This window comes from Miniopterus schreibersii (genome assembly GCF_964146895.1).
Source record: "Miniopterus schreibersii genome assembly, chromosome: 16".
NCBI lineage: Eukaryota > Metazoa > Chordata > Mammalia > Chiroptera > Miniopteridae > Miniopterus > Miniopterus schreibersii.
Window position 1 is genome coordinate 38,347,298 of NC_138116.1, and position 141,255 is coordinate 38,488,552.

Below are 141,255 nucleotides of genomic sequence, written 5' to 3' on the forward strand. Positions count from 1 at the left end.
TAGTAGTGACTGTCTGGCATGAGACACTCAGGCTCAGCTAGGCAGAAAACACTGTAATTTAAGATTGATCTGCCAGGGGTGCAGGTGAGCAAGTGCAGAGAAGCTCAAGCAGTAAGTCCCTTGGTGGGAAAGGAGAACAGAAGCCCAACTTGAAGACATTGAGATGGCCTCAAATTGCAGATGGGCACCAGAGAAGCTGACCTGATCCCAGGAAACTGCTGAGCTCATACTTGAGTGGACTAGCAGACAGGGTACCCCCAGGCTCAACAAAAGGTGATGGAAGTTGAGGCAGCCTCTGCAGCCCCTGTGCTTGGTGGGCCTGCGTTTGAACGGGAGGGCATCCCTCCATAAGTGGCCCCACACTGCCCTCTGCTGATAAACTCCATCAAATACACATTGGCTTGAAAGGATTCCTTCTGGAGCCTCTTTAATTTACAATTTAGCAGATGCCCTCGGCATTTGGGCTTTGGGACTAATTTTACTACCTACATGAACCCAATACTGCTGTGATGTGATTATAATAATCAGGAAAAGTAACTTTATGCGTCTGTCTGGTTCCACCACTATCCTGAGACAATTCAGTTAGCATTGAAGAACTACCATGAAGGGGGCAGGGACACTTCTATTTTAGGTTTTACAAATATATTTTAATAATGACTATCGATGACTTCTCTCTATATTTTAAATTTTAGACTAATTCTGGGTGTCTCACAGGATGAAGGGATATTACCCGTCGAGCATGTCCCGAAGAGGACAACCAGGAAACTGGCGGGGAACAAGAACTGGGCTTTCACCTGGAGGAACAAGGATTCATAGGACTGTGGTAGCTGTTTTATGACCACTGAAGAGCCAGGAGAGTAGGTTTATTCCGTGTGTGGCTCCAGTATGCAGCCCCAGGGCCGAGGGAGCCGAGTTCTCAAGGCAGATTTCAGGGGTAGGTCAGAGCTTTTGGCTAGCCAGGCAGCGGGGGCTATCTCACTAGTGAAAATGGTGGCCTGTGGAGGTGGGGCATCTTTGGAAGGGCTTAGATTGGAGGTCACCGGGAAGTTTATACAGGAGAATCACTTGTGGGTAGAAGACAGGTTCTAAAGCCAAGTCTCCTATGTCCATGTGCCCACTCCAGCTGTGATCCTGCCAGTGGGCAGCAGTACTGGCTCAAGCTTGTAGGTGGCAGGTGGCAGCCTTGCTGGGTAGGAGCCAAAACCTGTTTGGTGCCTCTGTTCCCATTCTTGGCTGGACATCTTTTCATCTGAGGGGTTTTACAAACTTCTGATTCCTGGCAGGTAGGAGTGGGGAGGGGGAAGGACTGTGTCACCAGAGATTCTGATTTAATTGGTCTTGGGTGAGGCCTGGGGCTTGGGATTGTCTAAGAGCCTCCAGGTGGTCTAAAGGGAGTGACTGTTTGATTCAGCGCCTTGACCCTGCCATTTCTGTTGGTTCAGTGGGCAGCTGTTTCACTTTCTTTCCTTTCACTGTACACTGTGGGGGGAGCCTGTGCCCAAGGCAAAACCAGGAACATCAAAGAGATGTCACCAGAAACTGTAAAGAACACTAGCTCTTAAAGGCCCGAAGGTAAAAAGATTCCTCCCAAAGCAGGAGGGAGAGAGGAGACAGGAGCCCAAGCAGTGCACCTGGGATTGATAGGCATTCCATCCCCCAAGGAAATGAATTCTGTCAAGCCAGGCAGAGGGCAAGGGATTATTCTAGAAGGCAGGGAGCAGAAGACCCGGCTCCTCCAATAGCAGGGGCTTCAGCTTGTGGCCAGCCAGTGGTGGTTCTGGGATTCATGAGTGTTTGGGGACCTGGGGGCGTGGGCTGGCTGAAATGGGTTCACAGGGAGGTTGAAGGGCCTCCTGAGGCAGAACTTATCCTGAGAGGAACTGGGCTCCTGCCAGTGACAGTAGACTGACCCCGCCACAGCCTCCGTCTCCAGCATGGTGGCTGCCCTTAGACCTGCCCCAGCCCAGCATCAGGATCTCACAGCAGAAGGAGCACCCCCTAATGGCAGAAACAGCCCTTTCCATTCCGCTTCAAGACACTGGGCAAGATCCACGCTGCCCTGGCCCAGGCAGGGACTGGGGTGAGGCAAGTGAGTGCAAAATTTAAGGGGACAAAACAACAACTTGGGAATTAATAATATTAATATTTCAATATAATATTTTTTCAATCAAAATTAATGCAAAAGAATCCACAGTGAACAAAATATCAACATTTTAAATAAGATGGAATGCCATTAGTGGTTTTTCTTTTGCTTTGGCTCCAGTATGGCACTGTCTGGACTTCTCTGCCGAAGTGAAGGCAAAAGGCAGAGGGGAAGGCTTCTGGCACTTTTCTCCCCAACCTCTCAGAGCCACTGTCAGCTTTGGTTCCTCCCCCCCCTCGTTACTTTAGCTCCTGGCTGAAGACTGTGCAGCTGGCAGAACAGGGTGCCACCTAGTGGGAGACTCTGGGCACCAAGGAGTGAATGGTGATGTCAGGCAGAGCGAAGATGGACAAAGATGCCGAGAGGCTGCCCAGGAGAGAGGAGTTATCAACACTAGGAGATACTCCTGGTGGCAGTTGAGGTGGGGCAGCTGGGGACTAGTGAATGTAGGGAAAGGGACTCTAACAGTTCCTGAGGGCTGGGTACCCCCAGCAACTCCTCCAGCAGCAGTCAGGGAGCCGCACCTCCCTCCAAGGCGTAGCCCACTTGTGTGTGTGTGTGTGTGTGTGTGTGTGTGTGTGTGTGTGTGGTGGGGGCGTGACTGCACCAGCCTCAATGATGTGGCTTGTTCTTGAAATGTTTAGAAGAGTCTGTGTCAAACAACTTAGTATTTAAATGATGATACTGACAGTTAAGTCATAGAATCTTGGATCCTCAGGGTGAGTCTGTGAGTGTCCAAGTAGATTAACAAGAAAAAAATCAGAGGTTTCACTCAGAGAATTTTTAAAAAGAAAAAACAAGGCTATTTGCACTAGAAAGATTCTGAGAAATTTTCCAAGGCCATGGTTCTCAAAGTGGGATCCCCTGGCCACCAGCAGCAGCAGCACTTGGGAGCTTCTTAGGAATGTGAATTCTTGGGTTTTATTCCAAACCTGAGAATCAGAAAGTGGGGGTTGGGACCCAGTGATATGAGTTTTAACAAACCTTCCCAAGGATTCTGGGGCACGTTAAAAACAAGAAGCCCGGTCTAGAGCCACACTTCTCAATCCCTATTGTGCCCACTAGTCCCCGGGGGTCCTGCTCGAATGCAGACTTTGATCCAGCGCCTGACAACCAGCAGGTGGGGAGGAACCAGAGAGTCAGGTGCGTTAGGGTTTCAACAAGTGCTGGTGGTCCTGGTGGAGGTGGCTGGCAGGGGAGCAGAGGACAGCCACGCTTGTGGGGTGTCAGTCCGAGGCGTGTGTGCTCATCTGAGAGGAGAGGGGTGTCTGGGCAGAGCAGCGATAGATCCGTAAGGTGTTTCAAACAGGAGAACTGAGGAAGACTAAGCTGTATCAACTAATTTGAATGGGTTTGGCTGTGACACTGGTTACCTTGACCCTACACGCTCTTCTGGCCAAATGGCTTGTGGACCATGTGGATCAGCACATCTTCATATCATCAGCCTGAAAATCCAAGAAGGGGGCTCCAGTGAAACCATGACAGGCAGAGAGGATACCTGCGAAAACTGCGTTTTCCTTTTGCCATAATGATTAACATTCAAACCATCATTTCATCTCAGGAGCTCAGGATGATTTAAAACATGGAACTGCTATAAATGTTTCCTTACAGAGATGGCTCAGGCCACACACGCACACACACACAGGCCGGCATTCATCTTCAACCCCATATTTCAGATAATAAAACCAAAGCAATAAGTTACCCAGAATTACAAGGCAGACAGAATTTAAAGGAAGAAGGAAGGTGGGCACCCAGGTCGAACGAGCATCACTCTATATGTGAGCACCCAGCACCCAGCCATAGGCAGCAGAAATGTCTCTGGGATCAATCAGGAATGTGAAGCCTGCCTTGTGGAGGGAGCTGTTTGGGGTTCAGAAGTTTGGGGGACCCTCACTGGTGAAAGGACAGATTCCAGGGTTGGGGGCAGCCTGGCTTGTACTGTCCCTGACCCCTCCCTAGGGGGGACACAGAAGAGAGGGGGAGAAACAGGTGGCGGGAGACACTGCTGTAAGGCTCCCTGTGGTTGCAGCAGGACTGCTGAGGCCACAGCTGAAGTGCTGGTCTTCCCAGAGGGAATCACCTTGTCCCAGGGAGCCTCACAAAAGGTGAGAACGAGCCCCGGGGGCACGCCCTTGGCCATGGAAGGCAACTGTGGCCACATCACATTTAATCAGTATGTGTTTGTTGATCACTGATCACACTACACGTAAGACCGTGTTATGGTCTGGATTGGCTGTGAGACTGAAAGCAAGTCACTTAAAACAGCAAAAACTCGTGACCTGTGTCCTTTTCATTCACTTTCCAGCAGGATCATCATGAGCGGAGGCCACGGCCTTTGCTGCCTCGTGGTGGTGATGGACTGATGGGGATACTGCATGTCAGAAGGGGGCTAAAACCGTCCGGCGGTGCAGGCGAGTTCCCACTGGCTGCCGTTGTCACTCCATTCCCAGCACAGCCAGGAGTGGTCGCTAAGCCGTGGGGTGGGCTTTGAGAAAGGGGCAGCTTCTCTTTGCCTCCCTGACTTACCTCTGCTCTGTGGGCTTCTCACGGGGCAGGATGTGAATTGTGAGTAGAACAGGCAGCCTGCCCTCTGTAACCCAGAGAGGGGCTCATGGCCCAAACCAGCGGCCTGAGTGGGGATGAGATCAGGCAAATGCCACAGTGGAAACAGGAAGAAATGTGCTGTTTCTGGCTGAGAACCATTATTTGAAAGGCTGGCTTTTGCCCCTCGGCATGATGCCAGGATGCCCGCATAGTGAGCACCCACATACTATGCCTTCTTTGTTAGGTCTCCACACCTGTTACCCACAGGACAGGGACCCCAGGCCCAAAATAGGAGCAGCTGCTTGGATGCTAATCTCCCCCAGACTGAGGATGAGCCCTATTTGGAAATGTCTGTCCCTCCAGCCACCCACCTGCCCTCCCCACTTTGAGCCTTGGGACCTCAAACCAGGCATGCTCGCTCCCTTTTTCCTGGTCTACCTTCTTGGGGACTTCTGCTTTGCCCACTCCCCATTCCAGGACACATAGTATGCGGTGTGTAAATGACAGATGTGCGAGTAAATGTGTAAAGAAACCAGACCTGGAGCTCCTGGCAGCAAAGCGTGAGGGAGGTGGTGGCATTGGTGCTGGGGCGCAGCTGACAGGCTCCTGCCTCCACAGGGCAGCACCTCGCCCCCAAGGGCCTCCTCTGATACCTGACGCTCTCCTGAGGCTTATCAGCCTGAGTGAATGGCCAACAGCTGTGCCCACACCCAGAAAGCCCAGAAAATCAAGCCCGTGATGGGGATTGCTTACAAATTTGTAAAGAACCGCTTCGGGGTTACTGTGGCCTCTTTATCACTGATATGCAGAGGCAGAGCCAGCATAGAGATAACTTGTTTCCTCCAGGGCCCCCAGGCTCCCCCATCACTTCACTTTTTCTACTAGAAATTCAGTTGGACACATGCATTAAGCACCTGCTGTGGACGGAGCACTGTGCTCATTGCTAAGGGAATTGATCTTCTTTGGGTCTCAGACTATAAAATCATGTCACCCTGTCCCTTTCCTCAGTTTCCCATTCACTCTGTGTTTTGTTTGGTTTTTCATCATTATTATTTGCGTACTTATATTTCCTTTCTGTCCTTGCGCTTCATGGTTCTGTCTCATTTATTTTTATGTTCCTGGTCACTGGGTTACCTTGTGCTGGTGACAGCAGTCCATTTTTTTGATCTAAGCTGCCCCTTCTCAGCGAGCTGGTGTCAGGGTCCTTGACAAAGGGGGGCTAAGGTGCCTATTATCTGCCCCCCTAAACCTCCTCAAGGCTCCTGAAGGAGGGACACATCTCATTTGGGAGAACATGGGGAAGGCCCCCCAATGCCCAGGCGCTGGGGCTGCTTGCTCACTGCTGTGGAAGGGCTGAAACATCTTAGCTAAAGCTAAAAATAACCAGCGCCGTCCTGGGCCCGGCTCCCGGGGCCTGCTGTCGGCCTGAGCGCCTCCGGAATGTCTCAGCACCGCCCGGGCAGCCGGCTCGCGGCTGGGCTCCAGCGACAGCCGCGGGACCTCTCGGCCAGCTGTCCTTAGCGGTGGGATTACTGGCAGGGTGGAAATAGGCCTCGGTGTTCTGGGCGGCTTCCTCGCCCCGCATTCTGAGGCACTTCGCTCTGTTAAGGCTCTCAGCTGTCACCGTGACCCAGGGGTGGAGAGAGGCAGGGCAGCCTCACCAGCTGGCGGTGCCTGCAACCCGCAAGCCCCTCATAAGGGCATGTCCCTCTTATAGAAGCCGTGTCCCTCACACGTCCATAAGAAGGGTCCACCTGCCAATCGTCAGTCAAGGCTTATTTGTTCCGCATAAAAAAGGAGCCTACCCCTGAGCTGGCCACTCTTTTATAGGCGACAGGTGCTTCGTTAATCCTGTGCTTGAGTGTGTGCTTCTTGTGTAATTAAAAAATCATAGAAAATAATGAAAAGCAGAAATCTACTGCTAAGAGATTTGAGGCACAGTACAGAACTCAGAGACCTGGGGATTTCTGGATAGTATAAGAATTACAGTGGGAAAAATAAAAATAACAATGAAGGAGAAGAGTGAGCCTATTTAAAAAACGAAAAAGTGTTGAAAATGGCCCTCTACTTGGGGATAGTGGGGCTCCACCCAAAGAAGTCGGCCATCCTATTCTTGGGCTCGTGTGCAAAACACCCAGCAGTGTGCAAAACACCCAGCAGCTGTCATGGAGGAGCTGAAGGTCCCCCGAGGTCCTGCTGCACAGCCAGATGGCCTGAGGGGACACTCTGAAGCCACCTGCCGAGTTGGTGGGCAAGGAAAGGGTACAGAGGAATTCTCCAGGGTAGGAAGCTAGCGAAAATAGTCAACAGTCAAAAGGGAAAGAAAAACACAGCCCGATTGTCACACACCTTTGCCCCTTGCTCCGCCTCCTGCAGGTGCTCCTCAGGTCTGTTTCGCAGCTGCTCAGGTGGGCAGCACTTCATAGTGTAAAGAGTTGTGGGACCTAGAGAGCCCCAGCTCTGCCATTTTGACCTTGAGCAAGTGACTCTATGCTTTGCTTTCTCCTTCAGCTGTAAGCAGGGGCAATAGGCCCGTGTTGTCATTGCTGAGTTGCTATACTGGGGACATGAGGCAGTGCCTGCTGAGAGCCCCTGGTCAGAGTTCAGTAAATCGTGGCTGAGATCATCCCCCTTCCGGCAAGGCTTCCCCCTGCCGCCTGGGTGGCCCAGCAGGCCCTTATTTGGAATCAGATTCTTGCTTTCATCTTTCTCTGCAATAACAGGGCTTATATTTTCCATAGTCACGGGCATCCTTTGTTTTATGGAATGAGTGAACACTGGCAACGGTGGTCATAATTCTAACTCTTAGAAAATGAATGTTCCCACTTACATCCTTCTCAAAATCAGAGCCTAATAGAGATGGACACGGATAGCTCCAGACTCAGCTCCTCACCTTCTCCCTTGTGTAAAATACCACGCTTTCCCTGTAAGTGGGCACGTCAGGCCTTACAGCCTCGGAGGTTCTCAAGTCTGTGGCCCAGTTTTGCATAAAATGCATCAGGGATCTTTTTTATCACTTCTCTGTGTCTGAAATTCTATAACACAAGTTCACTTCAAAGATGGCCCACCCTGCCCTAGCTGGTTTGGCTCAGTGGTTAGAGTGTGGGCTCTCGGATGGAAGGGTCCTGGCTTTAATTCCAGCCAAGGGCCTATACCTCGGTTGCAGACTCCACCCCCGGGGCTGGTGCAGGAGGCAACCAGTCAATGTCTCTCTCTCTCTCTTTCCCTTCTACTCATTCTGAAAATCAATGGAAAAAATATCCTTGGGTGAGAATTAAAAAAAAAAAAAAGGCCCACCCTTCCTTCCTCTTTTCTTTCTCTTTCTCACTTCCTTTCTTATCTGTATTTTATTTTAGTATGTATTTTTAAAAGGTAAGGACTGTTTTAGAAAACATTATCACAATATCACATTATATCTTGAAAATGAATGATAATCCCATATCATCATGAAATATTCAGTCAGTTTTCAAATTTCACCAGTCGGGGTGCGAGTGTGTGTGCGTGTGTGTGTCTTAACAAGCTCCATGCACTGCAATTGATGGAGAGGTCCGTTAAATCTATTTTCATGTATGATCTATAGTTCCTCCTATTTCATTTATATCTTTTCCTAGCAACTTAATTATTGAAAAAACTATATGGTTTCTTCAGCTGAGTTGCCCACATCCTAGAGTTTATTGGTTGGATCCTGGATCCCCTGCATTTCCTTTAAGATGATGGTCACATGTAGAGTCTTGGTCAGACCCAAGTCAGATTGTTGGGCAAGAATCCTCCCAAGCAGTGGCATGCACTCCTATCATGAGGTGTATAATTTCTGGTTGTTTATATTTTTGTGATAATTCATGTGGGATTTGTGATTCACATAGAAACGGCGATATTCTAGTTCTTTCATTCCTTCTTTACCAATTGGAATACCTCTGTAACAAGAAACTCCATTTGCTTTCTTTCTCATGCACTTACCACAGAAGGCAGTCCCAGGAAGTCCCGAGAGGCTCTGAGGACTACAGCCCATTGCACCAGCCTCAGTCCTGGCCCAGACTTGCTCTCATTGCTGTGATCCCCTCTCAGTGATAGCCGCCCAGAAGGACATGCCATGCTTTAGTCACAGTGTTGCCATGAAGTATTGAAAGCAAGTCAGAAAAATGTGGTCTTTGAGACATAATTATCTGAAATCACTGATAGGCCAAATCTGACATCCTCAGTGGCTTCCTTTCCATAAATGACAAATCCGGCATGTGCTAAACTCAGTGCTGAGTGCCGAAGAGAACTCCTCTGAGTCTTAGATTCTCATGGAGTCAAATTGGTCATCTCCTCATCTTCTAGAATCAGATAAAGAAGGGAACTTCACTACTATTTCCAGTAAGTTTAATTATGACAACAAACAGTCGATTCCAGGTTAGAATACTCTGTTTCAAGTAGCAGATCAGCAAGAGTTATTCTAACTTCCTGACATATTTTGTCTTCTAAGGAGAAGACAGGTTTACCCTGGGAAAGGAGTAAGATTTTCTGTTGTGTGGCTTTGAAATAGTGTAGATGGAGCCAAGGACTCAGTGGCAGATTATTCATTTATACCCTTCATCTGTGCATTTCTAAGAGTGAGCACAGTGCTTGCATGGAGCCCTCCCAACAGACACCGCGGAGGTTCCCTGATAGAATTGGGGGGTTAGTACCTCTTGCCTTATAACCCTGTCCAGCTTGCGTTTCCCTCATGCCATATTGAGAGATGACTCTTGACAAACTCCTCCCACTGCCAAAGCAGTGGTTGACCTAGGAGTATTTTTTCTTTCTGATCTAATCTCAAATTTAAACCAAGAGCAATCTCTCCCTGTGTCCACACACACATACCAGTTGAATTTATCAAGCCACCTGCTCACTGAGATTTTAACATTAGACATTAAAATCACCAAGCAATGAACCATTCCCCACAGGGGTAAGGGAATAATGAAACAGCCCCAAACTGAAAACAGAGCAAAGTTTATTGTGTGTGAAAAGTAGTCGTATGGAAATTAAGTAAAATAGCCAGGTACCAGGAAAATATACATTTTGCATATTTTCTGTCCTGTTCCAGAAGCTCGCTCACTCTGCACTCTCATGGACCACCATCTGCAAAGACAGTGGGCACTGTTAGCTATGCACGTGACAGAGACATTTCTCCCCGAACCCTCTCCTGGCAAGCATCGGGGAGTTGCTTGCTTGTATACTTCAGTAGGACATGGGGCATTTTGTGGACCTTGGGAGAATACATGATTACACGCATGGAGGGACTCACCCACCCACAGCAGGAGAAACTGGCTCGCAGGGAGAACTAGCCCCACCCACTGGGCTTCCTACCTACAGGCATCTACCTGGAAAGTGACCGAAGACAGTGCCTGCAGAGGGCACTTGACAGGTCTCGGTGGGAACCCTTCCTTCCTTCCCTTTCAGAATGGGGTTTAGGTCTCTCACTGTGACTTACAGACCTGGGTGCCAGCGGGGCTGTTCTCAGCTAAGCGACCTGAGGCAAACCCCTTCCCCGCCTGAGCCTAGGACCGACCAGCTCTAAAGTTGAGGGTTCTCTCAGGTTCCTTCCAGTTCAAACATTTCTACATCACAGCAGGTCCTTCCCAGGTCGCCCAGGGCCTGCAAGTCCAGCACGCAGCTGCCGCTCTCCGCCTGGTTCCAGCAGGAGCCACCTACCCTGCTGGAGGTGAAGTCTCGGGTCTTAGCACGAAGCTTATTGACTTGAGATTCTGCAATATCTGCACGTTCTTCAGCCTCCTCGAGCTCGTGCTGAGCTTTTCGGAATTTGGTGAGATGAGCGTTGGCTTGTTCATCCTAAAACCAAAGAGCCCGGGCAGGTGAGATCACGCAGCTCTCAGAGCTCCCGTGAGAGGAGACCGGGCTGCCGCTAGCAAACCGCGCGCGCGTCTGACTTACGGCCTCCTCGGCCTGCCTCTTGTAGGACTTGACTTTCACTTGAAGCTTGTCCACCAGGTCCTGCAGTCTCAGCACATTCTTCCTGTCCTCCTCACTCTAGAAATGGGAGCAGCGGAATGTAGGGCCGCATGGGCCCGGCCAGTTTTCTGGGGCTGCAAGTGTGTCCTCTCTGTTCCGAAGAGAGAACCCAAGGGTGTCGGCGCTGTGCAGAGAGAGCGCGCGTTTCCCTCCGCTTACCTGGTAGGTTAGCTCCTTGACCCGCCGCTCGTATTTCCTCAGGCCCTTGACGGACTCGGTGTTCTTCTTCTGCTCCCCCTCGAGCTCCAGCTCCAGCTCTCGGATCTGGGGACACGGTGGGAAGTTAGCCTGGGGCTGGAGCACCAGGGGGAGAGCGGGAGGCTCTGTTCACGCTGCAAGTACCCGCGTCTCCAGTTTCTGGATCTGCTTCTTCCCACCCTTCAGGGCCAGCTGCTCGGCCTCGTCCAGGCGGTGCTGCAGGTCCTTCACCGTCTGCTCCAGGTTCTTCTTCATCCGCTCCAGGTGGGCACTGGTGTCCTGCTCCTTCTTCAGCTCCTCAGCCATCATGGCCGCCTGGAGAGCAAATCATAGCCACTAAGACGCAGACGGTGACCAGGTGCCCTAGAGCCGTCAAAAGCTGCGGAGCAGAGGACCAGAGCCAAGCGCAAGGCAAGCACAGGAGGCAAGGTGAGTGAGCCCACCCTTCCGCAGGGACTGTGAAATGGGCTACCCCGGGCGTGTAAAAGAAGCCGAGGAAGGAAACTTTCAGGGACCAGAGGGAAACGGTTTCTCCCTTTTTCTTAAACTGGCCTCCTTGGAACTTCGCCTGCCAAGGAAATTCTTTCTTTCATTATTGCCATGATCACTGATATATTTTTTCAAAGGAACCTGAGACCTGGAGAAAGTTGATTTCATACCGAGCATCGCAGGTTTGGAGACAGTGAGATTAAGGGAAGGTCTCTAGAGAATCAGTGTGCGTGAGCCAGCAGGAGAGCAGAGTTGCAAGGCAATGGTCTCCGCAGGCAGCAGATGGCGCTGTGGAGCAGGGGCCTCGGGGAGAAGGTGTCTAAGACCCAGGAAGATTAGGTGCCCCTGGGAGCGAAGCCAGCTTCATGTGAGGTGAAATTTGGTGGGATACTGACATCTCATGGTCTCATTTTTATATTTGGAATAAGTCATATGTTGACGGAAAGAAGAGCATAGCCCCCCATGGGCATGAGAGACCATATAATCCTTTCCGGTCTTTTTTTCTATTGCTCCCCTATTTCTCATATCCACCTTTTATATGTGCGGCAGTGGACAGCTGAGTTCGCAGGAGGTGGGCAGTGGTTTCAGAGCAGAATGCACCCCATGTGTGCCCTGGAGGAGGCCCACCTGTCTAATGGGAACTCTCTCAGGGGCGGGAGAGGGCAGGGGGCTTTAATGAAACAGTCTGGGCAGCCACCCAGGAGCAGGAGGGGAGCCGTACGTCCGTGATGGCTTTCTTCGCTTTCTCTTCAGCATTCCTTGCGTCCCTGCTGGCGTCTTCGACCTCGCTCTGGAGCTGCATGAGGTCTGCCTCCAGCTTCTTCTTGGTGTGGATGAGGCTGGTGTTCTAGGGTGAGAGGAGCGGGGGTTACCCAGGAGGTGTGGGGTGGCCCCTCCCCCGCCGCCCCTGCCTGCCCTGCCCTCACCTGGGTGTGCAGCAGCTGCGCTCTCTCGTTGGAGTCCAGCAGCTCCTGTTCCGCCAGCTTCCGGGCTCGCTCGGTCTGCTCCAGAGAGCCCCGCAGCTCCTCCACCTCGGCCTGCAGCAGGACGGCTCTGCGCTCCACGAGCGCCAGCTGCTCCTTCAGGTCCTCCTGGCCCCGGAGAGCGTCATCCAGGTGCAGCTGGGTGTCCTGGCCAGAGGAAAAAGGAAGAGTCTGGGTGAAGCTCAGCATTAGGACCCCACGCCTAGCCGACCTCTCTGAGGGTTGGAGGCCAGGGGAGGTTTCCCGCCGGGAGCTCCTCACACCTTCAGCTGCCCCTGGACGCTCCTGAGGTGTTTGAGGGTCTCCGCAGCCTGGCGGTTGGCGTGGCTCAGCTGGATCTCAATCTCATTCAGGTCCCCCTCCATCTTCTTCCTGATCCTGATGGCTTCGTTCCTGCTGCGCACCTCGGCGTCCAGCGCGCTCTGCATCGTTTCCACCGTTCTCTGGGCGTTTCTCTTCAGCTGCTCAATCTCTTCATCTTTCTCAGCGATCTTTCTGTCGATTTCCGACTTCACTTGTGTCAATTCCAGCTGGATTCGGAGGATCTTGGCCTCTTCATGTTCAAGGGCAGCCTTTAAAGAACAACAAAAAAAAGACTAGTACCAGTGATGGTACCGAGCCTGCTGCACTGCCCTGCAGGGTGGTAGAGCTTCAGTGGAATATTCATAACTGACTCTACAATTCAAAACCCCTAATCTATCTTCAGTGCAGAAATAAAATGTTTCCTTGCTCTTTGTTTAGATTATAGTATCAAAAAATAATCACATTAAATGATCATATTTCTTAGGAGTGTAAAACACCTTGTGGATATTTTAAACTCATCTAAGATTTTGCAAAAATCTCATTTTTAGACCCATTTTAGTGTAATTATTTTTTCCAATAAATTTAAGACAACCTACAGTGTTATGTCATTCAACCTCACAGTTACTCTGTTTGACAGGGAAGGGGCAGGCTGGAGGGCTGTGGATTTTACAGAGGCAAACGTGAAGATGGGGACCAGCTAGCCTGCCAGGGTGGCACCCACCAGGGCCACATGGACTCCTGCGCTGCCTCCCTGGCCTCTGCTCACCTCTGCTTCCTCGAGAGCCAGCTGGATGTCAGCCTTTTCCAGCTCGATCTGCTTCCTTGATTTCTCCAGCTCATGGATGGTTTTGCCATTTTCAGCAATTTGTTCTGTGAGGTCTGCTATCTCCTCTGCAAAGAAGTAAGTTATGATGCATTTGAGCACCTCTGCATGGGTTTCCAGATAGGTAGCATCAACAAAGTCCTTTTAAACTAGTTTTGTACAATTCTAAGGACTCTGTTTCCTACAGGTAAGATAGTGTATAGAGAAAGTAACGTAACCCCTCAGATGAATGCTCTCCATGTGCACACTGATGCTCACGAGTGCAGGGATGTAAGCCTGAGCTCAGCACCTCTTCGCACCCCCTCTCCAGCACCCCTTCTCCAGCACACCCTCTCTAGCACACCTTCTCCAGCACCCTCCAGCACACCCTCTGACTGGCAACTGTGTGAAGGGGGTTTCAGGCAGTTTAAACTGCTTACGCTCCAAGTTCTTATTTTCTCGTTTCACAGTTTCAAGCTGATCTAAAGCTTCTTCGTAGGCGTTTTTCAGTTTGAAGAGTTCGGTGCTCAGGGAGCGTGATTCCTTCAGAGATGCCTCCAGCTCTGCCTGGCTCTCCTCACACTTCGTTTTCCATTCAGCCAGCACCTGGAACACCGCCGTAGAAGGTATCCCACTTACTAGCTCTTCTCCCCAAGCTTCTAACTACATATAACCGGTAAGGGAGACCCCCAGAGTTTGGGGCCACTGGGCAGTGTCCCCTGCCTGGCTCCTGTTCTTCACTAGTGGACTAACCAAGATTTTGTTCTGTACATTCACTGAAGGTCCATAGTTGATCAGCAACAATTGTCTCCAAGAAGCAAATGAATCCTTTGGGAAGCGATGAGCTGGGCATAATTGCCCTTTTCCTCATATGAAAATGGGCCTGTATTCTTAAATATTTCATTAAAACTCTGCTTTGAGTCAACCTATCTGCCATACCCAAGGAGGGCTTCTGGAAGCTTCTCAATGGACCCCAGTTATGTTCCTGCATGTCAGCCGCCTGGACAGACTGGCTGTGTGCGGGAAGGAAAGTGTTTGGGGCCAAATAACATTGTAGAAATGGGTTTGTCTCCACTGACAATATTTGAAAGGAACTCCCCCCTCCATCCCATTCCCATTTCATTTTACAGACGAGGAAACCACAGCTCAGTGAATCCCAGGACTTGCCCAAGCTCTCACTGCCAGTGTGGGGCAGGGCGGGGCAGGGGCAGGACTGGGACCCAGCCTCCTCTGCCTCTCCGCAGGCATTCTCTGCATCGCAGCGCTCAGCCAGCACGGAGCGGACCCCACACCTTGTCAAAGTTCCTCTGCTTCTTGTCCAAGGCCGCGGCCATGGAGTTGGCTCTGTCCACATCCACCATCAGGTCCTCAACCTCTCCTTGCAGCCTCTGCTTGGTCTTCTCCAAGGAAGCACATTTCGCGTTCACTGCCTCAACCTGTTCCTCGGACTCTTGAAGGCGCTGAGCAAGTTTTTTCCTTGAAGGATACGAAAGAGAAGCAGATGCTATTTAAGTTTCGATCCTCTGGAACATCACTGTTCATCATGTTGGAATCACCAACCTTGTGATCCAAACACCCATTTGCTTTCCTAAGCCCAGGAGAACCTCTTGGCCGCTAAAAATCAGTGATCCACAGCCTGCCTTGTCGCTATCCGGGATCAAAGGGGTTTGTCTGCCTTAAGGAAATGCGCTAAGGCCGGTCCCTCCCGTGGCCCAGCCTGCATTCGAAGACCCCAGATGGGGAAACAGCCAGTCACAAAAGAAGTTCATTCCCTGGTAGTTCAATCAGTGCCCTCTCTCATATGGTCATCTAAGGGTTCAAGTTCTTATAAGGTAAAGAGAGTTGCGCACTTGGCCTCCTCCAGCTCCTCCGTGCGCTGGATGGCGTCCGTCTCGTATTTGGTTCTCCACTGGGCAACCTCGCTGTTGGCCTTGGACAGCGCCCTCTGCAGCTCTGCCTTGGCTTCCTGCTCCTCCTCATACTGTTCCCGAAGCAGGTCACAGTCGTGGCGGGAGGACTGCAGGGCGTGGGCCAGGGCATTCTTGGCCTAAAGAAGTCAAGAAAGAGGACAGCCCCCGGGGGTTAATATTTTAATGCCATGTGCATGATACAATCCAAGTCTGTTCCTCCTGCCCTCACCTACTGAGTAAAGTTGCCCGGAGGTGCCTGAAAATTAGATCAAAGAAGCCTCGCGCATGACTACCTTGCTGTCTTCCTCCAGCTGCCTCTTGAGCTCCTCTGTTTGCTGGGTGAATGCCTGCCTGCTCCGAGAGAGCTGCGACACTATGCTTTCCCTTTCTTCCAGCTGGCGGCTCAGCTCACCTGTGAGCAGAAAGGAACGTTTCATTAATTCCCCCATTAACTCATTCACTTACCAAGCTCCTACTGTGTGTGAGGCACTGGGGAGAGAGTAAGTTACAAGGTGTGGCCCTTCCTTAGGGGCGAAAGGATGAGTCTGTGAGGAGGGGAGTGAAAGCACAACCCGACGAGTATTGTGGACGACAGAAGTGAGGAGAGACTTTTGTCCCTAAATCCCATGAGAACAACTAAATTTAGACAGGGCCAGGAACTCGTAAACACTCCCACCAGACCTTCCAGCGGCAGGTGTTTCCAGTTCTTTGTCGATTTGTCATTAAGGGAGTCAGTGCTTTCCCAAGGACTCGATATCTCTAACAATTTGAATGTGGACTCTTGGGTGAATATGCTAAGTTCAGGTTTACATGTGTACTTGGAGGTAAGAGAAGAAAGGAGGAGTGAGACACTTTAGAGCTATCACCCTGAGGTTATTTTGGAATGGCAACTAAACTACTTGTCACTGTTGTCTCGGTTGTGGCTGCAAGCGAAGAATTGACCCACCAGTGATGATGGGCTGCAGGACCAGTGGTGGGGGAAGCCACATTCTCTAGGTGAGAGCCCCAAATAATGGTCCTCGATATTGTTATTGCACACCAAGAGCCTATACAAATTGGCCATGTTCCTTTATTTATTTCTTGACTGCAGACAACCTGAAAACATGTGCAACAAGAAGTAGAAAGTCATGGGGCTTGGGTTCTAGTCCTAGTTCTGTCTTTTAGCCTCTTTCCATGCAAGGTTATATTCACTTTGAAAGAGTTTGAACCACGTGACATTTCAAGTCCCTTCCCTTTCTGGTCTACCTCTCTGTCTCTCTCTCTGTCTCTGTCTCTGTCTCTCTGTCTCTCTCTCTCTCTCTCTCTCTCGTTTTTCCTGAACTCACATTCAGTGTTCTCCTCCTTCAGGACACTGAATGGCTCTTCTTCTGGGTTATTCTAATCGTTTCTCTCCTGAAAAGGTGCTTTTGTAGAAATTCCCCCCCAAGCAAATTCTGCCCTTTTGTTTTGCCCTGTTGCCCCCGGTAGGACTCCACAAGGTGTTGCGCCCCCCCCCCCCAGCTCCCACCTCCCGTCACTCACCCGCCTCGGTCTGCAGACGAGACTTCTGTGTGGTCAGCTCACTCAGGCTCCTCTGAACCTCTTCGTTCTTGCCCCTGGCCTCGCTTAGCTGATCCTCCAGAGTTCGGCATATTTTTTCCAGATTTGCCTACAGGATTGAGAGAGAGGAGAAAAGTGAGTCAGCACTGAGATTTGAATGACCCAAGAGGTCCCGTTAGCACAAAGCATCAGGCCCCGTTCTGCCTGAGTACCTTGGATTTCGACACGCTCTCCACGCTGCTGGCCAGGTCGTCGATCTCCAGCTTCAGCTCGCTCTTCTCCTTCTCCAGCTTCTGCTTGACCCTCTGCAGGTTGTCTATCTGCTCCGCGAGCTCGGCCACACTGTCCCCGTGCTTCTTCCTCAGGGCGGCCGCCGTGGCTTCATGCTGCAGGGTGGCCTCCTCCAGGTCCCTGCGCAGCTTCAGGAACTCGGCCTCCCTCTTCTTGTTCAGCTCGATCTGGGTGGAGGTGACGCCTCCCGCCTCCTCCAGCCGCTCACTCAGCTCCTCCAATTCTCGGGCATAGTCGCTGCGCTGCTTCTCTGCCTTTGCTCGGGTCGCCCTCTCCGCCTCAATCTCCTCTTCCAGCTCCTCAGTGCGAGCCTGTGGAGCCAGTCAGCCCCAGAGTGACTCACTCTGAATGTCGAGAACAGGCCAGTTTCCACCAGTGTTAAGCAAACCAATTCTGGAACTTCTCCCAGGGAAATAGGAGTATTGCTAATTTCATTTAATACGACCTTTTCCTGCACCAACACGGTCATTACCCCGCAGTGATCAACTCAGGATGTGGTCCATTTGGTAAAATGTTTACTCAAAATACTTCAATTACGTATTTTATTTAAGATTATATGAAAAAATTATCCATACTGTTCTGTCAACAGGCAGACCCCTGCGGCTGCCCGCATGCTCAAAGCGGCCTAGAGCACAGAGCACCCAGCCTGCTGTGAGTGACCCACATGTAAAAAAAAAATCCAAACACCTCCTACCTGTAGCTCTTTGATTTTCTTCTGAAACTGAAGGCCCAGAGTCTGCTCGTCTTCCACTTTGCTCTGCAGCTGACTATATTCAAAATCCTTCCTGTGAAGGGAAGTGTAGACTATGTGAGGACAAATACTCTGGAACTGGCAACATCGAATCAGCCAGTAACTTGCAAAACTGAAACCAGTGGCTTGAGAGCCTACTTCTTAAGCCTTTCATCCAGCTGCTGCTTGTCGTTCTCCAGATCGATTATGGACTCATGGGCAAGCTTCAAGTCTCCCTCGAGCTTCCTTTTGTTCCTTTCCAGGTCTACACGGAGCTTCTTTTCTTGCTCTAGGGAGCTTTCCAGCTGCAAAGGGGATCATTTCCTCTTGAGAATAAATGCTTTGCCCCACAGGGTTCTTGGGGGCTCTTCCAACCCTGAAGCTCCAGGACTGCCAATTAGCAGTTTACTTACATCATCGACTTGCTGTTCCAGTTTGCTCTTGATTTTGCTCAAAGAATTGACTTTGTCTTCTTCTGCCTGCAGGTCATCCAGGGTCTGCTGGTGGGCCTCTTGGAGGGCCTTCTTCTCCTTGGTCAGCTTGGCGATGGTTTCATCCAACCCGGCGAGTTCCTCGGTAAGGTTTTTAACCTAAGGAGAAGCCACAAGCAAGTGTAAGCGGAGATCCAGTTTGGTTTGCAACGACTACATCAAACTGGGAAGACCCACGAAGAAAGCACCTTGTTCTCTGTGGCATGCTTTTCCTTCTCGACCTTGGCCAGTGTCAACTCGAGGTCGTCAATGTCTTTCTTGAGCTCTGAACATTCATCCTCCAGCTTCCTCTTCTTGGCCGTCAGCTCAGCATTGATCTCTTCTTCATCTTCAGCTCTCTCTGTCACCTCCTTGATTTTGGCCTCCAGCTGGAATTTGGCTTTGATCAGCTGGTCACACCTTTCCTCTGCATCCAACAAGTTTTCACTTTCCTTTAAAAAAAGAATCATGATTTTCTTCAGTGAGATAAGGTGTGTGATATTCCAGTATTTTGTTATATGTGAAGCTTTTTATGAAACATCTGAACTAAAAAGCAAAAATCCCACCAAAATTCTAATTTTCTTAAATAAATCTAGAAGGAAAGCGAAAACAAAAAGATTTCTAAACACATACAGCTTGTACTTGGAGCTGCAGGTCATTCTTCTCTTGTACTAGAGTCACCAACTTTTCCTCCAGTTCCTTTCTCTTTGCCTCTGACTTGGCAAGTTCATCCTTGGTTTTCTGGAACTCTTCCTTCATGGTGGCCATCTCCTTCTCGGTCTCTGCGCTCTTGAGGAGGGGCTTGATCTTGAAGAAGAGCTTCATCCAGGGCCAGTGCTTGACGTTCATGAAGGCGCGGATGTTGTACTGGATGCAGAAGATGGACTCCCTACAAACAAAATATCAGTTATTTCTCAGAGAGACCCCCCCCCACACTTCCTGAGAAGAGCTCATGTTTGAACAAAGAGCCCACTCCACCTTCTCTGCACCATCTTCTGGAATTCCACGCGCATGAGGAAGCCTCTGCACACAGCTTGCGTCCGAGTGATCAGTTTGGCCAGGCGGTCATCTCGCATTTCTTCCAGGGTTCCCAGCAAGCCAGCTTTGAAGAACACCTGAGAGGGAGAAGGAAGGGTGAGTCAGGGTTCTGCAGAAGTCTAAAGGGACTATAAAGGCCAGCAGCTATCAGAATTGATGCATTACCTTGGTGTGTCCAAATTTGTACTGAGTGTGGTCAATATCGATGGACGCCAGCAGCTTTTCACAAGCTTTCTTGCTGTCGATGAACTGTCCCTCAGGGATTGCACTGGCATTAAGCACTCGGTATCTGCCGTTGTAGACATGGAAACAATCAGAGACTATTAGCAAAATCATAAACCTTGGAGGCCATCCAGTTCAGCCTCCCTTCCTGTAGGCAAGAAAGCCAAGGCCCAGAGAGGCAAAGAAACTTGCCCACAATCACACTGCTAGACAATGGCCTAGAGTCTGGGCCTCCCGATTCCCAGTCCAGGAGGTTTTCTGCCCTGTGCATATCAGACAAGCTCCTGAGAAAAGATGGAGGAAAGAAGTATGTACACTGTGGCCAAGTAGTAGGTTATTTATTTCACATGGAAGTCCACAACTGTCCTGTTGAGATGGGTCTTTTCATCAGTATTTGTCTCCCCCAATTCCAGTGTTTGCACATGTTATCAAGAATCATATAGCCCTGCTGGTGTGGCTCAGTGGCTGAGTGTTGACCTATGAAACAGGAGATCACGGTTCCATTCCGGTCTGGGCACATGCCCAGGTTTCGGGCCCAATCCCCAGTAGGGGGCGTACAGGAGGCAGCCGATCAATGACTCTCATTGATGTTCTATCTCTCTCCCTCTCCCTTCCTCTCTCTGAAATCAATTTAAAAAACAACATATTTACAAAAAAAGAATCATGTAGACCTTTTAAGGACACACCTTTGTTTAAAATCCCCGTAGAGGATGCGGTTGGGGAAGCCCTTCCTGCAGATGCGGATGCCCTCCAGGACGCCGTTGCAGCGCAGCTGATGCAGGACGAGGCTGTGCTCCATGGCCCCTGAGAGCAGACGCCAGAAACATCAGTCCCCACAGAATTCCAAAAGAACCACTGCCATCTAGAGAGCCGGCAGGTGTCTCACCTGGGGTTTTGGTTTCGTTGGGAATTATACAGCGCACAAAGTGAGGGTGGGTAGTTCTTAAATTTGACATTAGCTTGTTCAGGTTTTCCTAAAAGAAAAAGGTTAAATTTGACAGCTCACCGTAGACTTTTACAAACACAGAGATGTATTGTAATGAAAAGCGGGGTATCTGTTTTAAACTTATAACGAATTCTAAAGAATAATGGAATTATTTAGCTCTTTCTTTAATAGCCCCCTGGCCAGAGGAGCGGGCAAAAACAGAACAAAACAAAACAAAAACAAAACAAACACCTTATATAATAGCCTTTTGTTTCACAGTGAGCCAAAGACTAAGGAAGAACGCTGTCTAAAATCAGCTCAAGAGAGGTATGCGGTCCGCTGGAAAGGCAAGTCAGAGCGTGTGCAGCGGACTCCCCTCCCAGGCCAGCCAAGCAGCGAGTCACAGGACCAAATGATCATTAAGCTCTGGCCCTCATTTAAAGTCTGTCAAGCCAGCACTTCACTAAGTGACAGTAGCCAGATTAAGACCACACTGCTATTCTTGAATAGGCCAGCTTAGAATCTCTACATCGCTCACTTTGCGATGACTTAAACCAGCCATGAGCAAATAAATGTGAATTTTTCTTACCCTGAAAAGGGCAGAGACAGTTTGGAAAGAAGAGCCCTTCTTCTTAGCAACTTTCTTCTTTCCACTGTCAACTGGAAGAGACAACATATGCACAAGCTTGTTAGCAGGCCCTGTGGACTCAATTGGAAGGAGGGGGCACCACTTCAGGGCACTCAGGGAGTCGGTTACCATCTGTGGTGGCAAAGGTGGCATAGAGGTGTGCCAGGAGCCTGTTTGAGGACTTCTGGTACAGCCCAACCACCGTCTCGTTCAGGGGGTCCTTGTTCTTCTCCAGCCAGCCACAGACGCTGTAGTCCACGGTGCCCGCGTAGTGCACCAGCGAGAAGTGGGCCTCGGCCTTGCCTTTGACAACCTTGGGCTTCTGGAAGTTGCTGGACTTGCCCAGGTGCTGGTCATGCAGCTTGTTCTTGAAGGAGGTGTCTGTGGCCTTGGGGAACATGCACTCCTCTTCCAGGATGGAGAAGATGCCCATGGGCTAGGTGAAGGCAAATGCACATGGGGTAAACCAGAGCTGCAGTGAGAACAGCAGGGTGTATGAGGAGAGGTCACTGAGTGATGGAACAGGATACCTTCTCAATGAGCTCGATGCAGGCAGCCAGGTCCATCCCGAAGTCAATGAACTCCCACTCGATGCCTTCCTTCTTGTACTCCTCCTGCTCCAGCACGAACATGTGGTGGTTGAAAAACTGTTGCAGTTTCTCATTGGTGAAGTTGATGCACAGCTGCTCCAGGCTGTTGTACTAACACAAAAGTACAATGTTCACGTGAAAAGTTAGACTTCTTTCTAAATCAAGACCCATCAACTTTCCTCCTCATTGCTCAGACAGGCCAGCTCACTTTTGCTTTCAGATACGGTCACGTACTCCAGGGCCTAGCTGAGATCTTATCTCCTCTTGGAGTCTTCTCTGCACTTCCAGCTGGAAGGTGTTCCTCCTTCCCCTGAGTTCCCGTGGTCTGGGCCTCTCCTGTGCAGCGACCCCAGGCTGCCTTACTTTGTAGCTACTCTTCGGTATGCCTTACATAGTTCTCACCTTCCTCTACAGACTGCATGCTCATCTTTTATTTACCTGCATGTCTTCTATCTGGCAGACATCAAATATACACTTTGATGAACTGCTTTATGCTTCTAACCCAGAACCAGTGGGAAATTTATGTAAAATATTGCATGATTGGCTTATTATCAAATCCTCTGTTACGCCTGCTCTCCCTAAGTCAGTAATTGCACTTGAGATATTTTTTTACTCATTGGACTATATCCTTTAAAATTGTACTTGACACAAGTATTCCCTGCCTCTCTCTTTTTTAAAAATATGTTTTTATTGATTTTAGAGAGAGAGGAAGGGAGCAGGAGAGAGAGAAACATAGATCAGCTGCCTCCTATATGCCCCCTACTGGCGATCGAGCCCACATCCCGGGAATCGAACCCACCTCTGGGTGCCCAGATGACGCCCAATCCACTGAGCCACACCGGCCAGGGCAAGTGCTCCCTTCTCTGAAAATAATACAAACCCTCCCCACATTCTTCTCTACCTGATCCACCCTCCATCTAGTTTCCCTACAAGATGTGATGTTATAACATGCAGGCACCTGGACATCTTCCCTACAGAATCATGAAAACCGATCGCCTCACAAAGCCACATAAAAGCACGAACACGAGCAGCACAAACCTCGAAGATCTCAAAGCCCGCGATGTCCAGGACCCCAATGAAGTGCTGCCTCGGCAGCTTCGTGTCCAGCTGCTGGTTGATGCGGGTGACCATCCACAGGAACAACTTTTCATAAACGGACTTGGAAAGGGCATTCACAGCATGGTGAACCTGGGGGGAGGCCGGCGATGAGTCTGCCGCCGGCCATGGTGCACCTGCGGCCCCGCCCCGCCCGGAGGGGCTGCCTACCTGATCCACAGTTTGACCTTTGGTCACGTACTCGTTCCCAACTTTCACTCTGGGAAAGCACAGCGCTTTCAGGAGGTCCGAGGAGTTCAGGCCCATCAGATAGGCTGTCTTGTCCGCCACTAGCAAGAGAAGAGAGACTGTTACAAAGGGAAACTCTGATGCTTGGCAAAGTAGCAGAATCACTTTGAAAACCATCCAGATGTTGCAGAGTGGGGCTAAGTTTGTCTCAGGGTGTTTTACTTTTCACACCTCTAAACTGCTCACATGCGGCCGATGGAAGCTGAGTCTCTCAGAGAACAGGGCAGACTGTGTGAAAAGGCAGGATGGGGTTCCAGAAAACCCCGGTCACCGCTCATCACAGCTGAAATGGGGCCATTCTGGCAATTCAGCAGACACGGGTGGTAACAGTGCCTACAGGCACCTGAGCCCTGAGAGGTTCGTTTGGCCACAGTCAAGCATCTGCCGACCTTGGTGCTTTTGTACCTTCGGTGCCGTCGGGCTCTGCCTGCTCCTCTCGCTGCTTCTGCTTGAACTTCATGTTCCCATAGTGCATCACGGCTCCTGTGAGCTTGTAGAGTCCAGACTTCTCTTCTGGAGTGAAGCCCAGGATGTCAATGGCACTCTGGCATGGAAAGAGCAGCATGTCAGCCGGCTGACCCCAGTGACAAGGACGAGCACCCCACACCTTTCTCTCTGCCTTACATCTGTGGCCAGCAGCTCCTCCGCATCATCAATACTGGCCACCAGGATTTCACCCTGGCTGATGAAGGGGTAGTCGTAAGGGTTGGTCGTAATAAGCAGCAGCTCTGAAATGAGTAGTTAGAGGAGGTCACACAGATGCAAAGAGAACATCTGCCCAGTAATTCTGAGCTCCTGTGTTCTGGTTTGAAACTTATTGCTGGAGCCCAAACTGAATATACAGCTCGAGATCTCTTTTTAAACAGCCTCACCGTACTCAGGCTGTGATTGGGTATAAAGTGTCCAGGGAAGATGGTGCAGCCGGTCATGCAGGGTAGAGCAAGAACCCCAGGGGAATGAAGTGTTTAAAGTCTCTTGCCTTGCATGCAAATGGTGCTTATTAAGTAGGTTCAGAAAAGTTAAAAGGGAAACTTGGTGGTGTGTGGGTGAGGTAGGAGCCCACATTGAGGGAAGCACAGGCTGAAAAGCTGCAGTCTTTTTCCAGCCTTGGGACCAGAAGGCTGAGCAAACACAGCCTGAGGGCACTGAAGACAGTATGCACAAGGCCCATTAGGTGCAGAACAAATGACTACACACAGGCTGGATTGTTCACGGATTTTGCGCTGGCCTCACAGCATTTGGTGAAAGGTTGGTTTCTGTGTCAGAACACAAGGGGGCGCTAAAGGACAATTAAATGCTTAGTTCAGAAGGTTTTTATAAACCAGCCCTGAGTTCAGTAGTGGTTTCATCTGGTTCTGTCCCATGGATTCGGGTTTTTTTTTTTTTCCAAATTGGCACATCGCTGTCAGGATCACTGCATCTCATTTTGAAAACAAACTTCGTTGCCTGTTGCATTCCCTGTGTATAGTGCAGCTCTACTTGGACCAGTGATTTCAGAGGCAAAAATGCCTAAAAGACTAACCCCCAGGGACTTGCTCACCTATGAGCTCTGGCTTCTTGTTTGAAAGAATCTGGTAGAAAATGTGGTAGCTTCTCTCAGCCTTCAGCTGGAAAGTCACTCTTGATTTTTCCAGCAGATCTGTGAACACAAACACAGGACTGTCTTCCAGGCTGCTCCCTACCACCCTGAGATGTCATCTGATCCTGATCATCTACTTACAGGTTTCGATATCTGCCGAGGCCAGCTTCCCAGTGGTACCGAAATGGATTCGGATGAACTTGCCCTGTGGGGGACAGGGAGACCAGCGTGTACCAGGGCCCCAGGTGTTCCCACCAGCCTCCTGGGCCAGGTGAGTAGGAGCTTTATTTCCCCATAGTTTGAAATTAAGTATGTGCTCCTCTTCCTCCCTCCTTCCCTTCCCAGATTGACGTGCCTTCCTTTCCCATCCCCTTTGTTCCGCACTGCCTCCAAACCGCCCCACCCCATGCAGTCAACAAAGTAAGGGACTGATTTTTTTTTTCTAGGTGCAAATGAAACCATATCACTTCCCTGCCTATAGAATCCTTCCGTAGCTTCCTGAGTGAAATCCAAACTCCTGGTGGTCTACAGATACCTATGTGACAGGTCTCTCTCTGCCTCTTCCCTCACCTCATGGGCCCTTGCCCACCTCTCTGCAGCCACTCAGACCCTCTTTACATCCCTTGACTAGACCAAGCCCTCCCCTACTTCAGAGACCGTGCACTTGCTTTGCCCTTTGTCCTGCATATCTTGGGGTTCACAGTCCCCCCCCAGAGGCCATCCCTGCCGACACTAAAGGAGACCCTGCCCCAGTTCCTCTATCACAGGCCCTGTTGGTTTACTGAACTTCATACAAATGTGTCATTAATGGAAATTGTCTTGTTGATTTGTTTCATCCTTTCGCTGTCTGTCCCCTCCGGATTGTAACCTCTGTGGGGACAGGGACCTTGCTTATCTCGTAGGCCACAGAGAAAATCCGAACGTAACTGAACTGAGACTCACAAAGCGAGAGGAGTTGTCATTCCTCACAGTCTTGGCATTCCCGAAAGCCTCCAGCAACGGGTTGGCACTGATGATTTGGTCTTCCAGAGTCCCCTAGTGCACGAAATCGGGGAAGGAAGAAGCCACGGAAGGGTAGCAAGCAAAGCTTCTGCTCTGCCACCCCTGCCTGTCCGTGCTGCCCGGCAGTCTAAGGCAAAGCCAGTCCCTCCCGCCCCGACTTCCCAGTCTGAGGATGAACCAAGTCAACAGCAAGTCTCACTCAGCACACCTTTGCCATTTTGTGATATTTAGCTTTAGTTCAGTGTCTTGACACAAGTCAACGGCACTCCACACACCTTTGCCACTTTGTGATATTTAGCTATAGTTGGGTGTCTTGACAAACTTCCTTTAATACTTCGGTTCCTTGCTTCTCCAGTCAGCTAGGTTGTCTGATCCACTGGAGACCATTGTAACATTTTTGTTTAGAAAGGTAACAACTATATGCTGCAGTTCTCTCTAGTGGGGAGGGGATATGAGATTCTGCCCTAAAAGAAGGAGCTCTCTGCCATGCTCCCCCGGCTGACCTTTCTCAGACCCTCATTTTCCAAAACCACGACAGGATCTGGTCCCATACGATCAGCCATGCCCTGGGTCATGTAAGATAACTGGCTGCCCCTCCAGATGGTAAGTCCTGGCCTGCTCTCCTTTCCTGGGAGGGGGGTGTTGCCTCCCTTTGCTCCCTCACTGAGAAGTTAAGACAAAGGGTAGAAGGAAGCACAGCCAGCCTTCATCTCCACACCTTCATTTTGGAGTCCTTCTTCTTGGCAAGGTCTCCAGTAGCTGCAATTGTTGCAAAGTACTGGATGACCCTCTTGGTGTTCACAGTCTTCCCGGCCCCGGATTCTCCGCTATTTGGAGTGATCAAAAGAGAGGGAGAGAAGGAGAAACAAGTTCTGTGAGTGCCAACAGTCTCTCCAAGATGTCACAGAGGCCTGGACATGCTCTAAGCCACATCAGACACATCTACCAAGCAAATAAAAGGGACCACACAGAGGCAGAGCCCGAGGAAGGCTCCCCAGCCGAGCTGACCCAGGGTGGGCAAGTCCAGTTCCCTGAGGCCTTCACATATCTCTCGCCCATCCCCAAGTCTGTCTTTCCACTCTAGACTTTGTTCTCCATACTTTCCAGTGGACAGATTAGAGCGAGCGCTGCCTTTGCACCGGGGACAAGGAGCCAGCTATGAAACCGCTCTACACCTTGCAGACTTACGTGATCAGAATGGACTGGTTTTCGCGATCTGCCAAATGCAAAAGTAAAAGAGTTGATGGCAACATAGAAGGTGCTTCCCCCTTTACCCCTGTTCTCAAGCAGTCGCAGTTCAGTGCTCAGCTCCTCTTCCCTCTCGTGGTTTGCTTAGTCCTAGGTGAGAGCCTGAGACTGAGACTCAGGGGTTAAGGCCCTGCTTAAAGCCAGCCAGTGGCTTGTCACCTGGGTCGGTGGCTTCTGATTGTATTAGGTTGAACCATATGAAATTGTCAGTACTGTTTTGGGCCCATAGAAACCTTAGTTTCATAGGGTTTAAACAATACTTGCATCGAATGCAAACTTCTCACCAGGGTGTGCAAGGGGCTGAGATCTGGCCTTTCTGCCTCTTTAAGCAACTTTACCCCCCTGTCCTTTGTATGGAGGTCACAGGCCGGACAGGGCAGCCCCAGGACCACATGGCGCTCCTTCTGAGCCCCGCCTGCGGCTGCCCTGGCACCCCAGGCTCCCTCCTGGAAACCTACCGGTCAGCATGAACTGATAGGCGTTGTCCGAGATGGAGAAGATGTGGGGCGGGGCCTCCTGGCGCTTTTTGCCCCGGTAGCCATCCACCACCTCGGGGTTGTACACCGGCAGCCACTTGTAGGGGTTGACGGTGACACAGAACAGGCCCGAGTAGGTCTGCGGGAGGGAGAGTAATACGTATGCGTGTGTATATATAAAACCTTTGCTTTTATTATTTTTCACTTTTTTTTTTTTTTTTACAATAAACAAGTAAAAGAAGATATATTTTCTCTTTATAGGTGAGGCAGGGGAGACTCAAGGAGGGGCGTCGCTGGACCTCCCCCAGCCGGTGGGTAACGGTGCCGAGGCCCGAGCCCGTTCTCCCCGCCGCCTGCGGCTCTCCCGCCCCGCGCCGCCCAGCCTGTCCCCTGGCCGCGCCTCTCTGCGGGTCCAGCCGCCTCGAACCCCGTCTCCTCCTTTCCGTAGAATCCCGCCCGGCCCCGCCGCCCCGGCCCCGCGCCGCCCAGCCTGTCCCCTGGCCGCGCCTCTCTGCGGGTCCGGCCGCCTCGAACCCCGTCTCCTCCTTTCCGTAGAATCCCGCCCGGCCCCGCCCGGCCCCGCCCCGCCCCGCCCGCCGCGCCGCACGGACGTAGATCATCCAGGAGGTGTAGCGGTCCTTGAGGTTGTAGAGCACGGCCGGCTCGTTCAGGTGCGTCAGCATGGCCATGTCCTCGATGCGGTCGAACTTGGGCGGGTTCATGGCGTACACGTCCTCGGGCCGGACCACCAGGGTCTGGAAGGGAGGTGGCCGCGCTTACCGAGCGTGCCGCGTGCGGCTTGCCCACGCGGACCCCCGTCCCTACTTCCTCAGCGGGACAGCTATTGCTGGAGGCCTTAGGGGGAGACCGAAGCTACCGGAGGAGCGCCTCCTAGACGGGGTCTGCCTCCTGCGGGGCTCCCGACTCCACACCTCGGGGTGCACAGCGCCCGTCGCCCCGACCCAGGGCAGGGGGGACGTTGACGGAAGCACCCGAGCGCTAACTGCTTCCGTCAGCCACGGTCAGGATCTCCCACCGGCTCCTGGGCCAGAATGTGCTCCGCTTTCTCCCGGGAAGCTGAGCAGGGACGCGGTGACGGGCGTGCAGCGCCAGAGCCGCGGGCAGGGGCGGGCGCGGGTGGGGGACCAGGCCGCCGCCCGTGGGGCCGGCCGAGGCTTACCCGGCCGTCCTCGGTCTCCACCGTGACCTTCCCGTCCTGCGCGCTCTTAATCTTCCCCTTGGCGTACTCCTCCTTCGCGTCCACCACGAAGCAGTAGGTTTTGGCATCAAAGGGCTGGTTCTGAGCCTCAATCCTCTCCTTTTCCGACTTCCGGAGGAAGGGGGCGGCCGTGCCGAACACTTCCATCTCCGTGTCGCTGCTCATGGTGCCAGCTGGAAGGCAACCCGTGAGCCCCGTCTCCGGGCGGGCTCCAGGCCTGCCCTGCATCTGCTCTGCCGCCCAGGAGCTCCACCCACAAGACTTAAGTGCGGGACAGTGAGGGCCCCTGTCACCCCATCTCCTCATTGCCCAGGCTCGGATTGCTGAAGGACCCAGAGGCCAGCGCAGCCCTCTAGAGACCTCGCTGTCTTTCAAATCCAGGTGTGGCCGGGGGAAGCTTTAAAAATAAACACCATGAAAAATAAGGGCCATTCTTCAAAGAGATTCTGCTCAATGGCAAATAGCTACGGCGTTTTGAACGTTTTGAGTCAAGGTGGCTACCTCCTCTCAGGAGGAAAGTGCCTGTGCCTCCTTCAGCTGCCCATCTGACCTCGGCACCCGCTGCGAATATGGCCTAAGCGCTGCCTCCTCTGCTCCTGCCCAGCCACCCCGTCCTGTCTGAGCTCTCAGACTCTGCACCCTTCAGGCCCTGGGGACTGGGAGGAACCCATGACCTCCGTCACCTGGAGATTCCCACCAGCCAAAGATGTGGCCAGAATTCTCACCTGAGAGTCTCACCCACAGGACAGCAGAGGCCACAGCAGCCGTGGAAATCAGACCTGCAATAAGAACCCGGGAGGAACCTGGGCACCTGGCGGCGTCTGGTCCAGCGTCGAGTCAGCTCTTGATAAATTAGCTAAGTAAGGATAAAGCACTAATAACTTTAAAAGAGCCTTGCCCCAGAGATGGGCTGGAGGAGCAGATGGGACGTGACCCACAGGAGAGTCATGAAGGTAGCAAAAGCCCCAGCTGCCCCCATCCTGGCTCCTACCAGCCCACTATGGAGCCTTCTCCAGTCTGCAATGCCTCCATTAGACTTGGGCAATAAAAACAGACTCTCTGTTTAAAAAGCTTGTGGGTCCAGGCCCTGGTCAGGGAGAAATCTCTAGGACTGACTAATGGACACCCAGGCAGTCCAATTGGTCTTGAGAAGACAGAACACACAACAGGCATACAGCCCAGATGGGGAAGGTGAGGGCACAGGAAAGCACCAAATCCCACTGTCCCCTGCACGACTCAGAGACAAAGGGAGACCGTGATCATGGAGGACAGGCCAAGGTCCGTGGAGAGTCCAGGGGACCCTGCCCATGACGGGGAGCTGGGAGGGGGAAAGAGGGTGGGCATTTGGGCCCGGGGAGATCTAGCTCCACATCCAACCATTTCTTAGCAGGGCCAGACAGGGCCCTGGCATAGGGCGCTCTGCCACACGGAGGCAAAGAGCCCTGCAGGAAGGGCTGTGACTTACCTTCGCCCAGAGAGCAGCTACAAAGGGGCTGCTGCTGGCTGGGCTTTTATAGGCCCCGCTAACCCCCATGGCTCATTCCTTCTCTATATTTGGAAAGAGAAGGCCCCACACCACAGGCTGGGAAGCCACTCCTGCCTCACGTTTTTTTGGTTGTTGTTGCCAGGGGAAAGGTATATATAGAAATGAGCAGGATCATAACCATTCCTCCAACTATAGAAAGTTGGGAGTTTGAGATGCCTTCCTCTGAACTCCGGGCTGGCACGTCTTCCCTCGATGTGATGAACCAGCCTGGCTGCGGAGGCCCTGCCCGACTCCACCCAGCAGGCAGCCACCAGCCTTCGGCATCAGTGTGAGCGCCTGCCTGGGGACAGCACAGTCGGGCTGCCTTAGAAACCTCATCACACAGGAAAATGAATGAAACTGAAAAAGTTCAAGTCCTCCTGGAGTTTGGAGTAAGACTTGTCTCAACACAGGCAGGGCTGTGTGATTATAAAACCTATGCCTGGAACAACAGCAACAATAATTCTTCCTCCCCCCCACCTCCTCCTTTCACTGTGTGCCTTTCTGTTTCATTAGTAGCTTTATTAACGTAACCCTTTCTCAAGCACCAGCAGGTCCAACAAGTAAGTTAATGAGAGGGAGCGACTCCGCCAGCCAGCGCTCGCAGCAACAGCTGCTGCAGGCCCTGTTAAGATACATTTCCAACCAGGAAAGACCAGCTGCTAGCCTAGGTGGGGAGTAGGGGGACAGTGGTGGCCTGCAGAGAAAGGGAGGGTGTGTGGGGGGCTAACAAATGCGATTGTTTCTAAATCAGACCGGACAAAATAAAGCAGCAGAGTAAGGGTATAGTCGAAGCTTTTGCCCATTCCCAGTCTACTTTTCGCTCGTTTTTCTCCCCCAGATTTTTGGAGTGGCTGTTGGGCAAGCTATGGTGGTTCATTCTAAACAGAACTGCGTGTCCACAGTTCCCACTTGAGAATGAAGACTGCCTCCTTCCACCCACACCAAGCCCAGGTGTGGAGGCTCCTCGAAGGGGTGTGGGTCCCATGCTGAGGGACATTAATTAAACACCCACCGTATGCCGGCCCCTATACAGAGCACTTTAAGAAGATACTAAAGAAAAGGCAGGCGCTTAATAGTTCTATTATAAATGAGGAGTCCATTGTTTGTAAGATTTAGGCAATTTCAGTTCAAAGCAATATTTATTTACTTTAGAGAGAGGAAGGGAGAGAGAGAAAAACATTGATGTGAGAAACATCTATCGGTTGCCCACCCCCCCATGTGCCCTGACAGGGACGGAACCTGAAAACTGGGTCTGTGCCCTGACCAGGAACCAAACCCCCAACTTCTGGTTTATGGGATGATGCTCTGACCAACTGAGCCACACGGGCCAGGTCTCAAAGCAACACTTGTTTTTTAATCCTTACTTGAGGATATTTTTCCATCGCTTTTCAGAGATAGAAGGGAGAGAGAGAGAACAATGTGAGAGAGACGCATCAATCGGCTGCCTCTCACACTCACCCTGACTGGGGTCAGGGATCAAGCCTGCAACTGAGGCACATGCCCTTGGCCAGAATCAAACCCAGGACCCTTCAGTACAAAGGCTGACACTCTAACCACTGAGCCAAACCATGTAGGGCAACATTTATTAAGTGCCTGTTCTAGAAAAATCAGGCAAAGTGATTGGCCACCAGGGGAGCAAGTCGGGAAGGCTGCTCCCCACTAATCTGCCCCCAGCCTGCTATGGGGCTGTTGTCAGTCTTTGTTCCATTGTCTGGCCATCTCCTTGGGAGACCTGGTCAGGAAAGCCAGAGGACAGGTAAATGTCACCTGTGGGAGCAGGTGTTAACAAGCCCCATGGAGCCCAGGAACAGGGAAAAGGGCCCTGGCCACATCTCAAGCGGCGAGGGATGCAGGGCAGACTGAGGGTGGGGTGAGTGCTTGCAGTGCCGTCTCAAACTCCAGGAGGGTTGTTGGAGGGATGCTGTGGGAGATGAAGCATGGGTCAGTTTGGATTTTTCCTTCTTAGTCACCAGCTTACCCACCTCTCCATGTAACCACGTCCATACCCACCTCCAGGAAACCGAAGGGACTTATTTCACATAGCATTGCTTTGAGCTCCTTGTGAAATTGCACCATGTCATGTTACGGAGCCCAAACAAGCTCTGAAATGTTGCTGGCCTTCCCTCCAGCCCCCCCCCCCCCCCCGTTTTTCTAGTTACACATCCTTTCTTTTCGCTGTCAAACTTCATTGTAGAACCATGGTGTTCAGCTGAAAGATTGCAGAGCTCATTTGCTGCACGGTCTCCTTCTGCATATGAGAAAGTGGAAGGCAGGAGGCTGCCCAAGGCCATAAAAGAGGATGGGGTTAGGGATGGAACTGAGCTCTCCAGGAAAACCCCGAAGACAGAAGTGACTACAACAGTCACTACATAGAAAACAGTTTAGCCTGGCCGGTGTGGCTCAGCAGTTGAGCATCGACCTAGGATCCAGGAGATCACAGTTCGATTCTCAGTCAGGGCACATGCCCGGGCTGTGGGCTCAGTTCCCAGTCGGGGGCGTGCAGGAGGCAGCCGATCAATGACTCTCTCATCATTGATGTTTCTCTCTCTCTCCCCCCTCTCCCTTCCTCTCTCTGAAATCAGTAAAGACATATTTAAGAAAAAAAAAATTTAAAAACTTATCAGGAATCAAAAAGTATGGTCATTGGGAAAGTATCTTTAGGAGAGGAGGGACTAATGTTGCAGGGGCCGCTGCAGGGGGTTGCAGCAGGAGTGAGGAGCCTCGGGGTCAGACAGGCTTGGGTGTGAGCTGTGTGACTGTGTATGTGCCCAACCTCTCTGAGCCTCTGTTTCTCATCTGTAAAATGGGGGTGATAACAGCTGCTTCCAGACCAGTTATATGCATTCACTAGGATATTAGATTTTCAGACACACTGTGCCTGCCGCTGTTTGTCATGTGGTAGATGTTTACACTTTCTATCTGAAGGTTCCCTGTACTACAGCACAGTCCAATTGGCTTTCACGACCCTGAGTAGATTATATTGAATATTTGTTTTGTTGAGAAGAGGGGAAAGCGACATATATAGTATATATATATAATTTTTTACAAAAAGATTCCATCCAAAGAGAGAGAAATATTGAAGAGAACCTCTTGTAGCTTCAAGATGCAACTTTCAGGGGCTAACTAGATCCTCCCTGGTGTGGACTTCCTCCTCAGAAATCTGGAAAATAACAGTCCCCAGTGGGATGGAGGAAATACAAATGTATTTAAAATATTCAAATTAACATACTCAAAGATATTTATGACAGAATATCACATTCATAAAAAAATAACCTGGTATATAAAGTGTGGTGCATACAAAGCGTGGTGCATACCTACAATGGTATATTATTCAATCACAAGAAGGAATGAAATTTTCATTTATGCTATTACATGGATTGACCCTGAAAACATTAAGCTGAGTGAAATTGCCAGACACAGGACAGATATTGTATGATTCCACCTCTATGAGGTACCTAGAATAGGCAAACTTATATAGAAAGTAGAATGGAGGTTACCAGGGGAGCTAGAGGGAGGGGAGAAGGGGAAGTTGTTTAATGGGTACAGAGTTTTTGTTGGGAATGATGAAAAATAATTGGGTATAGGTAGTGGTGATGATTAAACAAAATTGTGAAGGTACTTAATGCCACTAAACTGTGCACTTAAAACGGTTAAGATAGTCAATATTGGGTTATGTATATTTCACTACAGTAAAAAATGGCCCCAAACCAACCAGTTATAGGAAAAGGAGAGCAATCAGAGAAACAGAAAGTGTTCTTAGAAATTCAGAATATAGGGATTCCAAGACAGCATCAGATTGAGTGGAAGCTACACTGATACTCTCCCAGGACCAAACTGGAATTACAACTAGAATATTAAAAAACTATCCTGAATAATTAACTGAGGATGAGCTGGAGAGCACCCTCATAACGGAGGAAAAGTGACCACAAAGAGACTGGTAGGAAGTGCAGAGGCATGAGAGGGCTGGCTGGGCTCCCACAGGCAGCAGCTGAAGGTCCAGAGGGGTATCTCAGCTGTGGGGGGTTCCACTGAGAACTCTGGGGTCTAAACCTCAATCTGGGTTCCCCAGCTAGGAGCACCAGAACTGAGAAAGGTGCCCACATCACATCTGGCTGTGAAAAGCAGCGGAGTTTCTGTTTGCCAGGGAGAGATGGCTGTTAATGCAGGCACCCTCTTATAGGGCCAAGGCACAAAATTTTGTGTACAACCCACTCACCTTGGGCTCTGGCAGAGAGAGAGCATAGTAGACTAGAGCAGTGTGAAGAGAATCCAGAGTTGCAGGCTCTGGAGATAGAGCTCAGAGGGCAGCCATCTGGATTCCCGTGCTGAGTCATTTCCCCCATACTGCAGCAGACATCTTTCTCAGGCAGACATTTACCATCTAGGCAGCTTTTGCCTGCAAGGGAAGCAATTGCTCCACCAATTGGAAAACCTCTCACCCCACCCTGTGGAGATTATACCTTGTTATGGTCTACAGCCTGAGGCTCATTAAGACACTGAGAATAACAATCAGCCTGCAGGCAGAGGCGGACCCCTGGGTGCTTTGAATCTTTGCCTGTTCTACTTCTGGATGCTGGGTTTGGAAAAGCAGACGTTGGTGTGCATCCTGGTCCATTCCAAATGCACCCAGCTCCAGAAGAGGGAGCTACAGCTATGGATCACTGATAGCTCCAAACAGGATACCCAAGGCCAGTCACAAACAGCGTCTGAAATTGGCCTGCTCCAGAGACCCTTCAAAAAGACTGGGAGTCCTAGCAGATCTACCCCAATACACAGAAAGAAACCCAAACAGGTAGCCAAAATAACAAGCCCCAAATGAAACAACAAGAGCATTCCCCAGAAGAGATAAATGAAATAGAGATAAGCAATCTATCAGGTAGAGTTCAGAATACTGATTGTAAGGATGCTCAACAGCATGAAAAAGGATATGGAAACTATGAAAAATGACCAGTCAGAAATGAAGAATGACATAGCAGAAAGAAAGAATACGTTGGAAGGAATAAACAGCAGATTAGAGGAAGCTGAGGATCAGATCAGTGAATTAGAAGACTGGGCAGAAAAAATCAATCAGAGATCCAAAAAGAAAAAAACAATGAAAAAACAGGACAATTTAAGGGAACTGTGGGGCAATACGAAACCTAACAATATCCACATCGTGGGAATATTAGAAGGTGAATAAAGTAAGCAAGGGCCAGAAAACCTGTTTGAAGAAATAATAGCATAAAACTTCCCTAACCTGGTGAAGGAAAAAGTCACACAAATTCAGGAGGCACAGAGAGTCCCAAGCAAGAATAATCCAAAGAGGCCCACGCCCAGACACCTCATAATTAAAATGCCAAAAATTCAAGACAAAGAATCTTAAAGGCAGTAAGAGAAAAGCAATCTATTACCTACAAAGGAGCTCCCATAAGGCTGTCAGCTGACTTCTCATCAGAAACTTTATAGGCCAGAAGGGAATGGCATGAAGTATTTAAGGTAATGCAAAACAAGGATCTGAAACCAAGACTACTCTACCCAGCAAGGCTATCATTCAAAATAGATGGTGAAATAAAGAGCTTCCCAGACAAAAAAAGACTAAAGGAGTTTATCACCACCAAACCAGCATTGCAGGAAATGTAGGGACTGCTGTAATTAGAAGTAGAAATAGAAGCATTGAAAGAAATGTTAAAGGGACTGCTTAGTTAGAAGAAGAATGATTGGTGGGGCTCCCGTGTGAAGCCGTCCAGACCAGGGCTTTTGTTTGCTGGGAGTTTTTTGATTCCTGCTTCAATTTCATCCGTTATTAGTCTATTCTGGTTTTCTGATTCTTCCTGATTGTTTTACATGATCTCGCTCATATGTGGAATCTAATGAACAAAATAAACTGATGAACAAAATAGCTCCAGAGACATAGAAGCATGGAACAGACTGAGGGATCTGAGAGGGAAGGCGGGGGTGGGGGAGTGGGTGGGGAGAGATTAATCAGAGAACTTATATGCATATATGCATAACCCATGGGCACAGACAATAGTGTGGTGAAGGCCTAGGGTCGGGGTGGGGCAGATGCAGGATGGAGGGGTCCAATGGGGGGAAAAGGAGGACATCTGTAATACTTTCAAAAATAAACTTTAAAAAAGAAAAAACCATTCATATAAAATTTTATAGGAAAATATAATGAAGGTAAATCATCTCCCCACTTAGAGCTAACGACCACTACTATTATATGTTAATTTGAAATATTTTTATATGCCTGGTCCTATTTGCTTTTTCAAAATAAAAAGAGGAAACATTTACATATTTTGTTTCTTCCTTTCGTTTTCAATCCTCACCTGAGGACGCACTTAGAGAGGGAGGGAAACACGGGCCGCCTCCTGCTCATCGCTGTACTGTTTTGCTCTCCGATAAAGTCTTTGTTACCTTATTCTTTTTCTTTTGAGATGTTAGTATTTTTCTATTTTCAGACCTTCCATATGTCAAAGGTTTCAGTAATCTCTCGGACATAGTGCAGATGTTCTCTCATTTGTTGCTTATCTCACCTGAGCCTCAGCAATCCCGCTGGTGGGCAGAGCAGGGGATTATTTCCGCTTAAGGGAGTGGGAATGACGCGGGAGAGCCCGCCCATGGCCACGGGCTGCGGGCAGGCACCGGGTCCTGGCCGAGTGGGTGCACCCGCTGTCCCACTGCTCCAGCAGGGCCGATGCCCTCCTCTAGGGCTATGGGAGAAGGAACGTTTTCCTTGCACAAAATATCTTACATGTTTGGGCCTCAATTTCCTCTTCTGTTAAAAAAATGGGAGTTGAAGCAAATGACCTCACATTCTCTTCAGCTCTGCCGTCTTCTGGCTGATCTGTGGTACACGACAGATGCACTCGGGTGAACGGACTGTTTCTCCTTGGTGCATGTATGGGATGCGGGCAGCGGCTGGGTGAGCTTCATGCATGAAGTGCAGGGGAATGTCCACGAGGCGTGTCACAGAGCATTTCCGCCCTTGACTTCCCCAAGCCGGAACCAGGAGCTTGAGTCTGGCCATGTCTCTCCCCAGTCAAAAGCAAGCAAACACATCGGTGAACCCCAGCATCTGTGTCCTGGCTGCGAAGTACTCCAAGGTAGCTGCTGCCTCCTCCCACGATCCCCGCAGACACCATTAGTGGACAAAACACCCACCATCTGAGCCTGCTCACAGCTTCATAATCCTCCCGAGCACTGTTACAGGAAGGAACTACTATTTGATTAAAATTGACAGGGGGATAAACTATTTGTCTTCCTGATACTAGGATGTTTTTCCTGAGAATGACTCTTTATTATTATAAAATTAATGTATGTTCATTTAGAAAGGCTTAGAAAATAGATCCTTTTAAGAAAATAAAAAATCATCCATAAACATACAATTCTTATTAACACTTTGGTATGTACTTTTTGTTTACACAAAAAATGAGATCAAACTTTTGCAGCTTACTGGGTTAAAGTAGATATTGGATATATTTCCATATCATTAAACATTAATCAACTGCTCCAATTTAATGGTTCGATGGTTCCACTTATGGATGTACCCAGTTTCTTTCTCCTCTGTAGTTGGTGTGTTACAGGTCCCCGCAGCTGGGCATCTAGGTCGCTTTATCTGTTACCTACTATTACAAAGTGTTGCAATGAACAAATCTTCGTGCATACCCACAGTTCTCTCCGGGGATAAATGCAGAAACATGGAAGGGCGGGCTTGCTCTATATTGGCAAACTGCCATCCAGAAAGCCAGTCACACTTTATATTCTACCAGTTCTACGTGAGGGTCCATTTCTCCATACTCTCATCCTCAATAGGTAGCATTCTTTGTAGCATTTTGTCAACCTGAGACACAAAACCCCAATGTTTTAATTTCCATTGTTTGATTGCTAGTAATGGTTACCTTTGGGCAGAGGTATGGCTAAATATTTGACATTCTTTTTTGCTGGACTGTTTATGCCCTTTGACCAGCTTTTTCTTGGGTGTTCTTCTCTTTCCTTATGGAATTGTAAACGAACCTTATACATTAGTGAGAGTAACTCTGTTACAGGTTTTGATCCAGCCTAGCAATGACTTACGCTTTGCTTTGTCTTTAGTGTCACGTTTACAAAACTTTCTCAGCAACTGTATTTTAGTCTGCCTTTTTGGTTGACAAGAAACAGGCTCATTCAGAGCCTCCAGAGAAAGGAGGTGGGATAAAGGGCAGACACTGCAGGAACAGATGTAGATTAGATCTAACACTGGAGCTCCCAGGAACTCTAAAGCACTGGTCTGTCAGGAGCACACACAGCACTGGAGTGTGGGAGGAAAATACCAGCCCTTTTATTTATATGCATATGCATTTTTATAGGAAAGTGGAGCAAACATACATAGGAAATACAAAAGCATGTATGTTGCATGTATAGAATTAGACAAATACCCAAGTGTCCATCACCCACACTAATACACCACTTACTTGCTTTCTCAAACTTGCAAATTTCTGCTTTTTTCATGTGTTACCTCTGACAACCACTCGCCAAATATATTTGTGCAGTATACACGTACATAACGTATAAAGAAGTAAATGTACATATAGTGGAGAATGCATGTCAAATTTTTGATTTTGAAAATTAATTGTAATAAAGACGTTTGGAACTTCTCTCTTTTAGGGCCCCTGCTTGTCTCCGCCTGCCTGCTTCTTTCCTCCATTTGCCCTAACACTTAATACCCTGGAGAGATACCCACCCACCACTAAACAGCAATTCCTGTGGGTGGTGAGGAGTGGTGGCAAGAGGCTTGAGCTGGATCCATCATTCCTTTAATTTTTTTTTTAAAGGAATACATTTGTGAATTTCTGGTATGACAGAAGATTTTAAATGTTGAAGATTGAAAGAAAATGCATCCAAATATTGTTTCCTGTAGTGAAACAATGATTTTAAAATTTCTTCCTTTGAATTTTCTGTGTATTACAAATTTCCTCGACTGAGAATATAATTATGGAAGAACCAATAAATTTTAAAATACATTTCTAAAATCAATAGAAAATAATTATCTGCTAAATTCTAAGGGTGTTACAGGAACACATGGCTGAAGGGGTTATTAACTGCATTTCATTAATAACTAGGCATAACCACCCACACAAGTAGTAACTATGAGTAAAAAATATAAGCTGCGAGGATACAAATACTTGTGTGACTGCCTTTTAAAGGCAACTCACACACAGTTTAAATAGTGCTGTGTACAAAAGAAATTATTTGGGGGATTATGGGTGATTTGAAACATTTCTTTTAACCTTATATTTAAAACAATAAAAGACTTAAAAATACCTTATGCAGATGCGTTGAAAATTTCAAAGCACTTGACTGGGCTCCTATTAGCCTCCCAACTCACATGTGCCTTTTACTGGCATTCAGTGACTCTCAGCTCTTTGGCCTAAGACAGCTGGACACATTCAGTACTGCCGTGCCCACTGCAGACAGGATTCTTACAGTTTTCAAATAAACAGCATTTCTTGTTAATTCCACTGAAGAGTTCAGGGCAAGAAAACACTCTAACCTGCCCAGGTAAAGATCTTCAAGTGTTGAAAAGCAGCCTTGATTTCAATTTCCCGACTTACAATCGAAAGGATGCCCCCCAAGTACACAACACTTGTTTTAGAGTCATACAGTAACCATAAGCACTCCACAGCAGTGGGACAAGCAGGGACTTGACTAGAAATTGGGACCCAAAATCTAATGGAGGTTCAGAAGGGCACCACCTTCACCTCTAGGATGGCCTCCTCATGCACAGAGAGATCTGATGTCATCAGAGGCCCCTTTCCGTGTCTGACATCCTGATCCTAAGCCTTTAAACTTGACACTGGAATGAAGAGCATATAAAAGGTTTCTTCAAAAGCCGCTGTTCCCTTTCTGGATCATTACACAAGCGCTAACCTGCAACAGCTGAGAATGAAGACTATATTTTATCTAGAGCAAGCGCTGCAAAGTGATCCACACGAATGTTTGGTGGCTTAAAACAGACCGTCTTTTCAAGTGTCTGGCATTGTAGAGACTTAGCATCATCTTTGTTCCATGAAACCAGTCTTTTAGTAAGTTCCTCACCTTGACAAGGCTTCTGGGAAAGTCATGCCAACCTTTTAGCTGTGTATTAAGGAACCCACCCCAAGAAAGGATCGTACTGTTTAGTCTGCTAGGGCTGCTGTAACAAAGTACCACAGACCAGGGGGCTGCAACCAGACATTTATTTTCTTACTGTCTGGAGGCCAGAAGTCTGAGATCAAGGTGTCAGCATGGTTGGTTTCTCCTGGAGGCTTGTGTCTTCCCATGGTCCTGGGTATCCTAACCTCCTCCTCTTATGAGGACACCAGTCAGACTGGATTAGGACACATCCTAATGGCCTCATTTTAACGTAATCATCTCTTTAAAGATCCCATCTCCAAGTAGTTACATCCTGAGGTACTGGGTTAGGACTTCCACGTATGGATTTTGGGGGACACAATTCAGCCCATAACCACTATAGAGTTCATGATTTTTCTTTTTCACATATTTTGGCATGTCCTTATAATAGGCATAACTAGGTATTAAGAAGACATTTAAAACCCAAAAGACAGGCCTGTTTCCTATGCAAGTAAAACATACCTGCTATGGTAGGATCTACTGGAAAACTTTCAGAGAACTTTGTCCTAGGCAGCAGCTGCAGGTGGAAAAAGTGAGATTCAAGACAAAAGTCAAGACTCACTCTATCGTTCGACAATAATTTCCTGGCTGTGTGTACAACACTTTCATTGACACACCAAGTAATGGGTCAAGTCTTCACTCAGCCAGATCAAGACCTTGTTTCCTCACAGAATTTCCTCAAGGCAGGCCCCCAGTATCTGAGGCACTTTGGGCACCTGTTATGAACCCAGTCTCTGCATCCTGCCTGACTCGGTGAACCCCGGCCGGGGCCCGAGCGCCTGCACTACAGCAGCCACCTGTCGGCCCTCCAGTCTGTGGGCGGCAGCCCCGCGAGCCGTGTGCTGCCTCCTACGCACTCCCTCTTCGCCCACGAGAAAGGCCACACTTGTCCAAGCTGCGAAACTGAATACACATTTATTTCACAAAGAGCAATCAGTATAGGCAGAAAAGTGTCCGCATCACACTCATCATCAACAGCCTCCTTTCCATCTGGTACGTCACTGAAAATCCAGCACATCATTTGGCTAAAAATCACATACAAGATCCCTAAAGAAACAAATCTAATGGTTTTCCCCAAACAATCGATTCCCTCTTCATTAGTTAAATCAGCACCTGCTGAGAGGGGACTGCAATGCAAACCTGACAGTGATGTTCCTTAAAAGGAAGGCTCCACTTAAACTTTCAAGTATAAAGATCAGCTTCAAATGGCAGAAAGCTAATTTATCAGCCACCAAGAACTCGAAGGGGAAGCAACAGCACTGTGGAAACTGTATTCTTCTTGGAAATCCAGTCCCACAGCCTGTACAAGCAGGGGTCCCAGACACTGGAGGCAGTGACGCTGAGCAGAGGGCCCTGCTCACGGCAGGAACTCACTGACTGTGCCTCCCTCTCGGCTGTTCCTCCCGAGGCCACTCCCCTGGCTTCACATTAACTTGGTCCTCCAGGCTGGCGATGGCTAGTTGGGAGACTTGTGGTGGTAATTTTTACAGTTTCCATGTTGGCTGATCCCAAGGGTAACATGCCCTGTCCAAAATATAGATGTCTTCATGGTGCGAAGGCCACTCTGTGGGTTGCACACACACGTAAGTTGCCTTCTATGGAGACAAGGCCTCTTTCTGGCAGCACTGCTGTGGCTAGCTCTTTCTCCTGTGCTCCCTCATGTGTGCAGCGATTGAACCAGCTATCTCTGCATTCTTCTTGTTCTGGCCAAAATAATCTAGAAACTCACCATCTGGGCCAATCAAGTACATGATTATGGTATGGTCCACCTGCAGGGAAAGGGGGGGTGGGGATGACAAAACGGTTACTAAGGCAAGCTGCTTACTTTACTGAATGAATGCTGCAAGACAAGAGGACTTCACAGTGATGATTGAATAACCTTTGTGGCACCTCCTACTTATGGAATGGGCCTAAGCTTCCTGTAGTAACAAATTATCTAAAATCTTATAGAAATCTGCACTGGCCACTGCTTGAAACATCAGCTGGAATTTGGATTGCTTTTGGTTCAATCTTTAACATAGCCACACAACCTGAGAAAAGAATCCACTTCTAATCCACTGCTGTGGCCTTTGTGGAACAGCCAATACTTGTGGACAATGGTGCCTGCTGGGGAGGAGCTTACGTTTACCAGTAAAATATTCCATCTGACCCCTAAACGGGACTATAAAGACATATCACATGGCACTGAAAGTGTTGGGGAGAAATCATTTTCTTCAGTGAGTTCTTGGGCATATTCCTTTGTTTTTGGAAGAACTGGTGGTCTGTCGTGAATGACCACCTGAATTCTGCTTACCATGTTTTATGAGAAGGAAACACAAAACCAACTACTAAATATTTGATTTATAGAGTCTAACACAGTCTTTAGTCCTGATATTAGTGATTCAAATGGAAACATGAAAATAAGTGGTTTCTCCCCCGGAAATTTTTATACTACACTGAACCACCCTGTCCAAAGCAAAGTGCCAGGAAACTCCTGAGGAGCCATCAACGCTGCACCTCAAAGAAATCGCCTAAAATCCACTCTCTATTCTCCAGGCAAAGTTCTTAAAACATTCCTAGCTCTAACTTAAGTTTAGATTAGTCATCAGTCTTTTTAGTTATATGCTTCCACAAAGCCCAATTTTAAATGAGTGGAAGACTTGGAATTTAGAATCTCTGGAATTTACTGCAGGCTTGCCTGCTACTTGGCAAGATTAAGAGACGGGAATGTGACCACACATACCACACTGGAGACAACCCAAACATATCCGCACACACGTTATATGCCTGTGAGGTAATTATTTTTTATATACACACATTCATAAAGACACAGCAAATGGAAAGAGCCACTTGCCCACTTGCATATGGAAAGAATGTGCACCCCAGGAGTGCAAGCAGCTGGCGACTTCATGTCTGGAATCATTTACTGCAGGAGTAGGACAGGGGACCTGTGTTTCTCCTCACATTTGAAATACAGTGTATCTCCCAAAATGTATACACACGTTAACAGCAGATAGCTCAATTATGTTTTTCTTTTCAGATTTAACTCACTGGAATTAAATGTGTGTACATTTTTGGGGACACCCTATCAGAGTCAGGTCTCCAGTTTAAACCGTATCCTGTAGTTCACACGCCTCTGGCTCCCTATTTCTTTTCTCCCCTCTCCTTTAAAAACAGAATTTCAGTGTATTGAACTTATGAGTGTTAACGCAAATTGCTTTCTAATACATAATAAAAATGTTGTTCTGTCTATATATGTCAAACTTGTCAACTGTCAAGTCTCAATGTCCATGTGAGCATGGGCGGAGCAAATCGCCACCTGTTTTTGGTACAGAGTACTTTAAAGTTCTAGTACTTCCTAGGAGAGGAAAAAAGAAACCGAGCCACGGGCCGGGGCACAAGCTCTTTCATGTGTCATCTTAACCCAGAAGATAGGTATCAGACACCTCTACCAACAATAAAATAGGCTCGAGAGGATAAGTTATATAATTGGTAACCGCCAGACCTAAGCTTAGAACCTAGATCTGTCCAATTTCAAATTCGAAGTCCACAATCTTTCTATATCTCCACATTGCCACTATCTCTACTGGAGGACAACTCAGGTTTTCTAATGTGCATTTATATACACCTTTTAATTTTTATAAAGGTAATATATGCTTACAAAAGGGAACAAAAGAATATAAACGTATACAGTGAAAGTCCTCCTCCTCTTTCAGACCCCCGGAGCCCTCAGCTCTCCTCCTTAGAGGGAAAGCCTGCCCCGTTCCTCTGTACTCTCCTAGAGAAATTCTCGGCAGTTACTGGTGTGAGTTTTTATCCACTTATTATTATTATTTTTTAAATATATCTTTATTGATTTCAGAGAGAGGAAAGGAGAGGGAGAGAGACAGAAACATCAATGATGAGAGAGTCATTGACTGAGCCCGCAGCCCGGGCATGTGCCCTGACCGGGAATCGAACCCCGATCGCCTGGATCCTAGGTCGACGCTCAACCGCAGAGCCAGGCCCGGCCAGGCTATCCACTTATTTCATGTACTACCTATCACCTATTTCTTCTTACACAGAAGAAACAACATACTATACTTATTTTCTCACTTAATGATATATTGGACATTGTTCTATATCAGCACATACCTCATAACCTTTTAAAAAATGGTTGTTTGGTTTTCAGTCTTTTTATAAACAATGCTGCAGGTTATATCTGTAGGATAAATTCCAAAAAGTAGGACCTCTAACCTAAGAGGTCCCCTAGATACTGCCCTGGCCAATTTGGTCAGTGGTTAGAGCATCAGCCCGAGGACTGAAGGGTCCAGGGTTTGATTCTGGCCAAGGGCATGTACACCTTGGTTGCAGGCTCAATTCCAGGCCCTGATGGGGGCAATTGCAGGAGACACAACCAATCGGTGTGTCTCTCTCACATCGATGTTTCTCTCTCTCTCTCCCCCTTCCATTCTCTCTGAAAAGCAATGGAAAAATATCCTCACAAATATATGTGTGTGTATATATATATATATAAAAATGTTGATAGATACTGACAAACTGTTCCTATCTGTTAACTATGCATGAAAGAGCCTCATTCCTACAGTACATTCCCTCTTTTCCCAACTCGATTTGGACAGCATATTTCAAACTTTTGATCTTGGCTGATCTAACAAGTGAAAATGGATCACATTATACAATTCACATTTCTTTCATTATGAGTGAAACTGAAGATCTTTTTTCTTTGGTTTGAAAGTCATTTATATTCTTTGTCAAAAGTAGTTTCTAATTAACACAAAATAACGTAGCATTAGAATATATATGCATATATAATGTGCAATGTCCGGCACACCCAGTTTACATACACTATCAGTCTGAGGACTCCACTACATTCAAAAGCCAGAGGCTTACTTGTTGTTGGTGTTGTTTGAGATTAAGAAAACCTCATTCCATTACAGCTCAACCTTTAAGGTATTCCCTCACTCCTTAAATCTTAACAGCAGTTTCCCACACCATCTTGTGGATGAATATCTGTGACCTCACGGGACAGAAACCATACTAATGATACACCAAGAAGCTGGAGAGTGTCTCCCCCTATTGGCTGATTTGGCAAATGCAGAGTAATGAACTCCACATTGATTCTTATCAAATCTCAAATTCTTATGGCAGGAGACCAGTATTTCTCAAAATGGGGTCTAGGATGGTTTCTAGAGACTGTAAGAAGTCTCCATAAGGTTTAAATATTTGCATTTCAATTTTTTAGATTAAAAAATTAATATCCCTATTCTGGATTATGTACACAGTACAAATCTCAGTGCCCAAACTCAAAACCAGTTAATACAGCTCTCCTTTATAGAAAGAGCCATTAAGCTGGAAAAGTTGTTTTTCCACAGCTTCCTCTCTTGCCCCTTGCTCCCCTCTGCTCTTCTCTCACTCTTCTCATGCTGCTGGTGCAACAAGAGGAAACTACAGTAGGGTTTTTTCTTTCCTTAAACTTAGGGCTTAAAGAAAAATGCTAGCCTGGCCGGGCGTGGCTCAGTGGTTGAGCATCGACCTAGGATCCAGGCGATCGGGATTTGATTCCTGGTCAGGACACATGCCCGGGTTGTGGGCTAGGCAGCCGATCAATGACTCTCTCATCATTGATGTTTCTATCTCGCTCTCTCCCTCTCCTTTCCTCTCTCTGAAATCAATAAAGATATATTTAAAAAAAAGAAAAAGGCTAATTTTTGTTTTTCCCCTATGAATCCAAGTTTCCCTCAATCTAGGAGGCACCAGAACTAGAAAATAAGATTATGGTGTGGGCTTAAGGCAAAGGTACCAGAAGCCTAATTCAGGCCATAGGCTACAGGGGCACACAGTGTGCTTCAGGTTCAAAGATGATGGAGAAACTAGGCTATAAAGGGACAAAGCACCACAGTGAGATGTTCCCTCTGCATGTTGCTCTTGGCGTAGCTAACAGATCAATGATTTAGGGTCCTGGCCATCTTTTTCTATAAAACCAGCTTTGTTGGTAAAAAGCTCTTCTGATTAATCACTCTGTCCAACCAATGATACAGAAACCAGAGTATGACAACTGAAGAAAAATAGGAAATGCTATTAAAATACATTATCAACTCTTAATGTGATGGGAAAGAATGTCCTATTGAGAATAAAACTGAATGGGGCAGTGTGTGCCCTTTGTTGGTGCTTCACTGTGAAACCACTGATAAGAAAAAGAGCAATGGGACTTGGACATTAGCCTAGGGCCCCCGGGGCAGCGCTAATGAAAGTACAAGCTATAGAAGGACTTAATGAAATTTCTGTTCTTCATCACTAAAAAGCATGTATTAAACACCTAATTATGCAAAACATGTAGTTGATATGAAAATACACCTTAAAGAAAATCTACCTGTCTGCAGCTTTCATCTTTTCTCTTCTTTTCAAAATTCTTATTCATTCAACCCAAAAATGCAGTTCCTCGTGGCCTAACACTGCTTCTCAAAAAGAGCATATTTCTTTGACCTTTCATAGGGGACACAGAGAGAACCAATACAATGCCTGTAACAATTAAACTAAGCTTTGCTCCGAAATGACAGCTTCTCTTTATTTCCAATGTGGTCTACGAGGGTTACATTCCATTGATTCTAAGGCACCACTAATTTTATATTGCCCTATAATTTTGTGCCACTAGAAAAGAAAAATGGGCAATTAAATTATGGGAACAGTGAATATATATTAAACAAACACCCTTAAAAAATTGTACTTCTACTATACATTCAAATATCCTTAATTCCTAAGGAGTTTGCAATAATCTCAGGCTTGCTTTCCTCTCTGAAGCCAGTCACCACTTAAAGCTATCTGCACACCTGGGACCTGAGAGCAGGCCTGTGGGCTGAAGCCTGAGGGTTTACTTACTATGTAGTCTTCATCTTCGTCCTTGGGGCCAGGGCTGTAATACACTCGGTAAGCTCTGGCCACTTGATCGACCTCTTCTTTCGTGCCAGTCAAGCCAACCAGTTTGGGAGAAAATTCTAAATAAAAAATAAGAAAGAGTGAAAAATGAGAAGCACACAAGCCACCATCCCTACATCAAAAAGCAGCATTAGTTTTAAAGTAGCCCTACTGCTACTTTCTTCCTATGAGTTCCTAAACATTCCTGTTTCAAAAGAAAAAAATATCACATAGAACAAATAAAAATTCTCCTCTGTAATACCTGTATATAGTAAGTCACACTAGAATTACAATAGAAATCAGTAACAGAAGATATGTGGAAATTCCCAAAGTATGTGGAGATAAACACACCTCTAAGTAACACATGGGTCAAAGAAAAAATCTTAAGAGAAAGCAAAAATTATTTTGAAAAATGAAAATGGAAATACAACTTATCCAAATCTGTGGGATGAAGCAAAAACAGTGCTCAAGAGAGAAATTTCTAGCACTGAATGCATACATTAGAAAAGATCTAAAATCAGTTTCCACCTTAGGAAACTAGAAAAAAGAACAGAAAATTACATGCAAAGTAAGCAGGAAAAAAAAAATTAGAGTAGAAATCAATGGAATTGAAAATGGGATATTAATAGACAAGATCAATGAAACTCAAAGTTGGTTCTTTGTAATCTATCAGTCATATCCTTTCATTACTATCTAGTAAAGTGGGAATATTCTAATTATTTAAATCACACTTTTTATTAAGTTAGTGGTTTTTAAATACTTAGATGTGGTGCTGAGATATGCTGAAGTTTAAAGATATAATCATGAATTAATAAGCACTACAGTTTTTACTTGGGATATTTAGTTTGGTTACTATGTGATGAAAAATAATTGCTAATATAACACACATTTAAATTGGAGATTGTTCATCACCCAATGAGTTATTCCTGCTTCTTACTGCTTTAGAATATAACTATGCTATTGCCCAAATTTCTGACAAACCAGAAAACTATGGACATAAAATTCACTTTTACATACTGAATACTCTAAAGATGAAAACATAAACTTTGTAACCTTGGATTATGCAAAGATTTCTTACATACAAAACCAAAAGAATTACCTATACAAAAACAAACTTAAAAACTGGACTTTATCAAAATGGAAAACTGCTCTTCAAAAAACACGGCTGAAATGACAAGCCGTAGTCTGGGAGAAAATATCTGCCAATCATACACCTGATAAAAGACTTATATCAGGAATATAAATAAAAGTAAATAAATAAAAATAAAACAGCTCCATAATAATGGGCAAAAGATAAAAAGAGATACTTTTCACCCAAGACAGACAGACTGCAAACCACAGCATGAGAAGGTACTTAACATTAGGGAAGCACATGTTAAAACCACAATGAGGCACCTACCGCTAAATACCTACTGAAGCGGCTAAAGTTAGACTACTAACCACATCAAGTGTGGCAAGGATGTGGAGGAGCTGCAACTCTCACATACTGCAGTAGGAATGTAAAAATGTATAACCACTTTGGAAAAAAGTTTGTCAGTTTCTTAAAAAGTTAAACATAAACCTACCACATAATCTAGCCACTCTACTCCTAGACATCTACTCAAGAGAAATAACAGCACGTGTCCATACAAAGACTCGCACATGAATGCTCTCAGCAGCTATTTGTAACAGTCTAAAACCGGAAATAACTTCAGCATCCATCAACTGAATACTACTCGGCAATAAAAATGAACGAACTACTGATACATTCTACAACATGGATTTCTCAAAATATTATGCTGAAAGAAGCCATTCAAAAAAAGTGCATACTCTATAATTCTATTCACGTAAACTTCTAGAAAATTCAAACTAACTTATATTGACAAAAAGCAGATCAGTGGTGGCCTGAAGATGGGGGTGGGTGAAGTGGAAGGGCAGGAGGGAGGGATTAGCAGGGCACAAGGAAACTGCTGGGGGTGATGGGTATGTTCACTTTTTTTTATTGTGGTGGTAGTTTCCCAAGTGCATACATATGTCAAAAGGCAAAAACTGTACACTTTAAATATGTACACATTATGTCAATTATATCTCAATAAATTTGTTAAATAATAAAATATATAGCAGGTCCTTCACAAAACACATTTTTAAAATAACCTCAAAGCTTTAGAGGATATGTGCATTAGAATGTGTCATATAATAAACTTAAAACTATTCATTAGTCCTTCTGTCCAGTAGTTTAAATCAATTTCACCATAATTAAAATGTAAACCCCTGATTTTTAAGCACCCACATTCTGCACATTAGTATAAAAACAACAAAACCTGTCTGATCAGATTTTTATTTTCAACACATTTTTCAGTTGAAAAAACTTGAATCTAGAGAAATTAAGCAACTCACCCAAGTTCCTAAGACCCAAATATTCACCTTTAATTCTGCCCTGACAGTCTTTAAAAGTACCTTCTAGTAGGTTTTAACCTGCATGCTGAGATGTTTGAATTTAAATTCTTCCATTAATAATTACATGTTTTTGTTATAAAGAATGTTTTGGATTTATAAAACATGTGATGTGTTAAAAATGTGTTTACATATAATTCATTTTTACTCTCCCAATGTACATACTCCCAGAAGGTACAGACATTAATTTTACAAAGGAGAGAATGAGGTACACAGCTGGGATTAGAAATAATCTGTCCTTACTCTCAATTCCAGGCTCTAGTAACTTTGTTGATATATGAAGGCCAAGTTCAGTTCTTCCACTGTGACAAAATAAAAAGAGCCCTGACTCAGGAATTCAGAAACTGCTTATTTGCTTATTTACTAGCTACAGTCACAACTCTGAGCCTCATCACTTTATTTGCCTGTAAAACTGGAGATAAAATTAGTCCTCTCTATTTCACAAGGCATTATAGGGTTCAAATGGGTTAATCTTTCAAAAACTGTAGAGCTAAACAGATATAAAGTATTACTGAAACACACCTTTCACATAATTTGCGATGGCTTCTTTTGTGTCCCTCTCTGGGTCAATAGTGATGAAAAGTGGAGTTAAATCTGGCAGAGTTGGAATACTATCTGAAAAAAAGTTCTCATTAGTCAGTATTCACACTCTAAGGGAAAAAACAAAGAAAACCAGTGATTACAGTCAAATGTAGTAGGTACAGCAAGGGGTTAGGGAAACACAAAGGCACATCTAACACTGGTGTTACATGACGGGGAAGGGGTGGGATGGTGTTCAGGAGAAATAGATCCATATATTATCTGTGGTGGAATCAGATAAATAATCCAGGGGATACATGCTAAGGCCTGCATCACATCATATGGGTATCACGTCTCCTAATCCAGGATTGTAGGTTATTTTCTCCTACCATCCCCCAAGGGCAGGGTAAGCTATTCACAAGGACTGAATAGCCTGGACTAATTCATTTTAAGAAGGATGTACCCTGTCTTCTTAGTGGTGCTAATAATGCCCTGACTGCACATCAGAGACCATACAGCAGATTTCAGTCTAACCCAGGAAAAGGCAACAGCGGTGTCAATGATGGAAAGCCGCAATAAAGGGACACAAAGCAGAGTTAAGGGAGACCCAGATCACACTGACATTTTTAAGCAACCTAACATTTTTAGGCATCGTAACAAGCTTCTTTTGGTGGAGAATTTATAGGTCAGGGAATCAAAGCAACAAGCAAGCCTAATGCTGAGATTTTATGTTCTCACAAATCAAACAATTATGACCCTCCGCCTAACAGTAATGTAAGGCTGTGAAAAGTACAGTAACATTAAGGACATTAAGTAAACATAGTAAGAGATGGCTTTCTTACCTATTTCATCCACGACTTGGATCATTTTTTCTAGTTCTTCTGGACAAATATCAGGGCAATGAGTGAAACCAAAATAAATCAGTACCCACTGACCCAGGTAGTCCTTATCAGTTTTGGGCTCTCCAGTATGAGTTGTGAGGGAAAATGGTCCCCCAAGTAGAGGCTTTCCAATGCTTCGCTGCCGTTGTTTCTCCAACTCTTAAACAGACACAAATACATACATCAAAAAAAAAAAAAAAAAGTCAATCTAACCACAGGTACTCAAATGCCTGATAATATGATCCATACTATTCTAATAGCTGTGTGGGAGCAAAATGTAGAAGAAATAGTGTCAGTTTTTAAGAAGCTTAAAAAATCTTTTAAGGAAAATAAGCATAAAATAAAACAAAATCAAGTTAAGTACCATGTTATGTTGTAAAGATTATAAGAAAAGTGGTAAAAATATTTCTCCTGGAACAATTCAGTCCTAAGCCGACAGGTGCATCAGACGTGCAGAAGGTCTGAGCCCAAGCGGGAAAGGTCGGTGGCCTGGCACTGGGAGTCTGAGTCTGAGTGTGCCGAGGGCAGCTGTATGGAGAGAGGACAGCAGTGATGGGATCTTAGTTACTTACTGGGGGTTCATCAAATAAGTACACATATTAGAGATATGAGGGTTACAAACGGACAGAGAGTTAGAACAATGGAAAGAAAACTAGAATGAACCTTGCAGTGCTGGAAAGAAACTGGAGGTTCGGTGTGAATTTATGGTTTCAATATATATAGATATAAATATAGATGAAAATATACATACATATCTCTTTCCTAGCTCTGTCTGCTGAGAGGACCTGGTAGCAGACACACCCCAACAGCAATGAACTCATATTCTGACTTCTAAATATCCTCCCCCACAAAAAGGAAAAGGGCTTTTTAGAGAAATGGCCGATTATCAGGTCCTCAGTCAAGTAAAGACTGAAAAACTTAAAGATTGAAGGAGACTGAAGAAACAACAACTAGGTATGACGTGTGGTTCTAAACTTGACGACTTTTGCTATAAAGGGCATCAAGTTTCACAATTTGAATGAGGTCTGAACACTGAACTATAAAACATATCAGTGTCAATTTTCTGATTTTGACTGCTGTATTGTGATTATGTTGGAGAATGTCCTTTTTTGTAGAAATATACAATGAAGTATTTGGAGATGACGAGGCATCGTGTCAGCACGTACTCTCAAATGGTTTAGCAACACTTTTAATATTGTATCATAATACATTTTTAATAAAAAATGTTATTAAATGCAGGTGACAGTCCAAACTAAAGTCGAAAGAAGCTTGCATTTCCTAGAAGTGTCTCTACCGCCACTTTCCTAACTGTTTCGTTTTATTTCATTGTGAAACTAAAAGAATTTAACTGCTTATTAGAATATGAAAATTATAGCCCAGCCAGGCGTGGCTCAGCGGTTGAGCATCGGCCTAGGATCCAGGCGATCAGGGTTTGATTCCCGGTCAGGGCACATGCCCCGGTTGCAGGCTGCAGCAGATGAATGACTCTCTCATCATTGATGTTTCTATCTTTCTCTCTCCCTCTGCCTTCCTCTCTCTGAAATCAATAAAGATATATAAAAAAAAGAATATGAAAATTATATCTAATGACAAACTGTATCTAATGAAAAATACTGCTAGCTATACAAAAAAAATAGGTCTAAATATCAATATGAACCTTATATTGCCAAGGTTCTAAAGCCTATGAATTCTCACTCCCAGATTTAAACATCATCCTTTGTATAAGGGCATCAAAAGAGACACTAAAGTAATCAAAACAGATTTAGGTGATACTTTAAAAGATTTACTGAGAACTTCTAAAGCAAATCTTGAAAGTCCTAGAATATTCACTAAAAGATAAACTTCCTGTAAACAACTACTAAACACTTCGAGTGTATCTGCAAAGCAGTTTCTAGCATTCCTGCACCAGGCTCCCCCTCTCTCCACCCTCCACGGTCAGCCTCTGGCCTTCGCCCTCAGCTGACACTCAGCGGTCTGCAGTAAGGGTTGAACCTTCCTTTGGCCCTCTGAGCACCCTCAACTTCTCTCTGGCCTCACAGAACCTCCTCTAGTAAAATCCTTTACCTCTGTGTCTGTTTCCCTATCATAGGTATTTCAAAGGCTGGAATAGCACCTTAGTCATCTTTGACTTCATACTAACCACATTCAAATCTGTCCAAAATTAAATCATTTCATATTGTTGGACAGTGCTATCCTGGATTGGATCCTGGAACAGGTAAAAGGCAACAGAAAAACAAGTGAAATCCAAATAAAGTGTGTGGTTTAGTGAGTACTACTCTACCAATTCTAATTTCTTCCTTTTCATGGTTATATAACATGTTAACATTAGGGGAAGCTAGGTGAAAGTTATATGAGAAATCTATGCCATATTTATACCTCTTCTGTAAACCTAAAATTATTTCAAGATAAAAAGTCTAAAAACAACAAAAAGTTGCTAGTCTATAGCCAGGAAAGATTTTATTCAGAGATGATCAAATGATATCTACTTACTCTCTGCCTTTTCTTTCTTGAAGTACTTCATTCCAGCCAGTAAAGCTCCTCCAATAGCAAATGTGATGGCTAAAGACTTCCAGGAAACAGGCTACTGGGGCAGGTTTAAAAAATAAAAATACTAGTAAGATGCAGACATTTAATTATACTAAACATATTACAGTAGCTTTAAATATAAATACACAGAGACCTTGATACTGTTTAATGTGCATAATGTTCCATGTTATTTGGGATGAGAAAATACTGAAAATTTCTGCAGATGCAGTTGTACCTGAGCTTCTAACACAAAACAGTTACAAAGGCACGTTTCCAAGGGGAAGTTCACCAAGTCAATTTCTTTCCACTTGAAAAAAAACCTCAATGCTCAAGTACCAGGATTCTAAACTACGTGTGTCCCTGATCCCGACTGCCGACTGAAAAACCAGTTAATTGCCTTCTTGTTCTGATTCTGTTGATATAAATAAACCAAGTAAAATTTGGGATGTTAACCTAACTCTGGCCTCCAAAGTAACAAAGGCGAAGCAGAAGGGATCTGAGAGTGGGAGCTTCTTGCAAATCGCACGGTTACTTGCTTGTACTTTAAGTACAAGCAAAGGTGAGGAAGATGTCGGCTACCTAGGCCTAACTCATTAACCTTCCCCCAGCTCCAGAAACCACTTCCCTCACCTATCAACTAGAGGGTAGTGGCATTTGGGTTCTTTTTGGGTCAGAAAAACCTGGAAGAACCCCTCCCCCCGCGAAAGGGGCATATCCAGCACGCAAACACGATCCATATTTTGCTCAATTTCAACCGTATATACCAAACCTCCGAAGGGGGACCAAAGTGTCAGAAACTATAAAAATAATAACTCCTCAATAATGGTCAATTTCAGGTTGCGATCTCTAAGAAAACCTTAAATTTTGATCCAGGTGAGCCGGCTGAGTCGGGGACAGTTTCAGGACGGCCGGGTGACTTCTGAGGTCACGACCGGGTGGGATGGGTTGCCTGACAGCCGCGAAGGGGAAAGGAAGCGCTCCAGGGGGGCACTCACCCCGGGCTGCGAGGGGCGCGTGGGGTCTCGGCGGTCCTTCGGGTCCGGTCCCGACGCGCCCGGGGGTGGTGGCATCGCGGTGCTGAGAGGCCGGCATCCCAGGCAGCTGCCCGCGAGCCCCGAGGCCCGTCCCCCCTTCTCTCGCTGCGCGCAGAGCTGCCTCAGTAAGACCCTCCGGGTCCCCTCTGCCCGACCCCACACCCTGAAACCCCGAAACGAGAGAAACAAACGCGGACCACCCGGAAGCCGCATGATCCGGCCGGATCCCAGCAACAGCCCCGCCATGAACTTAAGACACCACGCCTCCTTGGCCCGCCCCTCGACTTCCGGCGCCATCTTCACTTCCTCCGGAAGTTGCAAAAGGCCGCTCTCTCCGCTGGGCTCGATGGTGACGGTGTCGCCTAGCGGCTGTCTGGCGACCCTTCGCTTCGGTCTGGCGCGCGGTAGGTGGCTGCTCGCTGTTGGAGGCGGGTCGGCGCGGGCTGGGCAGAGGTGGGCAGCGGGCCCGGGAGGAGGGGGCTGCCTAGGGCCCCGGCTTCGCGGCTGGGCCTAGGCCCGACGGCCCTGAGCGCCGGGAGCCCCTGGCTCCGCCGGGCACCGCTGGGCACCGCCAGCCTCGGAAAGAGGAAAACACGGTCCGCGGACGCGCCAGACCCGGCAGCCCCCGCCCCTCCACCCTGGGCGCCCGCCTCCTGCCCTAGGTGGGGGCCCGCCGATGGGACTGCGAGGCTGTCCACCCCTGTGCACCTCCGAGCCGACCCTTTGCACTTGAACTAATTTGACTTCTATTTTTTAATTGCTAATAAGGGTAATTGGAGTGGGTAGGGTAGCAAGGGCGAGTCAGACACGCTGCAGTGCCTGGCGCGCCCAGTTACTCCCCGGTGGGAATGTAACCTAATAGTAAGTGACTGCCCAGGACGAAGTCGTATGTGCTGCGTCATATCCCATCCTCAGCGTTCTCCTTGGGCCCCCGTTTTTTAACCTGCCCTCGCTGACTCCCCGGCCGCCTTCCGTCCCGTGGTTTGAAGTTTGTCGAGTTCCTCGTCTGGGATGCTTTGCGGGGGGAGGGCACAGCCCCATTAATGAGGCTAAGAGCAGACCGAAGTTTGTTCCTCATTCCTTCTGAAAGTTTAACTCGCATGCATTTCGTCTGCCTTTGTATGTCTCCGTCTCTGATCTTAACCCCTCCCCACTTCCGTGGTGGATTTGCAAACTACTGAAAAAGGAGAAAAATCGCGTTCTAATTCTATTCTCTAACTTGAGATCCCGCCGCTGCGTGGCTTGTTCCGGGTGGGCTCCCCCTGCGCGGCGGTGTTTGCCGCGTGAGCATTGCCTGGCCGGCTCCCCTGGAACCGTCAAGTTGGAGTCTAGCATCACCCGTGTTTTCTGAGTGCAAAGTTGAACTGGAATGTCTGCTCAAAGCAAATGTTTGCTCAGCACTTCAAATCGTTTTTAATTAAACTAAATTTTCTATCTTGGAGTTGCCTGTGGGTAGTGAGATATTTTTTTACCCGCGTATTTCAGCGTATTTGTTTGCCCAGGGAGAATTTTTTTCTCAGATCGTCAAAAAGCCACAAAAGCACCTTGTTTGTTCAAGCAGTGAGCATGGGAAATTATTGCTGGTCCTTTTCCATTGTAGGTTAATTGATCAGACGCATCATATAAACTAAAATTGAATTCAGAGGTGGTTTTAGCTGGTCTGTTAAATTTTGTTTACCAGGGTGACTTTTAATAGCTTTACCTTTATTTGTTTACCAGAGCATTTTTATACAATCTCTTCATATTAAGTTTACAATGTTAAGTAAAATACTAGCTTCTTAAACAGGTTCTGACTCAAAGTAGGTGTTCTGTAACTATGCATTGGATGAGTTGCTAGTAACACCTCTGAGCTTGATTTCACGGACCTATGAAACTTGAGTGTTAAAAGATATCTAAAATATTGTCTAGTGTAAACATATCACTTACTACTATCAAACCACCAAGATCCCCGAATGAGGTTTTTAATTTTCTTTCTATTTAGATACCTTTCTTGGAAGAGATAGGACACAGATAATATCATGTGACAAGGCTGATCAAATTTTGTGCTTGCTTTAGGCTGTTTTGACTAGGACAGGTAGGCCTAACTTTCAGAACACCTTCCTGCACTGGAACTCTTTTGCTTCATCTCCGGTGCAGACATCCGCGCCATGTGCTTAGCCACAAAAATGTCCTGCCTCGACTTTGCTGTTACTGCAGCATTTAGCACAGTTAAGTTTCAAGGCCACCTTCCCCCCTGCCTTCCTCTTTCCACAGCCACCTATCCCATGTACTCTGCATATAAAAACTATGCTTACCCCACACTTCTTACCATGCTTCCGGCTTAGGCTTTCAGCATGTCTCTACTGCAGTAGTTCCCCTTAAAGTCTCTCCTTACTAATTTCTGGGTTTGTCACCCCTCCCCTTTCTTTATCTTTGACAATAGTATAAAGGAAATACTCTTTTCAATGTAGGGCTGTCTTCACAAGTTCCTAGATGCTTAAGGAACTTCCGCCTTCTGCCAGTCCTAATTATTACAGAAGTTTTATTAGTATCATCTTAGAGCAAATTTTCAGCAATTAACCATCTCTAGGTATTTCTTCCTATTCTTAAAAATCATTGATGCCTAAGGCGATTTTCATAAAACACTGGCTACTTCTCCTGCACCGTGACTTGTAGGAATTTTTGGAGAAAAACTTGAAAAGTTTTCTACATTATTCCATTCTATAAAATGTTTCAGGTATTTTGAGGTTCACCAGGCAGACATCTTTTCAGAGATGTAATTAAAAAATAATATTCTTAACATATAGTGCTTTATGACTTACAAAGTAAATTACTGTGTATTGTAACTCAGTTGAATCTCACATCAACTGATGAGGATTATTTTGCTTTAGATAACAGCATATAGTGCAGGCAAAACTTTCAGAACAAAACTTGGTATTTCCCTTTCTTTCCAAAAGCAAATTATTTCCTTAGTTATTCTAAGTTGTTCTAATTCCTCCAGACTTTATTTTCTCTGAACTTTTGAATACTTTTTAAAAACTTTATATTGTAGTCATTTAAAAACACATAAAAGTAGAGAGAATAAACCTCATGTACCCAGTGCTAACTTCAACAATTACCATTCTCTGCTCACCCACTTTTTTTGTATTAGGTGAAGCAGGGGGGTATTTTGAAAAAGTTCCATGGCATTAGAATCTTACTAATTCTAAATTAATAAGAGGTGTCTTTGAGCTCTCTGTCCACTGGGACCAATATTTCTAAGATCCTGGCATCTCCCTGAGCCATAAAATAAAAGACTTGGAACTAGTCAGGAGAATCAGTTCCCTGTTCACTTGGTTTGTTTTTCCCTGCCTTACTCACTTGTGATCCTCACTAATTTTCCTTGAATGTGGCTGTGTCCTTCCCTCTTGCCTTGTCTCCTTCCCTAAAGAAATCACAATATGAATTTAAGTTTCTGGTTTTTTTAAAAATAATTTCTTTTTATAATAAAATTGCATGTTTCCTATTTAATTTTTTTTATTTTTTTATCCTCACCTGAAGATATATTTATTGATTTGCGAGGGAGAGGGAGAAACATCAATCGGCTGTTCCCTGTACGCTCCTTGACCGGGGATCTAACCCGAAACCTAGGTATGTGCCCAGATCGGGAACGGAACCTGGAACTTTTTGCTGCATAGGACGATGCTCCAACCAGCTGAGCCAGTCGGCCAGGGCCAAAATCTTAATTTTAAAAGCCATATATATTCAGCATTTTGGATCTCTTTTCTACTCCAGAACACATTGCTGCTTTGAAGTGTGTGGTCCTTGCTGGTACTTTCTGTGTTGCTTAACTTTCTTTAAAAAGTTGGCAAATATTAGTATATCCATGAATTTCCCTAACCTGAGCTGTGTTCCAGTGGAAAGTGTGTCTGATTGGAATCACACGGTAGAAAATTTAAAGCCAATTCAGTTAGTCTTTAAGCTCAAAGGAGATTGTATTGGCTGCTACAACTAAATGACCAAGATTAGTTCTCGCAGGGACAGGTGGATCCAGGTATTCAGCTAATGTTCCTAGGACTCTATTTCTTTTCATCAGTCAGATTTCTTCTCAGTTAATTTTCCCCCAGCAATTTCAGTCTTAATCAGTTTAGCAGAAGTATTTCTAATACTTTTGCTAGTAGTTCCAGCAAAAGTCCCAGGGCTGACCCTTGGGACTGACCAGAGGAAAATTGGGCTTTTATAGGCCACGCCTGGGTCACATGTCTGCACCTCAAACAGCATGAAGTGAGAGAGAGGAACTGGGTAGATACCTAGAGAGACACTGGGGTGCTGTTACCAGAACAGGGAATGGATGCTCTCTTCTTGAGAGAAGATCAAATTAATTGGGACTAAATGCTCTCTAGGAATTCCACAGTATGCATTATTACCTTAAAGCAGGGGGGGGAACCTTTTTTCTGCCAAGGGCCATTTGGATATAACATCATATGTGGGCCATACAAAATTATCAACTTAAAAATTAGCCTGCTGTATTTGGTCAAACATTTAATTAAGTCTCCCCTAATGTGGTGGCTGGAACTGCTTCTCTTTGGTGAGGCCTTGGCAGGGCCAGACCAAATGATCTTGCCCGCGGGCCGGACGTTCCCCACCCCTGCCTTAAAGGCTCTTAAGTTTCAAGTTAAAACTAAACAAGCTCATTTGACAGGGGATAAAAGTACTCCCAGAAACATTTTTCTCTTAAGCTTTGGTAATTAATATTACACTGATGTCCTTGCTGTATTACCTTCTGGTTTGATTCTCCTATTAATCTGTACTTGGAATCACAAATATTTGAAATCGAATGGAGATTTTTCAGCTACCGTAGGTGAGTTTTGTATTTATTGTAATTGTATGAGTTCTTTGCCTTCCAAGTCCGATTATGTCATCTATGCCACCCCTCGCACATACAGACTTACCTGGTGTCTAGTGGGGGTTTCAGGTGGGAACTGCAGGAAAAGTGAGCAAATGGAAAAACTCCCAAGCCCAGTATAAGAACACTAGGCCATGCTTTAGGATCTCTTTTTCTGGTGCTGTTTTAGGGATAATTATATCCAACCAGATAAAGGAAGAAAGGAAAGTAGCTGAAGCTCATAATTGGGTAGATCAAATAGAAAATATGTTTTAGGGTCATCAGCTGTAGAATGAAAAGAAGCCCCTAATTCTCAAATGAGTCAGATTGAAGTCTGGCCTTTACTGCCAGTTGTGGAGTTGTCACCACCTTTGATCGGAACACTGACAATCAGAATTTCACATACCAGTTTTGGTTGTAAGGAAGGGGAGTTAACAGTCAGCTTTTAAAAAGCTGGTTGAAATTAATATCCCAACTATTGAAGAACCAGGGCCCACTATTCTCAAAATGAAAATAGTCACATCAGTGTTATAGTTTTTGTGCCAGATTTTTTTTTTTTTTAAAATATCTTTATTGATTTCAGAGAGAGGAAGGGAGAGGGAGAGAGAGAGATAGAAACATCAATGATGAGAGAGTCATTGATCGGCTGCCTCCTGCACGCCCCCAACTGGGGATCGAGCCCACATGTGCCCTGCCGGGGAATCGAACCCTGATCGCCTGGATCCTAGGTCGATGCTCAGCCGCTGAGCCACGCCCGGCCAGGCTTTGCCAGATTTTTTTGTTTAAAATTATTCCTCTCATATCTTCACCCTGTTACTCCAGATATAAAATATGTGAAACTTATTTCTAGTGACGTGCCACCAACAAAAGACAAAAGATCCAGCCTGACACAAAATAACCCATAGCAGGAATCTAATGTGTAAAGAACAATGAATGAGTATAATGTATGACTTTTAAAAAAAACAAAAAAAATCTGAAATTTTGATAGAATTATTGCTGTTTGTGAAAGAAGGTGCCTCTGTGTATGTGTGTGTGTGTGTGAAAGCTAGCATATATTTCTTAAAAATTACAAATTATTCCCGATTCAAATTTGACTTTACTAGAATTAGCATGCCTATTCATTAATAGGATATTACTCTTGTAAATTACTCTTCTAAAGAATATAGGTTATTGTTATCTATTTTACAGATAAATTGAAGCATTTCAGGGACTTGGTAACTTGGACCTAAGACTCTAAAGCCCATGCACTTTCCTGTATACCAAGCTACTTAGTGGATTAACTGTAAAATTTAATATCCATTTTACCATTTAGAAAATGAAGATGTTTATAACTTACTTATCTTTTTTACTTTATTCAGAAACCTGCTCGGAGGTTATGGATGATAAGCCTAGTCCTGGAACTGTGAGTGAGGGCTCAGAACATCTCTTCTCCTTTGGAGTTATAGCAGATATTCAATATGCTAATTTAGAAGATGGCTATAATTACCAAGGAAACAGAAGAAGGTACTACAGACATAGTCTTCTTCACTTACGGGGTGCTATTGAACACTGGAATAAAGAAAGTCATCCACCCTGTTGTGTACTTCAGCTTGGAGATATCATCGATGGCTATAACGCGCAATATAAAGCATCTGAAAAGTCACTAGAACTTGTTATGAACGTGTTTCAAATGCTTAAAGTTCCAGTTCATCACACATGGGGAAATCATGAATTCTATAACTTCAGCAGGGACTATTTAACAAACTCTAAACTGAACACAAAGTTTCTAGAAGACCAGATTGAACAGCATCCCGAGACTGTGCCCACAGGGAGTTTTTATGCTTATCATTTTGTACCGTTCCCCAAATTCCGCTTCATTTTACTCGATTCTTATGACTTGAGTGTCTTGGGCGTGGATCAGACTTCTCCAAAATACCAGCAGTGTCTGAAGATGCTGAAGGAGCACAATCCAAATAGGGAATTGAATAGTCCTCAAGGTGAATTATTCCTTTGAGCTGAGAATCTAATACATTGTCTTTAAATTCTTCAGCTACCTTTTATTCAGCAGGAAGATGGATGATTAAGGTAAAAGTATATTGTCGCTGTTGTTCAGGGTCAGGATTTCTCACAAGCCTCGTGGCGCATGGAGTGGTTGCTGTTGGCTCAAGATTTATTTAACAGCTATCTGAATGCCTGTTGGACTGAGCACTTTTTCTGGAATATAACTATTTAGGACTGTAAGCACTACTGACAATATCACTTTTTTAATGAGTAGAGTGAAGAGAACAAGAAAAGTAGGTGGGCAGGATTGGTAGTAAATGAAATAGTAACAAGATTATTTCCACAATGACATATACTACCAAGAAAATAAAGTAGGACTAAGGGGGCTATTTTAGTTTAGGTAGTGATAGATAGCCTTTCCAAGGAGAAAACCATTTAAGCAGAAACCTAAATGACAGGAGGGAGTCGACCTTGGGAAGAGTATTTGTGACAGAGGGAAAAGCTAATGCAAAGGCACTGAGCACAATAAGACTTTGGCATTGAATGCAGGAAAGGGCCACTGTGCAGGATGATTTTGCAGGAGCTAAGTGGACACAGTTGAGTCTGTGATTTATTTTCAGTGTAGCAGGAAGCTAGTGAACTCAGCAGAAGAGTGTCAAGACTGAGAGCAAGGTAGTGTGATTTGTATATTCTAAATTCTTGTGGTTTCCTTTTTTAAGTCAACTGCTGCCAAATGTTTCTGAAGAAAAGTATAACCTTATCCATATTAGATAAGTTTGAATGCACTAATGAGAAGAAAATATTTGATGGATCTGACTTACAGAATTCATTTTAGGACTTCCTGAGCCTCAGTTTGTCCAGTTTAATGGAGGATTCAGCCAAGAACAACTGAATTGGTTGAATGAAGTCCTTACATTCGCTGACACAAACCAAGAAAAGGTGGTGATCGTGAGTAAGTATTTAAATGATTTGTTTATACTAGCATTTTAGAGAATAGGAAAAGTTATATTTTAAAGAATACTAGTAACATTTATATTGTGATATCCTCTTTCTATAAAATGAATGCTTAGTTTAAATTTTTTCATTGAATCTAAATATGAGATGAACATTTAAGGTTGAGTCAGGGAAGAATTGAATTATAAAATAAGAACATTTTGCCAAACACTAGAGCCTGTGCATTGACCTTTTAGATTTCATGGTAGAATTTCTCCATATGGGATCAATTTATGTAGTAATATTTAAGTGAAAAATTCATTCTGGGCCCCATACCAAATCTCAGCTGTAGTGGCCACGAAACAGAGGCTCCTGCTGCCTGGATGGGGGCAAAGCCGATATAACAGGGACAAGTGAGAGACACCTGGCAGTGAGCACGTACATGATGATTATTTTTATTTAGAATCATGTTTGACAGACATACTGCCATCAGAGACTATAGGAATCTGGGATGCTTATAGTGCACGCAGATGTGACTGTGTGCACGTGTGTATACACAACTGAATTTGGATTTGCACTGTGCCTCGTGTACTTGGTTTGGGGGCTGAGATTAGATCCCTTGTTTTGGGGATCTAATTGATGTGGCATATGGATGAGAACACTGGACTAAGGGTCACAAGGACAGGATGCCTTTCTGGCTCATATCTCTGAGCTCTGTGACTGGGCATATGTCCAACCTACAAACTGCAGTTTTCTCAATATTGGATCAAATGAAATTGCGAACGTGAAAACTCTTGGAAAATGATTGGCTGTTCAGAGAGTTAATGTAAAATTAAGTTTCTATCTACATATGTAGTTTTCACTTATCTTCCACTGACGTAGTAAAAACATGTAGATGGAGTTAGGAGTGTTTCTACTGACATCAGTATATGAAGTGTCATTCAAGGCTTGGAAACTGTAAGGGACCTTCAGGTTATTGGCATGATGTGACCCTATTTTGGCTTTGCAATGAGGGGCCTCAAAAACTGGGATATTTCTTGACTTGTCTCTGGTTTTTAGTGTTTCACTGCGAGGTTGTACTTGTTATTTTAGAGAATACTGGAGCTAAAAGGGACCTAGAGATCACATAGTAAAACCTTTTAATTTGAAAGATAAGGAAACTGAACCAAAAGAGATTCAACTACATAGCCAAAATCATAAAGCTACTTGCAGAACTGAGACGAGAGAGCCCATGTTTTGTATCCTAGCCCCTTTCCCATGCTATCCTGTATTCTCTTTATTTTTATGTCAGTGCACTTACCTACATTATCAGTGTCTTAAGTTTCTCCTGTTTTCCTGTATGCTTATAAACTAGATGAACAAACCTTTAACAACTCAGTGCCTCAGACAAAGTTTAAAATGACTATTGAAAATTTTCTGATTTTGCTTTTTCACTTTCCTTTTGGCTACTCAGATGTCATTTTGCCAAATTCTCAAGTTATGGCCATGAAGTTGGAAGGATAGGATTGCTGTTAGCTGAGATATGGAACACTGAAGCAGGAGGGGATTTTGGGTTGAGAGTTCAGGAGTTCAAGGTTGAAAATAATAACTTCAGATGCCTGTTACACATCAGCAGAGATGTTGAGTAAGCAGTTTGGACATAATGAATCTGAAATTCAGAGTAGAAGTTTAGGCTAGATGTATGAATGTAGAAGCTGAAAGAATACAGATGATATTTAAAACTATGTATATTACTAAGAGATCACCAAGTCTTTAGGTGTAGACAGAAGTGAATCCCAAGAACCAAGCATTCTTATTCTGATAAGATACTGGGGAAATGAGGAACCAGCAAAGGAGAGAGAATTAGTAGCTGAGAGAATTAGTACAGTGCTGGAAGCCAAGTGTTTCAAGAAGGGAGCAACTAATTGTGTCCAGTGCTACAGGGATTTATTTAATAGGTGAATCCAGTGTGGCATTTGGGTCTGGAAAGTCACATAGCCTCTTTGGACCCTTAGCCCTTGTTGCAGCTTGAAGAGGGCTGAGTGTGTGCGTGCAGGTGTGCACTATTAGCCCCCTTCTTTTTTTACTTATAGTACACACTAGTATTAAGCAGAATAAAAGTATTCAGAGTAAAAATAAACAGTAACAGAGAAAAGTGATTTCATGGGAAGAAACAAAGATCAGTGAGCTATTGTACCTGTACTCCAGAGTGAAAGGGTGGCCTGATACAGGATGTGGCCTCATGTATGTCTTGCGGCATCGAATTTGAAAATCTCCTGGCTCTACTTCCACAAATCTCCCGTGGGACCTAGTGTGACTATTCCCCACTGTCACCCCACCCTGTTTTCTCATCTGTAAAATGGCTGTGGCTATCTCGTTCTGGAGGGTCTAAAGGGGCATAAATCAGTCCTTTATAAAACACTGAGTATTTATAAAACTGACATGTAATTCAATGGTCCATCCCTAAACTCTTTTATCTAAGAGTGCCTGTGTGTGTGTGTGTGTGTGTGTGTGTGTGTGTAAAACACTCCTGTACTTAGGAAAGTCAGGGAGGCTGGACTCCAGCGCAGCGCTGGCCTGAGCAGGATGCCTCGGTCTCCCTTGATGTGTGTACATCCTGGGACTCACAAGGCTTCTCTCTCTACTGTGGCCCCTGCCCTTGTATGTGAACTGTCTCACCTTCCTTTACGCTCCAGAGACGTGGCTGTAAATGACCTGTTCTTCATGTGTGTGAAGCCTCACTGGTCTGAGTCCATAACAAGGGAACAATACACAGTTTTCCTGAGTACTAGTTTTTAGCCATTTATTTCGGTGAAAGTGGTATATCCTAATTGGCTCATAACTCTCTTCTCTTTAACAGGTCATCTTCCCATTTACCCAGAGGCCTCTGACACTGTATGCCTGGCCTGGAATTACCAAGATGCGCTCACGGTCATTTGGTCTCATACATGTGTGGTGTGTTTCTTCGCCGGTCACACTCATGATGGTGGCTACTCTGAGGATATTTTTGGTGTGCACCATGTCAACTTGGAAGGGGTTATTGAAACAGCTCCGGACAGCCAGGCTTTTGGCACAGTTTATGTCTATCCTGACAAAATGGTTTTGAAAGGGAGAGGCCGAGTTACAGACAGAATTATGAATTACAAAAGGAAAAACCTTTTCCATTTTTAGTCTGATTTATTTTGTCTTTATAGAACGAGGATGACTTAGCTTTATGCTTTTGCTCCCCTACCCCACCCCTAAATCCTCAGTCTCATTGTTTAGTATTCTGTTGGCATAACAATGTATTTATGGCTTCAGTGTGTGTTGGCTCATCAGACATTCTGAAGTGTCATTTCTGGGTCATATATCCAGTGCTGAAAATTGGAAAGAAAATGAATGAAAGTGGCATGAAAGAACCAGGGAGGAGATGAAGGGGGGAGGAGGGGTAGTCTTCAAAACAGACTTTATTTTAGCCTTACCTGAGACATAATTTTAACTTTTTACAAGGAGAATATGCTTATTTATTAGCTATGTACCTTAAAATTCATAATAAAAAAGTAAGCTCAGGTAAAGCTTTTCCTTTTAACCCTCCCATGCAAATGAGCTTTGGACATTTTTTTTTTTTCTCAGAATATCCATCATATTGTACTTTCATAGGCTTGTGTTCCTATTTTGTAGACCAAAACTATCATGTTACTTCCCAGGTAAATGAATGGTGCTCGCATTCACTAGGTGAATGTGTACCCTCCCGAGTGAGGCTATCAGAAGGGCCTTCAGAGAAGTTATGTGGTCCCTCGTGATTCCACCTAAGGCAAAACCAAGGGCCAGTGTAGCTGTGTGCCTGCTTACGGGGTCTTTTTGGGCCACCAGCTAGTGCTGTATGAGGATAGAGGCTAAATGAATTCACCTTTGACTCCTTTTGTAAATAAATGGGACATATTCAACTCAGTTGTCATATGTGCTAAGGCTTATTTGCAGAAACCTTTACTAGATGGCAAATGGGTACTGTAAGTGAAGAGAAAGTTTGACTCAGGGCTTAAAAACAGTAAGACATAAACCAATACTGGTCAACATGAGTGTGCCTGCTGAGTACCTAGGCATGGGGGTTACAGGTGTATTAGTTTTTTATGGCTACTGTGACAAATTACCACAAACTTGGTGGCTTAAATAACACATGTGTTCTCTTACAGTTCTGGAGTCAGAAGTCTGAAATTATTTTCACTGGGCTGAGATCGAGATGGTGTTAGGGCAATGCTCCATTTTGCTATATAAGGTAACATTCATAGTTCCTGGAGATTAGGGCCGGGACGTCTTTGAGGGCCATTATTCACCCTACCTCCGAGGTGACTGTAAGGTACTCCCTGCGCTCACCAACTTTTTGATGGTGAGACAGCTCCCTAAATATAAGGGTGTGAAGGAAGGACTGTGGGAATGTGGAGTAGGAATTTGCTTTTGTTTGAGGGGTTAGGGATGACTTCAAGAAGAAAGACACGGTTTAAATGGGTGCGGAAGTGCATGTCACATAGATGGAAGAGCATAAGCAGAGGCATTGAAGGATATGCTGAGTTTGGGAGATGCCAGTAGTGCCATGAGCAGTCACCAAAAGTTGCTGGGGTAGGGCAAGAAAGAAAGCAGGAAAAGGTTAGGCGAGGGCTATGTGGGAAGAGCCTTGAATGGCCAGCAGAGTTCGAGTTTAACTTGCCATGCAGTGTGAGGAGCCCTCAGACTCAGAGCTGGGCAATATATGATTAGGTTTGTGTTTGAGTCCAGGCAGTAGATAATGAGAGGCTGGTGTACAAGAGTGATAATGGGAAGAAAAAAGATTGGGGCGAGAAGACAGGTTTTGATAATAGAAAATTAAACTTACTAATAATACTTCAATTGAGAAGTAGAGCTTAAAAGTAATTTCAGTAATGTTCTTTTTTAAAGGCGGTACTCTACCAAAAGTTCCTTTTATATACTTATGGAGATTTAAAAGGAACTATATATTCACAGAATTCACAGTGTGTTATGGGAGATGCAGATATGATGAAAGTGTACTTGAACATTACTTCTTTTTTTCCAGTTGGAACGTTACTGTCTTTTAAGCACAGAATCAAACATGACATGGAGGATGGGTTGGTTCTATATAGAATTTGCAAATACGTCCATTTCTTAAGTTATCCTAAAAGGTATAAAAGCCATAAATATACAGAATAAATACACACTGGAATACTGAAACCCTTAAAATGAATTTCACTTTGCTTTAATAGCAACTAGCTTCCCCCTCTCCTTTTACCTTATCTAAATCTTGATCAAGAATTTCTGACTGTCCAGTGGCCATTGTGTAAAATAAAACACATGCATACCTCCTATAACAAACATTTACAGAAGACTTAATATTGTATTAAAGGATATAAAAATAGAGACAAACTACCAGGCTCATTTTCACTCTCCTGACATACAATTGGTGCTAATACTTTTTGAGTGAAATGTTTCCTAAGTCTCATGAACCAGTGTCTTGACTACGGAGTTTGATGCTAGCCTGTGTGAAAAGATTGCCATCCAGATGCTCCAAAACAGCACTGACCAACAGAAATATAACATGAGCCACATAAGTAATTTAAAATATTTTAGCAGTCACATTTAAAACAGTAAATAGAAACACATAAAATGAACTTTAATATATTTTATTTACCCCAATATATCTAAAATATTACAACATGTAATTGACATAAAAATTTTACATTTTTTATACATCTTTAAAATCTGGTATATATATTTTGTACTTAAATCCATCCATTTGGACACTGACTTCATTGGAAATACTTGATCTACACTTAGATATAAAATTTGCAGTTGAAGAAGTAGATTCACGTACCCAGGTTATTCCAAACACACTTAAAACTAGTGTCCCAAACATAAGTTTTCTAGTAGCTGAATTGATATGTTTTTAAATTAAAATGGAAAAAAAAAACCCACTTCCTCAGTCTAGACACATTTCAAGTGCTCAATGCAACACGTGGCTAGTGGCTATGGTGTTGGAGAGGATAGTTCTAAACTGGTCTCACTCCAGGGTTTTGACATTCTTTTTTTTTCAAATGTGTATAAATTTTGGTCTTCTTTTACATTTACAGTGTAATTAATGTTCCCTGTTTCCTTTTTGGTTCCAAATTCCTTTATTCTAACTATCCTTTCTTTCCAGACATGTTTGCTCATTTAGTTCATGGCACTGTACCAATTAAATGAAAGGAAATTAGAACATCTACTTCTATCAAATTAACCAAACCCTTCTTCCCTCTAATCATGTGTAGCCCTTTGTAAGCACTTTATATTTCCAGAGTGCTCTCATATAATCTAGTTTAATCCTCCCAACTGTGTAAGTAGATCTAGTGTTAATCCTGTTTTACAGATAAAGAAATATCCACCAGGAGGTTTTCTTTATTTGCCCAAGTCACATAGATAGTGAGGAAGCTAAGTTAGAATTCATATTTCTTAACCTTTTCTCAACTGCCTTTTCTACTATACTATGACACAATAGAATGTCAGACTCTGTCTCTTACTAGTTCCATCCAACCCTATCTTGTATTGTAGTCAGCCTTAACAAGTTCTTAGGATTAAAAAAATAAAATCTATGCTTATAAAAAATTGAGATTTCTCATTTTGAGAACAGGATTCTTCATTTAAATTACTGTCTTGCAGTGAGTTGGCCAGGAGGAACGCATCTCCTTGTTAATATATATGTACACCCATGCCATAAATGGGAAAAGAGCAATTATAGTGGCAATAGCCAACTGAATTCTTCCACCAACTGGATTCCTGTAAAGACACAAAAATTATTATAAGTAAAAATTCAATAAAAATTACAGATTGCTTTGGAAACAAGTATAAAGATAGAATTTGGTAAAATACATATTACTCTTTTGTATGATCCCTTTTTAACAACTGTATTTAAATACAGCCTATTGCTATTATTTATATATTCTTAATGCAAATCCTTATTGTTTGTATGTGCTGCAAATAGCTTTTCCCACTCAGTGATGTCTTTTGAGAACTGAAGTGATGACTAATTAAGCAGTGTTAAAATTGATCTTTTCATAATGATTTTTGTGTCCTGTTTAAGAAAACTTTCCATCCCCAAGGTCTTGAAAATATTATCTTCTCTAAAAGTTTTGTTGTTTTGCTTTCATATTAGATCTGTAATCCACCTGAAATTAATTTTTATGAAAGTTGTAAGGTAAGGGTGGTTCAGCTTTTTTCTGGTACAAATATTCAATTGCTCCAGCACTGTTTATTAAAAAGACTGCCTTTCTTTACTACCCTGCAGTGTCACTGTATCATAAGTCAAGGGTCTCTGTATGGATGGATCTGTTTCTAGATTCTGTTTTGTTTCATTAATTTATCCTTTTGCCAGTAATAAGTTTAGCCTATACTGCCATAGGATAATTATTTAGGTCTTCCTTATTTTGATATTTAGGTCTTTAATTTCTCCTATAATATTTTATAGTTTTGTGTATAGATATTTTGCATGTGTCTGCTAGATTTATTCCTAGGGAATTGATTTTTTATGTTATAAATGGTAACTTTTTGTTGTTATTTTGTTACTTGCTGATAAAAGTACATTTGTTTTTTAGTATATTGAGTTAGTATCCAGCAATCATGTTAAACTCGCTTATACAAATAACTTTTTAGATTCTTTTTGATTTTCTATATATATAATTATGTTACCCATGAAACATTGGAAATTTAATTTTTCCTTTTCAGTCTTTGGGCCTTCTATTTCTTTTTCTTTCCTTATTGTACTGGCTAGGACAATAGCTAGAACAATGTTGAGTGGAAGTTTCAATAGTGACTAACCTCATCTCATTCTTAATCTCAGAGGGAAAGTCTCACCGTGTATGCCTATTTTTTAAGAGCTTTTATCGTGAATGGATGTTGAATTTTATCAAATGCTCTTTTTGTGTAGATTGAGGAGATGGTTTGTTTTCTTCTTTTATTAATGTAGAAAGCATTGGTTGCTTTTTGAATATTAAAACTAGCTGTATTCCTAAAATAAACGCAGCTTGGTGATTGGGTTATATATTGCAGAATTTAATTTGCTAATGTTTTGTTTAACATTTTTCCATCTGTGGTCATAAGTGAGATTGCGATGTAATTGCCTTTTTTTGGTATTATTCTTATCGAGTTTTGGTATCAAGAATATTCTGCCCTAATAAAATGAATTGGAAAGTGTTTCTTCCTTTACTGTTGTCTGGAAGAGTTTGTTGAAATTTTACATTATTTCTTAAAGGTTAGGCAGAATTCTCTGTTATGCCATTTGGTCTAGATATTGTTTTTCTTTTAGGAAAAATTTAAATTATGGACTCAGTTTCTGTTAATAGTTATGGGACTGTTCTGAGTAGTTCTTGTGTCAGTTTTGATATATTGTATTTTTCAATGAATTTGTCCATTTTTGTCTACATTTTCAAATTTATTTTCCCTTTTTAGTCTTGCCAAGGCTAATCAATGTTGCAGATCATTTCGGAGAATGTATGTTTGACCTACTTAATCCTCTCTTTTTCACACTGACTTTTCGTTTTATTGGTTTCTGCTTTTGTTTATTTTCTTGTTTCTTTGGGTTAAACTGATATTCTTTTTCTAGCTTCTTGAATTGGGGAATTCCTAAGTTTTTGGAAGCTTAGCTTCACCCTTTTTTGTTTTTTAGATATATGTATTTAGGCAATAATTTTCTCTCTTAGTATGATTTTTAGCTGCATTCCACAAATTTTAATATTCTCCTTACTGTGTTCAAAATATTTTCGAAAATCCATATGATTTCTTTTACTCAAATATTATTTGGAAGTGTATTTCCTAATTTCCAAACATACAATGATTGTCTAATTATTATTTTTGTTAACTATTTCTAGATTAATTGCACTGTGGTCAAAGAACATTCTCTGACATTTGTTGGGTCTTATTTCATGGCCCAGCATACAGTTTTTTTTGGTAAATACTCAACATGTACTTGAAAAGAGTGTGAATTCTGCCTTTCTTGGTGCTAGTGTTCTGTATATGTCCATTAGGTCAAATTTCTATTGTGTAGCTCAAATCGTCTATTATTATTTTGATTTTTGTTGTTGTTTTCTTGTACTGTTAGTGGCCGAAAGAAGTCTCATAAAGCCTCCCAAGATGATTGTAGGTTTTTAACTTCTCTTTTTAGTTCTGTCAATTTTGGTTTTATCTATTTTGAGGCTATGTTATTAGTTATATACAAATTTAGAATTCTTATTATCTGATATAATGGTTTATTATACTTCCTGATTTAATGAATCTTTAGTCATTAAAAAGTGTCTTTCTATGACATCTTAAATCCACTTTTTAATAAGTGAGTGGTACTGAAATAACCAGATAGCCAAAAGGAAAAAAGATCATACTGAATCAATTCTTTGTACCATCACACTAGGATAAATTCTAAATAGATCAAATATTTAAATGTAAAAATGAAACCATACATGTATTAGAAGAAAACTTTCTTTACAACCTAAGAGGAAAGAGATTTCCAGTGACTCCAAATCCAGAAGCAATAAGGGAAAGGATTGATATTTGGTTACATTAAAAGCCAAACATTTTCATAGCAAAGTAAAAGGACAGTAAGAAACTGCAAAAAAAATTTTTTTCAGCTTATGTCACAAAGGGTTAATAGCTGTAGTATATAAAGAGCTTCTAAAAATAGAGAAGACTAACAACCTTAGAGAGAAGCAGGTTGAAACAGGGATAAAACAATATTTTATATTAAAAAAATGCAAATAGTTCTTAATCATGAAAATATGCTCACTTTTGCTCCTAGTAAGAAAAATGCAAATTAAAACTACCCATTTCTCAACTATCCGATTAGTAAAAATTCAGAATTTTGACAATATACTATACTATGCTGATATTATATTTAATAGCAAAATTAGATACAATCTAAACCCATGAGGACTAGCTATACTATGGACCTATCAGCAGAATGAGGAAAGTCTTTCTATATGACAGAATGACCTCTAGGGTGTAGTAACAGAAAAATCAGAGAAGACAGTTGTGTATAATATGCCTCCACTTATCGAGTAGGAATACAAATAAATGCACATAATTGCTCCATTAAGAAGTCATGGAAGGATAAATGATAAAATTGAAAAAAGTTTCACCTGTAGAAAAAGGGAGAGTATAGGTTTGGGGGAATCAAGAAGCTAAGAATACTTTGAATATACTTTGTCTTATAAATTTTATTTTGGGACCATGTAGATATTTTACATAATTATAAAACTATATATATATATATATATACACACACACATATATATATATTTAAATATATCTTTATGATTTTAGAGAGAGGAAGGGGGAGGGAGAGAAAGAGAAAGATCAATGATGAGAGAGTCATTAATCAGCTGCCTCCTGCACGCCCTTTACTGGGAATCGAACCCACAACCCGGGCATGTGCCCTGATCAATCGAACCGTGATCTCCTGGATCATAGGTCGATGCTCAACCGCTGAGCCACGCTGGCCAGGCAAAACAAAATATATTTTTTAATAAAGGTATCCCTAGAAATGAAAGTAAAATGAACTTAAACTGTATTCACTTGTTAGCATTAGCACACAGAGTCTCCCAAGTAATTTGAATATACATCCCTTAGAGGGCTATTCCTTAACAACAACAATAAAAACTCCAAAAAAATCTGTGTTCAGTAATCATTGTTGTTCTGAGGTTGTGTTTGTAGTGTGGGATAAGTCAAATGAATTATGTTGAGGATATTGAGACTAGATATTTTTTGACATGATTAAAAGGAAATACAGATGTAAGATTGCCGATAAGGTTAAATGAAAATCTGTGTTCTTGAATTGCTAGCATTAGTAGGAACTCATAAGATATTTTTAAGTACATATGTAAAATTGTCTTCATATGTGTAATGTATACATATTGCACATACATGTGAATTTCCTAGTTCTGTCCACTAAAAAGAACCAATGACCAGTCCAGTAGCAACGAGCACTACTCATGCCTGGATTGTGACCTCTAAATACCATTATCTGCCAAAAGTAACCGGGGGTTTTTGGGAAAATGGTTGATTCCAGCCTGGGGCATTAAATGTACAACATTTTCTTGGAACATTTTGTCATACCAGAGAGCAATAAAAGATTACTAAGGTTATGTCAAAAACTCGGGATCCAAACCTATTCATAAAAGTGCCACTGGTTGAAGATGAACAGTTGAAGCATCAATAAAGATGATAACTTAATGGACTGAAAAAAACATCAACTATGTTGTAACCCACAACTTTATAACGATACTACTAAAACAACAGTACTCATTTTTCCTTTTATGATCTGTATCTCAAAGAATTGATAAGTTGAAGTTTCTCTTTGTAGAAGTTTTCAGCTAATCAAGGAATGGTGTAGTTAGAATAGCACCATTTTGCAATGCAAATGAATTAATGGACTTAGGCAATGATCACAAAGACTATCAACATTACAAAGAAACAGCTAGGCATTATGTATATTATGATGGAAGTACATAATACTACCCAGGAAGTAGTTTTGCTTAGTAGTAACAGTAGAAATACCAGAATCTGTCCAGGCCTCTAGATCTAATCGCCAATTTATTGGAAATATAGAGCACAGAGGAGCAAACATTTCCAAGACAGCTGGGGAAATGTAAACACTGACTGGAAAACTCAATTCTGAAGAATTAGTCTTCTTTTTTGTGTGCGATGATGGTAGAGTGGGTTTTTTTTTTTGTTTTTTTTTTTAAGTGCTTATCTTTTAAGGATACATTTTGAAATATTTACAGATAAAACAATATGCCTAGGATTTATTTCAAAATAAGTGTGGAGAAAACAGTGATATAGATGAAACAAGATTGGACATACATTGATAATTGTTTAAGCTAGGTGATGGGTACAGCTGATGCATTATATTAGTCTCCCTGCTTTTGTATATGTGAATATTTTGAAATAAAAGTCACAGGAGAGTCCTTTTTCTCTGTAACGTTGGCTTTAAAGTCTACTTTTTAAAATGAACATTGCTATACTAGCTTTCATTTGGTTGGTGCTTGGATGGTGCATTTTTTCCATCTTTTGACTTTCAATCTTTCTGTATATTTAAGGGCTGTCTTTTGTAAGCAGTGTTTAGTGGGTTTTTAACCTTTTTATCCACTTTGAAAAATTTCAAGTCTTAATTGGAATATTTGGAACTTTTACATTTAATGTAATTTTTCATATACTTGGGTTTCTAAATATCGGCTTCCTGTCTTCCCATCTGTTCTTTCTTTTTCCCTTCTCTTTTCCTGCCTCTATACTCATTCTTTTCTTTTAGTGGTTACCCTAAGGATTAGCACATGAATCCCTGACTTATCAAAGTCTAATATAAATTGGTACTTCTTCCTAGACAGCGTAAGGACCTTCGAACACTATACCTTCATTTATCCCCTTCTAACTTACATGCTACGCTTTTTATATATTTTTTTCTTTATCTGTTTAAGCCCACAAAACATCATTATTGTTTTATAAAGTTAATGTTCATTTATATGTACTCACACTTTTAAAAAATGTTGCTCTTCATTCTTCCCTAAACCTCCAAGCTTCCTCCTGAGATCATTTTCCTTCTCCCTGAAGAGCATCCTTTACACTGCCAACTCCCTGTGATTACATGGCCACGTAGGAAACTGGTATTCATGAAAGCATTAATGATCATGAAACCCTGAATCAACTATTATTAGCTTTCCTTAGGGTAGGAAACTTTTCTTTCAAAAGGTTACAGTTTTTATTTGTGTTTCAGTATGCTCACTAACCTGCTTGGTCTGATCAACCCTGAGCACATCTGGTTTGAAAACTTACTTTGATGAACTGTGGCACAGAGTCATCCATGCTGCGATAATCATCAGACCAGACAGCTCCCTGTAAAATAGCATGCATTTCATATTTCTGAAGTGACTGCAAGTGAGATGCGTATCGTCCCATTATCTCCAGGACACTTGATTTCTGATTACTGAATGACTTCCCCCAAGATATACAGCATCTATACAATATTTTCAAGTCTGGCATGATTTGTACATTACTTTTCTCAGTTTAAATCCCTGTATAAAAATACCGTCTTGTGAAGCAGATAGGAACTCCATGACTGTTCACCAACTTAGAAGTGAACAAAAACCAATAAAAAGCACAGCTAAAGCACTTCATGTCACGGGAGAATACTACAACCAAGAAATCTTCAGCTTTGCCAGGTATGCTTTTTACACTGTATTTATAGTGTCCAGTGTTAGGCAGATTGAGCACAAGTCAATAATTGGAGCATATATTGTGGAGATTGCGTCACATCTTTGTGGAGAGAAATGATTTGTAGTGTGAACCAGACTAATTTTGGGGTGGGCATGTGCTAGAAATAAGTATTAAAAGCACTTAATGCCCAGCTGGTGTGGCTAAGTGGTTGACTGTCAACCCATGAACCAGGAGGTCACGGTTTGATTCCTGGTCAGGGCACATGCCAGGTTTTGGGCTTGATCCCCAGCATGGGGTGTGCAGGAGGCAGCAGATTGATGTGTCTCACCAATGTTTCTCTCCCTCTCCCTCTCTGAAATCAATTAAAAACATATATTGAAAAAGCACTTACCTTTTAGAAAATAATTATATTTGGTCATAGTACCACTGGAAGCCCCATTTTGAGTTCACCATACCTTGTAGGCTTCATGCAGGTGGAGGTGATTCAACCCATTTGGCTTACGTTCCCATTGAGGGGCCCAACCTGATCGAGCTTTCCAAAGATTAGGGCCTAATATAGCAGCGCCTCATCAGTGATGCTTAACTTACAGTGTAAGTCTCCCTATTGGCAGGTGTTAGCAACGGGATAAAAAAAAGAGGAATCCAACTATCAGGCTGGGAAGTCAAGGCTGGGAGGAAGCAAAGGGTGAGTTAATAATAAATGGCCCTGACAAAGGGAGACTGAGATATGCCAGGGCAAGGCTGAAGGAGGTAGACTTCTGAGGTGACTGACTGGTCACACTTGGAGATAAGACTTGGGCTTGAACCAGAACTGAGTCAGTGCTGATGGAGTTTTCACCTGATTAGACTGAACTGTGACTGTATAGTACCCTTGCTCATTATAAGGGGACCAAGTCCAACTGCCTGATGGTAATATAATGGGATATGCAATGGCTGCCAGGAGAAGTGATCATGGAGTGCGCTAGATGGTGCTGGGTTTGAGTGTGGTTCCATCATTTCTTTAGTTTTGCAACTTGTAGAGGAGATAATGCCTTCCCTGCACTTCATGGTGTGGTTGGAGATATTAAATCACTGCACAGAGTGTTGTAAAGGAACAGAAGATTTTTCAGTTCCTCCCGGCCCCTCCAGAGAGCAAAGTCAGTGCTCACCTGCCTTCTTCCTCGTGTAAGATGTTCCCTTGTGTGTGAGACAGCAGGTAGTACGCCAGGATGGCAGCCCACACCATGCAACAGAATGTGTGTACTGCAGACACACACCTCCAGATAAGGTTACCTGAAAGCACAGGTCACAGAATCACATTCCAGGGGAAAATGGTCTCTGTATTTGCTTTGCTGTAGTCTGCTTTCAGACAAACTTTCAGAATTGGCTGGGTTTTGTCTTGTTTTATTTTGAGGGAAATCACAGAAGTTAAAGCCATAATTATAAACTTAGTGGACATTTATTATTTTGGTTGTCCAGCATCTCCTTTCCCTTACTTTCTTTGGGAATTCACTTTTCCCACACTCCAGGAGGTGGGTCTAACCAAGATCTTCCCTTAGCGACAGCAGTTTAGCTCAGGATGAACAGATGACAAAGGGCCAATGACTCAATTCTTGAGACTCTTGTGGAGACATCAAAGAAGTGGATTCTATATTCTGTTGGACTTAGTGTGGTGAAGATGTGAACTTTGAGCTGCCAGGCTACCATGTGGAGCCCAAGACTAAAGTCAGTGCAATAGATGGTGGAACAGTACAGAGAAGTGTAAATTCTGAGCCCAGTGCCTGAAGCCAGCACACCGTTGCCTTGCCACTCAAGTATCCCAGTACATCTACTTTTTAGCTTAGAGCCCATGTGAGTTTAGTTTTTCCTTGCTTGCAATGAATGGGTCCCTAACTTACGCACTTTAAAGATGCAGACAGAGTTCTAGGGGCCTATACAAGGAGCCCATGTACCTAGGGAACAGGAGTTTTCCCCCCACCCAGGCAGGACTCAGTCTTTATTCTGAGGCCCTGAGAACTTTCAAGCCCTACTTGTAGAAGCTGTTTTAAAGAAAGTAAAGAGTAACTTGCAGGGTAATATTCTCCATTAATAAGAAAATGTTAGCAAGTAATGTAAAATGTATTTTTTTCTAAGGTGCTGTTTTATAGTATAAAACTGTCCAACTTAAGGTTTGTTGGGAGTTTTTAGGGCCATAAAAAGCAAAGCAGCTACATTTTGCCCATAACTGAGGTAGGTACCCTATGGGTAATACAAACCAGCTATGTTGAGTGAATTTTTTACATGTATACCCACCTAGGATAGATACATATGTAAGGAATCCGAGAAGTAGGTTACAAAATAAATATAGGATAAAGCCTGTGTTTTACAGCCATTCATTCACAAGCATTTTATTAAGTATCTCCATTCAGAATCCAAGGTTCATACCTGTGACAAGAGGATTGAGTCCAACAATCAAGGTCAGCACTGCAGGAATCACATACACAACCTGTTAGCAAAAGGAGAGGAAGTCATGTGGGTTAAGAATTATGTCCAACATAGATGTTCAGAAGTATTGAGGAAGTGAAGAAGATGTCAGTGGCCATTACATTCCATGATTTACCTTGGGTTTCAGTAACTGTTGAAGTGGTAACCTTTTTTTTTTTTTTTTTTTGTATTTAAAAAAAATATATGTCTTTATTGATTTCAGAGAGAGGAAGGGAGAGGGGAGAGAGAGAGAAACATCAGTGATGAGAGAGTCATTGATGAGCTGCCTCCTGCAGGCCCCCTACTGGGAATCAAGCCCACAACCAGGGCATGTGCCCTGACAGGGAATCAAACCAAGATCTCGGATCATAGGTCGATGCTCAACTGCTGAGCCACGCTGGCCAAGCTAACTGTTTTTATGGCACTTACCGCATCAGGTCATAATTTTATCTGCTTTCCTCCTAGACCGTAGGCTATTCCAGGAAAGGCTCATTCATCTAGCACTGAGCAGAGTTTGGGTCTCAAGACATTCTGACCTCCTAAATCTCTCCCAAGCAACATCCTGCCCAAATGGCCTTTCCCCGTTTGCATGAAAGAAAGTGATCTTTGAAAAGTAGGGCAGGAGTAGCCATAATCAGATGGCCCTGCTGTGTCTGGCACCGAGGACCATCCAGCCCACTATTCCATCTCTGCAAGTGAGCACAGCAAGTTTACTAACGATCAATCAGATGTGCCCAATAAGACCAGGCTCATCATCGTATGAAAACATGTCTGTCTTGACTCTGGAGAGAGAACATCTGGATTATACAGATTCTGTTTGCCTTTCCTACTTCATCCCTAATGATTACTGGTATGTCCTTGGCCATCTCTCACAGGTGGATAGACTTGCTACTGAGGGTTAGACCAGTACTTCCTGTGCTTTAATGTGCATATGAATTACCTGGAGATCTTATTAAATGCAGATATGATTCTAGAATTCTGGGGTAGGGCCCAAGATTCTGCTTTTCTAATAAGTTCCCAGGAGAGGCTGCTGCTGTTTTCCAAGAACCACACTTAGAGCAGTGGGGGGTTTAGTTTCCCCCTGTGAAAATCAACATGACTTAGCCACTGAGGAGAGGGAGAGTTTCACACACAGACCATACAATATTTAATTGTGCTTTACATAAGAAATGTTTGGCAGAGATTTTTAAAATGTGCGCTCAAGTATATGTGGTATCTGTGACTAATAGATTAAAGCAGGGGTGGGGAACCTTTTGTCTGCCAAGGGCCATTTGGATATAACATCATTACTGGGCCATACAAAATTATCAGCTTAAAAACTACCCTGCTATATTTGGTCAAACATTTAACTCACCCCTGATGTGATGGCTGGAGCTGCTTCTCTTTGGTGAGGACTTGGCAGGGCCAGACCAAATGATTTCTGACCTGATGGCCAGACGTTCCCCGCCCCTGGATTAAAGGGTCTAAAATCTTACTTCAGTATATTGTAAACATATGAACAGAACAAGCCGTAAAACTAAGTAACATCTTGAGAAGTGACAAAAGTTTTCAAAGTAGGGAGCCAAATATAGGAAGTGTTCTCAGTGGAAGATTAGAGGCAGCTAGAAGAGCTAAGAAGCCATTACAAGGGTCCATGTGGGAGGTAATGCAGAGCTAAGCTGGGAATGAGGGAGGACAGCTGGGTTTATTCATATTGTGCCATCTAAGCTTGAAGTGAAAGGTAAAGCGCACAAGTTCTGTACAGGTAAGTAATTAGACTACACTGGGGGTTTTGTTGTTTTGTTTTTTTTGAGGGGATGTCAGACAGTGGTAAGGAATAGAGAGATGTTCCGGATGACAGGTTTTGAACGACAGTGACTCAGAGAATGAATCTGCTGAGAATAGAAATTGGTGAGTCAGGAGTGGACTTTGGAGGGAAAGATGCTGGGTAGGCCCTTGGGTGTGTTTGAGGAGCCAGGGTGACATACAGGTGGGTGTATCTAGCAGTCTTTTGTAAATTCAACATTAAACTGTATAATGGAGGCTTGTCTGCAGGGAAATAATATTTGGAACTAAGGATACAAGCTAGAGTGCTGAGGAAGAGGCAATTTTATTTGGAGCAGAGAAGTAAATCTGGACAATGTGAAGTGTACTTCTGCACGAAAAACCTGACTAGAATTTTGCATTATAATTCCCAATGCTTTCACTTGATAATACGTTCATGGTTGACATTATCCCAAAACCTAAAATCATCGCATCGGTGATATTGTGAGGTCTTGTGTATCTGTGCTGAACGAAACTGGACAAAATCGGTATTTCAGAAAATGTGTGGAATGATTCCTTCTCCAAATGGTTTAATGGTTCAATGTATATTGCAGGTTTTATGGGCTTCAGTTACTTTCTATATTACAGATTTAGCAAAACCAAAAATCTTAAGCCTTAAGCCTTTTCTGGTCAGATGTTTGTTGGAATATCTGGGTAGAAACTCATGAAGAGTGGTTCAGTTGACCTTGAGGGTTCTACTCAGAGATGCCCTCAAAAACAGTATCCTCAGACCATTTTATTCAAAGGGAATACTGCTGAAAAACCCTGTGTCTCTGGAAAATTCTGAATTGTCACACACACTACCTTATTTCTCTGACCCATTTCCCCCTAATATTTTAGGGAAGAGAGCTTACAAGTGCTTTGATTTCTGAGTATTTAAGTACACAAACTGGAGGGGGTGGCAGCAATAGATACGACTGTGTGTGGCGCAGTTCCACAGTCATTCAGACGGAGGGCAGCAGCGCATACTCACCACCCAGAGTTCTGCGTCGGGATCGTTTACCTGGAAAGCCAGAATACCAGCCGTTAGCAGACACGCTGGCAGCACCCGCTCCCGTCCTGGGCCTGCCCTTTGAGTCCTCCCGATCACTTGCTACATGCCAGACGCTGCGGTAGCACCCGGCAGGCACGGAGGACACAAAACGGGAGTAAGACCCGGTCCAGCCGACCGCGCTGGGAGACGGCTCCCGGCCGCGCGGCAGGTGGGTGCCGTCCCGCCCCCACGGTCCTGTGAAGCAGCGCGGAGGAGCCGGGACCCGCGGGCCAGCGCTGGGGTGCTGTCCCGGCCCCGAGTCGCAAGGGGCCAGGAGAGCTGCGAGGAGGGGCGGGCGGCGGGCGTGGGGGCCTCGAGGAGCTCTGGAGGTGCGCTCCCAGGCCGAGGCGAGCTGCGGGCAGCCGCACCCGCGGGCAGCCCCTTAAGGAAGGCGCCGCCGGCTGGGACCCGCTGGGCCAGCCACTGACCTGGGGGCGGGGGGCCCGGGAAAAACACCTGCGTCTCGGGGGAGAAGGTGGGCTCCGGAAGCACGAGCCCCAACTCCTGCCCCCGCCCCTGCGACCCCGCCGGCTGGTGGGTCTGCACCGCAGGCGGGCCCGGGCCCGGAGCTCGGAGCCGGGTCCCGTGGGGCCCGCAGGCCCCGTCCCGCCCGCCGCCCGCCGCCGGGGCGCGCCGCTGACCTGCACCACGGCCGCCAGCGCGAAGAAGGCGGCCATCAGCGCATTGCAGCCCCGCCACAGGGCCCCCGCGCACCCGGCCGCGGGCGCCATGGCTGCGGAGGTGGGCGGGGCCGCGGCGCGTCCACCCGCCCCCCGCGGGACCGCCCCAGCCCGGCCTCCGGGTGCGCGCGGGGCGGGGCGCTGGTCGCGCCGTCGGGGCGCCGCGCTCGGCTGCGCCCGGTTCTCCCGTCGGCGGCCCGCGGGCGGTGGAGGGAGGTCGCCTCCGACCCAGGTCGGCCCGCCTGCAGCGCCCGCTGTCACTAGCGCTGCCTGTCTCCCAGTAACAGGGGAAGAAAAGGAGAGCGGGAGAGGCGTGGGCGCGCGAGTCCCGGGAGCGGGGTCTCTCCGAGCCCTGAGCACTGTGGAAGTTTCTTAGGGCGACGGCAGCTGTGTTAGCATCTCGCACAGTTCGCAGCTTTTCTGCCGCAGGCTCGTTCATCTTCACGGTTTTTATGATAAAAGGTATTTACATATTATACATATTTACAATTCTTTCCCACCACCAAAACCAACAACATTTTCCCGTGCGTCGCTCATGAATTTCTTATGAACTAAAGACACTGAAATAGTCGCTGTTCTCCGCTCGCTCGTTTTAGTCTTTCTCTGGTTTGCAATTTACCCTCTGATTAGCATCCCCCGGGGGCTCATTTACACATGCATAGGCCTCAGGATTTTTGCTGTTTTGGAGTCCCTGTCACTCCAAGTCGTGAGCACGTGCTCCTCTTCTCCTCGCCTTTTAATTAATCTCCTGACACTCTTAAGGAATTTTTTCTGTTTCATTCCTTTCAAGGAATGCTTATTTCAAGAACATCATGTGCTGCCGGTTCCCGGGTGAGGGGCAGGACCATGGAGGTGGACTTGCTGTGTGCTCTCCCGGCCGGGAGCTGGCACTCTGGCACCAGGCGGGCACATGTCTACACAGTGGCCACGCCACTGGGCATAAAGGCTGGGCAGAGGTTGGGCAGGCAGAGCAGGGGCTGCCACTGCTTGGAGTTGGCTAAAGCTCCTTACTGAGTTCCACCGCTAAGTCGGCCCGGGACTGCGGACAACTCGAGACTACCCTCACTGTCCTGTTCTTTATCTGAAAAAATAGGAGAGGGTAGAGTGTTATGGGCTGAATGTTGCCCCTCTGTCAATTCACACATTGAAGCCCTGACCCCCAGCACCTCAGAATGTAACTGTTTGGTGACAGGGTCTTAAAAGAGGTAATTAGGTTAAAATGAGGTACCTAGCATGGGCCCTAGTTCAACATGACTAGTGTCTTTATAAGAAAAGGAGATTTGGACACAAACATTTACACAGGACAGATCGTTTGAGGACTCGGCAAGAAGACATCCATCTGCAAGCCAGAGAGAGAGGCCTCAGAAGAAACTAACCCTGCTATCACCTTGATCTTGGACTTCCAGCCTCCAGGACTATCATCAGAAAAGAGATGTCTATTGTTTAAGCCCACCTCTCCCACCCCCCATTGTCTGTGGTTGTTTAGGATGGCAGCCGGAGCAAAATAATACAGGGAGTGATTATAATATCTGCTCTGTCAATCAGAGAGGTGTGAAAATGCTTTGCAAGTTATTGTGTGCCATACAACCGCTATGGAGTTTCATAATTTCACTGTTTGGGACCTTTGGGGTCACTGTGTGGACATTTGTTGTATTTGCCTATGCAGGGCTCATTCCCCTTCTTCTAAGGTATGCATCCCAATTACTGTGAGAGGGACCCCATATGCCACTGTCAGGGAGAGCCGACCATGCTCCCCCTTTTGCAGAAATAGGCAGGGGACCCTGGCCTGCCAGGGGCATAGCCCATCCTCCTCACCTGGTCTGGCATGGTATGTGATCCATATTGCCCAGATTCAATCTTAGGACCTGTGCTAGATTGAGGGTCGTCAGATAAAATACAGGACGCTTAGTTGGTTACATTTGAATTTCAGATCAATTAGGGATAATTTTTTAGTGTAAGTGTGTTCCACATAATTGCTAAATCTGGTAATCCTAGCTGGTCTATTAGAGAGAAGCTTGCTTTGTGCTGAGCGTAGTGTGTAAGAACTCATGGAGAGGAAGCAGAACTTGGAGATAAAGAAAGCTGATGACATCACTTGAGGCTCTGGATCCAGCCACGCCTGAAGCTGGGAACTTCCTCTCAACCCTTCAGTTTTGTGAGCCAACAAAGTCTCTTCTTTCTATATAAGCCTGTGTGAGTTGGGTATTTGTCTCTTGTGACACAGAATGATGACTTGTATAATCATGATTCGGTAGTTAAGCTGAGGCTTGAAATCCTCTACCCCTTCCCCTGCCCCTGCTGTATGTACAGATTTTGCAAAGATAGGGAAGAGAAGTCTTTGAAATGTAATGAGAAATAAGTTTAAGTGAGTCCAGTATCCCAGAGAGCTCTGCTTGAGGAGACGTTTCATTGTATCTTTTCACTGCAGTTGCACACTACTGTGGAGATGCTGGGGTTTGGAAGGGAGGAGGGGCCTGTCAACACTGCCTCCCCTCACAGAGAGGGTGGCACAAAGAGCCTTCATCCTGCTGCGTTACCCCCTGGCCACCAGGTTAGTGACAGCGTCATGAAAGCAATCAGAGCCACTGGTGCCAGGTGAGAGGGACTCACTTCGCCAGCATCCAACAGTGCCGGGCCGCATGTGGGCACCTGTCCTCCAGGAGCTGGGAAGTAGATGTGCTGGCTTGTTCTCTGAGTGGGATTGTCAGTCCGATGCTGGGAAATGGAGCAGAGACTGGCACGCTCGCCGAAAGGTCCAGGTGGCCTCCCAGGGCCAGCAGGCTGAGAGAGAACTTACAAGCGCATGAACATATCTAAAAGGAGAGCTTCAGCAGAGGGGGACCGCTGGGCTAGGAAGATCCAGACAGAGTCCCGTCTATCAGGAGGCAGGGCAGGCCCAGCCCATCCCGGCCCTGGCTGGCGAGGTGCAAGGCCATCCTCACGAGGCTCATGTGACTGAGCTCTGCAGCAGCCCCATCTCCCTCCCGCTGCCACCCTGAGCTCCAGCTCCAGAGACTGGCTGCACACCCAGCTTGCCTGCAGAGGGCAGAATGCGCCGACCTGCTGGCACTGACAGTGGTCAATGAGCAGATGTGTGTCTAAGAATACACCAGTAGAACTCTGTTCTTTTTTAAAGACTCATCTACCTTGTACCGCCCCATTACCCCTGTGTCTCCATATATGCCGGCCGTGGCCAGCTACTCGGGTGGGAAGGGTGGATTAAGTCTGAGGCAGGGTTATCATTGGTGAGTGGACCCTCTCCCTGTAGGGTGTCCCGAGTGTGGGTGTTGGCGATACCCAGTGGGTGACATGTTTGGGGCAGGGATGACAGGGAACAAGAATCCTGCCCTGTGCCAGATATTGTCCCATCCACTTTTCTCTGTCCACCAAAGTTGCCCCTTCTCTCCAGTCTTCTGATTCTGTGTCAGGGAAGCTTTGGGGGAAAGCGGGCTGGGAAGAGGAGAGCAGAGGGATTCTGCTCTGGGCTAGACGGGCTACTCCTGAGGTCTCTCAAATCAGATGTGCACCTCACCCCAGCAAGGACGGATTTGCTTCTGCAAAACCCTCTCATGTCCATGAAGGACTCAGGTTTCCACTGTTAGCAAAGCATAGATCATATTATAAAAGCCTTAAAGCTTATGCATTGATTGACAGCGAAAGCTACCTGGCTCGAATAATATTCCTCGATATCCTTGATGTCCCCTTACACCTCCAGGAGTAGAATGCGTGTGGCTCAGTGTGCCCTCTGCATAGATTTCTGTCCATCACCATGCTCCTCATCAGTGTGAAACACTCACTGAGCCATTTTTTTAAAAAATATGTCTTTATTGATTTCAGGGAGAGGAAGGGAGAGAAACATCAATGATGAGTCATTGATTAGCTGCCTCTGGTACACCCCCTTCTGGGGATGGAGCCCACAACCTGGGCATGTGCCCTGATCAGGAATCGACCTGCGATCTCCTGGATCCTAGGTAGATGCTCAACCACTGAGCCACACTGGCGGGCTCCCTGAACCATTTATTTCATCCATCCATTCACTCAATATTTACTCAGGCCTTATTACATGTCAGGCACTGTGTTGAGCACTGAGGACGTGACTGCTAGCAGAAGAGACACTTCCTTGTCTTGTGGAGCTTACAGACTAGACAGCAATCACACAAACAGGCAGGTGACCACAGCAGGGTACTGTGGTCTGTGCTGTGAAGGAAAGTGAGGAGCCTGTGGGAATGTGTGGAATGAGGGGAATTGGACCCCTTCCACGGGTTTTGAGAAACTTCCTGGAGAGGTGGCTTTCAGGTACGTCCCGAAAGACAGAGGGGTGAATGCGGGTGCACAACCCGTGGCCCAGGCCCAGGCTTGTGGCAGAGAAGGGAGCAGGGGAGAAGGCCCTGGGTCCCGACGCTCACCTGGGCCGGTGCGAGTGGAGGGAGACGAGACTGGAAAGGTGCAGGTGAAGATGTTTGGTTTTATCCCCAGGGTGACGAGGAGACTCCACGCTCTGCTCCCATTTTGCTGACCTCTTAGCTATTTTAAAGACCAGAAGAATTTCACACCTGTGCCCTTGACCTTTAGAGCCCGATTAGTTGAAGCTGTTTGGAGGTAGGAGAAGTTACGTGACTTTGAAGCCATTTTCTCTCCAGTCCTGATGCTGTGACCAGGCTGTTAGGATTGTCATTGTCCACGAGATGGCAGACTCCTGCTACCAATGGAGTCAGCACGGCTCAGCGGCTGCGGATGGAGGTGGGGAGGGAAACATGGGCTGGCCGGGCTCCTTCTGGAAGGCTGTGATGTAGATTCTCCGGGTGAGTCCAAAGTTGGTATTGACTGGTGCAAACAGAACTTTGTACCAGAAACATTTGTGTCCAAACGGGAGTTGCAGGGAAAGGGCTAAGCTTTGCTGCAGAGCTGGCGGAACTTCAGAGTGTTTGTCGTCCAAGATTACAGGAAGGTCAGACGTGCTCGAGAGGAGCAACCACATCTTTTCATATTGGAGCATTCCAAAAGTAAATGATGATGATGATGGCTGTCCCTTACCAGGTATTTACTGTGAGCCCAGCGCTGCCCTTTCATGTCCTTGCCACCTGGAAGCCGCACAAATCCTGCATTTCTAAATCTAACTCACACTCTTCCTCCTGTCCCACAAGACCTGCCCCCACCCTCACGTTCCCTCCCTCTGTGAATGGCACCATCATACTCAATTACTCCTGGATTAGTTCCCTAGGGCTGCCTTAGCAAATTATTACAAAACTGGACACCTAAAACAATAGAAATTTATTCTCTCACAGTTCTGGAGACCAGAAGTCCAAAATTCAAGGTGTCAGCAGGGACACACTTTGTGCTGGAGGCTCTGGGGAGATTACTTTCTTGCCTCTTCCAGCTTTTGGTGGCTTCTTGTGGCCACATCACTCCAGTCTCTGTCCCTTCACGTCGCCTTCTCTGTGTCTGTCTTCTACCTGCTGTCTCTTATAAGGAGGCTTGCAGTTGGATTTAGGGCCCATTCGACTAAGCCAGGGGGATCTCCTCTAGAGATCCTCAACTTAATTATATCTGCAAAGGTTTTCAGAGGTTAGGATGTGAACATACCTTCTTAGGGGCCACCATTCAACTCTGCACTCACCGAGGAAACCTAGAAGTTATCCTTGGCTCCACTTCCTCTTCTTCTGCTCAATGTCCTTTCATCTTCACTGCCAACACCTAGTCCAAGCCATTAGCATTTCTTTCCTAACCACCTAACTGGTTTCCCTGCATCTACCCTGTCGTGGTCTGAATTGTGCCCTCTGCCTTCCTCCAGTCCTGAAACTCTAACTCCCAAAGTGACCTCATTGGAGATAGGGCCTTTAAGGAGACAATTAAAAGTTAAATGAGGTCACGGGGGTGGGGCCCTAATGTGATAGGACTGTTCTTAAAAGTGGAAGGGATGCCAGAGATATCTCTCTCCACACATACTCAGTGGAAAGGCCTCATGAGGACACAACAAAAAATTGGCCAACTGCAAGTCAGGAAGAGAGATCTCAGCAGAAACCAATCCTGACAGCACCTGACAGCAGATTTTCCATCTCCAGAACTATGAGAAAATACAGTTTTGTTGTTTCGGCCTCTAGCCTGTGGTATTTTGTTATGGCAGCCCGAACAAACAATACACACACCGAACTTCTTTCCAACCCAGTGTCCACATTGCAGCCAGTGAGACACAAATCTCAAACCTCTGCTTAAAACCAACCCTCCTCCACTCCCTTCCTCATGTTGATCCAGGCACTGTTCTGAGCACCAGGTATATAACAGTGAACAGAAGAGACCCCCCCCCCCCCCCGACAGTCTCATGTGGAGCTTCCAGTCCAGCCCTCCCTGGCTGCCTAGGACTCTGAGGTTGAAGGCCTACTTTTGAACACAGTCTACAAAGCCCAGCCTGGTCAGCTTCCACTTAGTCCCTGCTCACCTTCCGTCCCCACCACTCCGCACACACAACACCTGCTCCCTTCAGTTACACAGACTTCCCCAGTTTTTCCAGCGTGCAGCGCTCCTGCCCTCCAGAGAGCCCTGAGCACTGGGGCTCCTTCTGCCTACTTAACTCTAGTTCATCTTTCCACACTCAGCCTCTTTAAACAACCCTGTTACATGCTCTTAGCAGCTGTTCACATCCCCCCTTGCAGCACTGATAACAATGGCAATTAAATAATTAATTGTGCAGTTAGTTGTTTGGTGTCCTTGTAGCCCACTAGCCTGAGAGCCCCATGAGGTCTGTGCCTGTTTCAGTTTCCTGTCGCTCTCCCAGCGCTTAGGGAGCACAGCAAGTGCTTGTTAACTCTTGTTACATTAATGAGCAAAGGCATGAACAGCTCTGGTCCTTATAGGCGACTCTCATCCTTTATATATTTAAATTCCCAGTTTTCAGGTATGAAACATAAGCGCAGTGTGCCTAGGTACTTGGTCCCAGGTCACCCACTCAGTAACAGCTGGAACTGAAATCGAAACCCAGAGCTTTCTGATTTCAAAGGCGAGGCTCCTGACAGCCGTGACTCAGATCCAGTTCGTGTTAGATGAGAGGGTTCTTATCAGAAAGGCAGAAGCATCTAACTATAAATTCATTAAACAGTGATTTTCTTTACAAAAATAATGATTGCAGTCAACAGGAGGGTGGATAAACAATCTGTGAGGTAGTCTTACAATGAAAAAGACCAGCAAAAAGGGGGAATGAACTGCCAGTAACATGCTGTTGCATCGGCGAATTGCAAAAACGTTGTGCTGAACCAAAGGAGCCAGACCCAGAGAGGTACATGCTGTAGGATTTTATTTATGTGAAATTCTAGAACAGGCAAGATCATCTACGATGAGAAACATCACATCAGCAGTGGCCTGGGGTTGGGGTGGGAACTGACTGGGAAGGGGCACCAGGAAACTTTCGGGGCTGATGACAATGGTCTTACTTCGATAGAAGTTTCAGTTACCCAGGTGTGTTTATATTTGTCTGAACTCAGCATGTGTAGGCATGAGATTTCTCTGTTTGCAAACTTTATCTCAAAAAAGAAACCCTTAAGCAAATATTGAACTCTGGTTAATGATACACACACCAAAGTGTTTAGAGGTAAAACGTGTTAACATCTGCATCTTACTGCAAAGTGTGTCAGAAATAAGAGTAAACGTTGACGGACAGAGGGATGAATCGATGGATAGACATGTGATAAAGCAAGTAGAACATATATTAAATGTAGATTCTAGGTGAGAGTATGCAGGTTTTCACTGCACAGTACTTTCAACTTTGCTCTGTTTGAAGATTTTCATAGTAAAATGTTGAAAACATAAAATATAAGCTGAAAAATGTATTTAAACATAGCTAATGTTTTCTGTCATCAAGGCTTATCTTTTGAATTTGAGCAAGCTGCTTTCTAGAAGGACTGCGCGTTGACACCACGCACTTGGTGGTGAATTCGAGCTGCCCCCCAGAGCCGCCGAGCCCGCGTGGCCAGGCCGAGGACCCTGATGGTGGAATGAATGGCTGCTACATCTGCACGCCAGTCCCATCCCCGCCACTCACTGGTTATGAGGCCTTGGGCATATCACAGAACCTCTCTTGGCCTCAGTTTTCTTATCTGTAAAATGGCGGCAGTGATCTCTAGCTGGATCCTGTAATCAGGATTTCCGACCTTATCCGGAACCGCCTTGTCATTTCAGGGCGGACCCTCCGTTTCCCCTCCTCATTTACCAGTGGCTCCTTACGTGGCTGGTCAGGTCTCCCTCCTTGAAATGCTTGCTTCCCTCAGCCATGGGACACCGGTCTCTCTTAGGTCCCTCCACCCACCCTGGAGGCCACTCTTCTCAGCCTGCTCCGCTGGATCCCCTCATCTTCCCTGTCACATGTTCAGCCAGCCCAGGGCTCTCCCCACACCCAGCCCCCAGGTGCGATCCATTGTAAGCGGTACAAAGCCAAATTCTCGACCCTTCCCCGCCGACTCCTTCATCCGTTTGTAAATGGCACCATCGGTTCTCCCAGGTCCTCAAGCCCAAATCCTTGGAATCATCCTGGACTTACTTCTCTCTCTTTTTAAAAAATATGTCTTTATTGATTTCAGAGAGAGGAAGAGAGAGGGAGAGAGAGATAGAAACACCAATGATGAGAGAGTCATTGAGCAGCTGCCTCCTAAATGCCCCCTGCTGGGGATGGAGCCCGAAACCTGGGCTTGTGCCCTGACGGGGAATCGAACTGCCATCTCCTGGATCCTAGGTCGATGCTCAACCGCTGAGCCACGCTGGTTGGGCTACTTTTCTCTTTTTACTTAATTCAGTAACACATCTTCTTGCTTCCTCTTTTGGAATAAATCTGCAATGAGACGCCTTCTCTGCGCCCTCATGGTTAGCACTAACCCCTCTCACGTGGGCTGTTGCATTCGCTGCCTCACTGGTATCTCAGCTTCCACTCTCGTCCTCCCAAATTCTGTTTACCTTACAGTAGCCGGGAATGTTCTTTATAAAAAAATAAAAGTCAAGACTCTCCGCATCTCAAAACTCTCCAATGGTACCAGAGTAAAGTCCCATGTCTGTGTCATTCCCACAGGGCCAGGACCTCTCTGATGGCATGTCCTACCTCTCCCCTTTGCTCATCCCACTTCCCAGCTGGTCCTCCAGCACACCCAGTGTGCTCTCACCTTTCCCGATGTGTTTCCTCTAGCTGTGCGGTTCCCTCCGTGTACAGCTTGATCTCTCGCTTCCTTTAGGCTCTCTCCAATTGCACCCCATCCTCAAGACGGCACTGCTCTCTGAAACGGAGCCCCTCCTCACTTTCTATCCCTTTATCCTGCTCCTGCTTTATTTTTCTTCTAAGCACTTCTCATTGCTTGATTTTGGGTATTTATCTGCTCGTTTGAAAATGATGTCTCTTAAAAAAAAAAAAAAATTATGTCTCTTCCCACATGAATGAGAGCCTCATGAGAACATAGACCTTATGTTTTACCCATCACCGTGTCCCCAGCACCGAAAACAGAGCTGGCACCCAGGAGCTGACATTAACAATTTGTAGGATGAAGGAACACCTAGCTCAGTGCTGGCCTAGAAAATGTGCCCACAGAGTGGTTTTCATTACCACACGATGGTCCTTTATGGAGGCAAAGGACAGAACTAGTGGGGGAGGATCCGATTCTGGGCCCAAAGTTGGGACCCCGGAGTGGAGAAACCCTTGATCCCTTGGGCAGTTCATCGTGGGCGTAAGTCAGAGGCTGCTTCGCTGGCCTGGAAGCTAGAGCTTGTCATGTGATCTGGACATCACTGCCCGCTCCCTGGTAAATCATTCAGGCCCCCTGCCTAAGCCCCTGCCCCACTTGGCTACTGATTCCAGGTTCCTGCGGGGGGGGGGGGGGAAGCATTTCTTTGAAACGATCCTAACTTGCAATGACCTAGTCATTGATCCTGGAGCACAGAGCTTTCTGGTGGCTGCAGGACGGAGCTATTACCACCATTTGAGCAGAGCTGGTTGAAAGACCCTTATCAGAAGTCTGCTGGGCGTGCTCTGAAATCAGTGCAGCTTGGATACTGGCCCTCTTATCTCTGCAGATAAACAGATACAGCGCGTGTACCACCAGCAGGAAGCGAGCCTTTGATCTCTGTGGGGGCACCTGCTTTATGGCTCCTTTAAAAATTGCGTTACACTCCAAGCGTGTTTTTAAGACATCATAGCCTATGGAAAGAAGGAGATTCATTTATCAGAAAAGAGATTTTAAGTTCTACAATCATACAACAAATATTGAGTCCTACTTGGTTGATAATATAGTAACTGATAAAGTCCAAACACCAAGACAAAGAGAAAAGATTGAGAAACACACGCACACAGAGGGGGGCAGGGAAAGGGTGGGGAGAAAAGAGAGAGGGAGAGATAAAGAGCCCTTCACTTAGGGGAAGAGCAATCCCCAGGGGCCAAGCTGATGGCTGACGTGGGCGTCACTGTTGCTTCTGCACCTGGTTGGTGAGCTGGGCGCTCCGGCAGAGCGAAACTTTCATTTTCCTTTCTTTGGCTCCCAGCTTGTCTGGGCGGAAGATAATTTGCCAGACAGACTTTGGCAGCAGCCGGGCCCAACTGCCAAGTAGTATCCTGGGATGGGCAGAGACAGTTTGGCCGCCTTGTGAGTTGCAGGTTGTTACCCTGAAATCTGAGAGGTGACGTGACGTGCCAGATTACAGAGTGAGCTGGGGACACTGTCCCCCTGGAAGCCTACAGTCCAGAAGCTCAGTTTCCCTCCCCTCCTCTCCACCCTCACCCACACGAACACTGGAGATTGTCAAACCTCACTCCCTGGCAGGGAGGAGGGGGGCGGTGATTCTCCAGGGATTACTATCAAGGGGCCAGTGGGTACAGAGGGGATCTCGTGACTGAGGTGGCCCAGCCACTGGGGGCCCCATCCTGTCTTCAATCAAGCAGATCCACTCAGTTTTTCTTTCTGTACTGTGGGTCTGCGTAATATAGTAACTAAAAAAGAGGTTTGAAATGACTGCGGACCTAGGGTACATCAGAAAGGTAGTCCATCTGAGACACTGAAAACATAGTACCAGGGAACACAGATTGTGGGACTGGACTACATTGGTTCAAATCCCAGCTATACCTCACACTATTTTTATTTCTACATCTGTGAAATGGCTCTGTGGAAACAGTAGTACCTGATAGTGTTGAGAGCACTAACTGCGAGGCTATGTAAAGCATTTAGGAAGGGCAGCTGTGCTCTTAACTCGACGGTGGGGACCCAGGTCAGGTTAAGCAGCTTGTACTCAAGTGAGGAGTCAACATTCCCTTTAATGACTAATTCTCTGAGCCCGAACACTTCTTTTTTTTTTTAAGTGACTAAACAGATTTATTTATTTTTTTAAATTGATTTTAGAGAGAGGGTAGAGATAGAGAGGGGAACATTGATGTGAGAGAGAAACAGCGATCGATTGCCTCTCGTTTGTGCCCCAGTTGGTGATTGAACCCATAGCCTGAGTCTGTGCCCTGACCGGGAATAGAACCGGCCACCTTTTGGTGTTCGGGGTGATGTTCCGACCAACTGAACCACACCAGGCAGGGCCCAAACGCTTCATCCTTTACTGTTGATGCTTGGTCAAATTAATAAAGACATTTGATTTAGCTAGCTCCTTTGGTCAAAAGAAAGACCAAGCATTCTGGATAGTTCAAAAAATAAATAAAATGGGATGAGGGGTGGGGTGGTTATTGTAAGAATGCCACGGGCAAAAAGACAGGACGAAATCCCAGAACCGGACGAGGGTGGGTTCCTGAGCCCAGGACCCACTGCGCTGTGATCCCAGAGTCTGAGGGTGAAACGGGGACCACACCTGCTTCGGGTCAGAAGCGGGAACCGGTGGGTGTCGCAATGAGGTCCATCGTTACTGCGGCTCGGCTCTCTCACCGCCCTTTCAGGTCAGGCCCCGCTGCCTCCCTCACCGTCACTCTGCCCGGCCCCGGGCCCCAGCCTCTCGGCACCTTTTCTGCCCTGCTCCCATAGCCAACAGCGTCATCATCCGGATCGGATTCTTGAAACAAAACATGTGATGGGTTGCGCTCCTCTTTCTGTACCAGGCATGCCTTAGGCAGCGTGCCAGCCTAGGACTGGCTGCTCGTGGGTGACCTGGCCACCTTGTCCAATCAACTCTGCCACAGCTGGGAAGCAGTGGGGAGGGGACAGGCCACCTGGAACCAAACCTGCAACCATGGAGCTACCCAGTCAGCAGGGCTGTGGTGGGGGGCACTTGTCCTTAGACAGGCCACCACGGCAGGGCAGGCCTGGAGAGGGACTGCCTAACGCAGAGTTGCCTTTACTATTCAGGATAACAAAGCGGGAAGCCTGTCGGGTTCCCTCTAGGACTGGGTCATCATTCCCATCTGAAGCTCTGGCGGCAGCGAAGGGCCTCCACTCACCTGTCACCCTCATCACTTCATTTTGTGTCAAGTGCCCGAGAGGAGATAAGTAGCCCTGAATGCGAGTTATGCAAACCCAGACCCCTCATGGCCTAGCGAGGCAGCGCTCTGACTCCTTTCCCGATACAGGCCACCAGTCTTCTGGGGGAAAATCTTGGAGGGAACAGATTTCCCAATTTTTTGCACCAGCTAAAATTTTCACTACTTACTGTTGGATGCCTCAGTGTGCATAGTATGGAGAAAGAGTGAAACAAATAAACAGGTTTATTTGACCCCAAAGTAAATAAAATTGCACAAACTAATTCCATATGTGACTAAGTCACCAAAAGTTGAGCTGATGGGCAAGCTTTCTGTAGCCATTTCCCGCGCTTCGTCTTGAAGGAGATGAAGTCAAAGTAGTGACGTGTGGGCAGGCGAAGGTCACCAGGGCCCCGCACCTCCTCGCAAGCACTCGGCCTCGCTCGGAGTGAGAACGGAGGCCACGGCAAAGGACTGCCACAGTCGGACTCCATTTGGAGACTCACTCAGGTTGCTGTGTTGACAATAGGCTGCTGGCCAGGGGTCAGGGCAAGGATGGACGCAGGGAAGCAGCTGAGAGGCGATCGCGGTACCCAGACAGGTTTGTTTTACGTCAGGTGTGCTGCCTCATCGTCTCTTGGACGTGAGCGCTAATTCATCTTCACCCTGGGCGAAAACAAACAGAACCCCCCATATTTCCCAAGCGTCCAGGTCAGGAGAGGTGGGGCCTCCCGCACTCATATCCTCACAGTTCGATTCACTGGTGTGAGGCCGGAACTCTCGGCCACCTGAGTTGAATCAGAAGCGGTGGAAGTGAGCAGGAAGGGGAGGAGAGCGGTGGAGTAGGAGGGCACCTACCTCCGCTGGTCTCCATACAGCAGCTGGAGTGACCCTGAAACTGAGAGTCAGATCACAACGTCCCTGCTAAGTGCTTTGTCTGCCCCACCCCCCGAGGCTTCTCATTGCTCTCAGAGTCAAGCCAGAGTCCTTAACTTCATTCACAAGTCACCACAGTTCTGGTGCACAGGGCCCAGGCACAGCATTCATGCATCTAAAAGTTCCCTTTTGGCTACTTGGGGCTCTTGGTGACCCAGTAGTGGTCAGAGTCCCGGGAAGAGGGAACCCTCCGCTCCCTGTCCCTAACTCTCTCACAGTGGTTGGCTGACCCTGGGGGGTGAGTGGGGGGAGGGGGGAGCACTGAGGCTAGTTGATGTTTTAGCATAATGCCCCAAACAATTCAACTACAGGATTTCAAAACTGAAAGCAACATGTTCTAGCCAACTCCCAATCCCCAGTTCATATTAGAAACCAAGGCCTGAGGAGAGGACATGCGTGCCTAGTGGCTCAGGGACTGGCTTCCTCTTGACATGAGTGCCTAGTGCTGTGCTACCATCTTCATGAAGCAGGGTAGGACCCTGCTGACCTCACAGACTCCACCTGCCCCAAGAGCCCCTTGCTGTGAGCGAGACCCTCAATGCTCTCCTCAATAGCTAATCCATCTGCCTGTGTGTCCATCATTCATTTCTGGTGGGTGCTTGTGTTTCCCTTTCCCATGCCTTTAACTCAGCCTCAATTTTCCTTGTTGGATTCATCTACTCTCTGTTCTCACCCATGGGGCTTAGGTGGACTTCCCCCCATCCCCAGCTCTAGCAGTTCCTTTGGCCCCAGGGGTGGGTGCGGAGAAAGGCTAAGGAGACAGCGATTCCCTCCTCTCCAAACCCTCGCCATGTGCTCTGGTTATTGGAAATGACTTGCTCTCTTCTCCTGGACCATGTGGTTTGGGGACAGGAGGTCTTGTCTACCCAGAAGTACTGGGCCACCACGAGAAGCCTAAGGATGACATATAAAACCACACAAGGCAGGAGAGAGGGACCGAGACGGAGGTTGATTAAGTCCCGGATGACTTGGTCTGTGTCACTGGATCAAGTCTCATTTGAAGTTAGAACTATTTCTGAACATCCAATGTTTTTTAGCCAGTATTTTCCTTTTTGGCTTTAGCCAGTTTTAACTGGGTGCTTAACTGGGTATTTTATTGGGTTACTTACCACCCAAAGAATCCTGACTGACATGACATCTCGCCAGCTAACATTTATGGAGTGACGGCCATGTGCCAGCTTCTCCCTGGTGGAGCCGGGTGCTGCTGAAGCTAGAATTCAGCGGCAAGGGCCGACGAATTCACAGGCAACGCCAATGAAGCATGGGTATGTTATTGTTAAAGACAGGGTGGGTGGTGTGACTGACCCCGTTTTTAAAAGCTGGTACTTACGGATCTTTATGTGTGCCCATGCACAGGAGAAAGTATGCTGGACAGGCATGGTCTCTGGGTGCCTGGCATACAGTCTGTTCCTTCTTTTACATTTTGCTTTATTTTTGCAATGAACCTTAATTACTCTAATAATCAAGAGGGGAAATGCTATTAAAATCAGAATGCTAAGCATAAGTGCTGGGAGAGGCCCCGGAAGCTGTGAGGAGCACTTAGCAGGGACCTGTGTAGGCAGCTTTGTAATTGTACAGGGAGCCTCAGGGAGGCTCAGTGAAGCTCTGTTGTGCGTGGAGATCTCCCTGCCTCTGCCTGGATGGGCACACCCTTTGCAAAGCTGTGAGTGTGAGCTGGTCAGGGAAGCCAGCCCCAGCCCCTTGCCCAGGCTGGGGGGGCATGGGTCCCTGGTCCTCAGGATGGGCCTTGCCCCCAGCTCACGCTTCTACCTTGCCAGGTGGAGAGCTGGTTACTGGAAACACAAGGCCCTTTCCTCTCAGGGCTCCAGAAGCTAAACATTAAGAAACCATTGCAAATACAGTAATTGCTCAGAATGAGCATTAATGTCCTATTAAAAAAGAGGCAGCTGCTGTGGCTGTAGTCTCTAATTCAGCAGAGCTTCCTGAGAACCATGTTAATGTGATTTGAGCTAATTTCCTCCATGCTGCCTGGGGCCCCGTCCAGAGCTGTCCTTACCTCCTGCCCTTCGGTCTCTGAAGAAGCACAAGAATCCTTCGCTCCTTTTCCCAACAGGGGTGTTCTGGAGGTCCAGGCGGCCAGCAGGCCTCGATCAATCAGCAGACTGCTGCTCACGTCTACTCTCGTGCTTGGCATTGAACTAGGTCCCAAGAGGTGGGGTTGGGGGAGGGGATGGGCCTTATTAAGTCTCATTAAGTGCCTTTGAGGCATTTGACATTTGCCTAAAAAGCCAGGACAATTGTGCTAAGAAATGAAAGAATTAAAGAAAAGTACACTGCCCAATGTACTCATTCGTTTGTGCATTCTGGGTGGTGGGGGATACACCGTGAGTAAGACGGCCTGGTCCCAGCTGCCACGGGGCTTATATTCTAATGAGGGAGACAGACCTTGAATCAGCAATTGCACAAGGATTTATTTAACTATAACAGTAATATGTGTGATGGATGAGTGCGGGTGCCGTGAGAGAATAAAGGGGAGTGGAGTGGGAACTGACCTAGCCTGGGGGTCCAGAAGAGCTGCCTGGGGAGGGGAGGTCTGAGGAATGCGCAGGAACCAACAAAGAGGAGGGAGAGGCTTGCGGGCAGAGCTGAATCCATGCTGCCTGAGAACCTCCGGAGGCTGGACATGGGGCAGTGGAGAGGTGGAGCCTACGAGGCAGACTGTCTCCTCGCCTGTAGCGGTGTGGTGTGGTGCCCGATTGCAGGACCGGGAGCTGAGTTCGAGTTCTGCCTCTATCTCCACAAGCTTTGTGTCCCCAGATGATCACTCACACCTGGAGAGCCCACTGTGCATCTGGGCCTCAGATCCTCAGCAGAAAACCCTGGAGATGGTTAAGGTCCTTTCCAGTGCTGAATCCTTGTGATCAAGTACATTCTAGGTTCTAGGCCCACAGGGGTGTGAGGGGCCAGCCAGGGTCGGCAGAGTTGGGAGGGTGAGAGGGAAGTGAGGCCAAGTCAGGCCACAGGGCTGAGGGTGTAAAGGGTGACCCACGTGTGGCCTGGAGTGAGTTCTGTTCCTTCCCGGCCTGCAGCTGCACCCTCACTCCTCCCAGCCCTGCCCTGCAATCGTCTTCTCTCATCCACCCTCATTGCCCCTGCAGTTCCCTGGGGTATCCGGATGCATCTGAACTCTAATCAGGGAGGCTGTTGTGATGATTGAAAGAACTACGAGTTATTAAGATCCTGGTGGTGGGATAATTTATAAATGAGCTTATTTGTGTTCCATCCTGTCCTCGTGCTGCTGGTGTCACAAGGAATGAGAGGAATTCTGTTTTCTGAGTAAGAGCTACTTTGCTTCAGGGGGGTTGCTACAGGTTTTGTGCTCCGAGGGAAAGAAGACATTTCCAGGCAGCTTGGAGGTGATCCTAGATTTGGTCTGATACTAGAGACTCTGAGACTCGTGGCGGGGAGGGTGAGGATGGCCATGGCCGGAAAGAGTGTTCGCTTCACCACGGAGTGTGGGAAAGGCGCAGAGGCTGTATTTCTTGGTGAGCGGGCGCCCCTCTGCCTGTCTTCCCTGTAGCCCCCAGATGGGGGAGATGCCTGTAGGCACCCGTGGAGCTTGGAGTGCTGCGGGCTCACCTCCATGGTGAGGCTCCACATCCTGGGGTCCACGTCTGAGCCAGCCTGGAGGGTCAGTGCTGGAGGCCAGGCAAGGGAGGACTGGGCTTGCCGGCGGGTGGTGTGTTAGATGGCGACCCTGGAGTCCTCGCCCCTGTTTCTCTAGCATCATGTAACCCTCTCCCCCCTGGATTCTGTATGAGGCCAGCTCAGCTTTTACATATGACGGAGCTGAACCCTTCTCACCCTGATGAACAGGAGTGCCGTCCCAGATTCTTGAATTTCTAAGCTTTCTAACAAATGCATGTCCCCCACTCTAGTGTGGTTCCTGGCACATAATAGGTGCTCACATCCACTAGGGTGATATATGTGTGTGTGTGTGTGTGTGTGTACAGAGAGATACAGGGATATGAAAAGATACAAAAGATACAGAGACAGATAATTTACAATTTATATGGCACTCTGACATTGGTTGCATTCATTCATTCATTCATTTATTTCAGATTGGCTAATTCTTTGTTGTGGGCACTGCTGTGCATCATAGGATGTTTAAGGAGCATCCCTGGCCTTCACTTGCTAGATGCCAGTCATGTCGATCAAAAATGTCCTGAATGAGGGTGGGGGCAAAATTATTCCCAGTTGAGAGCCACCGATTTCAGTGATTCTGAAAAAGGAGGGAACAGCGAAGCATTTCTCTGCTTCCCTCTGGGATTTCACACCACAGGCCGCCCTAAACCTCCCAGTTTCTCTGAGATTGTGGCCTCACCAGCACCACCTCCGCCACCATCTCTCCTCACTAGACAGGATGGTGTGCCACAGTTCTCTGTTCCCAGAGGGGAGGGACTGGCGGCTGTTGTTTCTTTCCAGGAGAAATGGGCATCTGCTTTACCCAATCCATAATTTGACCGGGCCCAGGAGAAAGCCCTCAGTATGCAGGTGATAGTCCAGGTGAGCCCAGTCTGGTCCATTACAAATCCCTGGAGCTGGGAGCAGGCACAGGCTTCTGACCCTGGCCAGGCAGGTCCCCCTTCCCCAGGATGCTGGGTGAGGTGGTTCCCTAGCAACAGCACAGCCTGTGGTGGCCCTGGGGAGCATGGGGTGCAGACAAAGAGCAGAGGAAACAAAGAGTCGTGCTGTGCTCGGGGTGGCATTGTGTAAGTGTTTGCTCTGGGAGCTCTGTGTGCCCTCCTCCTGGGGGACAGCAGACTGGCCTCTGCCACTGGGCCACTATTCAGAGCTCTGGGCTGCAAAGGCCGGAGAAAGGACCTGGGGGAGGAGATGTACTGGGTCTGCTCTCTCAGGAAGAGCTCCACGGAGGCTAAATTCACTTGCTCATTCATTCAGTAGATCTGTTTTGTGCCTCTACTATACGTTTATATCAAGCTGCTCATGTTCTATATCTCGGGAAGTATCTCGTTAGTATCATGTTGGCTGAGACATTGGTCTAATATGCTGCACAACAGTGTGGAGCTTAAATAACTGTTTTGTTTTGTTTTTAATCCTCACGTGAGGATATTTTTTCCACTGAATTTTTTTAGAGTGGAGGGAGGAGGGGGGAGAGAGAGAGAAACATCGATGTGAGAGACACACGTATTGGTTGTTTCCCACAAGGGTCCCAACCGGGTCCTGGGATTGACGTGTGAGCAACTGAGGTATGAGCCCTTGACCCAGGATCGAACCCGCAACCCTTTGGTGCACGGGCATGTGCTCTAACCACTGAGCCAAACCGGCCAGGGCTAAAATACAGTCTTGACCTCTCGGAGTTTTTCATTTGGTTGGGAAACTGTGTGTCCACAGGAAAGCTGAAGAACAGTGTGACTATCTCATAAAGTAGGAGCACAGAGGAGAAGCTGCCAGGCAGTCCGTGATGGGGGGCACCTTTCTCGTGTGCTCATGTGTGGGAGTCTCTTAGCACCTGTACAGCCCTGTGGGGACCTGTACTGCCCCATCCTACAGATAAGGAAAGGGAAGAAGGTGCCCAAGTACACGCCCACTGCTAAAGGCAAAGGGAGCTTTGACGAGTTGAGGGTTTCCTGCCACAGTTGTCACAATTGGCTGCCTCCAAATGCTTTTGGGCCCAGGCCTCTGAGTTGCTGGCCTCAGTAAGTCCTCCTGCCCCACCTCTCCAGGCAGTTTGCTCTCCTAAGTGCCGAATCTGTAGCAAAGACTTGGGATTTGTGCAACTGTTCAGGCCGTTCAACGTACTGTATCTCCCCAACACCCCCACTCCCAGAGCCACCTAAGGGACCTGTGTGGCTGAGGCTGGGTGGGGCTGGGTGAGGGTGCATGACTCACCCTGGACAAAGAGAATAAGCCAAGAGCCATCTCATTTGGGACCCTGACTGGTAACCTCCTTCCTGACTGTTCCAGGTAAAGGCACAAGTCCCTGGTCTGTGGCTGTTTGCAAAAGTTTGCGCTTTTCTCCTGAGGGTGGCCAGGAGGGGCCACCTTAGAGACGGCTGAGCTCAAAGGCACCCACCCCGCAGTTTCCTTCCACCAGGGAGCAAGGGGCACTTGCACTGTCTGCTCTTCTGGTGCAGCCGGCACGTCCTCCGCCCGGTTCCCGTGGCCCCCGCGTGGGGGAAGGTTGGTTGTTCGGACATTATTCCGGCGGGGGGGGGGGTTCTCGTGGAGCCCACGTTCCCCACCTGCCTGGCTGGGCAGCCATGGGCAACAGGGCTGGGCTGGGCACTGGCAGAGGTGTGAACAGCGGTGAGCCTTGTCTTTCTTAACCATCAAGCCAACGTGTTTCAATTAGATCACAAAGACAAAAATCTCCAGTTCATTCTTGAAATCCAGCAGGAAGTGTGCCAGGGAGGAAAGTTTTCCCAGGGACAGGATCCAGGCGAGAAGTATTTATGGTTTAAGTCACCAGCAGGGCAGATGGGGTGTGTGTGTGTGTGCGTGTGTGCGTGTGTGCATGTGTGTGTGTGCGTGTGTGTGCGTGTGTGGTCGGGGTGAGGGGTGTACAAGGAGCCCGTTATCTGCAGTCTCCTGCTAAGTTTCTTGCAGAGAAAAGACAGAAAAGAATTCTCACCTCCCAGGGTTATGTTTATTTGAAACTTGGAATAATTGTTTGTCTCAGTTGGCTGATCTTCCTCTAAAGGAGAAATGATAGGAATTAAAATAGGGAAAGGGTGGGAAGCAAGCCCACTGCAGGGAGTGGGGTGCTGGAGACATCATGGTTGCTGTCATAAATGGATGGCTGTCAGCTCTCCTCCGGCGGGACCCTGTGCAAAAGCCACACTCTGAGTCCCCTCCCACTTCTAGTCACTTCCATGCTCCCAGCAAAGGGCTGTCTCCTCCCTGAGGAGTCTGAGCCTCAGCTTTGCCATGCCCTTGCTCTGTGACCCTGGGTAACTTACCTAACCTCTCTGAACCTGTTTCATCATCCATAGAAGAGAGATGATAGTAAACCCTGCCTCTCAGGATTGCTGTGAGGGATGAGTAGGACTCCAAGATGCCTCTCTGCCCACTTCTTCCTCTCCCATCGGGGGCCCTGCTTCCCCCCCCCCCCCAACAGCCCCGTGAGACTGAAAGCACACTCGATGGCTCCTCTCCCTAACGCAGCCATGCCCTTCGGTTCCACCCAGGCCCGCCCTTGGCTGGCAGTGCTTTTTCTCTTTACAGTCCTGTCTCTCACACTGGAAGGCTGACACCTGTACAGCCCTGTCTGAGCACAGAGCCGGGCACATCAGCAGCTTCCTTAAATGCCGAGTGAGTCTGCTTTGCACTGTAAGGGCTTCCAACCACCCCTTACATGTCATTACTCGGGGCAGCATTTGTCACAGCAACACTGAAACAGCCTCACCAAAGGAGGGCATGTGCCCAGGTCCAGGCTCAGAGGGGCAAGGGCGCAGGGAGGGAGCGGGTGCTGAGCCCAGTTTCCTGCCGCCTGGGAGAGGACTCCGGAATGGCCATTCAGAGTCCAACCCTCTCCAAGCCCGCTGCTCACTCCCTGGTTGCATATAAGCCACCATCCTCTGGGTCCTTCCCCATCACCTCCCTGAAGGGCAGAAACATCGTTAAGCTCCCGCAGATGGACATTGGAGCTCTGCTGGCCCACCAGCCCCTGACACCTCGAGATCTAGGCCTCATTACAATGAGCTCTGTAACTTTACGATGTCTCTCAGTTTCTCTCAGCCTTGCTGTTCTCTATATAACAGGGTGGTAAGGAATTAAATGAAACAGTGGGTGTAAATCACCTCCCTTTACTGTCTTCCTACTTCCCTGTAGTCACCGCTCTAATTCAGGTGCTCTCCACTTTGGCTGTCACTTAGAATCACCTGAGCTGGACAGATCCAGTGCTGCTGTGTGGGTCTCCCCGACCCCCTTTTGATTGGGCAGGTCTGGAATAAGACCTGGGCATTGGTGCTTTTTCAAAGCTCCCCCAGCGATACTTGCATTGCCCCAGGGCTGAGAAGCACTGCAGGCTGCGGGGCCAGCAACACAGCAACACTGCCCTTCTGCCTGGCTGTGGCCACCTGTCCAGCTTCACCCCCAGTCCCAGTCCCCCACCTCTGAGAGGTGTGTTGACATCTTGTAATTTCCCCAAGGGTCTCTCTGCCTTTCCACCCTTCTCCCCACCCAGAACTCTCATGCCACCTCCTATTCCTCCTCCTAGGCAGAGCCCATCTCTTCCCAGGAGCTGCTCCTACTCTGACACCCTCCTTCATTTCCTCTTCTCCCATCTTGACGCACATCCTCGTGGGTCACAATGATCTGTCTCACTGCATTTGAGGCTCAGGGCCTGGGACATGTCTGCTTCTAGCTCTGCCCACCCTGCCCTCCCTCAGCTCCCTTTTCTTCAGCCTTTCCTCTTGACCTCTTCTCCCCGCGATTCCAAGTTTAGGACCACCTGCAAGGCCTGTGCACCAGAACCACCTGCAAGGCTTGTGCACCAGAACCACCTGCAGGGCCTGTGCATCAGAATCACCTGCAAGGCCTGTGCACCAGAACCACCTGCAAGGCCTGTGCATCAGAATCACCTGCAAGGCTTGTGCATCAGAATCACCTGCAAGGCCTGTGCATCAGAATCACCTGCAAGGCCTGTGCATCAGAACCACCTGCAAGGCCTGTGCATCAGAACCACCTGCAAGGCCTGTGCACCAGAACCACCTGCAGGGCCTGTGCATCAGAATCACCTGCAAGGCCTGTGCACCAGAACCACCTGCAGGGCCTGTGCATCAGAATCACTTGCAAGGCCTGTGCATCAGAATCACCTGCAAGGCCTGTGCATCAGAACCACCTGCAAGGCTTTTTAAAAAAGCCCAGCTTTATTTGAGGTATAATTGACATTTAAAAATTTCGTAGATTTCAAGTGTGCAACTGGATGACTTGATATATGCATATATTATGAATTACATATCCATCACCTGGCATAGTCACCATTTTCTTTTTTTCCCTTTTGTGGTGAGAACACCTAAGCTCTGCCTACCTTCTTAGCAAATTTCAAGTATACAACGCAGCGCTGTTAACTGTAGCTACATTATTGTACATTAGATCTCCAGCATTATAAGGGACTAATATCTAAATATATAAGGAACTCATATAGCTCAATAGCAAAACAAGAAACGACTTGCTTAAAAAATGGGCAAAGCACCTAAATAGGCATTTATTTAAGGAGAGATATAGGGGTAGAGGGGGGTCAATGGGGGAAAACGGGGGACATCTATAATACTTTCAACAATAAAAATAAATTTAAAAAAATTAAAAAGGAAGAGATACAAATGGCCAACAGGTACACGAAAAGGTGCTCAACTTCACTAACCACCAGGGAGATGCAAACCAAAACAACAAGGGGGTGTCACCCCATTCCTGTGACAGGGGCCACCATCAAAAAGAAAGGCAACGAGCTTGGTGAGGATGTGGAGAAATGGAAGGCTTGTTAAAACACCGACTGCTGGACCCCAACCCCAGGCTGATTCAGTAGGGGTGGGGTGGGGCTGAAATGTGGGAGTCTGACAGTTTACCCGATGGTGACGAGCATATTGGGAGGAGCACTGCTTTAGAGCAGGCTTCTCAGCCCGGGCCCTGCCGACATCTTGACTGGATAATCTTTGTTGTTGGGGTTGGGGTTGGGGTGGGGTTGTCTCTTGCAGTGTAGGATGTTTAGCAGCATCACTGGTCTCCTCCCACAGTGCAGTGAGACACTGTGACAACCAAAAATGTCTCCAGATATTGCCACATGTCCCCTAGGGGAGCACAGTCACTCTGGTTGAGAACCGCTGCTCTGGTGCAACCTGGTTGAGAGCATGTCCTGGGGGAAGAAGTTGGGTGAATTCTGTGGGGAGCTTGGCAGGTCCACTTTCCCTACTTTTGAGCCCACCACCTGTTTTTATAGATAAAAGCTAATTGGCCCTGGCCAGGTAGCTCTGTTGGTTAGAGCAGCATCCCCATACGCCAAGGGTGAAGGTTCAATCTCAAGGCAGGGCGCATACAAGAATCAACCAATGAGTGCATAAATAGGTGGAACAACAAATCGATATTTCTCTCTCTCTCTCTCAAATCAATTAAAAAATTTAAATAAAGGCTAATTGGCACACAGCCCCACCCATTCATTGACGTATTGAACATGCTGCTTTCTTGCCATGGTGGTGAAGCTGTGACAGTCTGTCTGGTTTTCAAAATCTGAAACATTTACTATCTGCTCCTTTACAGAAGACGCTTGCCCACCCCTATTCCAACCCTGAAGGTGGGTTGGGCTGTGCTGAGGTAGAAGGGCCCAGGCCTGTACCTTTCCCAAACAGCCAACATTAAAGAGAAAGCGGGGAGCGCAGAGGCTTCTGGCAAAGGCTGCCTGTGATGCGGTCCTCAGGCTGCAGCTGGGCTGAAGACTCCTGCTCTGAGCTCCCAAGCCCAGGGTTTCCTCCCCTCCAGCGGGATATCGAGGCCGGAAGGCTGTGGGCCAGGCTGGGATTTTCCATGGCTGCTGCGTCATGACCAAGCTGTGTCACCTCACTCTGACCAGACCTGGCCTCTGCTTATCAGCTGGGTAAACAAGGGCTCTGCACGCAGCCCCGAGGGAAGGAACCATGATTGCAACTTCTGGGGTCAACAGGCTTTGGGTCAGCTGCTCCAGGGGGAAGAAGACGGTGGGGCCGCCTGGCAGGAGGAAGGACAGTTCATTCATTCATCCACTCACTTGATGTTTGTGGAGTGCCTGCTGAATGCCAGGTATTGTAGGAAGGGCATAGTGCAGACACCATCCTTGCCTTTTTAAATCCAACAGGTTTTGGGGAGAGAATCAAGGAGAAGCACAGGGGAGATGGGAACACAAAGAAGGCCCCTCTGCTGGTCCTGGGGTGGGGTCAGGAAGGGCTCTGAGGAAAGACACTCGATACCTACTCAAGAGCCATGCCTCACCTCGGTTCCCCTACTTCTAACAGGACAGCTTGGAATCCCCAGATCCATTCCTAAGTGCTCGCTCAGGCTATGAATCAGTTCAAATCCACGTGCCGATCTCTGCAGCTCCCGGAGCCCAGCCCTCTGCAGCAGCAGGGCCTCGGCCTCCTTCTGTTTCTCTTGCACAGACCTCAGGAATGCCAGGCTGCCTGCAGCGGCAGAGCAGGCCAGCAGGGCTGCAGTGTCTGTGAATCACTCCTGCCAGTGCCCAGCCACCTCCGCCTTTCTCCTGGCCCTTCTCACTGCCAATCCCACGTCAGATTTCCAAGGTCGTCAGGATGCTTTCTCATCTATAAAGGGAGGTCATGGGTGGGCTGGGGACCGTTCTGGTCGACTGTCTAGGCGATGCCAGGGCCATGCAGCAGCCTCTCTGCATTCTTTACGGCCTGATCCAGCACCGTACTCACTTTGGTTCAGCAAGTCCCAGAAGCAGAGGAATGAATGGCATCCTGGTGCTCTGGATGCAGAGGGACTGCGAGCTGGTGGTGGCCAGTTCTAGTTCTTCACATCTGTCCAGCACTCAGCAGTTTACAGCGCACTTTGAAACTGTACCTCGTTAATCCTCACAGAAGTTGTGAGGCCAGCAGCGTGGGTGCTATTTATCAGCCAGAGTTCTTTGGTGACAAGCAACAGACGATGGTTTCGGCTAGTTGAACCAGGACACCTATAGGAAGGGCATGGGGAGCTCACAGATTTAGTGGAAAACTGAAGGACCTGTTCTCTGACCAGATCACCCAGCGCAGGAACGTGACTCTCCCGGACAGCCCTCCAGAATGCATGACTGGTGTCCCTCTGCTCGAGGCTCTGATCCCAGGGACAGTGTCTGACGGTACTGTAGGTGCCCACATCTCAGGCTCTCTGCTGGACCACGGCCCCCTTGAGGTTCCCCAGGCTCACAGTGTCCAGCCCTCGGCTCATTCACTTCACTGCCTGGGCTTCCCTACAGCCAAATCCGCATCTCCCCGCTGTGCCCCAGTTCAGGTGGCAGCACCATCGTCCTCCTGGTCACCCCGACCTTCCTCTCCTCTGAGCCTCCAGCTGTTTGGCCTGAACTTTCCTTTCCATTCCCGGAGCACTGCGGAGGTCCAGGCCCTTGGCATCTTTCCTCCAGACGACTGTAGCCCCTCCCGAAGGGGCCTTCCTCCAGTCTTGCCCACGTCCGACCAGCAGCAGAGGGATCTGTACATTTCAAACCTGGTCATACATTCCTCTCCTTACAAAGCTTCGGCCAGCACCTTCCTGCCCACAACCACGGCTTCGCGCTTCGCGCTTTGTGACCTTGACCCACCTTAAGAAGTTTATTTTACAACTGATTTTACGATGCACTTGTTTCTAGAACTGAAGCAAATTTTCCCAGAATCAGTACTTACCTGAGTATTCTATAGCACTTTTTAAACCTTCTGGCCAGACCTGCTAAACTGATTTCATGATCTGTGAGTGAGTCAAGATCTGTTTGAAAAGCACTGGCTGAAAGGAGAGAGCAGAGCTCCCCTGGGATGGCGTAGAAGGCTCCTTGGCAGCCCAGCCCGTGCCCACTACCCAGCCTTGCCTCCCCCCTCTTTCCCTGGTTCTAGGTTCTTGCCAGTCTCTGTTTCTCTGAGTTTCTTTACGAGCTCCATGCTGGGCCTCACTTTGGGGCTTCTGCTCACCCCATAGCCTCTGCCCAAATTCTCCTCCTCTCCTTCACCTTCCCTCCTTACGTCAGCTCATCTCGTGGGCTAGGTCGGTCTCCTCTGTGCCCTCAGAGCACTTGGCCCTGGCGCTGGCATCTGCTTAGGTGTCTACACCAGTGTGGGGACCACCTGCCCAGCACCGCGCATTTCCAGGCCCCAGCGCGGGCTGATTGGAGTGGAGTCTTTAAGGGCGGTGTGGCCAATCTTCCTTACCCGCCCAGCTGACCCTTACTTTTCACGTTGACATTGACGTTAGATACGTACTGGCCTGGAAACTGTCCCTCCAAGCTACAGGCTGTGCTCTTTATTAATCTACAGCAGGGGTGGGGAACGTCAGCCCATCTGGCCCTGCCAAGGCAACTGCAGGCGGGCCTTGAAATTCAATAAATCTAGGAGCTTTATTCATAGCTAATTTTAGGTTGATAATTTTGTATGGCCCACAAATGATGTAATAAATATCCAAATGGCCCTTGGCAGAGAAAAGTTTCCCCACCCTTGATCTACAGCAGGTGGTAATGTCTGTCCAGCACCTTGCCCACTTTCTATGTTTGGGGATTTCCTGCCATATTGTCCTGACAGGAGACAAAACTAACCCACTTTTTCCCCAAAGCTGAAAGGTCCAGCCCCCTGACACAGGGGACATAGGCACGTGGTTTAGCCTCAGGCAAGCTGTCTCACCCTCGCTGGACTTTGAATCAGGAGCTGGTCACCCAAATAAGCAGGGACAGGGGCGAATGGATCTGGGTAGTGGCACCTGCAAGATTCAGTCCCCAGGGGCAATGGTGGGGCAGGAGGAGCTGGGGCACCCAGTACGAGCTGCAGAAGCCATGTGACCGGCTCTTTGGCATGGCTTTGGGTTGGCTTTCCTTTTAGTGGCCCATTTCTGGAACCTGACTCTCCAGTGTTTGTGGCCATTCTGCCACCCACTCAATGTCTTCCCAGTTCATTACTTTGCTCCTTAAATCAACCAGAGTTGATGTCTTTTGCCTCTTGCATGTGCAGACCCTCACAGACACCCAGGACCTTGCAAACAGTAAATGTTTGCTGATACAATGGATCAATCGCTCCGAGGCTCAAAGCCAGCATCCCAGCTGTATCTTCATCTCTTTCAAGTCCACCCTTGCCCCTCGCTCTGAGCACCCAGCAGCCAACCCTTGACCTTGGCCATCTTTCCAGCCAGTGAGGCCTGATGTGGGCAGAGACATAACTTGTGTTTCTTCCTTAGGGAGAGAAAGTTAATCTGGGTCTGTCCTCAGTGATGGCTGTGGTGAAGGGTGTGACAAGTAGGCAGGCTGGTGGGGGTGGGGAGAGCACGGCTCCCACTGGGACAGGGATAATGGATTCCAGCTCTAAGTGGTCCCAGCCAAGCACAGGAAAGCAGCAATTAGAATATTTCCCGGCTTTGGCTTGCTAACGAAGTGTATCCGATTGTCCTCTGAGGGCAGGGATTCTTGTGGAGAAAACACATTCTCTTCTCACTGATGATCACCTTCCCACTTCTAAGGATCCCAAGCTGACCATCTGAGATCAGTGAATTAGACTTATGGGTTCATCAAAAAGAGAAAGCCAATGGGGGGTGAAGCCTGGAAGGCACCCCCAAACTGCCTGTGGTAATTAATGATGGGCTGGTGAGATAATAACAGTGGGAATGACAAGAACCTCACCTGCTGGGTCTGGCAGCAGGTGGGAGGTGCCCTGGAAGGGGGAAGTGGCGCGTTGCGCTATGTGGGCAGCAGTGAGAAAACCAGTTAAGAGAGCAGATGAAGCACCAGGAGTGACAACAGCCGGGGGCAAACCCCCACCACCTCTAGGCCCGAGGGACAAGGAGCTGGAGCAGAAACTGGAAACTGGGGAGGTTGGCTGTAGGAGAGGGCTGCTGACAGGGGCTGTGGCCTGCAGTGGAGGGACACAGCATGGCCACCAGGAGGAGAGAGGGCAGGAGATAAATGCCCTGACCTCTCTCTCCAGCCCTCTGGTTGCCCATCAGCACTTCTCATGGACTAAAGCCAATTAGAAGCTAGCGGGCGAGGGGGAATTGATGTGGTCCATAAAGGCAGCCTCCTGGAGGCCAGTGGGGCAGAAAAACATGGGGAGGTCAGGAAAATCCAGCACTGTGGCCTATGTTACACTTCCTATGAGCTGTAAGAACACAACACATGAAGCCACGCATGTTGCACATACGCAACTCATGTAATTCTTGAAAGAGGCTTAGGTGCTATCAGCACACTGTTTTACAGATAAGTGAAGTGACTTTCAAGAGTTTGTCCACAGTCAGTGTGAGAGTAGCTGCCCAAAGCCCAGGCAACCTGAATTCAGACTCCACTATGTTGAGCTGTATAATAAGGCAGCCACTAGTTCCATATGGCTATTTAAATACAAATAAGTGGAAATTAAGTAATATTAAAATCCACTAAGTCCCATGAGCCACATTTCAAAAGCTCACTACCCACACGTGGCTAGTGGCTACCATTTTGGACAGCATAGATGTAAAACATGTCCATCCTTCCAGAGAGCTCTACTGGACAGCTCAGTACTAGACCTGGATGCTTTGACCTGAACCCTCTCAACCTCTAATCCCTTAAAAACATGGACTCATGCTCCTATGAGAAGCAGTGGTGCTCCTGGGGTGGAGACGACAGGGGTCAGGCTGATGTAGAGTTTCTGAGGATGTTTCATTGCCCTTTTGGTGGCTGCTGGATAAGGTGGTCTCCATCCAGCACAGCTCCTGAGATGGTTTTATATAGGCCGTGGCCATTTTCATATTCTAAAATTCCTTTACTGTCCTGTCTCTTACTGCAATAGCAAGGGCATCCCATAATAAGCAGCAGCATGTATATGGAAAGAGACAGGAGGAATGGCTGGCACATCAGCTTCCCTCCCCACCCCATTCTGGAGATACTTGTCCTTGGGGCTTATGAGACGCCGGGATGCCGTGATATACAGCATCTTTCCATCAGCTTCCACGAGGCAATCCTCGGTTGGATTTAATGATCCCTAAATCTTGACACCGATATATCATCTCCTAAATGTCCAGCGTCAGTAGATGAGATGAATGCTGAAGCTGATATACCTCCTACCTATCAAATAGGCTAAAGGTGAAGTCTAGCTCTGTCTAGACTGTCGGGACTGTCTAGATTGCAAAAAGCAATGTGAGTCAGGATCAGATGACCTTCCCCGCACACGGAGATGCAGGGTCTTAGAAATCCATAAACCGCTTTCGGAGAGGAAGCAAATGTTATAACTCTAAACCACTCGTAATTCTACCTCCCAGCAAACAGCAGGGGTGACGTGTATATAGACATTCTCTCTCTCGCAGTCATTACGCACCCACGTGCCTATGACGACATTGTGTATGGTCCTCTTCGTTCAGTGCATCCTGGGACATTTTTGCATCTCATTAAACAGCAATGATAGCTAGCCGGCCCTCTTGCTAATTGTGTGCTGAGCTTTGTGTACTTCACATGTGTTGCCTCAATCCTCACAACAGTAACTGTAAGATGGGAATCATTGTTACTCTTATTTTACAGATGAGGAAACAGAGGGACAGAGAGATTCAAGCACCTTGCCGAAGGTCACACAGCTAGTTTAGTGGTAGAACTAGGACTATAACAGATCCGTCTGACCCCCAAACCCACGTCCTTTCTGCTACGACACCATTGTACCACAATGTTTGCAAACTGTTTTAGCGCTGGAATGCATTCTTTAAGGGAGTTTCCCATAAGCCTAAAGTGTAAGACATAGAAGTGGAGCTGGACCGGTTTCCGTGGGGGTGGAAGCCCCCAGTCTCACCTGCCCTTGTTCCCTGGCCCTCTACCTTCCCCATGGTTCCCCACACCCACCACTGTTGCCGCTCAAGGAAGCTGGGACTTGGGAAAGGCCAGTTTGGAAACACTGCCTACAACAGCACAGTGCTCACCTTTATGGGCAGAGCATCATTCATGCAACTGACCGCCTCCTGCTGTGAGTAGCAATCGCGACGATACGTTTTGTATACATTCATGATTTTTTCCTGGATAAATTTCTAGAAGTAAAATGAGTTTTAACACCTCATCCTCCACTGGGAAGACGGTACCACATCGATTTCCCCCTGCATGGTGGGTTTCATACATTCTGTCCACACTGGATATGAACAGTGTTTAAAATCAACTTTGCCAATGCAAAAGCACATTGCAATCGTTTTAATTTACTTTTTTTTGGTTATTAAAAAATAGACATTTTAAAGTTTACTGACTACTTGCCTTTCTTCATTTGTGCATATTATACCCTTCGTTGAACTTTATAGTTCATACTCCTTAGTTTTTATTTTTTCCTACCAGGGCAATGCTCTCTTATTATCTATAAAATTTATTTATAATGTAGGTTCAGTAATCTTTTGTATGTGATATGGATTGTAGACTATCATATATTCATATATGTTATATGTGATATAGAATATGTCACTTGAATTTTATTTTTTATTTATGATGCTTTTCATTTACAGTCTTAATTTTTAGACCACTGGATCAGACAAACATTTTCCTATATCTTTTCATTATTTTTAAACCTCAATTCTTTAATCCATCTGAAATTAATTTGGTATATTAGGTAAGGAAGTGAACTAGCTTCAGGAAGTGAATGAGCTTCCTTATATAACTAACTACTTTTATTTTATTTTCTTGTCTGATTGCAATGGCTAGAACGTAGCAAATGGTGTTAAAACTTAGCAGTGCTTCTCAACCCTGGGTGACTTTGCCCCACGGGAATCATTCGGGCAGTGTGTGTAGACATTTTTGGTTGTCACAACTTGTGGTAGGGAGGGAGGTATGTGTGCTACTGGCATCTAGTAGCTAGAGACCAGGGATGCTGCTATGCATCATACAATGCACAGGACGTTCCCCCACCACAAAGAATTTCCTGGCCCCAAATGTCAATAGTGCTGAGGTTGAGAAGCCTTGTGTTAAATAAGAGTGGAATTTGCAGGTACGCTTTGCTGTTTGTATTTTCCTTATTTCAAGCCAGAGCTTCGTTCGTTACAAGCAGCTTGCCTAATGTCTCCGTGTAATCCCTCTGGAAGGCCTCTGCGAATGTATTGCCTCCTCCATCCAGGGTGATGCTAACAGTACTATAAAGAACAGATGCCTGGGTCAACATGAATAGAGAATAAAGAAAGAAAAGCAATGCAGACAACAGCACATTAACAGTGTGTAGTGTTGCTTTCCTGCCCTGCGGCATCTATGCTCCCTTGACAAGGAGGTATATCAGCCTCTTCAGCTCCCCTCCCGATTCTCTCCTGGAATGTAAAGACCATCAGAGGTCACAAGGTGTCCTCTGTGAGAGCGTGAACACCGGAGTCATGAAGACCTGGGTTCAAATTTCAGCCCCGTCGCTTGCTGCTGCAAGTGTGAGGCCCTAGGTAAGGTCCTTTATCCCTGAGTCCCTGAGCCTGTTCCCATATAACACAGACTCACCTTGGGTGTTGTGAAGTGTGAGTAAATACCTAGCTCGGTATCTAGAGCATAGTAGGTGCTTATTACGTAGCTCTGCGGAGTCTCAGACACGTGCAGCTAATGCTGCAGGTATCTCCTGCTCAGGTCTGAGAAAGGAGTGACGAATAACTATTGCTCCTGAACAGCCCCTGGGAGCCCAGAAGCCAAGAGAGGAGACCAACCAGCCACAAGTACTGGCCAGGGTTTTATTCTGGTTTCCTTTTAAATGTTTACTGCAAGCCTATGGGATATGTAATTTTATTTTCACCCTTTTATACATAAGGAGGCTGAGGCACAGAGAGGTTAATACCTTACCCAAGGTCGCTCAGCTAGTTCATGGTAGACTGGGTTTTAGAGCCCTGCACTTACCCACTCAGTCAGGCTGCCTCCCATCCCCTCAGTCTCAGCCGCCCAGCAGCTCGGCCGAAGGACCCAGTCTTGCCACTCCCACCTCCAAGTTTCTTCCTGTAACTCTCATCAGTCAGGGCACCAAGCACCCAGCTTTTAGCTGGAGCCCCACAGGCAGCCCTGGGTGCTGGCTGAAGAGAAGGGGTGGCATTTCAGCTGCAGTTGACAGAAAGAACTCTCTGCTCGAGTTCCATCCCCAGAGGGCCTGACACTTTCCAGCATCCCGGAACTGTCCCCAGGGAGCCCTGATGGCAGCCTGACTGGCTTCGTGATCTTGGGAAATGTACTTAACCTCTGCAGGCCTCAGCTGGCATCCGGGAGGAGATTCAATTACGTGGTAATGAGCCTGAAGCCTGTGGAGCCTGCCTCTTAATCACCAGCTGGAAAATGCAACCATCTAAGAAACAGGCAGGCCACCCAGCCTCAACCTCATTAACCTAATCCTGTTAGACTCCCTGTTCTCCGAGAGAGCTCCTGGCAGGACTGGGGGAAGGTGACCTTCCACACGGAGGCCTCTCACCCAGGGATGCTGCACCTGGGTGGCTGTGCCTTGGGTGAGGGGCAGGTGTGGCCTGGCCACAGCAGAGGTGGGGCAGGACTTCTCGAGGCTGACCTAGCAAGGGTGGGTGAGACAGCTGGGTCCCAGGTGGTCCCCGCTCCCTCTCTGCGGGGGTCCCGCACCAGCGCCATTCTCAGCGCACGCTGGGCTCTGAAGCTTGGCTCTGTACACACAGAGCATATCACTTACTCCTCGCAATAGTTCCGTACCTCCCACGCTTTACAAGCCCGGGAAACCGAGGCTGAGGGTAGTCAGGTAGCTTTCCCAAAGGTACATCACAGCAAACTGGATCTGACACCAGTTTGGGCAGCTCCAAAGCTCATGCTTTCGGAATAGTTTCAGAGGTATCGGCATATCTAGAATATGTCCCTGTGAATGTCCATCCCTTTGCCTGTGGTGTGTGTCGAGGGGTCACTAGAGACTGACACCCCAATCTGCAGAGGACAGAGATGCCGCCGTTCAACACTGAGCGCTTTACTGGGGCCCCGCCTCCTGCAGTGCTGCCCATAAGAGAGCAGGTGTCAAGCTGTTGGGTCTCCTGGGACCTGGAGTTACAGGGACACCCCGAGCAGTGGCTGCCCCTTTGTGTGTGTATCTGGGCCCCTCCAGACAGATAATCACAGTCTTCTCCTGTGGGGCAGATTGTGTTTTCCAAAAATGGCCACAGCAATCTCCAGTTCCACAGATGCTTCTAGAACACTGCCACACCCCAGTGAGGAGATGGAGACTATTTTTCCTCCCCTCAAAATGGTTTCAATGGCTAGACTATGGTGGGAGAGAGGTGCTGTGCTTCCAACACTGGTCCTAGGAGCAACACAGCTTCTATCTGGCTCTCTTGGGATGCTTGGCTGTGAAACCAGCTGCCACGCTGTGAGGAAGCCCAGGCCACATGGAGAGGCCACGTGGCAGTGTCCTCGTGGACACCCACAGCTCAGGCCTCAGCCAACACACATGTGTCAAGATTCCAGCCCTCTGCCTTCAGGCTGCCCGGCTGGCTCAGAGCAGAGCAGAAACAAGCTATCTCTGCTGAGCTCACCCAATTTGCAGGTCTACGAGCAAAATAAATGACATCAGGGTTTTAAGCCACTAGGTCTTGGAGTGGCTGCACAGTCACTGGAACCTCCTGAACTCACTGCTTCCCAGGACAGCCCATCGGGATCCCACGCAGGGCTGCCCACAGGCGAGCAGGTGGTGGCCGGCAAAGCCCTGGACGCAGCTCGCCAAGCCTGGCCCTGGCCTGGCATGGGGGGGGAGGTCTTTGTAAGTGGTCTTCCCATGGGGCACCTTTCCTTTTCTCCACAAAGGCACTCTGTGGGCCCGCTGCCTCCCTGCTCCTAGATCTTAAATTCCTAGAACACTTTTTAAAAATTAATATTGAATAAAACTTCCATTTTAAAATTTCTGCTCATTTGTCCTAATTCTATTGCCTGGGTCCATGTGGAATTAATCTAGTTTATTTCTGGTGTTTGGATGGTTGAGGACACCCCCCAAGGCCTCCACTTGTCTGGCTAAACCTCACAGCTCTCCCCACCTCTCCTCTTAGGAGGCAAGGTTCTTAGATTCCTTACCTTCCTGGCTGCCTTCACCCTTCAGTAGATCTCTGGCAATGCCTGGCTCCAAACTGGGCATCTCTCCCTCGATAGGATCTGGCCCGCAACCAAAATGAGCACCTAGCAGGCTCTGCTCTCCCGCTTCGATAAAGGTCTCTTGCATCAGGGTTTGATGACTGGCTGCAGGCCCGTGGGTGAGGGCTCCTTGCTGCCCACAGCCACCTTCCTGTGCCAGGAGGCCAGGCCTGAACTGGCCTGAAAGGCCGAACTCCACCACCGTCAGCTTTGCCATAACTCTGCAACCCTCAGGTCTGGTTTCAAAATGTTTTCATTACCCCTAAAGGAAACCTGGTACCCATTAAGCAGTTTTTCTTCATTCCCTGGCCCCTGGCAACCACTAATCTGCTCTCTGTCTCCATGGGTTTGCCTGTTCTGAATATTTCACATAAATGCAATGATGAAATATGTGATGTGTGTGTGGGTGTCCCTGGCTTCTTTCACTTAGCATGTATGTTTTGAGGTTTATTTATTTCGTAGCATCTGTTTCTACCCCTGGTCCAATCAGACATGCTGGCCCTGGACGGCGGTTGGTCCTGCCTGTCCGCCTCCTGCCCCGGGTGATTTTGGAACTGCTCTGGGTGTTTGGGCCAGGCCCCAACCCAGCCTTCGGCCCTGGGTGAGGAAGATGGATGGAGAGCAACTTTCCTGATCTCGGGTTTTCTCTTGGCTCCGAGAAGGGGTCAACGGGTACCTTGGCCACTGAGAGTTGGGGTTTGGGTGAGGCCCGGATAAGAGGCTGGTACAGGGTGAAACCCGACGTCTGGAGCCCCAGCTGGGTCAGGGAACCCTTTCCTTCCTGGGACCTTTGCCTTCCAGCCTCCAACAAGATCGGCTCGTTAGAAGAAAGGTCGGAGCCCGTGGGACACGTCGTGCTCTGGGTGCAGCCACACGTCCCCTGGGCAGTGGTAAGCGTTGCCACAATGAGGCGGGCTAAGCCTCCCAGACGTCCTGAGGTGCTTGGTGGACCAGAAGCAGCAGCCGAGGGACGTCGATGGGGAAGCCATGGAGAGAAGACCAGACGCCACTGAGGGATTTAAAGCCCCCTTCCCTTTGCTCTCCTCTCAGAGATGGACCGCTTTCTATTCCCCTTCTCCTTAGGTTTCCCTCCTTTTCATTCCCCCTTTTCCTCTGCTGGTCTCCCAGCTCACTCAGAGGAAAAGCCAAAGGTCTCCCAAGGCTGACAGCCCCCTAATGCTCTGCTTCCTCTGCCCTCTGAACTCGTCTCTGACTGGTCCTTGAATGTCCTGGGCCCACTGCCACCTCAGGACCTTTGCATCTACTGTTCCAGCCTCCTCCCAGGTATCTGGCAATGCCCCTCCCACTGCCTTCAGGCCTTTACTCAGATGCCACCTTCCCTCCATCCTATCTTAGGTTCCATTTCTGCATCCTGTCCTTTCCTTACCATTTTCTCAGCATTAATTGCTAGCTGATGTGTATGTGTATTATTTTTTTATCTTGTTTTCTGTCTGTCCATCTGACTTGTCTGAAACTTCCATGAGGGCAGGGATTTTGTCTGTTTGGTTCACTGCTCTGTATCTAGAGCCTGGCACATAACAAGTGCTGGATAAATACCTGCTGAATGAAAATGAATGAATGAATGCTCTGTACTCATGAATGCTATGCACTGGAGTGCTGATGAGAGCGCTGTCTCTAGCCCTGGGTGTGATGTTGAGACTAGACTTGAACACACAGCTACCTCCGCCAGCCCCAGCGTCATTGGCTTCTACGCAGCGTTGGCCATAGCTGGCTCCAGACAGGTCTGGGGGTGAGGCGGGCAGCAGGTGACTGTAGGCTTGACTTTAACCCAGTCTTCACCAAGTACAGAAAACATTGCATGACTAGACCGAATGAAACTTGAAGTTCAGGAAATGTAGTCGCTCGGTTTCCATGTGGGCAGTTCTGGGAGCAACCCCATCCTGGGCAGCGTCAGCTGGTTGACCCAAGACCTTTCTGGATGCTTCTGTCCTCTGAGCAGGAAGAGCAGGGAATGGGCTGGGTTTTGGGAGGTTTTCCCCGAGTTCTTATATCTGATATGAGTGAGGCACAGCATCCAGTAAACATGAAGGGGTCTTGTAACCCTGGGAATCCCTTTAATATTAGTAATTCCCTTAATTATTTAGAAGAGGGTGAGTCCTAATCCAGAAAAACACATGTTTGTATATATTGTGAAGTTGTCACATATGTGTGTGTGCCTGTGTGTGTATCTCTGTGTGCTATGTCCATGTGTGTGTCCCTGAGTGTGTGTATATATGCATGTATGGGTGTGTCTGTGTATCTGTGAGTGTGTCTGTGTGTCTATGAGGGTGTCTGGGTGTGTCTGTGTCTCTGTGTCTGTGCCTGGGTGTGTCTGTGAGTGTGTCTATGTGTCTGGCTGTGTGTCTGTGTGTCTGTGTCTGTGTGTCTGAGTGTGTCTGTGAGGGTGTCTGGATATGTCTGTGTGTCTGTGAGGGTGTCTGTGTGTGTCTGTGTGTCTGGATGTGCCTGTATAACCGAGGAGATGGGCATCAGAAGGACAGCCTGTATTCTGTGACATTCAAGCCAGTCTCTGGTGTGGATGGTGTTTCAGTGGCAATCCAGCTCTCTGAGACTTAAGCATAATTACTTTATCTCCTTCTGTTTTATTTCTGTAACAGTGGTTTTCAACCCTGTCTGCACATTAGCCTCCTCTGGAGAGCTTTATAAAACCCCAGTGCCCGGGGATTACCCCTGCTGGGTAAATCAGAGTTTCTGACGTGGGGCCTGGGCACAGGTATGTTTCCGAAGACCCGCAGGTAACTCGAGCTGCAGCCAGGCCTGTGCTTCGCTTTAATCTCCTGGAGGTGAGCGCTGGGAGGGTCTAGAGGACCAGAGGAAACTGCACTGAACTTGGAGCCGGAGGTTTCTGGACTGCTCTGCCGTTAAAGCGTCTTTGACCTTGAGCAGGTTACTTTGTCTTTCTGATCCTCAATTTTTTTCTTGGTAAGATGAGGATAATTACACCTTTCTGCCTACCCCTGTCCCTGGTTTGAAGTCATTTATGTGAAAGGGCTTTGTAGCTTTTGAAAGGCAGCATGAATGCAAGGAAATATTAGCATTATTGTATTAGTCCTTTGTAGAAGCCAAAAAATAAGGCCCGAGGTCAGTATGTAATTACAGCAAGGTCGTAGTGAAAGAAAAGCTACAGGGCATGTACTGTTGTTGTGTGTCCGCTCTGACCTCTGCGACTGTGAATGAGTGATGCCCGCAGTGTTACTTTCTGACTTAGTTTTGCAAAAGTGGCCAAATCCAGTCATGCCTGTGCTTGTAATTCCAGGAGCTGACACTAGGCGGTGTCTGATGCATGGCATGGTCGGGTAAGGCCGCAATTGCCAGCCCAAGTGCGGCAGAATTTTCAAAACATCCCGTACCTATTTAGTCAGGGGCACTGACCTCTTTTTCCTTAGATTGTCAAATAAAAAAAAAAAAAAAATGACAGCCCGGCTGGGCGTGGCTCAGCGGTTGAGCATCGACCTAGGATCCAGGAGATTTCGGTTCCATTCCTGGTCAGGGCACATGCCTGGGTTGTGGGCCGATCAATGACTCTCTTATTGATATTTCAACTATCTCTTCCTCTCCCTTCCTCTCTCTGAAATCAATAAAGATATATTAAAAATAAATAAATAAACAAACAAATAAATGACAACAGCCAACACAGCAATAGCCGTCTGGTGTGAATGAATTTTAGTCATTGGTTTATGTGTGCCATGAGATGACAAAGGTTGGAAATCACTGGGCTAAGGTATCGCTTGGGGACATGTTTTGCCCCCTTGGGTTAAAATGATGTTATTTACTGACATAATCATTTATATATCAGTCAACATAAAAATTAAATGCCCTCTCACACTGTCTTTGCACAGTCAGGTGGTGGTTTTCCTTCTGCCCAGAGGCCCTCTGTGTCCCTCCTCTCCTGCCACTTCTGGCTACTGTGATGCCAACTCTCATTCTGGGGCCTGAGGTAGGTTCCGCACTCAGATTTCTGAGCAACATCAAAACGCTTGGTGCTGCTGGCAGGGAGCCAGGAGGCCTGCTCAGCTCCTCTGCAGACTTAATTAGCTCTGGAGCTGCTCTCTGTCAGCCTGGCCTCCTCTGCTCCTTGATCCCCCCCTGCCTTAAAGGGGGGAATCTCATTTTGTGCTCCCAGGGGCCCATTCTCTGTAAGTCACTTCAGCCTCTTTCCTTCCTGTGATCAGGAGAGCGAGATGGAGATGTCACGGCGGAACTGGAACAGCTGCGGGACACTTTTTCTTTCTGCAATTAAGGAAGGGTTACTTTGGTAACGAAGCCAAATCATTCTTCCCCACTGTCTTTGAGACTCACCCCTGTATATAAGTTACTTTGCATAAAATAACTCAGTACTTTCACAGAAATTTTCACAGTACAACCCAGAAATTTTTATCAAGTTTTCCTATAAGAACCTAAACACACCTGAAATACCCGGTTGAGGATGTTGTGGTTCAATCTGTGTAGATACACACAAAATGTTTACAACAACAACACATAACTGAAACAGCAGTGACTGCCTCTGGGGAGGGGGTTAGGTGTTTGAGCTGGTCCATGCTCTTCTAGGCAGGGCGGGCTCGGGGATCCGGTGCAGGCTCCTCTCACTCTACCAGACCCTGAAGAATAGATAGAGAGTAAAGGGGTCGCCCCTCACCCCACTGTCCCACTGACAGTCCAGGTCCCCAGTGCTCTTTTCTTAGGCTTATGGGAGCTTGGGGACGTGGAGTGTGGGTTTTCTAGATGAGGCGCCTACTCAGATAGGGACCCAAGACAGAGGTCACTGGGAAAACTGTCAGATGCTGACCAAGTGACATCTTCACTGGCCCCCATGGGCAGAGTAGCTTCAGCACTGACTGGGTGTAGCTGGAGGTGGGGAGAGCGACTTGGTTTGAGTGGAGGCTGGGACTCCACCTCTATCCCTCTCCGTGGGCCTCTCCTAAGCTTCTGGGCTCTAGACCAGGTCTTCCCTGTGGTCTCCGGTCCGGTTCTCCCCACCCTAGCTCTTCCCAACTGCATGTCCCCCCCTTCCTGCGCACGTCCCTGGGATCATGAGCTGACTCCCTCCAATCCCCTCTTACAACACCTTCCTCTCTTTCCTTCCTCTTAGTACCTCCTTTTAAATCTCTGGGAAACCCTTCCTTTCCCCAGAGGCAAGTCTGCTCTCTCTCCTTATGTCCTTTCACTATAGACCATGATGGCCCATTAGACCTGATCCTCAGTCAACCAAAGATCAGGTCTCCCTTCTTCTAGGGCAGGAGGTCCTGACCTCCCAACCTTTCAATAGGCAAAGACAAGTAGCAAAAGCAAAAATAGTTAAAGTTTCATTTTACAACGGTCTAGCCATTGATAGCCTACCTCCTCAAGTTTAAATAAGAGCACAGCTGATAAAAGAGGAGTTTCATATCAAGGTATGCTAGCTTTGCCTTCTGTGCCAGCCACCGCGAGTGGCTTTCTGGAGCAGACTTTTCGGTCTCACTTCTAGGACTTTGCACTCGCTGTTCCCTTTGCCTGGAACACAGTTCCCTTCACTGCCCCTTCACTTCTGTGATCCTTATTATTATTATTTTAATCCTCACCAGAGGATATTTTTTCCATTGCTTTTCAGAGAGTGGAAGGAAGAGAGAGAGAGAGAGAGAGACATTGACGTGAGAGAGACACATCAATTGGTTACCCCCCTCATGTGCCCCAACAGGGCCAAGGATCCAGCCTGCAACCTAGGTACGTGCCCTTGGCCAGAACTGAACCTGGGACCCTTTAGTCATCAGCCCGATGCTCTAACTACTGAGCCAAACTGGCTAGGACGTGATCCCTATCTTTTTACAGGGTTCCCTTTGGGCAGCTCTTCATCCTATAAAAGCATAAATCTCAGACAGTTGTTTGTTCGTGTGTGCCAAACTTTTATTCAGTGAATGAGGTGTGGTAAGTTGTTGCAGTAATGGTCCCCAATTTTTCCTCACCTCACTGTATCTATACCTTCCCACCTGGCTTGGCCATGACATCCTTTGCCCTATTGGACCATAACAAATGAGATAAAACAGAGGTTCCAGAAGTATTTGCACGTGGGTGCTTGCCCTCAAGTGCTGCGCTGACAGCATCTCCTGTGTAAGAAGCTCGGGCTAGCCTGCTGGGTGATGACACACAAATGGTCCAGGTGTCCCTTTAAAAAAAAGTTTCTATTGATTTTAGAAGGAGAGGAAGGGGGTGGAGGGGAGAGAGAGAGAGATGAACATTGATGAGAGAGAACCATCAATCAGCTGCCTACTGCACACCTCTGCCTGGGGATCAAGCCCACAACCTGGACGTGTGCCCTGACCAGGAATCGAACAGGCAACCTTTTGGTGCACAGGACAACGCTCAACCAACTGAGCCACACCAGCCAGGCCCCAGTTGACCCTCTTGCTCTGATTGTCAGCTGGCCAATCACTGGCCGTGTAAATGAGGCCATTTAAGATTATCCAGGTACCAAGTGTTCTGCCAACTAACTACCAATGTGTAAACAAACCTGGTGGAGCTTAGTCATTCCACCCCAGACCAGAAGCATGTCCCAGCCAAAAGGCAGACTCAGGAGCTAAATAAATGGTTCTGGCTTTAAGCCGCTCAGTGTGGCGTTTTGTTACACAGCTGGAGTGACTGATGCATAAGGGAATCAGCTATTGCTGGTTCAATGAAGATGTGAGAAACTGGGGTCCGTGCAGTAAACGGGAAAAGAGTGGTTAAATAAAACTGTGAATTCAGCATGAAACTGGTTAATATCCAACAGGGCAATAAGGAGTAGCCTTCTGAGTGACCTCTGTCAAAGACCTGGAGGATGCAGTGCTGAGGAAATGAAAGTAAAAGTTTACCTTCAAAGAGTGTTGCGGGATAGGTCTCGGAAGGGCCGGCCTGCCAAATACAAACCAATGAGCCTTTAAAGAAAATGCTGCAAAACCATCAAAGTTGTCAAGTTGACATTAGCCTTTTCATGGTGAAAAACACCAATTTTCTCAGACCGCAGTCACACTCCCAAAGGTCATGGCCTACCTTCAGATACCAGCAGAGCAAAAGTCAAGGATGAATGGATTTGTTAGGGAGTAAAGGCTTATGGGGAAAAAGTCAAAGTTTTATGATGTATGGGACCAGAGCCAGGTGAGCTGAACCTACTATTTTGCTTTATTTTTTTCCTAGCCATGGTATATAAAGAGCTCAATCAGAACTCAATCACGCTGGAATCAGAAAGTGTCTGTCAGTTTTTATTTCTACACTTACTTGGAATCAGAAAGTGTCTGTCAGTTTTTATTTCTACACTTACTTATTGCCTGGAGAAAGTCATCTCTCTCTATCAGTTTTACACAAGTTAATGTCTAATTTTATGTCTGGGCTCTGGGGTCACACAACTCTCAGGTGGGCTTTTAAGAAAATGCCCCACATGGCATCAAATGGTCACGCAATCATCTTTCTGTCTTAATTCCAAGTCACAGGTCTTTTTTCCAAACCGACCTTTCCCTGACCCGTGAGACCAGGTTAAGCGCCCTTCCTTTGTGCTGACATAGTGCCTGAACCCACGTACCAGTCTGTTTTATACTGTAGATGCCAGCCTGTGATGTCTCTTCCTCTAGACTGTGGCCTCCCTGAGGGTGGGGATGGGTGTGATCCACCTTTAGCAGGGCTCCCAACCTTTGGCAGGGTGCCATGGATAAACGGACCAGCAAAATGAATGAATGGACCAGCAACATTTCTCATAGAAATGTTCCCATACCTGGTGGCACCAGAACCTGCAGGCTGCTCTTCCCAGGTGACGCCCACGGAGAGAGGCACTGGAGCTGCCTGGGCTCAGCTCTGCCTCAATGCCATCACACTGCTAGTTTAAAATCAGGCGTGGCAGGAATATTTACACCATGGAAATCAGCAAACGCTACAAGTGAAGGATGGGGTTCATGGGAGCCAGTTTCCCCCAAGCCACTGAGCCTACTCACCTCTGGCCCGAGAACTAGTATTTGAGAGTTGTGGGCCTAGGATGGGATCAGCGAACCTAGCGTCCGGGCTTACCCCAGCCTGTGGCCTGCTCTTGTATGGCCCAGGGGCTGGGAATCATTTTTACTAAAATGTAAACCCTTTAAAATAAGGGTTGCAGAAGGAGGGGGGGAGAAGATGGAGGAGCAGGAGCCATGGCAGACCACTGGGCCTGCTGAGCGGAAAATGTTTCCTACCTGGCCTTTTCCGGGAGAAGTTTGCCGACCCCTGACCCAGGGAAGCTTAACCCTGACTGCACAGTAACACCACCTTGGAGGACTTAACGCATTCTCATGCTCGGACCCCGCAGCGCCTGAGGTGGGGTCTACAGGTTAGGAAACTCCCAGGGACTCGCCCTTTCCTGCCTGGGGCAGCAGGCCTCCTGGCCCCCTCCCTGCCTCCCTCACACCTTCCCTTCTGGCCCCTGGCCCCATTTCCAACCTGGTCCCGGCCACCCTGAGTGTTCCCGTCCCAGTGGGAGGGGCTCTGTAGGGTTGCCTTGGATCTGAAACCCATAGTTTTACCTGGAAACAAGTGGGGGAGTGGGCAGGGCCTCAAGGGGAGCACGGCTTCAGGCTGGGGGAGGGCACAAGAGGGGCGCTGTTAGCTGAGCTGTGTTTTGCTCGCCCCCTCGCTCCCAGTTCAAAACCTGCAGCCCACCAGAAACACTGGGCAGAAATGTCATTCCTAGTTGTGGGTAAACTGGGTGGGGTTGAAGTTGTTTTTCACCGATGTCTGAGGCAGGAGGGGTATTTAAAGTTCCTTTTGCCACCTTACTGAGTATGCTGGAGCAGGAAGGGGGTACAGGGTCTTGGAAGATGCACCCCCTCTGCCATGCGTGTGCCGCCTTGCTCTGAGGTCGGACCATCTGAGCGTGCGGGGGGTGGCGTAACCAGTGCAGACCCAGCAGCACAGCTCCGAGGCCTTGGGTAGAACACGCGACCCCGAAGGCTGCCCTTCCTCCAGCAGCTGTGGGACTGCCTCGGGAGCCACTTCCAGAGCCTGCAGCAAGCTCTTTGGAATTTAGTCTGTGTTGGTAATTTTCCTTCGGCGATAGGTTACTTTTTAGAAATAACTAAAATTCAAGTAGACTGATACAACTTGGGGAAAATCCAACAATTTGTGCAAAATAAAGAAATTAAGTGTACAGATGGGCGGCATAGTTTAGTGGTTAAGAGCATAGATTCCGGAGCCAGGTCATCTGGGTTCAAAACCAGCCTCTACAGCACTTACCAGCCCTACAAATTCATCCAAGTTATTTACACTTCATGCCTTATTTTCTGATTTGTGAAATGGGATCACACAGCTACTTACCAATGAGTTGTTTTGAGGATTAAACGCATTAATATGCATAAAGGGCTCGAATCTTCATCGTTCTTATTGGAGTCCAAGTGCAGCACAGGATTAGGTGCTGTTAACAAATTCTAGAAAGTTTAGGCCGTGCTTGGCTGTTTTGAAGGGCTCATTTGGACGTGTGTGTGGCAATGTTAAGGTGGTTTCCAAACTCTGTCTTTTCCTTGTCATCTGAAGAGGATGCCGGCTTAGCCTATTTTGTCCCTCCACTGTCACTGCAGGTCCTGCCTTTCTAGAAGAATATTTTGAGCTTTGTAATGCAGACTGGGAAACAAAGGCAAAGAAGGGAGTCTGGAGGCAGCAACCTGTTCCAGGATCTCCATATGGGAAACAACTAGGGATGCCGAAATGGTTGGAAGTGGGGAACGTGACGAGATAGCATTTGACATTGGGCACGACTATTGCCAATATTAAGGAATGAAGAAAAAAATGAAGACTGTGGGAGGCTCACACTCCTCTCGGCCCCCTGAGCACCAGAGAGGGAGATTTGGGAGTGGGCGGCGAGAGGGGTGTAGACACAGCCAGGATGTGTGAATAGATGGGAGAGAAAGGAGATTTCAAAGTTTTGCTGTGGCCACCTATAGAAACCCTTTTACAGAATTAGGAAATAGAAAAGGTAAAGGACTTGACATTTTAATTAATTTTATTTTTTAAATTAACATATATAAGGTGGACATTTTGGGGAGGGGGATGTACAGTTCTGACTTTTACAGGTTTGTTTAACCAACACCACAATCAGGGTGCAGAGCAGTTCCATCTCCTCAAAGCCCTCCCCTGTGCTGTCCCTTTGTAAGCTCAGCCTCACCCATCCTAGCCGTGGGGACACTGACCTCTCTCCATCACCTCGAGTTGTCTTTTCAAGTACTTTCTCTCATCTTACAGTACGCGGCCTTTGAGACTGGCTTCTTTCATTCATCATAACGCCTTTGAGATTTGCCCAAGCTGTGTCTACAACACATTCCCTTTCATCGCCGGGTAGCATTGCAATGCATGGACATACCAAGGTTCGCTTATTGACTCACCCCTGAAGGACATTTGCATTGTTTCCAGTTTTTGCAATTGTGAATAGAATTGCTATAAACATTTGTGTTTTTGTGTGAAGATAAGCTTTCATTTTTCTAAAGTAAATATGCAGAAGTAGGATTCCTGGTCACCTGGTAAGTGTATGTTCAACTTTATAAGAAGTTGTCAGGCTGCTGCTCGGAGGGCTGTGCTGTTCCCGTTCCCACCAGCGGCGAATGAGCATCCCGGTTACTCAGCGCCCTCTCCAGCACTAGTGTTGGCGGTACTTTTTATTTCAGTCACTCTAATCAGTGTGTAGGGGTATCTCAGAGTGGTTTTTAATTTACGTTTCTCTAATGGCTAATGATGTTGAACACACTGTCATACGGTGAACTTGGGTGAAGTGCCTATTAAACTCTTTTGCCCATTTTTAAATTGGGTTGATTTTTTATTGCTGAATTTTGGGAATCCTTTATATATTCTGGATGCAAGTATTATTTTGCATATGTAATTTGAAAACCCACCGCCTCCCCACAGGCTGTAGTTAGCCTTTTCGTTCTCTTGACAGTGTCTTTTGCAGAGAAAACATTTTTAATTTTGATGAGGGCCAACTTATCAATTTTTAAAAATGGACCATTCTTTTGATGCCATGACTAAGAACTTTTTGTTTAACTCAGCTTTGCATTCCTGGGATAAACTCTACTTAGTCGCGGTGTATTTTTCTTTTTATATATACTGCTGGATTCAATGGGCTAATATTTGATTAAGGATTTTTGTATCTATGCTCCTGAGGGATATTGGTTTGTAGTTTTACTACAGATTCATTATGGTTTTTGTCTGGCTTTGGTATAAGGGTAGTCCAGGTCTCATAAAAAGAGTTGGGAAATGTTTTCTCCTCTGGTGATTTTTGGAAGATGCAGTATGGAATTGGTATGATTCTTTGAATGTTTGGCAGAATTTGCCTGTGAAAATACCTAGGCCTGGAGATTTCTTTATTATTATTATTTTAATCTTCACCTGAGGATATTTTTTCCATTGCTTTTTAGAGAGAGTAGAAAAGAGAAACATTGATGTGAGAGAGACACATCGATTGGTTGCTTCCTGCTTGCTCCTGACAAAGGCCAGGGATGGAGCCTGCAACCCAGGTAAGTGCCCTTGACTGGGGATCTAACCCGTGACCCTTCGGTGCGTGGGCCGACGCTCTAACCACTGAGCAACACCAACCAGGGTGCTTCATGCTTTTTGAAGCTCTGCATATTGGGTGCATGTACATTTACGATTGACCTGCCTTCTGGTGAACTGACCCTTTTATAGCTATGTAATGTTCCTCTTTATCACTGGTAATGTTCTTTGCTCCGAGTCTCCTTCGTCAGTTGTTAATGTAGATGCTCCAACTTTCTTTTGGTTATGTTTGCATAGTATGTCTTTTTCCATTCGTTTAATTTTAACATACCAATATCATATTTGAAGTGAGTTTTTGGTAGACAACACATAATTGGAAAATTTAAAAAAATTCATTGACAGAGTCTCTTTTAAATTTGTGTATTGGATTTAGGCCTACCCTTTCGTTATTTGTTTTCTCTTTTTTTTCTTTCTCTCTTTCTCTCTCCTCCCTCTCTCTCCCTTGTTGAAGAACTTGCGTTGTACTCTTTAATGTTCTCTGATGATTTCCCCCCAGCCTTCGGTGGCCTCTCCACACATACGCAGCCCAGTCAGTGCTCTGCTGAAACAGCGGCCGGGACCCTCTGCTGATCCCCGTGTGCGGCTCTCCGCTCTCTGATAGTTTGTCCTTTGACCTGTAGCTGCTTTGTTCCCCTGTGGCTCTTACCTTCACGCCCTCAGCGCTGGGAGTCCAACAGCTTTCACGTGGATTCCTCCTCTCTGCGCCATGAGCTGTAAATTCATGGCCTGTAGATCATGCATTACTGCCTTTCATTGCCGGATGCCCACAGTCTTGTAAACTGTCCTTTCCTAGGTTTTGTTGGGTTTTGGTGGTTTCAGACAGGAGCATAAATCTAGTCTCTTACTCCGTGTTGACCAGAGTGGAACTTTACGATTTACTCTTAATTCAGAGGGTGTCAAACTTTGGACTATGTAAGACCCACTTGGCAGAGCTACTATTAACGTGCAGATGCTCCTACCGCTAATCCTGGGGCCTGAGGAGGGAGCGGGAATCTGTCTTAGTGCAGTAAACTAACCACAGTTTTAGAAGCACTGACCCGAAACTTCCTCCCACCTTCGGACTGCAACTGCAGTGTGCTCCGGAGATCTCAAAGTTCAAAGTGCTCCGCACTCAAGTTGCTTGGTTCCAGTCTAACATTTACTTGTCACTTACTGTGACCCTGGACTTGTGTCTCAACCTCTCTGGGTCATACGTCAAAACAGCCCTGAAGGGTTAGAGTAAGTTCAAAGGAGGGTATACCATGTAAAGTGCTAGCACCTAGCAAACTATCCGTGCTAATCGCTATTGTATGTATGCTCTCATTGGCGGTTATAAAAACCCATTTTATAGATGAAATTGTGTCTCCAAAGGAGGTTTGATGACCAAGTCATTTAGCCAGCAAGTTGCAGTTAAAACAGGAACTCATGTCCGACTTCTAGGCCGATGTTCTCTCTGCCTCAGCCGAGTCTAAAGTACAGGTAGAGGGTCCCCGGCAAGGGGAGGGGGACCACAGGTGAGTGTGAATGTGCGCATGTGGGTGTGAGTGTGCGTGCGTGTGTTTGCAATAATGAAGGGAAACTTCACATTGCATGAGGGTTGAATGAGCTGTTAACTTTCAACTTTGTGGGGGTCACCACCAAACTGTGATGTTTTATATTATGCTAAGTGCTAGACTACATCTCAAATTAAAACCCCATTGCTGGAGTTCCATCTGTGGTTGTCTCTTGTGTGACTCTCAGTCTACCTCCCACATTCAGGGGATTGGGAGTGAGTTCGGGTGGGGGGAGGGGAGGACTCTGATTTATGTTCTGGTTCCTTTGCTCCCTCCCTCAGTTCCACTCCCCCATCTATGCTAGTACAGCACATTCAGAAACTATTCGAGTGTAAAGCTATTTATAAAGTGTCGGATCTATTTATGGATAAGGTAAATAACAAGACACAACCTCAGGCCACTCAACCAGCTTATTGGGGTCAGGTTTGAAGTGTTTAAGTGCCCATTCCAAATAATTCACCTCTTCAGTTACCCTTTCCTGCTTTTTATGCTTTAATCCCATCTCCAGGCCTCAGAGTTTTCTTTGTGAGCCTCCTTGACTTATGGGGAGCATAGGATTTTTTCTTTTCTGTTCAGTTCCAGGTCTACCAAACCCATTTCAAAAGTTATCCATAAGAAGCATGAGTAGGCCAAAAGGAATTTGGGATAAAGGACAGTGGAAATACAGGTGTTATGATTTAATGTAGAACTACATGGATTAGTAAGCTTGTAATTAATCAGGGCTCTTCCTAGTTTAAGTGGCTTGTGGCACAGGACATGGGACTGTGACTCTTAGGTGTCCACTTATTGTGGAGGCAAATGATGGGAACAATAAGTGGACTTCCTCTCAGAAGCCACTTCAGAGGGCTGGTGGTGGCTCTGGCAGTGCCTGGTGAAGGCCACAGCATGCCCGACAGCGCAGTGACGTGAGCCTCCATCTATGACTTCCCTTGGCTCTGCAGGAATGTGCTGGGAGGTGTGCTTCACGGACCAGGTTTGCTATCATTGTTACAGAGTCAGCTTCCAGGTGTACCCCACACGGTACCCACCCCTGGTGTGTGCTGGGATCCCACATGTCACCCATCCCTGGTGTGTGCTGGGATCCCACGTGTCACCCATCCCTGATGTGTGCTGGGATCCCCCACAGTACCCACCCCCATGTGTGCTGGGATCCCACATGTCACCCACCCCTGGTGTGTGCTAGAATCCCGCGAACAAGGTGAGAGAGAGGAACCAGTGGAGTGAACTAAGCTTCATCGAAGTCTTCCCAGCAAGGACGGACTCAAGAGCCACCCCCGTTTTGTTTATACTTCCCCCAAGCCCCTTTATGTGTGATGCCCAGCACACGTCTCACGCAGTCCTGTGGAGTGCGTAGTGCAGGCATTAGTATGCCCATTTTACAGAAGGGGCACAGAGTGGTGCCTGAACACAGTCCCATCCACCTGGCTTTCTGACCAGGCGCTTCGGCTTAGTCCTTGAAAGGGTCCCTGTTTCCCTGCCAGTCCTTTGCCTTCACCCAGCAAGGAGGAATGAAATGGCAGACAGAGCAGTGGGCCGGGAGTCAGAAAATGTGGGCCCCAGTCCAGGAACAGACTGCGTGGCCTTGGGTAAGGTGTCTAACACCCCGGGGCCTCCCGGCTTCCTCGCGTGGAAGTGCAGAGCCTGGCCAAGAGCGGTGCTTCCCGATCTGGAGTAGGGGCGTTTAGACCTGGCTGGCCTGGCCTGGATGGGCAGAGGCCCGGGTGAGCCTGGCAGGTGGCCCAGGGGGGGCAGGCTGAGGAGCCCCCTGGGGAGAGAGCTGCCAGCCCTGAGAATTAGTCTCAACTGTGCTGCGTGGCCTCTGGGGGTTGTGCTGGGGAAAGTAAACCCACAGGGGAAAGAAGCCAGGTTTACCTGAAGATTTGGAGACATTTTAACAAGAGCAAACAAGCACAAATGTGTGTTGGAGCAAAGGGCAACATTCATATATATTTTAAAAATAAAGAGGTCTTCATGAGATTCCCTGTGGGTCTCTCCCAGCTCTACCCCGTCCTGCTCCTTTGCGCCTCTGCCTTAAGATGCCTTGGAAGACGGGCATCCTCAGCAACCAAGAGGCCCACGCAGCCTAAAGCAGCAGCACAGCCTCAGCCGCTGGGGGGGAAGAGGGACCATCACCGGGTCTGCCTCCAGCTCCTTTCCCCCGAATCTGTGCCTGAACAGGGCTCCGCAGGCTGAAGCAGGAGCGGTCCTCTCTCCAGTCCCTCCACCCCACCGAGGGCCGAGCGGGGTGCCTTCGGGGTTGCTCTGAGGGAATCGGGGCCACACTCCTCACTCTGCCACTGACCCATCAGCCAGGCGTCGTGGGAGCTCTGGTGTATTTAATGGTGAAGGCTGAAGACAGACTGTAGTGTTTGCAGGAGGTGGAGTGGGGGGTCTGGTGGGGACAGACACGGGAAAGCAGGACTCGGGGGAGCAGAAGCAGCAGTCGCCTCAGGCTTCACCTGCTCCCGTTGGTGAGTCTGAGGTGCCCTTTGGGGATCCCAGAAACAGAGGGAGGGTGGAGCTGGTGGACGGGGCAAAGTCCTGAGTGGGCTGAGGGTGGGGCCGTGGCAAGAGCCTGCAAGCTTGTGTTCATTGTTTCACTGTTTCCTCCTACGGTTCACATAGGCGCTGAGAGCTGGAATCTCTCATTTCATTTGTTCCTCCCAGATCCCCAGGGGTTTATGGTGGTTGTAATGGGCTGTTTTAAATGTTTCAAAAACTCTAATGGAAGTCATTCTACATCTGTTTCTGCTTTTTGCATACCCAGTTATGGATATGTTTGATTAATAAATCATGGGGAAATGAATTAATTATTCCTTAATGATTAGACTCTTTGGCAGAAACATAGTTGAAGATAAGGGATATTTGGTAGAAAAGTAAGGAAGGAGCATCTCGATGTTGAATCAGTTAGGGAGTAACACCGGTCAGAGGCTCCTCAGGGTTGTCTCCAGCCCCCTAACCCTTCCCACAAAAGGCTGGGTGTTCCAGAGCTGCCAGCAGCTGGTGGTGCCATCGGCACAGTGGGGGCGATGAAGGAGAAAGCGGACCTCACAGCCATTTCTTTCGGTCTCTGCAGATTCAGGACGGCACTGGGTCAAGAGCAAGCGGTGGCCTGTGTGAGAGCCACACTAGGAAGATCCCAGTCTCTCTCTCCTGGGTCCCTATGCCCAAGGCGGAAATTCAGAAACACTGGAAAAACCCAGGGTTGAGAGGCAGCATGCTTGCTCAAAATAATAGAACTTTGCAGCCCAGTGGCTCTCAAACTATGTGCACATCAGAATCCCCGGGGGAGATTTTGGCAACACAAATAGGCTGGAATTGGAGTTCCCGGTTCAGGTCAGGGCTGAGACCACGAATGTTCATGTCTGACATGGTCCCAGGTGATGCTGCAGCGGGTTGCTGGTCCAGGGACCACACTTTGACAGGCACATTTGCCCCATTCTCCTGGCTCAGTTTCTCTCTTCTGTGGCATTCCCTTCACCCTTACCATGTCCCCCACCATCTCCCTCCCTCGATGTCTTCCACCCCTTGTTCTCCTGGGTTCCTCCCACCTTTCCCTACACCAGCTCCAACAGTCCCCCACTCCTGACTTTCTTCCTAAATGATGGCAAACGTGATATTCATGACAACTGAAGTGCAGGTGAGATAGGAGGAAAAGCCAGTGCACCCCCCAGGCTGGCAGGTTCACTAACTGCAGGAGAGTCGAGACGGTGAGGGCTGGCCAGGATTCAAGGTTCCTCACAGCTGACAGAGCCACCTGGGGCTGGGGCAGCCCGGCCAGGACTCCATGTGACCCTGGGCCAGGTTTGCTTCCCTGTGCCCTGGGAGACAGTGGAGAGATGGGGTCCCAGCAGACAGCATCCAAGCACAGGGTCAGCTGAAAAGGTCCTTTCCAGTAGTTTAAGACTTGAGTGTGGGGCATCAGGATTCCTGGGAGGGCTTGCTAGATTCCACTCTGGGCCCGCCTTAAGGGTAGGTCTAAGATAGGAACCCCTGGGACTTGCCTGAAAATTACCAACTGCAAATACTAGAGGATTTCCCAGGAGGGGCAGTCTTTGGGATCTGGGAGATTGAGGCCAGAGATGAATATTTGTGGAAGGAAGGAAGGAAGGGAGGGAGGGAGGGAGGGAGGGAGGGAGGGAGGGAGGAAGGAAGGAAGGAAGGAAGGAAGGAAGGAAGGAAGGAAGGAAGGAAGGAAGGAAGGAAGGAAGGAAGGAACCAGCAGCCCTGGACCGTCCATGCTTGTCCTTGGCCATGTACAATGCACCCTGACCCAGTGAGACCTGGCATCCCCAGACCCATACAAGCTTCCCCGCTATCTGAGAGTGGAGCATTCCTATCAAACCTTTTATGAGCTGAAATGTCACAAAGTGAAGGGGCAGCTATCATTAATTTATATGGAAAATGTTTTAGTGCCCCAGACCCAAAATTCAAAACTTACGCAATTGAAACTCCCAATTATGTTCAATTATATGCTAAGTGTCACACCCTTATGAGCCCTCTTGGCTTTTCTGATACCTCAGGAACCATCTTGCTAACGGATGCACAGAATAATTGAGATAACGCCCAGATGCTCGCAGACACAGCTCATAGCCATGCGGCTAATGCTGAGATGCTGAGTGTGGTTCCTGGAAGGAGCTTGGCAGGGTCACTCCCGCTGCTCGGGGTGTGCTGCCAGCTCACTGAACAATATTTTTACTTTTTGCCCATCCCCCTAAAAAGCAGGGTATAACTGTAGCTAGTTTCTAACAGTCTGAACCTTTTATCCAAATACCCCCGACAGGGAGACATTTACTATTTCATTCACTTTTCTTCCAGGAACTAACACAATCCAAGTTTATGGTGGGTGCTTCCAAGATGTTGAGACGGGGACCACAACAGCACATACAGAAGCTGAGCCTACTGTGTTTCATCCTGGTTACCAGGCCAGACTTGCCCGTCTGACTCCCTTTTCCCTTAGTGTTGTTTTTTACCCAGAAGGCTCTTTGGTCCCTCATGCAAATGAATTTCTGAGCCGACCAACAGCGGTCACTCAGCTTGTGATCAGCCAAGACCGGCTCCCCTTTCTCCACCACGCTGTAATTTCACCGAGGAATGAGTTGAATTCTAGAGGCTTTAAGGCTACTGGTTGGGAGTGGGCTGCAGAGCCCAGGCGGCCCCCCTCTCCCTCATATGCCCATCTTTCCTGGGTCTGTGGGTCCCTCTCGGTCACCTCTGTGGTGAACCGTGGGAACGAGGTAGTGTGAAGTGTGGACTTCGATGATTAGTGGCAGAATTGACTAAGCAGCTGTATATGACAAAGGTCCTATAGTCCTAGGATCATTAGGAGTCTGAAGAGATGACCTAAAGCGTGCAGCTCTATGTTTTGATTTCTGCAAGGGAGAAACAACATGCTGTAAGGAATTTGCCCACGTAGGAGGGGGGGGGAGGCTGAGAAGGCCATGCTGAGTCACATTTGGTCCTTGTGATGGTGATGTCTTTATTTCTGTTCTCTAAGACAAAGGTCACCTACAAGGTCACTTAGCCTGTAAGTGGCAGAGATGACTGAGTTTGGGGCACTGAAAAAGCCCAAATGCCCTCCAAGGGACCAGATAGGATGAGGGGCCCCAGAGATGGCCCTCGAGAGTGGTCAGAAGCTCTCTAGGCCCAGTCTTTGGGAAAATGTCTGGGAGGACAAGTCTGGATCAGCTCTAGCCCAGCTCCATGTGGCCCTGCCCAGTGGAAATGTTTCCTCCTCCCTCTGCACCCTGGGGTGCTTGGCGTGATGGGCGTTCATGCGCTCATGACTCTGGCATCTGCAGTGACGCAGAGTGGCATGGAGGCTTGGTCAGAAGTGTGTTCCCTGGCACATGGCACAGCCAGGTTGAGGCCTGGGGCAGGATGGTCCATGACTCACCTGCCGCATGAGCCTGCATCACACCTCCCTCTCCACCCCTGCCCTGCTTGCTCTGCCCAAGGCTCAGCAGGGCTCTGAGAGGCCAGCCAGCTGTATATGGATAGGAAAGAGAACTTGCGTGGCAGCCTGGAGACCTGGAGACCTGGGCCCTAGTCCTGGACCTGCTACGTTTCAGCTGCTTGAACTTAGAAAGGTCACTTCATCTGTTGACTTCAGTTTCCCCGTCTCTAAAATAGCAGGGTTGCTCAAGACCCTTGGTCTTCTAAATGTCATGGGACTAGGAGCAGTGGAATCACCTAGGAGCTTATTAGAAATGCAGTCTCAGGCCCCTCCCCAGACTTACAGTTTGAGTAGTGCTACTCTCATGATCTATAAGGTTGAGTCTGGTGCTCATGGCCTCTCAGCCTGTGCTATAGGGGCTCCTGAGCATTGCCTGGCTGCTATTCAGTTGCAGACCAAGCCCTGTCCCAGAGGGATTGCCCCCGATTTCCACATGCATCCGCTTAGGTGTGTTTCCTCAGTTCTAGCTCTTAATCCGGGTGCCCAGAGGGTTGATAAATTCCAGGAAGCCCTCCTATGTGGGCTTCTCTTTTCTTCCAGGGGACGAAAGTGAGGGCCAGAAAGTAACCAGCTGGAATTGCTTTCAGTTCACTGCCTACTTCGATGGTCACAGTTTTACTCTGCACCCATTCGCCAAGGCAGTGGGGGACACCCATCCTGCAGAAGCAGGGCCTGCAATTGGGGAGACAGTCCAGGAGTTGAACAAGTGCATTGTAAGGAGAACCATCACACATGCATTTAAATTGCACCCTAACAGGCAGGTGGGAGAAAGAGAGAGGAAGAGGTAAGTAACAGTGAGAAATCTCCTGGAGGGACTGTGATGTGGGAGGTCGGAATCTGCAGCTGCCGCTCAGCTATCTCAGCCCCTCAGCCTCACAGATGGGAGCATATGCTCTGGGCTGAGCGCAAGCGTAGTTTTTCAGGATTTGCATATTTTGAACAACCTGGCTGCTGCAAAATGAAAGCCAACTATTGCATTTGGTTCCCAGCCAAAGAAAGAGAAAACTGTTCCATTTCTAGAATAAAAACCCAACTGGATGGGTCTCATGAAGAGAAGTCACGTGGCCTCCGACCTGGCGTCTTCTAAGGGATTATTCCAGGTGACTTTGGTTACATGTGACTTCTCCTTCTACGTGACCTTAGAACTGATGGTCAGAGGAAATGCTTCCCCACTGAATGCAGTCAGGTCAGAAACACAAATAGTTAACAGGGGAACTCAGTGAGTAAAAAGGCTCTACGTAGGAGGGGAATCTTTTCTTCTTAATGTTTTATCTAGAATGTTCTTTCATGATATCTCTTCAGGTTTCTGGGATCAGCCTAATTCCTTTTTTTTTTTTTAGTCACTCACTTAACAAATATTTATTGAGGTTTAAATATGGGCCAGATACTGTGCTATGAGACCAGCCTAATTCTGAGAAACCAGGTGGTGGCTGAGCACAGAACTTCCAGAATATTCCATAGTGTCAGGATAACCCGTGTGCTGTCTCCATCACACTGAGCTCTCTGCACTCCTCCCAGGAGGTCCAGGAGGTGCTGCACCATGTGGCGGATTCCAAGATCCACACAGAGGCAGTTAAACTATGGAAAAGGGGACAATGGAGCTGGGAGTTTGAGCATTGCCAGGAGAGCACGCAAACTTTGCCAAGTCAACTTCTTTATTCGGGTAACTACCTCATACCGTACAAGATCTGAGGCAGCTTATAAGAAACACATACACATTTAGGGTGAAATATAAATAAAAAATACAAAATGAGACCAGAGGAAATATAAATTAGTGGACGGGTCAAGCATAGGAGATAAGCACATCCAATGAGCCTCCGAAGGCTGACCCTCAAGTTGGGCTGCTTTTGACTAGATGAAAATGAATGAAGATAAAAATAAAGTCCTGTGCTTAGGATCAAGAAAGAAATGATACCTGGACAGTATAGGCAAGGACTAGCTTGCTTATCAGAAAAATGCCTGGTGGGTCTCAGTTGACTAAAAGCTGCACACAAGCCAAATGCTGGGAGGGGCTGTGCAATGGGGTGGGGCTGTGTTAACAGTAACCAGTGTCCAGCACGGAGGAGGGGGCCTCACATAGCGTGGGCTGTGCATTTGCTTCTGCAAACAACATGATAAAATCTGCTACCATGTGCCAACTGGATGGTACCAAGAGATGGATGAAGAGGAGCCCTCTGGGGGCTCACCAGTCTGTCAGAGCCGAGGAGAGGCAGCAGGGATGCGGTGTGACAAGTGCTTGCAGGAGATCCCATGTGGACTGTAGTGCTTGGCTCCAATCATTAGTCTTTAAAAGGACATTGACACAGGAGCAGCAGGGGATGGGAATACTCTGTTGGTGTCTAAGCCCATAGCAGGGATGCTGCCACAGAAACTCCAGCCTGAGAACTTGAAGGCTTCTCAGGCCCTCCCGGACCAGCTGGGCACCAGTCATGGCATCAGGGGCCCAGCACAGGGGCTCTGGAGCCTGGGAGCTTGCGGAGGCCTGGCATCATCGCTGCTCAGGGGCTTCTCCGTGGCTGTTTTGAAAGCTTCCACCTCACAGCTGCTGGCTCCTCCTGCACGCTGGTAATGATGGGTCACATGAAGGGGTATCCTCGGGCCTTGAGGCTTCTCCATCAGAAGGGACCTGTGCCGAGTAAATGAAGATGAAATGGATAAGCCAAGACTTGAGTCTGCCCTTTCAGGTCTGTGTGATGAAACAGGCTGGTCCTCAGTGTCAGCTGGACTCGGATCAATTTGGAGCTGCCCTCCAACAGCACCATTCCCCAGGCTAGTCCTGAAACCACGCTGAGACTCAGTTCCCACCTGTATAATGGGGATCTGAGTCCCAAACTCAAGAGCTGTGAGCATCAAATGAGATCATGAAAATAAAATAAATGTTTGGCCCAAAAAATATCAAGGCGCTCATCAAATCTTAGTTCCCTCTCCCCACCCTATCCTTACAGGCAAAGCTAACCTCTCTCTCTGGGTTCTGATTCTGCCCCTCAACTCCACCTTGGACATGGCCAGACATCCACCTGTTTTTGTCTATAACTTCAATGTCCTCTTTACCTCTCCACTGGCTCCTCTCCTCCCCTTACCATCCTGCTCAATTTTCTGTGTCCCCTCCTCTGGAAAAAAAACCCATGCTTCAAACCAGCTATGCCACCATAGCCTTAACCCCCTCGTTTCACCACCAAATATTTTGAAGACTCATCTGCACCCCATCCTTAGACATCTCAGCAGCCACCCTGTAAGCATCACTGGTTTTGTCCCAACCATTTACTGATAAAGACTCATTGCCAAGTCCAATCACCTTTCCTCAGGACAGAACCTTCTTGACAGCCCAGAGGCGTTGGGTGGTCAGTCCCTGATCTTGATATCATGTCCCCTTCATCTTCTTTGCCACCAGCCTGGCGTTGCTCCCTATTTAATACTGGGGACTTCTCTTTGGGCTCCCCAACCTGCCTTCTTTCTCCCATTCCCCGAAAGCAAGCATAGCTCAGGATTCTGACTTCAGCTCATGTGGAAAGTGACCATGGCTAGTTCAGGACAGAAAACTAGTCCTGTAAGAAGCCAGGTAGTCAGTACTGTAGGCATTGCAGGCAAATGGGCTCCATTGCAGTTCCTCACCTCTGTCGTTATAGCATAAAGCAGCCATACACAAGGAAATGATCCATCTGTGACCCAATAAAACCCACCCGGCTTACGAAAACAGATGGGCCCTGGGCTGCAGCTGGTCCACCCTGAGTCTAGCAGAAAGAGTGTGAACACTAGGGTTAGATGCACTGGTTTCACCATCTGGCTCCATTGCACACTAGTTCCATTGTGTTGGTCAAGTTACTTGGCCTCTGAGCTCCTTCATATTCTGATCTGCAAAGGGGGTGCGGGGGGAAATAAAGTTCTCCACGGTGTTGTTGAACTGGGATAATGTGCCTCTTTCCTGCAAAGCTCAGGCTTCCTTCCTCCACCGTCCTTCCTTTCCTTCCCCACTCCTCACCCCCACCCTCATCCCCACCCCCACCCCACGATTTCTTCCCGTTTCTCTCTACCTCCGCCCCTCCGCCATCTCACCCACATTCACGCCTGTAGCCCCTACGTCCGTCCCCACGCCTCGTCTCCCTTCTGAGTTTGAAACCTGCACATTCAATGCCAATGGGGTAGTTGTGTTCATAAATACCTTTTCCATCTCAAACTCTGCATGTGCGTAGGAAAACGAATCATTGTAAGCGAACCTGTGCCTTCTCCTGAGTCCCTCGCTCTGCGGGGGGCAGCGTTGTCTGAGCCTTTGAAGCCACCACCCCCTGCAGGTCCTGCCTGTTCTCTGCTCTCTGTCTCTGGCCGCCTCTTCTCCTTTCCAAGGTGTCATTTCAGGCCACTCTCTCATCACCTGCCACCCGAGCTTCCCCAGGGGCCTCCCTTCCTCTGCGCCCCTCCTCTCCAGCCCACCCTGGCAAAGCCTAGCGCTCGCTCTCCACCCCTGAAGTCAGCGAAGGCTCCTCCTTGCTCTCTGAGTGTCAGATCCCCATCTCTCCAGCGAGCACCCCAACCCGTCACCTGCCTGCTCACTCTCCCAGGGCACTCAGTCCTTTCTGTCCTGCAGCCCTTCCTCCTGGCTCTGCCCAAATGCCACCTCCGCCTGTCACGACCCCACCCGTTCCTCAGGGCCCAGGGGAGCTATCTGGAGCCACACAATCCCCTCCCCGCCAGGCGGGGGGCCGTCTAGTCTCCCTGTCTTGGCCCGCAGAGCCCCGTGGGAGACGGCTCTTGTCTCGGGCGCGCACTTCCCACTTTCCATGCACTGTAGGAGGTGTCGCACGCCTGCTTTCTCTCTCCCTCTAGATCACAAACCCTCCCAGGGAGGAAGGCTTGGCCTTTTCCCTGGCTCTCCTCTGAGCTGACTCGGCAGCTGCCCCAGCCCCTCCGTGGACAGAGGGGAATCCGTGTGAGAAAAAGTCCAGGCCAAGGGCCAGGCCCCACTTTCCCCAGCTCGGGAGGGAGCCTTCTGTGCCTCTCGGCTTCAGCTTCGGTTGCTGGGAGTGCGGTGTTCGTGTGGGCGTGTGTTTGGCACGTGTGTGGCAGGGGTGAGGGGCTGCGTGTGTGTGAATAGGGCGGATGTGGTGTGGGGGCTATGTGAGCGAGTGAGAGGTTTTCACGTGTGAGCGCGTTGGCGTGCACGTGTGGGCAGTGGCGGAGGGATGCGTGTGCAGCGTGTGCATGCAGGTGCAGGGGAGGGGAATGTGGGCGTGTGGGGAGCGGGGATCTGTGCACGCAGAGTGGATGTGTGTGGGTGTGTGTGGGCAATGGGAGAGGTAGGTGTGCATGTGGGGGGGAGTGTGGGAGTGTGCCTGTGTTTCTGAGGGGAATATGGGTGTGCACATGAGGGGTGTGTGTGGAAGGAAGTGTTGACATACGTGTATGGTGCGTGCGTGTGTATTTGTGGAGGAGTGTAATCTTATACCGTCTTATAAAAAGACAAGACTGCTTCCCTGGCCGGTGTGGCTCAGCTGGTTGGAGCATCATGCTCTGCACCGAAAGGCTGAGGGTTCGATTCCCAGTCAGAGTGTGTGAAGGAGGCAGCCAATCGATGTTTCTCTCTCTCCCCCCTCTCTTTCTCTCCCTGAAATCAATGAAAGTCTGTCTTCAGGTAAGGATTAAAAAGAATAATAATTTTAAAAATAAAAATAAATAAAAGGACAAGAGTCCTCACCTGGCAGTGCCCACAGGAAGTGCCCAGGAGGAGGAGTACTGAGCACACATAGCTTCAGAGGTGCAGTGACCACCCATGAAATCAGATGCAGAAAGTCTCGCTTGGTTACAGTTGGGCCATAAAAACGAGCTGCCAGCCCTGAAACTCCTGGGCCTTTCAAGGGTTAGTGGCAGGTGGTCTCCAGGGACTCTGCAAGCTACGGGCCGAGAGCTGAGGGGGACCAGGCCCGGCCCTGTCCCCACTCGTGTTCCATCCCAGACCTCACGCCAGGGATGTGACTGCTTATCTCTGGGGTGGGTGGATGGGGGCCTCCTAAGAAACTAGATTTTGAGCTCAGATGGCAGCTCCAGGCCCTGAATAAAGAAATCTGCCCCTTCCCTCTCCTCCACTCAGAGGATGGCAGAACTGGCTGAGCGAGTTACAAATAGCCTGTAAATAGGGACTGTGGTCAGAGACTGTGCCCCGGCCAAAGGTCACAATGTGAGGGAGCTGAGACCTGTCGTTATCAGAGATATCTTTTAGCATCAGAACTTGCATTCACATGAAGGCTCAGGTGAAAGTTCAGTAGATAAAAACGTGCCAAACCCAGCACTGAGTGTTGGGTGCATGTGTGTGTTGTGGGGTGGGCGGGGTGCTGGGCCTCCGCCTCTCACCCTCCAGCCCCCTGAGAGGTCTTTGTAGAGCACAGTTTGAACCTCTCCTGGGGACCAAATCTCCAGCTCTAAAGGGAAGTAAAATGACTCGCCCAGGGTCATGCAGGGGGTGGTCATGCAGGGCAATTCCCATAAGTGAGCAAGCTCCTGAATGGCAGGTCCCAGCCCACATTAACCTGTCACTCTAAGCCAGCCCCAGACATTGCAAGGGATGGAGGATCTGAGGGAGGCGAGATGAAGGGGTGGCTCGGAGGGTCCTGTGGAATAGGGGGTTTGGGGACTGAAAAGGTGAAAGTGATATTTGCATGATTGTGTTCAATGGAGAATCCAGTGGATCTCAC

At 47.3% G+C, this 141,255-nt stretch overlaps 4 protein-coding genes across 9 annotated transcripts; 1 reads left to right on the forward strand and 3 right to left on the reverse strand.

Annotated features, from left to right (window-relative positions):
• Window positions 1-9,642: 9,642 nt before the first annotated feature.
• LOC308546568 (myosin-3) lies at window positions 9,643-29,534 on the reverse strand. 2 transcript variants are annotated; one of them, XM_081115669.1, is made up of 40 exons: window positions 29,390-29,534; window positions 28,626-28,837; window positions 28,057-28,200; window positions 27,428-27,584; window positions 26,910-26,937; window positions 26,440-26,548; window positions 25,662-25,754; window positions 24,861-24,924; window positions 24,681-24,779; window positions 23,765-23,868; window positions 23,546-23,684; window positions 23,063-23,181; window positions 22,835-22,984; window positions 21,737-21,907; window positions 21,336-21,642; window positions 21,168-21,238; window positions 20,540-20,627; window positions 20,340-20,457; window positions 19,597-19,720; window positions 19,372-19,508; window positions 19,027-19,282; window positions 18,603-18,845; window positions 18,337-18,513; window positions 18,083-18,228; window positions 17,888-17,978; window positions 17,115-17,504; window positions 16,885-17,011; window positions 15,657-15,775; window positions 15,304-15,500; window positions 14,746-14,929; window positions 13,894-14,059; window positions 13,418-13,542; window positions 12,612-12,920; window positions 12,292-12,495; window positions 12,087-12,212; window positions 11,021-11,191; window positions 10,838-10,942; window positions 10,601-10,696; window positions 10,361-10,498; window positions 9,643-9,787 (listed from the first exon to the last, which is right to left on the reverse strand). In XM_081115669.1, the coding sequence occupies exons 2-40, from the start codon at window positions 28,827-28,829 to the stop codon at window positions 9,761-9,763; spliced, it is 5,823 nt and encodes a 1,940-aa protein (XP_080971795.1). In that variant the 5' UTR covers window positions 28,830-28,837; window positions 29,390-29,534; the 3' UTR covers window positions 9,643-9,760. The 2 variants fall into 2 exon arrangements, with proteins under 2 accessions (XP_080971795.1, XP_080971794.1); XM_081115668.1 differs by having other exon boundaries at window positions 22,835-23,181.
• An 11,685-nt stretch (window positions 29,535-41,219) lies between these two features.
• SCO1 (synthesis of cytochrome C oxidase 1) lies at window positions 41,220-55,186 on the reverse strand. The gene is made up of 6 exons (XM_081162485.1): window positions 54,569-55,186; window positions 53,538-53,628; window positions 51,009-51,206; window positions 50,170-50,262; window positions 47,179-47,294; window positions 41,220-42,092 (listed from the first exon to the last, which is right to left on the reverse strand). Exons 1-6 carry the CDS (start codon window positions 54,902-54,904, stop codon window positions 41,958-41,960), a joined length of 969 nt encoding a protein of 322 aa, XP_081018611.1. The 5' UTR covers window positions 54,905-55,186; the 3' UTR covers window positions 41,220-41,957.
• Window positions 55,187-55,317: 131 nt separating this feature from the next.
• On the forward strand, window positions 55,318-70,535 carry ADPRM (ADP-ribose/CDP-alcohol diphosphatase, manganese dependent). Of its 4 annotated transcripts, none has more exons than XM_081162483.1 (5): window positions 55,318-55,468; window positions 58,127-58,216; window positions 60,809-61,426; window positions 62,266-62,382; window positions 65,203-70,535. In XM_081162483.1, exons 3-5 carry the CDS (start codon window positions 60,826-60,828, stop codon window positions 65,511-65,513), a joined length of 1,029 nt encoding a protein of 342 aa, XP_081018609.1. In that variant the 5' UTR covers window positions 55,318-55,468; window positions 58,127-58,216; window positions 60,809-60,825; the 3' UTR covers window positions 65,514-70,535. The 4 variants fall into 4 exon arrangements, with proteins under 4 accessions (XP_081018609.1, XP_081018607.1, XP_081018608.1 ...); XM_081162481.1 differs by lacking the exon at window positions 55,318-55,468 and adding an exon at window positions 55,655-55,672; XM_081162482.1 differs by lacking the exon at window positions 55,318-55,468 and adding an exon at window positions 56,797-56,814.
• TMEM220 (transmembrane protein 220) lies at window positions 67,978-81,575 on the reverse strand. Of its 2 annotated transcripts, XM_081162486.1 has the most exons (6): window positions 81,459-81,575; window positions 80,758-80,787; window positions 77,943-78,003; window positions 76,688-76,811; window positions 75,159-75,218; window positions 67,978-69,122 (listed from the first exon to the last, which is right to left on the reverse strand). In XM_081162486.1, the coding sequence occupies exons 1-6, from the start codon at window positions 81,546-81,548 to the stop codon at window positions 68,987-68,989; spliced, it is 501 nt and encodes a 166-aa protein (XP_081018612.1). In that variant the 5' UTR covers window positions 81,549-81,575; the 3' UTR covers window positions 67,978-68,986. The 2 variants fall into 2 exon arrangements, with proteins under 2 accessions (XP_081018612.1, XP_081018613.1); XM_081162487.1 differs by lacking the exon at window positions 75,159-75,218 and having other exon boundaries at window positions 81,459-81,569.
• Window positions 81,576-141,255: the final 59,680 nt, after the last annotated feature.

Coding starts and splice junctions, on each gene's coding strand:
- LOC308546568 (XM_081115668.1), bottom strand. CDS start 28,829: ATGAGCAGCGACACGGAGATGGAAGTGTTCGGCACGGCCGCCCCCTTC. Junction 23,685..23,764: donor AGGAGCTGCTGGCCACAGAT/GTAAGGCAGAGA, acceptor TTTCCATGCCAG/AGTGCCATTGACATCCTGGG. Junction 11,192..12,086: donor CGAAGAAAGCCATCACGGAC/GTACGGCTCCCC, acceptor TTTGCTCTCCAG/GCGGCCATGATGGCTGAGGA.
- SCO1 (XM_081162485.1), bottom strand. CDS start 54,904: ATGGCGCCGGAAGTCGAGGGGCGGGCCAAGGAGGCGTGGTGTCTTAAG. Junction 51,207..53,537: donor CAAGAAAGAAAAGGCAGAGA/GTAAGTAGATAT, acceptor TGTCTGTTTAAG/AGTTGGAGAAACAACGGCAG. Junction 42,093..47,178: donor ACGAAGATGAAGACTACATA/GTAAGTAAACCC, acceptor CTTTCCCTGCAG/GTGGACCATACCATAATCAT.
- ADPRM (XM_081162483.1), top strand. CDS start 60,826: ATGGATGATAAGCCTAGTCCTGGAACTGTGAGTGAGGGCTCAGAACAT. Junction 61,427..62,265: donor GGAATTGAATAGTCCTCAAG/GTGAATTATTCC, acceptor AATTCATTTTAG/GACTTCCTGAGCCTCAGTTT. Junction 62,383..65,202: donor AGAAAAGGTGGTGATCGTGA/GTAAGTATTTAA, acceptor TCTCTTTAACAG/GTCATCTTCCCATTTACCCA.
- TMEM220 (XM_081162486.1), bottom strand. CDS start 81,548: ATGGCGCCCGCGGCCGGGTGCGCGGGGGCCCTGTGGCGGGGCTGCAAT. Junction 78,004..80,757: donor CCGACGCAGAACTCTGGGTG/GTGAGTATGCGC, acceptor TTTTGCTAACAG/GTTGTGTATGTGATTCCTGC. Junction 76,812..77,942: donor ACTCAATCCTCTTGTCACAG/GTATGAACCTTG, acceptor CTGTGCTTTCAG/GTAACCTTATCTGGAGGTGT.